The sequence below is a fragment of the Rana temporaria genome, chromosome 7 (genome assembly GCF_905171775.1).
Source record: "Rana temporaria chromosome 7, aRanTem1.1, whole genome shotgun sequence".
NCBI classification, from domain to species: domain Eukaryota; kingdom Metazoa; phylum Chordata; class Amphibia; order Anura; family Ranidae; genus Rana; species Rana temporaria.
The window spans coordinates 208,877,928-209,020,836 of NC_053495.1; the positions used below are offsets into that span (position 1 = coordinate 208,877,928).

General features: G+C 50.8%; 1 protein-coding gene across 1 annotated transcript; it reads right to left on the reverse strand.

Moving 5' to 3' along the window:
• Positions 1 to 81,418: 81,418 nt before the first annotated feature.
• LOC120946130 (G-protein coupled receptor 54-like) lies at positions 81,419 to 111,062 on the reverse strand. Its single transcript, XM_040360923.1, has 5 exons — positions 110,340 to 111,062; positions 91,972 to 92,096; positions 85,331 to 85,466; positions 82,877 to 83,115; positions 81,419 to 82,071 (listed from the first exon to the last, which is right to left on the reverse strand). The coding sequence occupies exons 1-5, from the start codon at positions 110,602 to 110,604 to the stop codon at positions 81,697 to 81,699; spliced, it is 1,140 nt and encodes a 379-aa protein (XP_040216857.1). The 5' UTR covers positions 110,605 to 111,062; the 3' UTR covers positions 81,419 to 81,696.
• Between the last annotated feature and the right edge of the window lie 31,847 nt (positions 111,063 to 142,909).

The following is a 142,909-nucleotide window of genomic DNA, read 5'->3' on the forward strand; positions in this document are numbered from 1 at the left end:
CTTGTCAGTCTCTGTGTTCAGATCTGGGCGGAGTCACACGACTTGTCAGTCTCTTACTCAGATTGGGGCGGAGTCACACTACTTGTCAGTCTTACTCAGATTGGGGCGGAGTCACACTACCTGTCAGTCTCTGTGTTCAGATCGGGGCGGAGTCACACTACCTGTCAGTCTCTGTGTTCAGATTGGGGCGGAGTCACACTACTTGTCAGTCTCTTACTCAGATCGGGGCGGAGTCACACTACTTGTCAGTCTCTGTGTTCAGATCAGGGCGGAGTCACACTACCTGTCAGTCTCTATACTCAGATCAGGGCGGAGTCACACTACTTGTCAGTCTCTGTGTTCAGATCAGGGCGGAGTCACACTACCTGTCAGTCTCTTACTCAGATTGGGGCGGAGTCACACTACTTGTCAGTCTCTGTACTCAGATCGGGGCGGAGTCACACTACTTGTCAGTCTTTATACTCAGATGAGGGCGGAGTCACACTACTTGTCAGTCTTTATACTCAGATGAGGGCGGAGTCACACTACTTGTCAGTCTCTGTGTTCAGATCAGGGCGGAGTCACACTACCTGTCAGTCTCTTACTCAGATTGGGGCGGAGTCACACTACTTGTCAGTCTTTATACTCAGATGAGGGCGGAGTCACACTACTTGTCAGTCTTTATACTCAGATGAGGGCGGAGTCACACTACTTGTCAGTCTCTATACTCAGATCAGGGCGGAGTCACACTACCTGTCAGTCTCTGTGTTCAGATCAGGGCGGAGTCACACTACCTGTCAGTCTCTGTGCTCAGATCAGGGCGGAGTCACACTACTTGTCAGTCTCTATACTCAGATCAGGGCGGAGTCACACTACTTGTCAGTCTCTGTGCTCAGATCAGGGCGGAGTCACACTACGTGTCAGTCTCTGTGTTCAGATCAGGGCGGAGTCACACTACTTGTCAGTCTCTGTACTCAGATCAGGGCGGAGTCACAGCACCTGTCAGTCTCTATACTCAGATCAGGGCGGAGTCACACTACTTGTCAGTCTCTGTGCTCAGATCAGGGCGGAGTCACACTACGTGTCAGTCTCTGTGTTCAGATCAGGGCGGAGTCACACTACTTGTCAGTCTCTATACTCAGATCAGGGCGGAGTCACACTACTTGTCAGTCTCTATACTCAGATCAGGGCGGAGTCACACTACTTGTCAGTCTCTGTGCTCAGATCGGGGCGGAGTCACTCTACCTGTCAGTCTCTATACTCAGATCGGGGCGGAGTCACACTACCTGTCAGTCTCTATACTCAGATCAGGGCGGAGTCACACTACTTGTCAGTCTCTATACTCAGATCAGGGCGGAGTCACACTACTTGTCAGTCTCTGTACTCAGATCGGGGCGGAGTCACACTACTTGTCAGTCTCTGTACTCAGATCGGGGCGGAGTCACACTACCTGTCAGTCTCTGTGCTCAGATCGGGGCGGAGTCACACTATCTGTCAGTCTCTGTGTTCAGATCAGGGCGGAGTCACACTACCTTTCAGTCTCTGTGTTCAGATCAGGGCGGAGTCACAGCACCTGTCAGTCTCTGTGCTCAGATCAGGGCGGAGTCACACTACCTGTCAGTCTCTGTGTTCAGATCGGGGCGGAGTCACACTACCTGTCAGTCTCTGTGTTCAGATCGGGGCGGAGTCACACTACCTGTCAGTCTATGTGTTCAGATCAGGGCGGAGTCACACTACCTTTCAGTCTCTATACTCAGATCAGGGCGGAGTCACACTACTTGTCAGTCTCTATACTCAGATTGGGGCGGAGTCACACTACTTGTCAGTCTCTATACTCAGATCAGGGCGGAGTCACACTACTTGTCAGTCTCTATACTCAGATCAGGGCGGAGTCACACTACTTGTCAGTCTCTGTGTTCAGATCGGGGCGGAGTCACACTACCTGTCAGTCTCTGTGTTCAGATCAGGGCGGAGTCACACTACCTGTCAGTCTCTGTGTTCAGATCAGGGCGGAGTCACACTACCTTTCAGTCTCTGTGCTCAGATCAGGGCGGAGTCACACGACTTGTCAGTCTCTATACTCAGATTGGGGCGGAGTCACACGACTTGTCAGTCTCTATACTCAGATGAGGGCGGAGTCACACGACTTGTCAGTCTCTATACTCAGATCAGGGCGGAGTCACACTACTTGTCAGTCTCTATACTCAGATCGGGGTGGAGTCACACTACTTGTCAGTCTCTGTGTTCAGATCGGGGCGGAGTCACACGACTTGTCTGTCTCTATACTCAGATCAGGGCGGAGTCACACGACTTGTCAGTCTCTATACTCAGATGAGGGCGGAGTCACACTACTTGTCAGTCTCTGTGTTCAGATCGGGGCGGAGTCACACTACTTGTCAGTTTCTGTGTTCAGATCAGGGCGGAGTCACACTACATGTCAGTCTCTGTGTTCAGATCAGGGCGGAGTCACACTACTTGTCAGTCTCTATACTCAGATCAGGGCGGAGTCACACTACCTGTCAGTCTCTGTACTCAGATCAGGGCGGAGTCACACTACTTGTCAGTCTCTGTGTTCAGATCGGGGCGGAGTCACACTAGTCAGTCTCTATACTCAGATGAGGGCGGAGTCACACTACTTGTCAGTCTCTGTGTTCAGATCAGGGCGGAGTCACACTACCTGTCAGTCTCTGTGTTCAGATCGGGGCGGAGTCACACTACTTGTCAGTCTCTATACTCAGATGAGGGCGGAGTCACACTACTTGTCAGTCTCTATACTCAGATCAGGGCGGAGTCACACTACCTGTCAGTCTCTGTACTCAGATCAGGGCGGAGTCACACTACTTGTCAGTCTCTATACTCAGATCAGGGCGGAGTCACACTACCTGTCAGTTTCTGTGTTCAGATCAGGGCGGAGTCACACTACCTGTCAGTTTCTGTGTTCAGATCAGGGCGGAGTCACACTACTTGTCAGTCTCTATACTCAGATCAGGGCGGAGTCACACTACCTGTCAGTCTCTGTGTTCAGATCGGGGCGGAGTCACACTACTTGTCAGTCTCTATACTCAGATCAGGGCGGAGTCACACTACGTGTCAGTCTCTATACTCAGATTGGGGCGGAGTCACACTACTTGTCAGTCTCTATACTCAGATCAGGGCGGAGTCACACTACTTGTCAGTCTCTGTGCTCAGATCGGGGCGGAGTCACACGACTTGTCAGTCTCTGTGTTCAGATCAGGGCGGAGTCACACTAATTGTCAGTCTCTGTGTTCAGATCGGGGCGGAGTCACACTACTTGTCAGTCTCTGTGCTCAGATCGGGGCGGAGTCACACTAATTGTCAGTCTCTGTGTTCAGATCAGGGCGGAGTCACACTACTTGTCAGTCTCTGTGCTCAGATCAGGGCGGAGTCACACTAATTGTCAGTCTCTGTGTTCAGATCGGGGCGGAGTCACACTACTTGTCAGTCTCTGTGCTCAGATCAGGGCGGAGTCACACTAATTGTCAGTCTCTGTGTTCAGATCGGGGCGGAGTCACACTACCTGTCAGTCTCTTACTCAGATTGGGGCGGAGTCACACTACCTGTCAGTCTCTATACTCAGATCGGGGCGGAGTCACACTACCTGTCAGTCTCTATACTCAGATCGGGGCGGAGTCACACAACTTGTCAGTCTCTGTGCTCAGATCAGGGCGGAGTCACACTACTTGTCAGTCTCTGTGTTCAGATCAGGGCGGAGTCACACTACCTGTCAGTCTCTTACTCAGATTGGGGCGGAGTCACACTACTTGTCAGTCTTTATACTCAGATCAGGGCGGAGTCACACTACTTGTCAGTCTTTATACTCAGATCAGGGCGGAGTCACACTACTTGTCAGTCTCTATACTCAGATCGGGGCGGAGTCACACGACTTGTCTGTCTCTATACTCAGATCGGGGCGGAGTCACACGACTTGTCTGTCTCTATACTCAGATCAGGGCGGAGTCACACTACTTGTCAGTCTCTGTGTTCAGATCGGGGCGGAGTCACACTACTTTTCAGTCTCTGTGTTCAGATCAGGGCGGAGTCACACTATCTGTCAGTCTCTGTGTTCAGATCAGGGCGGAGTCACACTACCTGTCAGTCTATGTGTTCAGATCGGGGCGGAGTCACACTACCTTTCAGTCTCTGTGCTCAGATCAGGGCGGAGTCACACTACCTTTCAGTCTCTGTGCTCAGATCAGGGCGGAGTCACACTACCTGTCAGTCTCTATACTCAGATTGGGGCGGAGTCACACTACTTGTCAGTCTCTGTGTTCAGATCAGGGCGGAGTCACACGACTTGTCTGTCTCTATACTCAGATCAGGGCGGAGTCACACTACCTGTCAGTCTCTGTACTCAGATCGGGGCGGAGTCACACTACCTGTCAGTCTCTATACTCAGATTGGGGCGGAGTCACACTACTTGTCAGTCTCTGTGTTCAGATCAGGGCGGAGTCACACTACTTGTCAGTCTCTATACTCAGATGAGGGCGGAGTCACACTACTTGTCAGTCTCTGTGCTCAGATCGGGGCGGAGTCACACTACCTGTCAGTCTCTGTGTTCAGATCAGGGCGGAGTCACACTACTTGTCAGTTTCTGTGTTCAGATCGGGGCGGAGTCACACTACATGTCAGTCTCTGTGTTCAGATCAGGGCGGAGTCACACTACCTGTCAGTTTCTGTGTTCAGATCAGGGCGGAGTCACACTACCTGTCAGTCTCTGTGCTCAGATCAGGGCGGAGTCACACTACTTGTCAGTCTCTATACTCAGATCGGGGTGGAGTCACACTACTTGTCAGTCTCTGTGCTCAGATCAGGGCGGAGTCACAGCACCTGTCAGTCTCTGTGTTCAGATCAGGGCGGAGTCACACTACTTGTCAGTCTCTATACTCAGATCAGGGCGGAGTCACACTACCTGTCAGTCTCTATACTCAGATGAGGGCGGAGTCACACTACTTGTCAGTCTCTGTGTTCAGATCAGGGCGGAGTCACACTACCTGTCAGTCTCTATACTCAGATCAGGGCGGAGTCACACTACTTGTCAGTCTCTATACTCAGATCAGGGCGGAGTCACACTACTTGTCAGTCTCTGTACTCAGATCGGGGCGGAGTCACACTACTTGTCAGTCTCTGTACTTAGATCAGGGCGGAGTCACACTACTTGTCAGTCTCTATACTCAGATCAGGGCGGAGTCACACTACTTGTCAGTCTCTATACTCAGATCAGGGCGGAGTCACACTACTTGTCAGTCTCTATACTCAGATCAGGGCGGAGTCATACTACCTGTCAGTCTCTATACTCAGATCAGGGCGGAGTCACACTACTTGTCAGTCTCTGTACTCAGATCGGGGCGGAGTCACACTACCTGTCAGTCTCTATACTCAGATCAGGGCGGAGTCACACTACTTGTCAGTCTCTATACTCAGATCAGGGCGGAGTCACACTACTTGTCAGTCTCTATACTCAGATCAGGGCGGAGTCACACTACTTGTCAGTCTCTATACTCAGATCAGGGCGGAGTCACACTACTTGTCAGTCTCTATACTCAGATCAGGGCGGAGTCACACTACTTGTCAGTCTCTGTGCTCAGATCGGGGCGGAGTCACACTACTTGTCAGTCTCTATACTCAGATCAGGGCGGAGTCACACTACTTGTCTGTCTCTGTACTCAGATCAGGGCGGAGTCACACTACCTGTCAGTCTCTGTGCTCAGATCAGGGCGGAGTCACACTACTTGTCAGTCTCTGTACTCAGATCGGGGCGGAGTCACACTACTTGTCAGTCTCTGTACTCAGATCAGGGCGGAGTCACACTACTTGTCAGTCTCTGTGTTCAGATCGGGGCGGAGTCACACTACTTGTCAGTCTCTGTGTTCAGATCGGGGCGGAGTCACACTACTTGTCAGTCTCTGTGTTCAGATCGGGGCGGAGTCACACTACCTGTCAGTCTCTGTGCTCAGATCAGGGCGGAGTCACACTACTTGTCAGTCTCTGTGTTCAGTTCGAGGGCGGAGTCACACTACCTGTCAGTCTCTGTGTTCAGATCGGGGCGGAGTCACACTACTTGTCAGTCTCTATACTCAGATCAGGGCGGAGTCACACTACTTGTCAGTCTCTGTGTTCAGATCGGGGCGGAGTCACACTACTTGTCAGTCTCTATACTCAGATCGGGGCGGAGTCACACTACTTGTCAGTCTCTATACTCAGATCAGGGCGGAGTCACACGACTTGTCTGTCTCTATACTCAGATCAGGGCGGAGTCACACTACTTGTCAGTCTCTGTGCTCAGATCGGGGCGGAGTCACACTACCTGTCAGTCTGTATACTCAGATCGGGGCGGAGTCACACTACCTGTCAGTCTCTGTGCTCAGATTGGGGCGGAGTCACACTACTTGTCAGTCTCTGTGCTCAGATCAGGGCGGAGTCACACTACTTGTCAGTCTCTGTGCTCAGATGAGGGCGGAGTCACACTACTTGTCAGTCTCTGTGCTCAGATCGGGGCGGAGTCACACTACTTGTCAGTCTCTGTGCTCAGATCGGGGCGGAGTCACACTACTTGTCAGTCTCTATACTCAGATCAGGGCGGAGTCACACTACTTGTCAGTCTCTGTGTTCAGATCGGGGCGGAGTCACACTACTTGTCAGTCTCTATACTCAGATCGGGGCGGAGTCACACTACTTGTCAGTCTGTATACTCAGATCAGGGCGGAGTCACACTACTTGTCAGTCTCTATACTCAGATCAGGGCGGAGTCACACTACTTGTCAGTTTCTATACTCAGATCAGGGCGGAGTCACACTACTTGTCAGTCTCTATACTCAGATCAGGGCGGAGTCACACTACCTGTCAGTCTCTGTGCTCAGATTGGGGCGGAGTCACACTACCTGTCAGTCTCTGTGTTCAGATCAGGGTGGAGTCACTCTACTTGTCAGTCTCTGTGCTCAGATCGGGGCGGAGTCACACTACTTCAGACCATACGACGCACACTGCATCAAATTGGTCGTCCCAGAAGGAAGCCTCTTCTAAAGATGATGCACAAGAAAGAGCCGCAAACAGTTTGCTGAAGACAAGCAGACTAAGGACATGGATTACTGGAACCATGTCCTGTGGTCTGATGAGACCAAGATAAAGGTATTTGGTGTCAGATGGTGTCAGGCGTGTGGGGGAGGGGCCAGGTGAGGAGGACAAAGACAAGTGTGTCTTGCCTACAGTCAGGCATGGTGGTGGGGGGAGGGTCATGGTCTGGTGCTGCATGAGTGCTGCCGGCACTGGGGGGGCTACAGATCATTGAGGGAACCATGAATGCCAACATGTACTGTGACATACTGAAGCAGAGCATGATCCCCTCCCTTCAGAGACTGGACCGCAGGGTAGTATTCCAACATGATAACCACCCCAAACACACCTCCAAGACCACCACTGCCTTGCTAAAGAAGCTGAGGGTGAAGGTGATGGGCTGGCCAAGCATGTCTCCAGACCTAAACCCTATTGATCATCTGTGGGGGGGAAGATGGAGGAGCGCAAGGTCTCCCAACATCCACCAGCGCTGTGATGTCATCATGGAGGAGGGGAAGAGGACTCCGGTGACAACCTGTGAAGCTCTGGTGACCTCCATGCCCAAGAGGGTTAAAAATAATGGCGTCCACACAAAATATTGACACTTTGGGGCCCAATTTGGACATTTTCACTCAGGGGTGTCCTCACTTTTGTTGACATTAATGGCTGTGTGTTGAGTTATTTGGAGGAGACAGAAAAATGTACACCGTTATACAATCTGTACACTCACTACACAACATTGTAGATGCAGGGGGATGTGCGGCGTATCCTATATTAAGTATGGCCGTTCCCGCGCCGAGTTTTGAAATTTCTACGTCGTTTGCGTAAGTCGTTCGCGAATACGGCTGGACGTAATTTACGTTCACGTCGAAAGCAATGACGTTTTGCGGCGGATTTTCAAGCATGCGCACTGGGATGTTTTCACGAACGCCGCAATGCGCCGTTAAAAAAAAAACGTAAAATACGCGGGGTCAAGCCAAATTTCAATAAAACACGCCCCCAACATCCCCATTTGAATTACGCGGCTTTACGCCGCAACACATACGTGGAACATACTGGTTCTTTCTGAATACAGAACTTGCGCCCAAAGTTACAGCGGCGTAACGTATCGGAGATACGTTACGCCGGCCGGACAGATGCGCTCAGGTATCTGAATCTGGCCCACGCCGCGTAACTTTTAATTTGCCCTGGCGTATCTTTGTATCCACAAAACAAGATACGCCTGAATGTGGGCTCGATCCGTCTGACGTACGTCTTAGTACGCCGTCGGATCTAAGGTGCATATTTACGCTGGCCGCTAGGTGGCGCTTCCGTCGATTTCCGCGTCGAGTATGCAAATTAGCTAGATACGCCGATCCACAAACGTACGTCCGGCCGGCGCATTTTTTTTACGTAGTTTCCGTAAGGCTTTTTTCGGCGTAACGTTACCCCTGCTCTATGAGGCGTACGCAATGTTAAGTATGGACGTCGGGACAGCGTCGAATTTTACGTCGTTTGTGTAAAACGTTCGCGAATGGGGCTTTGCGTAGAATTACGTTCACGTCGAAAGCATTGGCATGCTGCGGGTTAATTTTTGGAGCGTGCGCACTGGGATACCCCCACGGACGGCGCATGCGCCGTTAAAAAAAAAAACGTCATTTACGTCGGGTCAAGACGTATTAACATAAAACACACCCACAACTTAGTCATTTGAATTGCGCGCCCTTACGCCGACACATTTACACTACGTCGTCGTAACTTACGGCGCAAATTCTTTGTGGATACGGGAAATACGCTGTAAGTTACAGCGGCTTAGTGGATCTGAGATATGCTACGCCGGACGTAAACATGCGCCGCGCTTCGTGAATCCAGCCCAAAGTGTAATTTCTTCAGTGTTGTCACATGAAAAGATACAAGAAATGTGACCGAGGGGGTGTACTTACTTTTGTGAGATACTGTGTGTGTGTTTAGTACATAATAAATAAGCAATAGATTGTTTTTCCTGTATTCAGAAGAAGGTGATAAATACCTGGAGGTGCGCCATGCAGTCCAGGTGACCCCCCGTTATCCCGCAGTGTCGGCGTTGTGCGGCCCGTGATATCAGCGAGGTGGACGCGCACGGCGCCTACAATGCAGGGCCGGAGCTCAGCAATGAGAAGAGGAAGTATTCTTTGTATCCGTCAGTCTCCCCCCCGCACAGCGCACTCCTCATAAAGCTGCAGCTCCCGCTATTCCTCCCGGTGGCAAGCCGGCCGCTTACCAGGTCCCCCCCCCCCCCATCCTCATAGATACCCCCCCCCATCCTCATAAATACCCCCTCCCTGGCAGCACAACCCGAAGCTGTAACCGCGGGACTGCGTCAGAGAGGCTGAGAGAAGGAAATCCTGAGGATGAGTCACCGAGGCCGAGAGCGACCACACCCGACGCGGGGCGACACAATCTGCCGCGTGCACGCCGAGTTCCCCAACCGCTCTGAGGGCCCCGTTCACACCTCAGAGATCCGAAATCTATTATTCTCTATGGAGACGGCTCACATCTCCAGAGAAATAGTTCCGGAGGCTTTTCTTGTAGCCAAGAATCGGGAGGATCGGCGCGTTTATCAAGCGTTTTCCCCTCCATAGAACTGCATGGAAACGCCGGATCTGGGAGATCTGAAGAGTTTTTCTTCTCAAAGGCAACAAATACATAAAAATAAATAATATATAAAAATGTGTAAATAAATAATCAATACATAAAGGGCCAGATTCACAGCCAGGCGGCGCAGCGTAACGTAACCGATTTCGGTTACACTGCCCCAAATTTTCTGACTAAGTGCCCGATCCACAAAGCACTTACCTGGAAATTTGCGGCAGTGTATCCTAAATCGAATGGGGCGAGTCCCATTTAAATTAGGTGCGCTCCCGCGCCGGACGTACTGCGCATGCTCCCGTCGCAAATCTCCCGACGTGCTTGGCGCGAAGTTACGACGCGCCGACGTTTTGTGAATCGCGACGGGTAAAAAAAGACTTGCGCCGGGAAAAAAAAAAATTTAAAAAAAAAAATCGAAAGCAACGCGGGAAAGACGGGTATACTTTTACATGGTGTACTAAGTTTACACTTTGTAAAAGGTGCACTATCTTTGCGACGGCAAACTAACACTTGCGGCGGCGTAACGACGGGAAAAAATTTGCATACCTGACGCTGGTTTACGACGTGAAATCCCCCCAGCGGCGGCCGCGGTACTGCATCCTAAGATCCGACAGTGTAAAACTATTATAGGGATATCTATGTGTAACTGATTCTATGAATCAGCCGCATAGATAGAAACAGAGAAACAACGGCGTATCCCTTTTGTCAATCTGGCCCAGAATGCCTAAATAATCAATTCAATTCATTTTAAAAAACATAATCCTAATCCCCTAACCCTAATATTGACCTCTAACCCTGATCCTAACACCAAAATTGACCCTTGAGGCCGGGTACTCACGACCAAACATGTATGGTGAAAGCGGTCCGTCGGACCGTTTTCACCATACATGTCTGCCAGAGGGCTTCTGTACGATGGTTGTACACACCATCGTACAGAAGTCCGCGCGTAAACAATACGCGGGGCGTGTCCGCGGTGTCGCCGCGTCGATGACGCGGTGTCGCCGCGACAATGACGCGGCGACGTGGGCGGCCCGCCTTTAAAATGCTTCCACGCATGCGTCGAAGTCATTCGACGCATGCGAGGGACGGCGGGCGCCTGGACATGTACGGTAGGTCTGTACTGACGACCGTACATGTCCGAGCGGGCAGAATTCCAGCGGACTGTTTTAAAACAAGTCCAGGAATATTTGTCTGCTGGGAAAAGGCCCGGCGGGCAAATGTTTGCTGGAATTCGGCCCGCTTGCGCCCACACACGACCAAACATGTCTGCTGAAACTGGCCTGCGGGCCAGTTTCAGCAGACATGTTTGCTCGTGAGTATGGGGCCTTACCCTAAAGCCCCTAAGCGTAATATTGACCCCTAACCCTAAACCCTAGCCTTAATATTGACCCCTAACCCTAACCCTAAGATTGACCCCTAACCCTAAAGCCCCTAATTCTAACTTCTAACCCTAATATTCACCCCCTAACACTAATCCTAACTACTAACCCTAATATTAGCCCCTAACCCTAATATTGACCCCTAATCCTAACCCCTAACCTTAATATTGACCCCTAACCTTAATATTGACCCCTAATCCTAACCCCTAATCTTAATATTGGCCCCCAACCTTAATATTAGTCCCTAAACCTAACCCTAAGATTGACCCCTAACCCTAAGATTGACCCCTAAACCCAAGAACCCTAATATTAACCCCTAATCCCAAGATTGACTCCCTAACACAGATTCTAAAACCTAACCCTAATATTAACCCCTAACCCCAAGATTGACCCCCAACCCTAATTTTAACACATAAGCCTAATATTTACCCCTAACCCTAATATTGACCCCCTAACCCCAATTCTGACACCTAACCCTAATAATAACCCCTAATCCCAAGATTGACCCCCTAACCCCAATTCTAAAACCTAACCCTAATATTAAGCCCTAACCCCAATTCTGACACCTAACCCTAATATTAACCCCTAACCCCAAGATTGACCCCCTAACCCTAATTCTAACACATAAGTCTAATATTAACCCCTAACCCTAATAATAACCCCTAACCCAAATCCGAACCCCTAACTCTAATATGAACTCCTAACCCTAATTGTAACCCTAACATTGGGCCAGATTCACAGCCGAGATACGCCGTCGTATCTCTCAGAGTATCTATGCGAATGATTCATAGAATCAGTTACACATAGATAGCCAGAAGATCCGACAGGTGTAATGGACTTACACTGTCGGATCTTAGGATGCAGTACCTCGGCCGCCGCTGGGGGGAGTAAACCAGCGTCGGGTATGCAAATTAGAAGTTACGGCGATCCACGAAGATTTTTCCCGTCGTTACGTCGTCGCAAGTGTTAGATTTCCGTTGCAAAGAAAGGGCACCATTAATATGGTGGAAAAGTACTCCACCATGTTAAAGTATGCCCGTCTTTCCCGCGTCGCTTTTGAATTTTTTTTAAAAAAAAATCTTTTTCCCGGGTAAGCCATTTGATCACGTCGCGATTCACAAAACGTCGGCGCGTCGTAATTTCGCACAAAGCACGTCGGGAAATTTGCGACGGGAGCATGCGCAATACGTCCAGCGCGGGAGCGCGCCTAATTTAAATGGTACCCGCCCCATTTGAATTGGGCCGCCTTGCGCCGGACGTGTTTACGATACACCGCCGCAAATTTCCAGGTAAGTGCTTTGTGGATCGGGCACTAAATCGGAAAACTTGCGGCGGTGTAACGTAAACGGGTTACGTTACGCTGCGCCCAAGCTACGTGAATCTGGCCCATTGACCCTAACAATAACCCCTAACTCTGATATTAACTCCTAACCCTAATATTGACCCCTAATCCTAACCCCTAACACTAATATGAACTCCTAACCCTAATATTGACCCCTAACCCTAATATTAACCCCTAACGCTAAGATTGACCCCTAACCCTAACCCTAATATTGACCCCTAATCCTAACCCCCAACTCTAAGATTGACCCCTAAATGTAAGGGGATCTCTGATGGGGACACCTGATGTAAGGGGGAACTCTGATGGGGACACCTGATGTAAGGGGGAACTCTGATGGGGATACCTGATGTAAGGGGGAACTCTGATGGAGACATCTGATGTAAGGAGGAACTCTGATGGGGACACCTGATGTAAGGGGGGACTCTGATGGGGACACCTGATGTAAGGGGGAACTCTGATGGGGACACCTGATGTAAGGGGGAACTCTGATGGGGACACCTGATGTAAGGGGGAACTCTGATGGGGACACCTGATGTAAGGGGGAACTCTGATGGGGACACCTGATGTAAGGGGGAACTCTGAAGGGGACACCTGATGTAAGGGAGAACTCTGAAGGGGACACCTGATGTAAGGGGGAACTCTGATGGAGACATCTGATGTAAGGAGGAACTCTGATGGGGACACCTGATGTAAGGGGGGACTCTGATGGGGACACCTGATGTAAGGGGGAACTCTGATGGGGACATCTGATGTAAGGGGGAACTCTGATGGGGACATCTGATGTAAGGGGGAACTCTGATGGGGACACCTGATGTAAGGGGGAACTCTGATGGGGACACCTGATGTAAGGGGGAACTCTGATGGAGACACCTGATGTAAGGGGAACTCTAATGGGGACACCTGATGTAAGGGGGACTCTGAAGGGGACACCTGATGTAAGGGGGAACTCTGATGGGGACACCTGATGTAAGGGGGAACTCTGAAGGAGACACCTGATGTAAGGGGGAACTCTGATGGGGACACCTGATGTAAGGGAAACTCTGATGGGGACACCTGATGTAAGGGGGAACTCTGATGGGGACACCTGATGTAAGGGGGAACTCTGATGGGGACACCTGATGTAAGGGGGAACTCTGATGGAGACATCTGATGTAAGGGGGAACTCTGATGGGGACATCTGATGTAAGGGGGAACTCTGATGGAGACATCTGATGTAAGGGGGAACTCTGATGGGGACATCTGATGTAAAGGGGAACTCTGATGGGGACACCTGATGTAAGGGGGAACTCTGATGGGGACACCTGATGTAAGGGGGAACTCTGATGGGGACATCTGATGTAAGGGGGAACTCTGATGGAGACATCTGATGTAAGGGGGAACTCTGATGGGGACACCTGATGTAAGGGAAACTCTGATGGGGACACCTGATGTAAGGGGGAACTCTGATGGGGACACCTGATGTAAGGGAAACTCTGATGGGGACACCTGATGTAAGGGGGAACTCTGATGGGGACACCTGATGTAAGGGGGAACTCTGATGGGGACACCTGATGTAAGGGAAACTCTGATGGGGACACCTGATGTAAGGGGGAACTCTGATGGGGACACCTGATGTAAGGGGGAACTCTGATAAGGGCACCTGATGTAAGGGGGGACTCTGATGGGGACACCTGATGTAAGGGGAACTCTGAAGGGGACACCTGATGTAAGGGGGAACTCTGATGGGGACACCTGATGTAAGGGGGAACTCTGAAGGAGACACCTGATGTAAGGGAAACTCTGATGGGGACACCTGATGTAAGGGGAACTCTGATGGGAACACCTGATGTAAGGGAAACTCTGATGGGGACACCTGATGTAAGGGAAACTCTGATGGGGACACCTGATGTAAGGGAAACTCTGATGGGGACACCTGATGTAAGGGGAACTCTGATGGGAACACCTGATGTAAGGGAAACTCTGATGGGGACACCTGATGTAAGGGAAACTCTGATGGGGACACCTGATGTAAGGGGGGACTCTGATGGGGACACCTGATGTAAGGGGAACTCTGAAGGGGACACCTGATGTAAGGGGGAACTCTGATGGGGACACCTGATGTAAGGGGGAACTCTGAAGGAGACACCTGATGTAAGGGAAACTCTGATGGGGACACCTGATGTAAGGGAAACTCTGATGGGGACACCTGATGTAAGGGAAACTCTGATGGGGACACCTGATGTAAGGGGGGACTCTGATGGGGACACCTGATGTAAGGGGGAACTCTGAAGGAGACACCTGATGTAAGCTTCTCCACCTCTCGCCGTTTGCTCAAACACATTACAGGAGGAAACTCGGATCCTTCCCGCTCTCTCGCCCGGCTAATCTCTGCGCTCCTCAAACACCCCTCCCCCCTGACAAAGCCGGGGGCGGAGTCAGGATGAGATTACGCCGCCGATAGAAGCTTCCCGCTCAGATTCTGCATGCACGCCGATCCTACAATTGCTGATCCTGCAGATCTGAGTGCATGGGATGCAACTGAGAAACGTTCCAGAAATATTCAGACTTTCCGATGGGATCCAATCAGGAAAAACTCACAGAAGCGGATCTCCGGAATGATAAATCCGTCCAATCTCGGTGATCTTTCTTCCAGATCTGTGCCGTAATCCAGTGTGAGACTTCCTGTAATAAAGACCGCCCACGGCTGCCCTCTCTCCTTGTGCAGGGGGACTGGTCTTGTCTCCGCCCCCTGCTGTAGTTTCATGCAGTGGGTGGAGCCTGTTGGGCCCCTCCCACAGCTCTGCTCTCTGCACAGTGATGATGTCCCGGCTGCTTTTACAAGGTAATATCTTGCCGGCGGGTATGCACTGCAGCACAATATAATGCTCCACAATGCACAAACATTTGTTGCAGTCAGGACTCTGCTTCTTCTGACCTCCTGTGTGTGACTCTGTCCGGCCTCCTGACTACTCTGCTGCCTTGTCCTCCTGACTCCTGTGCATGACCTTGGCTCTGGTTCCTGACCTCGGATCCTGCTGCCCCCCCATGCATGACCACAGCTTTGGTTCCTGACCTCAGATCCTTCTACCCCCCGTGCATGACCTCAGGTCTGGTTCCTGACCTTGGATCCTTCTACCCCCCGTGCATGACCTTGGCTCTGGTTCCTGACCTTGGATCCTTCTACCCCCCGTTCATGACCTCGGCTCTGGTTCCTGACCTTGGATCCTTCTACCCCCCGTGCATGACCTTGGCTCTGGTTCCTGACCTTGGATCCTTCTACCCCCCGTGCATGACCTTGGCTCTTGTTCCTGACCTCGGATCCTGCTGCCCCCCGTTCATGACCTCGGCTCTGGTTCCTGACCTTGGATCCTTCTACCCCCCGTGCATGACCTTGGCTCTTGTTCCTGACCTCGGATCCTGCTGCCCCCCCCCGTGCATGACCTTGGCTCTGGTTCCCGACCTTGGATCCTGCTGCCCCCCCCCCCGTGCATGACCTCGGCTCTGGTTCCTGACCTCGGATCCTGCTGCCCCCCCCCGTGCATGACCTCGACTCTGGTTCCTGATCTCAGATCCTGCTGCCCCCCGTGCATGACCTCGACTCTGGTTCCTGACCTCGGATCCTGCTGCCCCGTTTGTGCATGACCTTGGCTCTGGTTCCTGACCTCAGATCCTGCTGCCCCCCCTGTGCATGACCTCGGCTCTGGTTCCTGACCTCAGATCCTGCTGCCCCCCTGTGCATGACCTTGGCTCTGGTTCCTGACCTTGGATCCTGCAGCCCCCCCTGTGCATGACCTCGGCTCTGGTTCCTGACCTCAGATCCTGCTGCCCCCCCTGTGCATGACCTCAGCTCTGGTTCCTGACCCTGGATCCTGCTGCCCCCCCTGTGCATGACCTCAGCTCTGGTTCGTGACCTCGGATCCTGCTGCCCCCCACATGCATGACCTTGGCTCTGGTTCCTGACCTCGGGTTTCCTGCTGCCCCCCATGCATGACCTCGGCTCTGGTTCCTGACCTCAAAAGCTGCTGCCCCCCCCTGTGCATGACCTCAGCTCTGGTTCCTGACCTTGGATCCTGCTGCCCCCCCTGTGCATGACCTCGGCTCTGGTTCCTGACCTTGGATCCTGCTGCCCCCCCTGTGCATGACCTCGGCTCTGGTTCCTGACCTTGGATCCTGCTGCCCCCCCCATGCATGACCTTGGCTCTTGTTCCTGACATCGGATCCTGCTGCCCACCATGCATGACCTCGGCTCTTGTTCCTGAACGTGGATCCTTCTACCCCCCGTGCATGACCTTGGCTCTGGTTCCTGACCTCGGATCCTGCTGCCCCCCGGTGCATGACCTCGACTCTGGTTCCTGACCTCGGATCGTTTGTGCATGACCTTGGCGCTGGTTCCCAACCTTGGATCCTGCTGCCCCTTCCCCTGTGCATGACCTTGGCTCTGGTTCCTGACCTCAGATCCTGCTGCCCCCCTGTACATGACCTCGGCTCTGGTTCCTGACCTTGGATCCTGCTGCCCCCCCTGTGCATGACCTTGACTCTGGTTCCGACCTTGGATCCTGCTGCCCACCATGCATGACCTCGGCTCTTGTTCCTGAACGTGGATCCTTCTACCCCCCCATGCATGACCTTGGCTCTGGTTCCTGACCTCGGATCCTGCTGCCCCCCGGTGCATGACCTCGACTCTGGTTCCTGACCTCGGATCGTTTGTGCATGACCTTGGCGCTGGTTCCCGACCTTGGATCCTGCTGCCCCTTCCCCTGTGCATGACCTTGGCTCTGGTTCCTGACCTCAGATCCTGCTGCCCCCCATGCATGACCTCGGCTCTGGTTCCTGACCTTGGATCCTGCTGCCCACCCTGTACATGACCTTGGCTCTGGTTCCTGACCTCAGATCCTGCTGCCCCACCTGTGCATGACCTCAGCTCTGGTTCCTGACCCTGGATCCTGCTGCCCCCCCATGCATGAACTCGGCTCTGGTTCCTGACCTCATATCCTGCTGCCGGGGGGGGGGGGGGGGGTGCTTGGAACTTAGTCTCTGTGACGGACTCCAGATACCCCAACCGGGTATCTCCACCAAGAAGCTGCTGCCCAAGCTCTGAAACATGAGGCAAGTGACTATAACTGTGGCTACCCTAAAGAACTCGACAATAGGGCTGCACCAATACCATTTTTTTTCAGCTCTCCCATCGGCTGCAGGGGGTGCGCAGGCGGACATTCTGAATTGGACCCAGTAAGTGACTGGTACAGATCACCCCTGTGTCCATTCATAACCACATGCCGACCAGCGCACGACGATATACGTTGACACAATGGCTCGGCTGGGCATATGGGCGTACCGGTATGTCCCCTTTAAGATGGCGTATTGTGGGCACATGCCCGCCACAAGCTCTGTGAGTGTGACCGCGGGTCCCGCAGACTCGATGTATGCCGGGAGTCCCGCAATCGTTTAACGGAGAGGAAGAACGGGGAGATGCTGATGTAAACAAGGCATTTCCCAAGTGACAGGACATCGGCAGTGGTGATCAGTGTCATGTCACATGTAGCCCCGCCCCCCCCACAGTTAGAACACATCCCTAGGACACACTTAACCCCTTTAGCGCCCCCTTGTGGTTAACCCCTTCCCTGCCAGTGTCATTTACACAGTAATCAGTGTATTTTTTACAACACTGATCGCTGTATAAATGTCAATGGTCCCAAAATGGCGTCAAAAGTGTCCGATGTGTCCGCCATAATGTCGCAGTCACGATAAAAATCGCTGAACGCCGCCATTACTAGTAAAAAAAACATTGTTAATAAAAATGCCATAAAAATATCCCCTATTTTGTAAACGCTATAACTTTTGCGCAAACCAAACGATATACGCTTATTGCGAAAAAAATTTTACCAAAAATATGTAGAAGAATACGTATCGCCCTAAACTTTTTTGGGGGATATTTATTATAGCAAAAAGTAAAAAATATTGCTTTTTTTTTCAAAATTGTCGCTCTATTTTTGTTTATAGCGCAAAAAATTAAAAAAGCAGAGGTGATCAAATACCACCAAAATACTTGTGGGGAAAAAAAGGACGCCAATTTTGTTCGGGAGCCACGTCGCACGACCGCGCAATTGTTAGTAAAAGCGACGCAAAAATGGCCCGGTCATTGGGCAGTCAAATCCTTCGGGGCTGAAGTGGTTAAGGACTTCAGTTATCTTGGCAGAGGAACCACATTTAGTTCCTCAGCCCCACCTTAACCTGAACAGGGCCGGCCTTTGGGGTGTGCGAGCTGTGCGGCCATCCAAAAACGTACTAGGGGGGTGGGGGTGTACCACACACTGGGGGGGTGTCAGACCGGCAAGAGGGGGGGCTACTCTGAACAGGGGGGTCTGCATTGAAGGGGTGGATACACTGAAGGGGGGTCTGCACTGAAGGGGGGTCTGTGTAACATGCAGGGGGTCCAGAGCTGCAGGGTTCTGTGTAATGTAAAGGGGTCCAGAGGTGCAGGGTGCAGTGTAATGTAAAGGGGTCCAGAGGTGCAGGGTGCTGTGTAATGTAAAGGGGTCCAGTGATGCAGGGTGCTGTGTAATGTAAAGGGGTCCAGAGCTGTGAGGTGCTGTGTAATGTAAAGGGGTCCAGAGGTGCAGGGTGCTGTGTAATGTAAAGGGGTCCAGTGATGCAGGGTGTTGTGTAATGTAAAGGGGTCCAGAGGTGCAGGGTGCTGTGCAATGTAAAGGGGTCCAGTGATGCAGGGTGCTGTGTAATGTAAAGGGGTCCAGAGCTGTGAGGTGCTGTGTAATGTAAAGGGGTCCAGAGGTGCAGGGTGCTGTGTAATGTAAAGGGGTCCAGTGATGCAGGGTGTTGTGTAATGTAAAGGGGTCCAGAGGTGCAGGGTGCTGTGCAATGTAAAGGGGTCCAGTGATGCAGGGTGCTGTGTAATGTAAAGGGGTCCAGTGATGCAGGGTGCTGTGTAATGTAAAGGGATCCAGAGGTGCAGGGTGCTGTGTAATGTAAAGGGGGCCATAGGTGCAGGGTGCTGTGTAATGTAAAAGGGCCCAGAGGTGCAGGGTGCTGTGTAATGTAAAGGGGTCCAGAGGTGCAGGGTGCTGTGTAATGTAAAGGGGTCCAGTGATGCAGGGTGCTGTGTAATGTAAAGGGGCCCAGAGGTGCAGGGTGTTGTGTAATGTAAAGGGGTCCAGTGATGCAGGGGGCTGTGTAATGTAAAGGGGTCCAGTGATGCAGGGTGCTGTGTAATGTAAAGGGGTCCAGTGATGCAGGGTGCTGTGTAATGTAAAGGGGCCCAGAGGTGCAGGGTGCTGTGTAATGTAAAGGGGTCCAGAGGTGCAAGGTGCTGTGTAATGTAAAGGAGTCCAGTGATGCAGGGGGCTATGTGATGTAAAGGGGTCCAGAGGTGCAAGGTGCTGTGTAATGTAAAGGGGTCCAGTGATGCAGGGTGCTGTGTAATGTAAAGGGGTCCAGTGATGCAGGGTGCTGTGTAATGTAAAGGGGTCCAGTGATGCAGGGTGCTGTGTAATGTAAAGGGGTCCAGTGATGCAGGGTGCTGTGTAATGTAAAGGGGTCCAGTGATGCAGAGTGCTGTGTAATGTAAAGGGGTCCAGTGATGCAGGGTGCTGTGTAATGTAAAGGGGTCCAGAGGTGCAGGGTGCTCTGTAATGTAAAGGGGTCCAGTGATGCAGGGTGCTGTGTAATGTAAAGGGGTCCAGTGATGCAGGGTGCTGTGTAATGTAAAGGGGTCCAGTGATGCAGGGTGCTGTGTAATGTAAAGGGGTCCAGAGGTGCAGGGTGCTGTGTAATGTAAAGGGGTCCAGTGGTGCAGGGTGCTGTGTAATGTAAAGGGGTCCAGTGATGCAGGGTGCTGTGTAATGTAAAGGAGTCCAGTGATGCAGGGTGCTGTGCAATGTAAAGGGGTCCAGAGCTGCAGGGTGCTGTGTAATGTAAAGGGGTCCAGAGGTGCAGGGTGCTGTGTAATGTAAAGGGGTCCAGTGATGCAGGGTGCTGTGTAATGTAAAGGGGTCCAGAGGTACAGGGTGCTGTGTAATGTAAAGGGGTCCAGAGGTGCAGGGTGCTGTGTAATGTAAAGGGGTCCAGTGATGCAGGGTGCTGTGTAATGTAAAGGGGCCCAGAGGTGCAGGGTGTTGTGTAATGTAAAGGGGTCCAGTGATGCAGGGGGCTGTGTAATGTAAAGGGGTCCAGTGATGCAGGGTGCTGTGTAATGTAAAGGGGTCCAGTGATGCAGGGTGCTGTGTAATGTAAAGGGGCCCAGAGGTGCAGGGTGCTGTGTAATGTAAAGGGGTCCAGAGGTGCAAGGTGCTGTGTAATGTAAAGGAGTCCAGTGATGCAGGGGGCTATGTGATGTAAAGGGGTCCAGAGGTGCAAGGTGCTGTGTAATGTAAAGGGGTCCTGTGATGCAGGGTGCTGTGTAATGTAAAGGGGTCCAGTGATGCAGGGTGCTGTGTAATGTAAAGGGGTCCAGTGATGCAGGGTGCTGTGTAATGTAAAGGGGTCCAGTGATGCAGAGTGCTGTGTAATGTAAAGGGGTCCAGTGATGCAGGGTGCTGTGTAATGTAAAGGGGTCCAGAGGTGCAGGGTGCTCTGTAATGTAAAGGGGTCCAGTGATGCAGGGTACTGTGTAATGTAAAGGGGTCCAGAGATGCAGGGTGCTGTGTAATGTAAAGGGGTCCAGAGGTGCTGGGTGCTGTGTAATGTAAAGGGGTCCAGTGATGCAGGGTGCTGTGTAATGTAAAGGGGTCCAGTGATGCAGGGTGCTGTGTAATGTAAAGGGGTGCAGAGATGCTGTGTAATGTAAAGGGGTCCAGAGATGCAGGGTGCTGTGTAATGTAAAGGGGTCCAGAGGTGCAGGGTGCTGTGTAATGTAAAGGGGTCCAGAGGTGCAGGGTGCTGTGTAATGTAAAGGGGTCCAGTGATGCAGGGTGCTGTGTAATGTAAAGGGGTCCAGTGATGCAGGGTGCTGTGTAATGTAAAGGGGTCCAGTGATGCAGGGTGCTGTGTAATGTAAAGGGGTCCAGTGATGCAGGGTGCAGTGTAATGTAAAGGGGTCCAGTGATGCAGGGTGCTGTGTAATGTAAAGGGGTCCAGTGATGCAGGGGGCTGTGTAATGTAAAGGGGTCCAGAGGTGCAGGGTGCTGTGTAATGTAAAGGGGTCCAGTGATGCAGGGTGTTGTGTAATGTAAAGGGGTCCAGTGATGCAGGGTGCTGTGTAATGTAAAGGGATCCAGAGGTGCAGGGTGCTGTGTAATGTAAAGGGGGCCAGAGGTGCAGGGTGCTGTGTAATGTAAAAGGGCCCAGAGGTGCAGGGTGCTGTGTAATGTAAAGGGGTCCAGTGATGCAGGGTGCTGTGTAATGTAAAGGGGTCCAGTGATGCAGGGTGCTGTGTAATGTAAAGGGGTCCAGTGATGCAGGGTGCTGTGTAATGTAAAGGGGTCCAGTGATGCAGGGTGCTGTGTAATGTAAAGGGGTCCAGTGATGCAGGGTGCTGTGTAATGTAAAGGGGTCCAGTGATGCAGGGTGCTGTGTAATGTAAAGGGGTCCAGTGATGCAGGGTGCTGTGTAATGTAAAGGGGTCCAGTGATGCAGGGTGCTGTGTAATGTAAAGTTAAATTAAAACAAATGATTTGTTACAAATATTTGTTTCCTCTTTGTGTATGTTTAGGTGACCAGGGGGCGGGGGGTGAAGATGGGGGGGTGCCACAGGATTAGCTTGCACAGGGCGCCTGAACACCTAAGGCCGGCCCTGAACCTGAAGATGGGTCCCCCGATCCAGACTGGCCTGTGACCTCCCCCCTCCCCCCTCCGTCCTACAATGCGACTCTGTAAAATTGGAGGATGGAAAAGGTAAGAGAGACCCTTCCAAGCGATTTTTGGATCCAAGGCTTCGCTCCCATCCGGCCCCACCTCGGTATGATGCCAGCACGTCTCTGCCAGAAGCCTTTCCTGCCAGATGAGAAACATCTGTCCGTAGAACGGCGGCGCACATCTGGCCGCCAGCCCCCCCCCCCCCCTGCCTGCCTGGAAGCGCTAGGTGTTAACACTGCTCTTTGCCTTTTATCAAGTCGAATGACCCCGCCGCCCCTGGATGGCTCTCCCTGTAACACGGGTGGGCCTCACCTCGGGCCAGAGACTGGCGATCCGCTTTCCGGAAATTCGCTGCTGATCGCCTGGAAAAATTAAACCCACTTGGGGAAAATCTGCCACGTGATCCTCCTTGGGCGAGATCTTCTTTCAGTTCCTGTCGCTGTGACACCAGGGCAAGAAACGGGAGTCGCAGGAAATTCGCTAAATGAAGGGACCTATTTACAGCGGGACCTCGGTTTACGAGTAACGCGGGTAACGAGCATTTTGAAAGACGAGCAACATATTTTTTTTTAAATTCTGCATCGGTTCGCGAGTGTTGGCTCGCAAAATGAGTAGAAGTCAAGCTAATAGGGTGTGCAGTACTGCATTTGGCCTAAGGGGCGGGGGCGCCAGAACTGAGCGGAGCTGTTCGGAAATACTCGGAAGCACTCAGTTCCCGGGTGTTTCCGAAGCCTTTCCGAGGTCAGCCGAGCTGTCCCCGATCATTTCTGAGCCTCTCCAGCGGGGCGGGGGGAGGGGGGGCTGCCGCGAATTTAGAAGCGGGGGGAAATCATATATATATATAAAAAAAAGGGGGGGTAGCCATCCGGGGCCCTCAGGACTTCTGGGCCCTTTAATAAAAACAAAAAAATATATATAAAAAAATAAAAATGTTGTAAAAAAAAAGGGGGGGGGGGGGTTGCCATCTGGGACCCTGGGGACCTCTGGGCCCTTTAATATAAAGAAAAAAGAAAAAAAAATATATATATGAAAATAAAAAAAATGTTATATAAAAAAAAATGGGGGGTTGCCATGCGGGGCCCTGGGGACCTCTGGTTCCTTTAATAAAAACAAAAACCAAAAATATATATTAAAAAAAAATAATGTTTTTTTAAAAAATAAATAAATAAAAAAAAGAGGGGTTGCCATCCGGGGCCCTGGGGACCTCTGGGTCCTTTAATAAAAACAAAAAAATATATAAATACATTTTTTTTTAATAAAAAAAAAAAAGGGGGGTTGCCATCCGGGGCCCTGGGGACCTCTGGTTCCTTTAATAAAAACAAAACAAAAAAATATATTTATATATATAAAAAAAAATAATAATAATAAAAAAATAAATTTAAAAAAGGGGGGTTGCCACCCGGGGCCCTGGGGACCTCTGGTTCCTTTAATAAAAACAAAAACCAAAAATATATATATAAAAAAAATGTTTTTAAAAATAAATAAATAAAAAAAAGGGGGGTTGCTATCTGGGGCCCTGGGGACCTCTGGGTCCTTTAATAAAAACAAAAAAATATATGAATACATTTTTTTTTATTAAAAAAATAAATAAAAAAAAGGGGGGGTTGCCATCCGGGGCCCTGGGGACCTCTGGTTCCTTTAATAAAAACAAAAAAAATATATATATATATAAAAAAAATGTTTTTATAATAAAATAATAAATTAAAAAAAGTGGGGTTGCCACCCGGGGCCCTGGGGACCTCTGGTTCCTTTAATAAAAACAAAAAATATATATATAAAAAAAAAAATAAAAAAAAGGGGGGTTGCCATCCGGGGCCCTGGGGACCTCTGGTTCCTTTAATAAAAACAAAAAATATATATATAAAAAAATAAATAAAAAAAAGGGGGGTTGCCATCCGGGGCCCTGGGGACCGCCGGGGCCCTTACAAAAAAAATAAAAAACAAAAAAAGGGGGTTGCCACCCTGGCCCCTTACAGGTGTACTGCCTGTACCCCCCTGACAGTGAGGAGGGAATTTTATACGTTTGTCCCACTGACAAAGAAACGATCGGTCTGTAATTTTATTGGTCGGTTTATTATAACAGTGAGAGAATAACAACAAAAATATCCAGAAAAACGCATTTAAAAAAAAGTTATAAATTGATTCATTTTAATGAGTGAAATAAGTATGTGATCCCCGATCAATCAGCAAGATGTCCGGCTCTCAGGTATCTTCTATACAGGTAAGGAGCTGAGATTAGGAGCACTCTCTCTCTCTCTCTTATAGGGAGTGCTCCTAATCTCAGCTTGTTACCTGTATAAGAGACACCTGTCCACAGAAGAAACCAACCAATCAGATTCCAATCTCTCCACCATGGCCAAGACCAAAGAGCCGTCCCAGGATGTCGGGGACAAGATGGTATTATTGAGGCTCCTCCCCCGGTGAGCAGAAATCGCAGAATGGGTCGGTGGAGCAGTTTTATAATAAAGTTCTTGTCTTTCTCGGGATCACATGTCCTGATGGTCTGAGGATGAGGTCACCCCGCCGGGATTAGTTCCTCATGTGTATTTCATCAGCGCGGACAGCTCAGGATCAGGTTCCAGTGACTTGCATATTAGCAGGCAGGGGATTGGCTGATCCGGACGCCAGCCACATCCTCCTCCAACCACAAGTTCCTTTGTTTATTTGCATCCTTAAAAAAAAGAAGCTGTTTAGAGGAAACTCTATGGCAATTAATCTGTCTGGTCATCGCTCGGCTTTAGAATATGAAGTCATTGCGGAGGGAGAAGGTTTACCGATCCCTCTTCCTCAAATCTTCTTCTCGTTTTTCCCCCTCTAAAGTAAATGAAGGTGAACCATCAGTCCTTCTAATATTCCTATCAAGGGGGGCCAGAAGTACGAGGGGAAAGGGGTGGGGCTCCCCTAAAATATTGGTAACTGGAGGCCAAGACAATGGATCCCCAACCAGAAGTCCAGCGGGTCCTCCAGTGCCATCCAATGGGCACCCTACATCCAAAGACAACTCTCCACCAGTTTATTCTCCAAGCACTGCCTACGAAGAACCAATATGCCCACTGCAACAAATGATCATCTAGCGTCACCTGCTCAACCCGCTTCTCACCCGTATATAGACCCCTCCTATAAACATATGGTAACTGGAGGGCAGGACAGTAGACCCCCAACCAGACTTCCAGCTGGTCCTCCAGTGCCTCCAAATGGGCACCCTACATCCAATGACAACTCTCCGCCAGTTTATTCTCCAAGCACTGCCCACGAAGAACCAATATGCCCACTTATCAAAGGACCATTGAGCATCACCTGCTCAACCCGCTTCTCACCCGTATATAGACCTCTCCTATAAACATTTGGTAACTGGAGGGCAGGACAGTAGACCCCCCCAACCAGACCTCCAGCTGGTCCTCCAGTGCCATCCAATAGGCACCCTACATCCAATGACAACTCTCCACCAGTTTATTCTCCAAGCACTGCCTACAAAGAGCCAGTATGTCCACTTCAACAAAGGACCATCGAGCATCACCTGCTCAACCCGCTTCTCACCCGTATATAGACCCCTCCTATAAACATATGGTAATTGGAGGGCAGGACATTGGATCTACAACCAGACTTCCAGCTGGTCCTCCAATGCCATCCATTGGGCACCCTACATCCAAAGACAACTCTCCACCGGTTTATTCTCCAAGCACTGCCTACGAAGAACCAATATGCCCATTGCAACAAAGGATCATCTAGCATCACCCGCTGAACCTGCTCTCACCCAGATATAGACCCCATCTATAAACATATGGTAACTGGAGGGAAGGACAGTAGATCCTCAACCAGACCTCCAACTTGTCCACTAGTGCCATCCAATGGGCACCCTACATCCAATGACAACTCTCCACCAGTTTATTCTCCAAGCACTGCCTACAAAGAACCAATATGCCCACTGCAACAAAGGACCATCTAGCAGAACCTGCTCTCACCCGTATAAAGACCCCGGGCTAGATTCAGAGACAGTTACGCCGGCGTATCAGTAGATACGCCGTCGTAACTCTGAATCTACGCCGTCGTAAATTTATGCGTATTCTGGAAACCAGATACGCTTAAATTAGGCTAAGATACGAGCGGCGTAATTCTCCTACGCCGTCGTATCTTAGGGTGCATATTTACGCTGGCCGCTAGGTGGCGCTTCCGTTGAGTTCGGCGTAGAACATGCAAATGACTAGATACGCCGATACAGAAACGTACGTGCGCCCGGCGCATTTTTTACGTCGTTTACGTAAGGCTTTTTTTTCGGCGTAAAGTAAGTCGGACAAATAGCTGGCCTAGCCAATGTTAAGTATGGCCGTCGTTCCCGCGTCGAAATTTGAAAATTTTATGTCGTTTGCGTAAGTCGTCCGTGAATGGGGCTGTACGTAATTTACGTTCACGTCGAAACCAATGACGTCCTTGCGGCGTACTTTGGAGCAATGCACACTGGGATATGTCCACGGACGGCGCATGCGCCGTTCGTTAAAAACGTCAATCACGTCGGGTCACTAGTCATTAACATAAAACACGCCCCCCTGTTCCACATTTGAATTAGGCGGGCTTACGCCGGCAGATTTACGCTACGCCGCCGCAACTTACGTAGCAAGTGCTTCGTGAATACTGCACTTGCCTCTCTAAATTGTGGCGGCGTAGCGTAAATAACATACGCTACGCCCGCACAAACTTACGTCCCCCTACCTGAATCTAGCCCCCCACCTAGAAAACATATGGTAACTGGAGGGCAGGACATTGGATCTCCAACCAGACCTCCAGATGATCCCCCAGTGCCTCCCAATGGGCGCCCTACATCCAATGACGACTCTCCACCGGTTTATTCTCCAAGCACTGCCCACGAAGATCCAATATGCCCATTGCAGCAAAGGACCAGCGAGCGTCACCTGCTGAACCCCTCCCCTATAGACCCCTCCTATAAACATATGGTAACTGGTGGGTAGGACAGTAGATCTCCAACCAGACCTCCATCTGGTCCTCCAGTGCCTCCCAATGGGCACCCTACATCCAATGACGACTCTCCACCAGTTTATTCTCCAAGCACTGCCCACGAAGATCCAATATGCCCATTGCAGCAAAGGACCATCTAGCATCACCTGCTGAACCCCTCCCCTATAGACCCCTCCTATAAACATATGGTAACTGGTGGGCAGGACAGTAGATCCCCAACCAGACCCCCAGCTTGTCCACCACCAGTGCCTTCCAGCGGGCACCCTACTTTTGGGAACTTATCAGACCAAAATTGTAGAGGATTTGAGCTAGGACGGGGAAATTTAAGGGGTGAAATGTGCTAGGATCTGGGATTTGGACTGGGGGTGGGGGGTGGAGGATGTGTACTCAGAGGGGGACTTTGAGGGGGAGAGGATTTTAGCTAGGAGGGGGAAAAAATTCTTTGGGGAGGGAATTTGCGGTAGTGGGGGGGGGGAATTTAGGGGGTGGGTTTGAGCTAGGAGGGGGCATTTGGAGTTTGGGGGGGTGGAGGATGAGTACTCAGAGGGGGGGTTTGAGGGGTAGAAGATCTGTGCTGGGAGGGGAAATATTTTGTGTTTGGGGGATTTGTGCTAAGAGGGAGGATTTTAAGTGGGGGAGGGGGTGAAGGATGTGTACTCAGAGGGGGGATTTGAGGGGTAGAGGATTTGTGCTAGGAGGGGAATTTTTTCTTGGTGGGGGGGGTTTGCGGTAGGAGGGGAAATTTAGGGGGTGGATTTGAGCCAGGAGGGGGCATGTGGAGTGTTATCAGGAAGCGATGTACAGCCCCCCCCGCCGGCCCCTCCCACCAGCTATGATCTGCCAGCATTGCATAGAGAAGCACAGAGACCCAGTGATGACATCACAGTGACATAAATAAAGTATATACTGGGAACAGATTTTAGAACCAGAGTTGGCCTCACAGTAGCGGGTTAAACTTCAGCTTCAAGCTGCTTTATTCCTCGGCTCCGCGCCCTGACCTGCCCCGCCCGGCACTCGCGGCTCGGTGTCAGGCTGATCTCCGGATGGATAGAATTCCTGGGAATGTTTTCTCTTCGGGGATCCGCCGCAGTCAGGTGAACATTCGTTTGGATCTCGTTTTGTACCTTTCACAAGTCTAATATTATTCAGGCCCGGCGGATAGAGATGTGAGATGCAATCCGAGTTTACCAATCCAGGCCGATCACCGATCCCCGATCACCGATCCCCGATCACCGAACGACGACACAAATGGAAGAGAATGTCCCGGTGATTGATCCCCCTCCTTGGTGTATTGGGGGGTGTATTGTCTCTCACTCTCTCTCTCACCCCCCCTCTCTCTCACCCTCTCTCTCTCACCCCCCCTCTCTCTCACCCCCCTCTCTCTCTCACCCCCTCTCTTTCCCCCTCTCTTTCTCTCAATCACCCCCCTCTCTCACCCCCTCTCTCTCACCCCCCTCTCTCTCTCACCCCCTCTCTTTCACCTCTCTCTTTCTCTCAATCACCCCCCTCTCTCACCCCCTCTCTCTCACCCCCCTCTCTCTCTCACCCCCTCTCTTTCACCTCTCTCTTTCTCTCAATCACCCCCCTCTCTCACCCCCTCTCTCTCACCCCCCTCTCTCTCTCACCCCCTCTCTTTCACCTCTCTCTTTCTCTCAATCACCCCCCTCTTTCACCCCCTCTCTCTTCCTCTCAATCACCCCCTCTCTCTTTCTCTCAATCACCCCCTCTCTCTCACACGCTCCTCTCTCTTTCTCTCTCACCCCCTCTCTCTCTCTCTTCCTCTCAATCACCCCCTCTCTCTTTCTCTCAATCACCCCCTCTCTCTCACACGCTCCTCTCTCTTTCTCTCTCACCCCCTCTCTCTCTCTCTCGCACCCCCTCTCTCTCACCCCCTCTCTCTCTTTCTCTCAATCACCCCCTCTTTCGACCCCTCTCTTTCTCTCAATCACCCCCGTCTTTCACCCCCTCTCTCTTTCTCTCAATCACCCCCTCTCTCACCCCCTCTCTCTCTTTGGGTTATAGGTGGTGTTGCTATCACCTGGTGCGGTAAAACATGGTGTTATCACCATCCGCAAGCCCCCTCACCCCCTCTCTCTTTCTCTCCCCCCACCTCTCTCACCCCCTCTCTCTCACCCTCCTCCCTCTTTCACCCCCTCTCTCTCTCTCTCACCCCTCTCTCTCACCCCCTCTCTCTATCTTTCTTTCAATCACCCCCCCCCCTCTCTCTCTCTCTTTCTCTCAATTACCCTCTCTCTCTTTCTCTCAATCACCCCCTCTCTCTCACCCTTCTCTGTCTTTCTCTCAATCACCCCCTCTCTCTCTCACCCCCTCTCTCTCTCTTTCTCTCAATCACCCCCTCTCTCACCCCTCTCTTTCACCCCCTCTATCTTTCTCTCAATCACCCCCTCTCTCACCCCCTCTCTCTCAACCACCTCTTTCTCTCTCACCCCCACTCTCTTTCTCTTTCTCTCAATCACCCCCCTCTCTCTCTCACCCCCTCTCTCTCTCTTTCTCTCAATCACCCCCCTCTCTCACCCCTCTCTTTCACCCCCTCTATCTTTCTCTCAATCACCCCCTCTCTCACCCCCTCTCTCTCAACCACCTCTTTCTCTCTCACCCCCACTCTCTTTCTCTTTCTCTCAATCACCCCCTTCTTTCACCCTCTCTCTCTTTCTCTTAATCGCCCCTCTCTCATTCCCTCTCTCTCTTAGGGTTATAGGTGGTGTTGGTATCACCTGGTACGGTAAAACATGGTGTTACCACCATCTTTCCCCCACATCTCTCTCTCCCCCCTTTTTCTCTTCTCCCACCTCTTTCCCCCTCCCTCTCTCCCCTTCCCCACATAGCCCCTGCGTAGGAACCAGAGACCCCCGCATAGGAACCAGAGACCCTCGCATAGGAACCAGAGACCCTCGCATAGGAACCAGAGACCCCCGCATAGGAACCAGAGACCCTCGCATAGGAACCAGAGACCCCCGCATAGGAACCAGAGACCCCGCATAGGAACCAGAGACCCCCGCATAGGAACCAGAGACCCCCGCATAGGAACCAGAGACCCCCGCATAGGAACCAGAGACTCCGAGGAGCCACTTTAGAAGGAAGGTGGTGGGACAAATTTAGATGCGGGGGGCTCCCGATTTTAGTCTTGCCCCTCAGACCAGCCCCGGGGGATCATTAATACCGGACACCCCAAATTATGTGAAATATGGCAGAATGAAGGGCCCCGCATAGTATAGACATGTGGGCTTTACATGGCAGACACTCCGATCCATTCTTAGGTTTATATTCTTCTATTCCCGTCACACAGAAGTTCAGCGCCTGCACTGGGCTCCCGGTGACACAGCACAAAGGGACGCGCATACTCAGACACAGACATACCGTCCACAAACAGTTCCCCTCAAATCTCTTAGTCATCCCTCCTAATCCCTCGTCTCATACTGATGTGTAACCATATACTCCGAGTCTGGCTTGTCACATGCTCCTAGGCCCAAAGAATGGCGCCCTCGGTTATCGCCGGGACAGATTTAAGGCTGAAGCTTAATCTGCTTATATTTTACCTTCCCTTCCCTCCATTCCATCCCATCAATACGCTAAAGAAATTATTCAATAGAAATGTCTGTTTTCCATGTCATACCTCACTTCACACCCAGTGATGGGTCTATATGCTTCTCTATGCAATGCAGTGATACCAGGGGCGGGGGAGCAAACAAACGAAAAAAACAAAAAACAATTGCAGCCACTGTGCCCATCAATTGTCGCCACTGTGCCCATTGAACGTGGCCACTGTGCCCATCAAATGCAGCCACTGTGCCCATCAAACGCAGCCACTGTGCCCATCAAACGCAGCCACTGTGCCCATCAATTGTCGCCACTGTGCCCATCAAATGCAGCCACTGTGCCCATCAATTGTTGCCACTGTGCCCATCAAATGCAGCTACTGTGCTCATCAAACGCAGCCACTGTGCCCATCAAACGCAGCCACTGTGCCCATCAATTGTCGCCACTGTGCCCATCAAACGCAGCCACTGAGCCCATCAATTGTCGCCACTGTGCCCATCAAATGTAGCCACTGTGCCCATCAAACGCAGCCACTGTGCCATCAATTGTCGCCACTGTGCCATCAATTGTCGCCACTGTGCCCATCAATTGCCACCCCCTCTCTCTCTCTCTCTCTCTCTCTCACCCCCTCTCTATCACCCTCCTCTCTCTCTCACCCCCTCTCTATCACCCCCCTCTATCTCACCCCCCTCTCTCTCTCACCCCCTCTCTCTCACCCCCTCTCTCTCTCACCCCCTCTCTCTCACCCCCTCTCTCTCTTTCTCTCAATCACCCCCCTCTCTCTCTCTCACCTCCTCTCTCTCTTTCTCTCAATCACCCCCCTCTCTCTTTTTCTCTCAACCACCCCCCTCTCTCTCTCTCTCTCAACCACCCCCCTCTCTCTTTCTCTCAACCACCCCCCTCTCTCTCTCTCTCTTTCTATCCAACACCCCCTCTCTCTCTTTCTCTCAACCACCCCCTCTCTCTCTTTCTCTCAACCACCCCCCCCTCTCTCTCTCCACCACCCCCTCTCTCTTTCTTTCTCTCAACCACCCCCCCTCTCTCTCTCTCTCTCTCTCTCTCTAAATCACCCCCTCTATCTCACCCCTCTCTCTCTCACCCCCTCTCTCTCTCTCTCAACCACCCCCCCCTCTCTCTCTCTCTTTCTCTCAATCACCCCCTCTCTCTCACCCCTCTCTCTCTCTCACCCCCTCTCTCTCTCTCTCTCTTTCTCTCAATCACCCCCCTCTCTCACCCCCCCCCTCTCTCTCTTTCTCTCAATCACCCCCCTCTCTCATTTGGAGCAACTTCATATTACTCATACCCACTGGCCATTGGATATCGGGGATTGACAGCAACTCTATATTAATGGCTATTTGATATCGGGGATTTGGGGGGAAACTCCATATTAATGGCCATTGGGTATCGGGGATTGAGATCAACTCCATTGTAAGTTCTATCGGGTATCGACGATTGGGGGTGCATCTCCAAAATGGTGGCCATGGATTTGGAAATGAGTATTCACCAAGCTCATTCTTGCCACTGACCACCAATGTACTAATATTATTATTATTGTTTCATTTCATTATTATTACTGAAAAAAACGTGTACAACTTTCTAATCACACTACAGTACCATGAGGTGACACTAATGCCGCGTACACACGACCATTTTTTCCGTCGGAATAAACCGCGACGGGTTTTTCCGACGGAATTCTGCTCAAGCTGTCTCGCATACACACGGACACACCAAATTCCGACCGTCAAAAACGCGGTGACGTGCAACACTACGACGAGCCTAGAAAAATTACGTTCAATGCTTCCGAGCATGCGTCGAATTGTTTCTAAACATGCGTGTTTTTTAATCTCTGTCGGAATTCCATACAGAGGAGCGGAATTTCCGAATTTCCGAATTTCCTGGCAGAAAAAAAAAAGAACATGTTGGCCCAGATTTACAAAGACTTACGACGGCGTATCTCCAGATACGCCGTCGTAAGTCCGAATGGCCACCGTCGTATCTATGCACCTGATTCATAGAATCAGTTACGCATAGATTTGGCCAAGATACGAGCGGCGTAAGTCTCCTACGCCGTCGTATCTTGGGGTGCATATTTACGCTGGCCGCTAAGTGGCGCTTCCGTTGCTTTCCTCGTCGAATATGTAAATAAGCAAGATACGCCGATTCACGAACGTACGTCCGCCCGTTGCAATTAGTTACGCCGTTTACGTAAGACATACGCTGGCGTAAAAAGATAAAGTAGGTCTCTAGGTGGCGCAGCCCATGCAAAGTATGGACGTCGGAACAAGCGTATCTTTTTACGTAAGTCGTACGTGAATGGGGCTGTGCGTAGGTTACGTTCACGTCACAGGCATTGAGCCGGCGTATCTTTGGGCGTAAATACGACGTGATACTGAGCATGCGCTCGAATGCGCCGTTCGTTCGGCCATGCATCTACATGGGGTCAAGCCTCATTTAAATACAACACGCCCACGACCTGCCTACTTTGAAATACGCGCGTTTACGCCGGGCCATTTACGCTAGGCCGTCGTAACTTAGGACGCAAGTGCTTTGTGAATATAGCACTTGCCTCTCTAAGTTGCGGCGGCGTAGCGTAAATACGATACACTACGCCGGCACAACGTAAAGCCGCCCTACGTGAATCTGGGCCGTTCTCTTTCTAAGTCCGTCGGAAAGTCCAAAGGGGTATACAGACGGTTGGAATATCCAATGAAAAAATTCCGTCTGACTTTTTCCATCGGAAATTCCCACCGTGTGTACGCGGCATTAGAAAAAATGTTAGCAGAGGTTCCCTGAGACCTGAGAGTTATTTCAAGGGTTCCTCCATGTTGGAAAGGTGGAGAAAGGCCGCTTTCAGGACAGCCATCAGGAATTATGGGGCCCCTTACACAACTTCAGGCATGGGCCCCCTGGAGCAGAGAACTGGGGAGGGGGGGGGGGGGTTTGCCGCCTGAAATTGAGAAGCGGGGGGGGGGGGGGGCCTTTACAAAAAAAAAAAGAAGAAATAAAGAAAATATATATAAAGAAGGGGGTAGCCATCCGGGGCCCTGGGGACCTCTGGGCCCTTTAATTAAAAAATATATATATATATATATATATATATATATATATATATATATATATATATATATATATATATATATATAAAAAATAAACATTTATAAAAAAATAAAAAAAATAAAGGGGGGTTGCCATCCAGGGCCCTGGGGACCTCTGGGCCCTTTAATAAAAACATAAAAAATAAATATATATAAACAAAAATAAAAAATAAACATTTATAACAAATAAAAAAAGGGGGTTTGCCACATGGGGCCCTGGGGACCTCTGAGCCCTTTAATAAAAAATAAAAAAATATATATATGTATGATATATATATATATATATATATATATATATATATATATATATATATATATATATATATATAAAAAGAAATAAAATAATATAAAAAAAACATTTTTTTTATAAAAAAAAAGGGGGGGTTGCCATCCGGGGGCCCTGGGGACCTCTGGGCCCTTTAATAATAGTAATAATAATAATAATAAATATATATACATATATATATATATATATTATACATACATATATATATATATATATATATATATATATATATATATATATATATATATATATATATATATATATATATATATATATAATAAATTAAAAAATATATAAAAAAATATATTTTTTTATATAAAAAAAGGGGGGTTGTCATCCGGGGCCCTGGGGATCTCCAGGCCCCCTGTACCCCTAAAAAAAAAATTGTCCCTTTAATACAAAATAAAATAAAAATATTTTTTTTTATAAAAAATAAATAAAAAAAAGGGGGGGTTTCCATCCGGGAGCCCTGGCCTGGGGACCTCCAGACCTCCAAAAAAAAAAATTGGCCCTTTAATAAAAAATAAATAAAAAAAAGGGGAGTTGCCATATGGGGCCCTATGGGCCTCCGGGCCCCTTACAGGTGTACTGCCTGTACCCCCCTGATGGCGGCCCTGGCCGCTTTACTTTCCATAGCTGACATCTTTTACATAATCCTTACATTAATATTATTCTGTCCCGGAAATGTTTCTGTAGGACACCAAGTGATTGATCCCGGCATCACATATCAATTGCCCATCCCCCTTCATTCCCAGGATTCGGAACATAATAAGCCCTGCATTAAAGTTCGCTCTGCGTTCCCTCCGGCTCTGAAGACCACTGTTAATGTACATAGCAAAATATTATGTAAATTGGGTCATTCAGTGGAAATTCGCAACCGCAAAGCGCCTTTCTCCTTCCGGCTGCTGAGAAATGAACCTTTTCAGCTCTTTAGATGTCTCTGGGAGATCTAAGGGGAGAGTAGAAATAATTCTCCCTGGGTGGTAATTACTCATAGATGATAAAGAGTAACGGTCAGCTGTCAGATCGGCGGCACAGGAGCCGCGAAGAAGAAGTCCTGTATGTGGTGCCGGTGCTAACAGAGGCCAAGAATAACCCGATATTAAGCCAGAACAGCCACGATCACTATGCAAACATTTTTTTTTTTTTTCAGTTGTGTCTTCAATCACTGTCGGCATTTTAAACCTTGATGAAGGACAGAGCTCTGCGTTTCCAAAACGCATCAGATTTCCTCCGCTTGTCATGTGCAATAGAATATTTTCTGACTTTTGTGGCTATAGGTACTGTGGAGCAATTCATCTTCACAGTTTACAGCAGAAGCACTGATTATTTTTTTCCTATGTCAGCTTAGCTCCTCTTGCTCCCCTTCCTAGCAGTGACTCAGCAGCTCAGCTCACCCTGCTCCTCCCATCCAACAGTGACTCAGCAGCTCAGCTCACCATTCTCCTCCCATCCAACAGTAACTCAGCAGCTCAGCTCACCCTGCTCCTCCCATCCAACAGTGACTCAGCAGCTCAGCTCACCCTTCTCCTCCCACCCAACAGTGACTCAGAAGCTCAGGTCACCCTTCTCCTCCCATCCAACAGTGACTCAGCAGCTCAGCTCACCCTTCTCCTCCCATCCAACAGTGACTCAGCAGCTCAGGTCACCCTTCTCCTCCCATCCAACAGTGACTCAACAGCTCAGCTCACCCTTCTCCTCCCATCCAACAGTGACTCAGCAGATCAGCTTACCGTGCTCCTCCCATCCAACAGCGACTCAGCAGCTCAGCCCACCCTGCTCTTCCCATCCAACAAGGACTTAGCAGCTCAGCTCCCACTGGTCCTCCTATCCAACAGTGACTCAGCACCTCAGCTCACCCTGGTCTCCTTCTTTCAGCAGTGACTCAGCAGCTTAGCTCACCCTGCTCCTCTCCTTCTTTCTGAAGCGACTCAGCAGCTCAGCTCACCCTGCTTCTCCCACCCAACAGTGTCTCAGCAGCTTAGCTCACCCTGCTCCTCCCATCCAACAAGGACTCAGCAGCTCAGCTTACCCTGCTCTTCCCATCCAACAAGCACTCAGCAGCTCAGCTCACCCTGCTCCTCCCACCCAACAGTGTCTCAGCAGCTCAGCTCACACTGGTCCTCTCCTTCTTTCAGAAGTGACTCAGCAGCTCAGCTCACCCTGCTCCTCTTTTTCTTTCAGAAGTGACTCAGCAGCTCAGCTCACCCTGGTCCTCTCTTTTTTTCAGAAGTGACTCAGCAGCTCAGCTAGCCACCCACCTCCTCACAGCACTAACTCAGCAGCCCAACTCCACCTGCTCCTCCCATCCAACAGTACAAGACTATGGAAATGTAAGATCAGCTTGAACCTCTGACCAAATGCGGTACTGCACACCGCAGAGGCTTGAATCCTGATAGACAACACTTTCAAACCGAGTCAGGATTAAAAAAAAAAAATTCTCGTATTGCGAAACGCTCGTTAACCTTGTTACTCGCAATTCGAGGTATTACTGTACTTCATGTGCCAAAACAAATCTCCAACATTTTTTTGGCATGGAATTAACAGATTTCCCAGCTAGGATCACAAAGAGACCCGATCGATCGATCGCCAATCTCGACATTGTTTTGTTGATAAATAACATTTTGCAATCACATGGCTTTTGTTTATGAAATCCACTGAAGACGTGTGATTTAAAAAAGCCATGTCATGTGATCATATCATACATATCATACATGTGATCATATCATACATATCATACATATCATACATGTGATCATATCATACATATCATACATGTGATCATATCATACATATCATACATGTGATCATATCATACATATCATACATGTAACAAAAAAACAAACAAAAAAAATGTATTACCCAAAGACAAGTTATCTGTGTGTTCTTCCTGTTCTTATTTGTTAGTAAATGTTATTTGTTTCTTGACAATTTCACTTTAAAAAAGACACTTTGCATTCACATATATTTGTTTCTTTTCTTATCTTTTTGTTAATTTTTTTTGCTATATGTTAACCACCTCAGCTCCGGAAAATGTACCCCCCTTTCCCAGCAGTAACTCAGCTCGCCCTGCTCCTCCTGTTTAGCAGGAACTCATCAGATCAGCTCGCCCTGTTCCCTCTCCCAGCAGTTACTCAGCAGGTCAGATCGCCCTGCTCCTCCTGTTCAGCAAGGACTCATCAGATCAGCTCACCCTGCTCCTTCCCTCAGTAGTGACTCAGCAGCTCAGCTCACCCTGCTCCTTCCCTCAGAAGTGACTCAGCAGCTCAGCTCACCCTGCTCCCCTCTCCCAGCAGTGACACAGCAGCTCAGCTCACCCTACTCCCCTCTCCCAGCAGTGACTCAGCAGGTCAGCTCGCTCTACTCCCCTCTCCCAGCAGTGACACAGCAGCTCAGCTCGCCCTACTCCCCTGTCCCAGCAGTGACTCAGCAGGTCAGCTCGCCCTGCTCCTCCTGTTCAGCAAGGACTCATCAGATCAGCTCACCCTACTCCCCTCTCCCAGCAGTGACTCAGCAGGTCAGCTCGCCCTGCTCCTCCCGTTCAGCAAGGACTCATCAGATCAGCTCACCCTTCTCCTTCCCTCAGCAGTGACACAGCAGCTCAGCTCACCCTACTCCCCTCTCCCAGCAGTGACTCAGCAGGTCAGCTCACCCTACTCCCCTCTCCCAGCAGTGACTCAGCAGGTCAGCTCACCCTACTCCCCTCTCCCAGCAGTGACTCAGCAGGTCAGTTCACCCTACTCCCATCTCCCAGCAGCTCAGCTCGCCCTACTCCCCTCTCCCAGCAGTGACTCAGCAGCTCAGCTCGCCCTACTCCCCTCTCCCAGCAGTGACTCAACACTCAGCTCGCCCTACTCCCCTCTCCCAGCAGTGACTCATCGGCTTAGCTCGCCCTGTTCCCTCTCCTGGCAATGACTCAGCAGTTCAACTCGCCCTGCTCCTCCCATTCCGACGTGGTTTAGCAGCTCAGCTCACCCTACTCCTCTCTCTCAGTAGTGATTCAGCAGCTCAGCTCACCCTCCTCCAACCGTTCAGCAGGGACTCATCAGCTCAGCTCGCCCTGCTCCTTCCCTCTGCAGCTCAGCTCACCCTACTCACCCTTCAAAGCAGTACATCAGCAGCTCAGCTCACACTACTCCCCTCTCCCAGCAGTACCTCAGCAGCTCAGCTCACCATGCTCGCCCTTCCAGCAGTGACTCAGCAGGTCAGCTCGCCCTGCTCCTCCCGTTCAGCAAGGACTCATCAGATCAGCTCACCCTTCTCCTTCCCTCAGCAGTGACACAGCAGCTCAGCTCACCCTACTCCCCTCTCCCAGCAGTGACTCAGCAGGTCAGCTCACCCTACTCCCCTCTCCCAGCAGTGACTCAGCAGGTCAGCTCACCCTACTCCCCTCTCCCAGCAGTGACTCAGCAGGTCAGTTCACCCTACTCCCATCTCCCAGCAGCTCAGCTCGCCCTACTCCCCTCTCCCAGCAGTGACTCAGCAGCTCAGCTCGCCCTACTCCCCTCTCCCAGCAGTGACTCAACACTCAGCTCGCCCTACTCCCCTCTCCCAGCAGTGACTCATCGGCTTAGCTCGCCCTGTTCCCTCTCCCGGCAATGACTCAGCAGTTCAACTCGCCCTGCTCCTCCCATTCCGACGTGGTTTAGCAGCTCAGCTCACCCTACTCCTCTCTCTCAGTAGTGATTCAGCAGCTCAGCTCACCCTCCTCCAACCGTTCAGCAGGGACTCATCAGCTCAGCTCGCCCTGCTCCTTCCCTCTGCAGCTCAGCTCACCCTACTCACCCTTCAAAGCAGTACATCAGCAGCTCAGCTCACACTACTCCCCTCTCCCAGCAGTACCTCAGCAGCTCAGCTCACCATGCTCGCCCTTCCAGCAGTGACTCAGCAGCTCAGCTCACACTACTCCCCTCTCCCAGCACTACCTCAGCAGCTCAGCTCACCCTACTCCCCTCTCCCAGCAGTACCTCAGCAGCTCAGCTCACCCTACTCCCCTCTCCCAGCAGTACCTCAGCAGCTCAGCTCACCATGCTCGCCCTTCCAGCAGTGACTCAGCAGCTCAGCTCACACTACTCCCCTCTCCCAGCATTACCTCAGCAGCTCAGCTCACCCTACTCCCCTCTCCCAGCAGTACATCTGCAGCTCAGCTCACCCTACTCCCCTCTCCCAGCAGTACATCTGCAGCTCAGCTCACACTACTCCCCTCTCCTAGCAGTACCTCAGCAGCTCAGTTCACCATGCTCGCCCTTCCAGCAGTGACTCAGCAGCTCAGCTCCCACCCACCAGCAGTGTCTCAGCATGTCCCATGGATATCGATAAAAGCCTGAAAAAAGGGGCTTTAGCCAGAGTTAGGCTTTATCTATGCAATGTCCGTGGGGTTTCATGTAACCTGCTGGACACAGATGTATTGTTTCAGGAATTAGTAGAAAAAAAAAAAACGAAGAGCCGCGATAGAAGGAAATCTTTTCTCATCCACAATCATCCACTCATTCAAAATAAAGTTTCAGTTCCTGTTCATTCCCATGAGTCATAATCAGACCCAAATCTCCTATTTTGGTAATGTGATTATTTTGGCGTCCCTCAAACATTTGACAAAGGAGACAAACAGAGTAGCCGGGCGAGAGAGCGAGCCGAGTGAGCGAGCCGAGTGAGCGAGCCGAGTGAGCGAGCCGAGGGGGCGAGCCGAGGGAGCGAGCCGAGGGAGCGAGCCCCGCAGGAACACAGCCGATTAATATTCTTAAAGAGACCCTGTCACCCGACCATCAGGGCCGCCATCAGGGGGGTACAGGCAGTACACCTGTAAGGGGCCCGGAGGTCACCAGGGGCCCGGATGGCAACCCCCCTTTTTTTATTAATTATTTTTTGTAAGGGGCCCGGAGGTCCCCAGGGCCCCGGATGGCAACCCCCCTTCTTTTATTTATTTTTATAAAAAAATGTTTTAATTTTCTTTATATATATATATATATTTTTTCTTTTTATTAAAGGGCTATGCGCTCATTACCCCTTTTGCTTGGATCAGGGTCTTGCATGGATTTTGGGGGACCCCATGCTTTTTTATCTTGTTTGGGGGGGTGCCCCTTAAAATCCATACCGACCCCCAGGGGAAGTTGGATTTGGGGATTTGGGGAATACTCCATGCTTTTAAATCTGGTATGTATCTCTACACTACACTCTCATCAAGTAGAAAGGTCTGGTATCTATAACGGGAACCCCACATTTTTTTTTTGAGGGGGTCTCTCGTTAACCACTATGCTAGACCCTCATCTAGTAAAAGAGTCTGATGTGTAAGGGGAAACCCCACATTTTTGAGGAGTCTCACATTAACCTCTATGTAAGACCCTCATCAAGTACAAAGGTCCTGTATGTAAAGGGGGAACCCCACATTGTTTTTTGGGGGGGCTTTTTTGAGGGGTCTCCCATTAACTACTATGCTGGACCCTCATAAAGCGGGTCCTGAGAACGCATTGGCCGGGAGGAGAAGCCGCTGAAGCGTCCCGGGATCCGGGTGGGGTGTGTGCGTGTCTGGCGAGCTTTCGAGCAGGGCTGACTAGCGGGCGAGCGAGTGGGGCTGGTGGGGGGGACGGGTAGTTTGGGTTTGTTTGCGCCTCCCCCAAAAAATGGAGCACCAGCCACCACTGGTAATGAGTATAAAGCCGAACAATAAGATACTATACAGTGGCGGCTGCTGGTATACTTTTTTCTCCTCGGTCGGTTGGGTCACCGCACCCCCCGATCCCACCCCTTTTTTTTAAGCCTATTAATCATGTGCTTCAAAACAAAACAAAAAACCCATTAGAATCCATGCATCTGGCGCCCCCTGCAGGTGTAGATTAGGGGGCCAGATGCATGGATATAGGGGGGGGGGGTGCATTATGAGCCGCCAACTGTCCCTGATTTGGAGCAATGTCCCTCTGTCCCTCTTTTCTCCTCATTTGTCCCTCATTTTGGTCTGATCTATATTGTGGTATATGAAAAGCACTTCTTATCTTTCAAAAAGTGTTTCCCAGAGCTAAACCTTCCATCCAATTTCTCAATTGCTGCATCTTTAAATTTTAAAAGCCAATATAAAGGAATAGTAGTGGTAAAAAAAAGGGGTGTGGCGGGGGCGTGTCCTATGCCTACATACATTTGCTAGTAGGTGTCCCTCATTCCCACCTCAAAATGTTGGGAGGTATGCACTGATCAGTGGCAGTGCGTCCATAGAGGGCGCAGGAGTGCCGCCCCCTCTCTCTCCTGCACCGCCACAGAAAAACAATACATAGATTCATGCATTGCATGAATCTATGTATTTTCGCCGCCGCCGCCCACTATTCAGATGGCCGGCCCCCTGGCGGGCGCCGTCCTTCTGAATAACGGCAGCTGGTTGGCTGTGGAAGTGTCTATCAGAGCCAGCGGCATTTTAGGGGCAAACTGGCGGCAATTAATGGGCACAGTGGCGACAATGGCTTGGCACAGTGGCTGCGTTTGGCATGGCACAGTGGCCACAATTGATGGACACAGTCAGTGGCTGCATTTGATGGCATGGCACAGTGGCGACAATTGATGGACACAGTGGTGGCAATTTATGGGGTTTTTTTTTCCGTTTGTTTGCGCCCCCCCCCCCCCCCCCCCAAAAAAAAATTTGAGCACCAGCCGCCACTGGCACTGATACTATAATTCATGGGCCAGATTCAGAAAAGAGATACGATGGCGTATCTCCTGATACGCCCGTCGTATCTCTAAGTGCGCATAGATAGGGATAGATATCCCTAAGATCCGACAGGTGTAAGTCTCTTACACCGTCGTATCTTAGGCTGCACATTTACGCTGGCCGCTAGGTGGCGCTTCCGTTTGTTTACGTGAGGAATATACAAATTACTATTTACGTCGATTCAGAAACGAACGACCGCCCGGCGCTTTTTTGTACGTCGTTTGCGTTCGGCTTTTTCCGGCGTAAAGTTATTCTTGCTATAAGAGGGGTATGTGCGGCGTATCCTATGTTAAGTATGGCCGTCGTTCCCGGGCCGATTTTGAAATTTTTACGTTGTTTGCGTAAGTTGTTCGCGAATACGGCTGGACGTAATTTACGTTCACGTCGAAAGCAATGACGTTTTGTGGCGGATTTTCGAGCATTCGCACTGGGATGTTTTCACGAACGGCGCATGCGCCGTTCAAAAAAAACGTAAAATACGTGGGGTCAAGCCAAATTTAGATAAAACACGCCCCCAACATCCCCATTTGAATTAGGCGGGCTTACGCCGGCCCACATACGTTACGCTGCCATAACTAAGGGCGCAAGGTCTTTCTGAATACGGAACTTGCGCCCAAAGTTAGAGCGGCGTACGCCGGCCGGACAGATACGCTCAGGTATCTAAATCTGGCCCCATGTGTACAAACAAAGCATAGAGATCTCCTCCACCTTGAGGAACTCAGCCACAGCAAAGGGGTTAAACCCAACAGCTAGACAGAGCAATGTGGAAAAAGTGAAGCGCTGTGAATACTTGCACTGTATATTGTGTTTCTGTGCACTAACATTTTAAGTGTATTTTTTCCTGAATGTTTGTGTTTGATAAACAGCTGAACAAAATATCATGGGACATAAAAAAAAATTGCAACGTCCACTGTTTTATTTTCCAGGGCTTCTGCTTTCAGAAGATAAATAATGCTTGGCAGTTATTCTAACAAAAAAATACAAATTTTTATTATTATTATTATTATTATTATTATTATTATTATTATTATTATTATTATTAGCATAGCTCCCAACTGTCCCTGATTTGGAGAAATGTCCCTCTGTGACTCTTTTCTTCTCATTTGTGCCTCATGTTGGTCTGATCTCTATAGTTGTTCATAAAATGCACTTTTTATCTTTCATAAAGTGTTTCCCAGCGCTAAACCTTCCATCTGATATATAAATTGCTACATTTGTGCATTTTAATAGGTAGATTCAGAAAGAGTTAGGCCGGCTTATCTGTAGATACGCCGACCTAACTCAGAATCTACGCCGACCTAAGTTTAAGTGTATGCTCAAACAGAGATACGCTTAAACATATCTAAGATACGACGGCTTGCGCCGCCCTATCTTAGATTGCAATATTTTGGATGGCCGCTAGGTGGCGCTTCCATTGCGGTCGACGTCATTGTTTTCGACGTGAACGTAAATGGCGTCCAGCCCCATTCACGGACGGCTTACACAAACAACGTAAAATTTTCAAAATTATACGCAGGAACGACGGCCATACTTAACATTGAGTACGCCACCAGATAGCAGCTTTAACTATACGCCGGAAAAAGCCGAACGGAAACGACGTAAAAGAATGCGACGGCCGCTCATACGTTCGTGGATCGTCGGAAATAGCTAATTTGCATACTCGACGCGGAATACGACGGAAACGCCACCCAGCGGCCGCCGGAAAATTGCATCTTAAATCCGACGGCGTACTAAGGCGTACGCCTGTCGGATCTAACACAGATGCCGTCGTATCTTGTTTGGTGGATACCAAAACAAAGATACGACGCAGGAAATTTGAAATTACGGCGTATCAACAGATACGCCGGCGTAATTTCTTTGAGGATCTGCCCCAATAACTGTGGGGGATGATCTGATGGAGAAAATTTAAGTATATGTATGCGAGAATTTTTTTTTTTTCCTGGTAGACAAGAGGATAAGATAAAAAAAAGGGGCGGGGGGCAGACTGGAGGGACCTCTTTAATGTTTTTATTCTTGCGGCTTTGTGCCGGTGACAGGTCCTCTTAACCGCTTGCCGACCGGCCTACACACTTATACGTCGGCAGAATGGCACAGCTGCACAAAGCAACGTATATATACGTGACGTCGCTTTGAATTTTGTGCGCCCCTGTGACCGTGCCCGCGGGACCTGCGGACTCGATGTCCGCCAGGTGTCCCGCGATCGGGTCACAGAGCTGCAGAACGGGGAGATGTAAACAAGGCATTCCCCTGTTCTGCCTAGTGACAGGACACTGATCGTCTGCTCCCTGTGATTGGGGGCATTGATCAGTGTTGTGTCACTGGTAGCCCCGCCCCCTCACAGTTAGAAATCACTCCCTAGGACACACTTAGCCCCATCCTTCCTCGCCCCCTAGTGGTTAACCCCTTCCCTGCCTTTACAGTAATCAGTGCATTTTTATAGCACTGATCGCTGTATAAATGACAATGGTCGCAAAATAGCGTCAAAAGTGTCCAATGTGTCCGCCGCAATATCGCAGTCACGATAAAAATCACTGATGGCCGCCATTACTAATAAAAAAAATAATAATGCCATAAAACTATCCCCTATTTTGTAGACGCTATAACTTTTGCGCAAACCAATCAATAAACGCTTATTGCATTTTTTTTTTTTACCAAAAATAGGTAGAAGAATACGTATCGGCCTAAACTGAGGAAAAATTATTTTTTTATATATTTTTTGGGGGATATTTATTATAGCAAAAAGTAAAAAATATTGTTTTTTTTTTAATTGTCGCTCCATTTTTGTTTATAGCGCAAAAAATAAAAACCGCAGAGGTGATCAAATACCACCAAAAGAAATCTCTATTCATGGGGGAAAAGGACGTTCATTTTTGTTTGGGTGTCACGTTGCACGACCGCGCAATTGTCAGCTCTTCTGAGCAGGGCCCTCTTAATCATCTTGGGCCAGATCCACAGAGCAAGTACGCCGGCATATCTACTGATACGCCGGCGCACTTTCAAATTTCCCGCGTCGTATCTTTAGTTTGAATCCTCAAACCAAGATACGACGGCATCTGGGTTTGATCCGACAGGCGTACGGCTTCGTACACCTTCGGATCGTAGATGCAATACTTCGGCGTCCGCTGGGTGGAGTTCGCGTTGTTTTCCGCATCGGGTATGCAAATTAGCTATTTTCGACGATCCACGAACGTACGCGCGGCCGTCGCATTCTCTTACGTCATCTCTAGTCGGCTTTTTCCGGCGTATAGTTAAAGCTGCATTTTTGCGGCGTATAGTTAGATTTGCCATGTTAAATATGGCCGTCGTTCCCGCGTCGAAATTAGAATTTTTTTTTTTTTGCGTAAGTCGTCCGTGAATAGGGATGGACGTAATTCACGTCTAAGTTAAAAAATATGACGTCCTTGCAACGTCATTTAGCGCAAAGCGCGGCGGGATATTTAGAAACGGAGCATGCGCAGTTCATTCGGCGCGGGGACGCGCTTCATTTAAATGAATCACGCCCCCTAATCGCCGATTTGAATTACGCGCCGTGAAGCCGCCGTAACTGTCGGCGCGCAATCTTTCAGGATTCGAACCAAAGCCGGGAAAGTTACGGCGGCGTAGCGTATCTCTGATACGCTGCGCAGGTGTAGATCTCTGTGGATCTGCCCCTATAACTTTTGCGCAAACCAATCAATAAACGCTTATTGCGTTTTTTTTTTTTTTTACCAAAAATATGTAGAAGAATACGTATCGGCCTAAACTGAGGAAATTTTTTTTTTTTTTTTATATATATTTTTGGGGGATATTTATTATAGCAAAAAAAATATTATTTTTTTTTTTCAAAATTGTCGCTCTATTTTTGTTTATAGCGCAAAAAATAAAAGCCGCAGAGGTGATCAAATACCACCAAGAGAAAGCTCTATTTGTGGGGGGAAAAGGACGCCAATCTTGTTTGGGTGCCACGTCGCACGACCGCGCAATTGTCAGTGTCAGCTCTTCTGAGCCGGGCCCTCTTAATCATTATTGTATTGTAACTGTATCGTCTCCCTTTTATATTGTAAATTGCTGCGTAAACAGTTGGCGCTCTATAAATCCTGTATAATAATAATAATAGTAATCGCAAAAAGTGTCCCGGTCATTGGGCAGCCAAATCCTCCGGGGCTGAAGTGGTTAATGTTTTTATTTTGCGCCGGGGTGACAGGTCCTCTTAAGTCGGGATGATGAAGAAGGGCGAGCGGCGAAGTGACTTCCAGGCTGGCGTTTTTTTTTTTCTTCAGCCGCTGCTGATGTCAGCCCGGAGCTACAAGGGTGGTTTTGATTTTGTCTTAAATTAAAGACTTGCTTTTTCTTTGGGCTAAACTTAGAAGCACCGTTGGCTTTTTCAAACGGCAGGAAATGAGGCCGTGAAAGTGCCAAGTCATGACGCCAGGCTACCGAAAACAAGCCTCCATTCTCTCTGTTCCCGTTAACCCCTTTGCGCCCGCCGCCGAGGGGGGGGGGTGACTCACCCAGCCTGGGCGGAGGAGCGATTTTGTCGCATTAACTCATTGCAGTAAAAGATTCGCACGTGACTTTGCACGTGATTTTTTAGAAAAAAATTCTAAAAATCAAAATTCCCAGAAAATTTTCCGTATTTATAGGCTGCGTTTCGCCGCCCGAGCCGCGGGGCTCGGGCGGCGAAACGCAGCCTATAAATATGGAAAGTTTTCTGGGGGAATTTTGATTTTTAGAATTTTTTTTGCTCTCAGTATAACTGAAAATCTCTACCCCACCAGGAATCGCTGTTACCGCAAGTGAGGCAGAGCGGCGCTAATTTATGCCGCCCGCGGTCCGGGGATGTTTTGAAAGCTGTTTGGGAGAACTTTGATGCCCCAGGTGTACGACGCCGACTGTTTTCTGTACCGAGAAATTCTATTTTCCTATTTCCCCCACAATATCCCGTCCTCATAGGAGGCGATCAGACCCCGCTCTCCAGTCACGGATAAAGGAGAACTCCACCCCCATCCGTCTATGAGCGGCGATACGGAAAATATACCGCGGGAAACAAAACCGCTTTTTTTTTTTAGCTATTCTGCTATTTATTTATTTTTTATTCACATGATTTTTATTAACACCAATTTTAAATTATAACTATTATAAACTGAAACATATCGAAAACAATCTAAAACATAAATACATAAAAAACAACAACAAAAAAACAAAAAAACAATAGCTCTTCTGCTATTACAGTAATAACACACTGAACACCTTCCAGGACAGAGCAGATGGATTGAGGAGGCGACATAATGCCTGTGGAATTGTTTCCTGGATCCGGTGCAATCCATGAAGTCTTCTTCCTGATACCTTCTTATCACCAATCACAGCTGACCACTCTGCACTTTCACATTGTGTCTGCCTGGAAGGGGCAGGAAATATGAAATATATTTTTTGTCCTCCCTTGTCCTTCCTTCCTTCCCTCCCCTTCTTGCACTCCTTCCTTCCTTCCTCTTTCTTCCTTCTCTCCCTCCTTTCCTTCCTTCCTACCTTCCCTCTCTCCCTCCCCTTCTTGCCCTCCTTCCTTCCTCCCTCTTTCTTCCTTCTCTCCCTCCTTTCCTTCCTTCCTACCTTCCCTCTCTCCCTCCCCTTCTCTCCTTCCTTTCCTTCCTTCCTACCTTCCCTCTCTCCCTCCCCTTCTTGCACTCCTTCCTTCCTCCCTCTTTCTTCCTTCTCTCCCTCCTTTCCTTCCTTCCTTTTCTTTCTTTCTTTCTTTCTTCTCTCCCTCCTTCCTTCTATTCCTCATTTACATAGTTACATTGTAAATCTCTCTCTCCATTTCCCACTTTCCTCAATATTCTTCTCTTCATTTCTCCTTCCTTCCCTTCTTCTTTCCTTTCCTCTTTCCTTCCCAGCTTTCTTCCTTCTTTCCTCTTTATTCTCCTTATTCAATTTCCCCTACTTTCTTCCTTTCTTTCCTCATTTCTTTGGTCCTTCCTCCTTTCTTCTTCCCTTTCTTTCCTACCTTCCTTCCTCCATCCCTTTTCAAACAACATTTATTCCTCTTTATCTCCCTTCTTTTCTCTTGTTTTCTTCCTTCCTTCCCTTCCAGACACCCTTACTTCCTCCCTCTCTCTCTCTCCCTTGCTTTCTTTCCCCTGCTTCCTTCCTCCCTTCATTCCTTTATTCCTTCCTCTCTCCCTTCCTTCCTCTATCCCTTTCCTTCTCTCAAACACCATTTCTTCCATCCTTTCTCCCTTCCCCTTACTTTCTTTCCTCATTTCTTCGGTCCTTCCGCCTTTCTTCTTCCCTTTTTTCAAACACCATTCCTTCTTTCTTCTCTCCTTTGCTTCCTTTCTCTTGTTTTCTTCCTTCCTTCCTTTCAATTCCGACACTATTACTTCCTTCCTCTCTCCCTTCCTTTTTCCCCCCTGCTTCCTTCCTTCCTTGATTCATTGATTCCTTCCTCTCTCCCTCTCTTCCTTTCTCCATCCCTTTGTTTCTCTCAAACACAATTTCTTCCATCCTCTCTCCCTTTCCCTTTAATTCTTCCTTTCTTTCCTCCTTTCTTCTTCCCTTCCTACCTCCCTTCCCTTTTTTCAAACACCATTCCTTCTTTCTTCTCTCCTTTGCTTCCTTTCTCTTGTTTTCCTTCCTTCCGACACTATTACTTCTTTCCTCTCTCCCTTCCTTTTTTTCCCCTGCTTCCTTCCTTCCTTGATTCCTTCATTCCTTCCTCTCTCCCTCCCTTCCTTTCTCCATCCCTTTCTTTCTCTCAAACAACATTTCTTCCATCCTCTCTCCCTTTTTCTGCTTTCTTCCTTCGTTCGTTCCTTCCTTTCTTTGGTCCTTTCTTCCTTCAGTGGGTAATCATCTGTGTTGTGAAGCTGATGGTCTTCAGGAAGGTCCCTGGGTTCACGACATTCCTTTTCTACTTTCAGAACCAGCAGTGGAACTTATTCTAATTTCACTGCATGCTCACAATGTTCATTAGAAGTGCCCTCTTTCCTTCCTTCCTTCCTTGTCTGTGTTGTGAAGCTGATGGTCGTCAGGAAGGTCCCTGGGTTCACAATGTTCATTAGAAGTGTCTTCCTTCCTTTCTTATTTTCTTCCTTTCCTCCTTCCTTCCCTCCTTCCTTCCTTCCTTCATTCCTTCATTCCCTATCTGTGTTGTGAAGCTGATGGTCTTCAGGAAGGTCCCTGGGTTCACAATGTTCATTAGAAGTGTCTTCCTTCCTTTCTTATTTTCTTACTTCCCTCCTTCCTTCCCTCCTTCTTCCTTCCCTCCTTCTTCCTTCCCTCCTTCCCACCTTCCTTCCTTCCTTCCTTCCTTCATTCCCTATCTGTGTTGTGAAGCTGATGGTCTTCACGAAGGTCCCTGGGTTCACAATGTTCATTAAAAGTGTCTTCCTTCCTTTCTTATTTTCTTCCTTCACTCCATTCCTTCGTTCTTTTCTTCCTTCCCTCCTTCCTTCCTTCCTTCCTTCCTTCCTTCCTTCATTCAATATCTGTGTTGTGAAGCTGATGGTCTTCAGGAAGGTCCCTGGGTTCACAATGTTCATTAAAAGTGTCTTCCTTCCTTTCTTATTTTCTTCCTTCACTCCATTCCTTCGTTCTTTTCTTCCTTCCCTCCTTCCTTCCTTCCTTCCTTCCTTCATTCAATATCTGTGTTGTGAAGCTGATGGTCTTCAGGAAGGTCCCTGGGTTCACAATGTCCCTTTCCTCCTATAAGTAGTAACCAGTAACTTCCATTTGAAGTGGTTTGTGAGCCAGGGAGGACATGAAAGGAAGGAACCCGCAGAGGGCGCTGATCCCAATGATGGCGGATAACGGATAATAGTAGGTTCAGTGAGGACGAGGATTTCGTTACGCCGCGCTCAGTGTCTCTGTACCTGTTTTATATCCGCCATTCAGCTCCCTAAACGCTCACAGATGTCTTATAAAAGACCTTTCTATTGTCTGCTTCTTAAAGGGAAACCGCGATGGTTCAGTCCAGTTTTATAAATGTTTCTTAAAGAGGAGTTCCACCTAAAAATGGAACTTCCGCTTAACCCACTCCTCGCCCCCCTTACATGCCACATTTGGCATGTAATTACATTTGGCATGTCATTTTTTTGGGGGGGGAGTGGGGGCTTCAGGAGAAGGGGACTTCCTGTCCCACTTCCTCCTTCCGCCGAGGGGCTGGAAAGGCGATTAGCTTAATCGCCTTTTCACAGCCCCTTCCTGTAGGCGAGCGCCTGTCCAATCGGACGGCGCCGCGCCGCTCGCGCACTGCCCCTCGCGCATGCGCAGTGGGTGCCCGGCCGTGAAGCCGAAAGCTGTCACTGCCGGGTGCCCACACTAAGAATGAAGACGCCGGCCGGCGAGGGGGGGCGAGGAGCGGAGCCCCGGCTGGTGCGTCGCTGGAGCCGTGGAGCAGGTAAGTGTCTGTTTATTAAAAGCCAGCAGCTACACTTTTTGTAGCTGCTGACTTTTAATAAACTTAAAAAAAAGGTGGAAAACCCCTGTAAAGCGGTTCTCCACCCTAAAGTGGAGTCCCGCTGATCGGAACCCTCCCCCCCTCCGGTGTCAAATTTGACACCTTTCAGGGGGGAGGGGGGTGCAGACACCTGTCTAAAGACAGGTATTTGCATCCACTTCCGGCCACACGCTACGGGCGAAAGACGGGCATTCCGTCACATCCCGTCTGTCGCCCGTTGTGTGCTGGGAACACTCGGCTCCCAGCACACAGCGTGTGAGCCAATCGGCGGGCGCAGCGCGACTCGCGCATGCGCCGTAGGGAACCGGGCAGTGAAGCCGCAGCGCTTCACTTCCTGGTTCCCTGAGCGTGGATGGAGGGGGGAGCAGCAGAGAGACGAGCGATCGCTCGTGCTCTGCTGCGATCAGCGCTGGACTCCAGGACAGGTAAGTGTCCTAATATTAAAAGTCAGCAGCTGCAGTATTTGTAGCTGCTGGCTTTTAATATTTTTTCCCCGTGGCACATCCGCTTTAAGTCTGTAAACTTCTACACCGTATAGTTGGATATACAATTTCATATATACATTTTTTTTATTTTACAGGTAAACATTCAATGGAGGGAGCACCATGATATAGGATTCCCAGAGCACTTTGGGTATTCCAATTATAGTGGCAAGAGCTGTTTGCCTTCAGACTGTCTCTCTCTCTGAGTGAAATTCTGTACAGACTGGCCTGGAGGGAGGAAGGGGGGGGTCACTGCTCTGGAAGCCGAGGGAACAGAGGGGTGGAGTCACTATGCTGTAAAGAAAGGAGAGGGGTTGAGTCACTGTCCTGGAAGGGGATGAAAAGATGGAGGGGGTGGAGTCACTGTCCTAGAAGAGGTGGAGTTGCTGTACAGGGAAGAGAATGAGTGGAGCCACTGCCCTGGATGGGGAAGGAAGGGGCTGGAAGGGAAGGGAGTTGTCACTGTCTTGGAAGGAGAGGAAAAGGAGGGGGTGGAGTCACTGTCCTGGAGGAAAAGGGAAGGGAGGGGGTGGAGTCATTCCTCTGGAAGGCAGGGGGTGGAGTCATTGCTCTGAAAAAATAAGGTGTAAAGTCACTGCCCAGGAAGGGGAGGGAAGGGAGGAGTGGAGTCACTGCCATTGAAGGGGAGGGATGGGAGAGGGTGGAGTTATTTCTCTGGAAGGGGAGAGAAGGGAAGGGGTGGTGTCATTGATGTGGAAGGGGATGATATGGAGGGGGAGGAGTCATTGATCTGGAAAGGGAAGAAATGGAGGGGGAAGAGTCATTGATCAGGAAGGAAAGGACATTGAGGGGGAGGAGTCATTGATCTGGAAGGGAAGGACATGGATTTGGAAGAGTTGTTGAACTGGAAGGGGAGGGAGGAGGTGGAGTCATTGCCCTGGAGGGGGGGAGAAGTAGAGTCTCTGTCCAGGAAGGTGAGGAAAGGGGGTGGGGTCACTGCCTTGGAGGGGGAGGGAAGGTGTGTAGTCACTGTCCCGGAATTATAGGGGGTGGAGTTACTGCTTTGGAGGTGAAGGAAAGGGGGGGGTGGAGTCACTGCCCTGGAAGCCTAGGGAAGTAGGGTGGATTCACTGCTCTGAAAAAAAAGAAGGGTATGGAGTCATTGTCCTGGAAGGTGAGGGAAGAGAAGGGGTGGGATCTGTCTTGAAAGGGGAGGGAAGGGAGGAAGTGGAGTCACTGATCTGGAAGGGGACAGAAGAGATGGGGCAGTGTCATTGATCATAAATCAGCATGAGTCATTGATCGGGAAGGGAGGGGGTGGAGTCATTGATCTGAATGTAAAGGGAGGGGTGGAGTCATTGATCTGAATGTAAAGGGAGGGGTGGAGTCATTGATCTGGAAAGGGGAGACATGGAGGGGGAGGAGTCATTGATCTGGAAGGGAAGGGAGGGGGTGGAGTCATTGATCTGGAAGGGAAGAGAGAGGGTGGAGTCATTGATCTGGAAGGGAGGGGGTGGAGTCATTGATCTGAAAAGGGAGGGGTGGAGTCATTGATCTGGAAAGGAAGAGAGGGGTGGAGTCATTGATCTGAATGTAAAGGGAGGGGTGGAGTCATTGATCTGGAAGGAAAGGGATGGGGTGTCAATGATTTGGGAGGGAGGGGGTGGAGTGAATGATCTGGAAAGGGGAGACATGGAGGGGGAGGAGTCATTGATCTGGAAGGGAAGGGAGGGGGAGGAGTCATTGATCTGAAAGGGAAGGGAGGGGGTGGAATCATTGATCTGGAAGGGAAGAGAGGGGTGGAGTCATTGATCTGAAAGGTAAGGGAGGGGTAAAATCATTGATCTGGAAGTGAAGGGAGGGGTGGAGTCATTGATCTGGAAGGGAAGGGATGAGGTGTCAATGATTTGGGAGGGAGGGGGTGGAGTCAATGATCTGGAAAGAGGAGACATGGAGGGGGAGGAGTCATTGATCTGGAAGGGAAGGGAGGGGGAGGAGTCATTGATCTGAAAGGGAAGGGATGGGTGGAGTCATTGATCTGAAAGGGAAGGTAGGGGGTGGCGTCATTGATCTGGAAGGGAAGAGAGAGGGTGGAGTCATTGATCTGAAAGGGAAGGGGGTGGAGTCATTGGTCTGGAAGGGAAGAGAGGGGTGGAGTCAATGATCTGGAAAGAGGAGACATGGAGGGGGAGGAGTCATTGATCTGGAAGGGAAGGGAGGGGGAGGAGTCATTGATCTGAAAGGGAAGGGATGGGTGGAGTCATTGATCTGAAAGAGAAGGGAGGGGGTGGAGTCATTGATCTGGAAGGGAAGAGAGAGGGTGGAGTCATTGATCTGAAAGGGAAGGGGGTGGAGTCATTGATCTGAAAGGGAAGGGGGTGGAGTCATTGGTCTGGAAGGGAAGAGAGAGGTGGAGTCATTGATCTGAAAGGTAAGGGAAGGGGTGAAATCATTGATCTGGAAGGGAAGGGATGCCGATGTGCAGTTTTCTTGCATTTTTCCCTCCACAGAGAATCATGCAACAAGAGGCGGTGTGCTGAATCATACTGTATATGTAAATGAGCCCCGGCGAGCCCTGTGATCTCCGTACCACCATCGCGGTGTGTGCGTTGTGCGGAAGGAAGACGCCTCCCTTTTCACCATTTATGAATTTTCTTTTCCCTTTTCCCGCCATGAATCGGAGCTTCGGGCGAGCCGAGGGTTTTCTTCGGATCCATCCTGAGCCGTTCCTTTCTGGCTCGCTGGCTGAGCGCGCGGATCTTAGGTGAGATTAGAGGACATGTGTCGGCACGGAGGAGAACGGGGCGGAAAAATAAGAGACGGCGCTGGAAACCGGTTCTGGGGAGGAGACCAAAAAAGGAGACAGTGAAGCCAAACTCCGGAGAAATCAGCAGAAAAACAGCCCAGGATGCGATATTTACGAGACACACGCAATTCTGCAATTTTCGTTTCATTCGGGTTTTTTTGTGGGTAATTTGTAAATTTGTAAATTCATAAATTCGGGAATTTGAAATGTGGAAATTCTAAAATTAGAATATTCTAAAATTTAGAAATTCGAAAATTCGAAAATTCACAAATTCAAAAAGAAATTCAGAATTTTCGAATTTCTAAATTTTCGATTTTTAGAATATTCAAATTTTCGAATTTCCGAACTTTCGAATTTCTGAATTTTTTAATTTTCGAATTTCTGAATTTGTGAATTTCTGAATTTTCGAATTTCTGAATTTTTGAATTTCCGAAATTTTGAATTTCTGAATTTTCGAATTTTTGAATTTCTGAATTTTTGCATTTCTGAATTTTTGAATTTCTGAGTTTTCGAATTTCTGAATTTTTGAATCTTTGAATTTCTGAATTTCTGAATTTTTGAATTTTAGAATATTCTAATTTTCGAGTTTTCAGAAATGCAAAAATTAAAAAATTCAGAAATTCAGAAATGAGAAAATTAGAAAATTCAGAAATTCAAAAATTCAAAACTTTGAAAATTCAGAAATTTGAAAATTCAGAAATTTAGAAATTAAAAAATTAGAAAATACGAAAGTTCAGAAATTAAAAAATTCCCCAGCAACAATAGCCCCCTCCCCCCAGCAACAATAGATCCCACCCAGCCACTATAGATCAACCAGCTACAATCGGGCCTCCAGCAACAATAGCTATCCCCCAGAAACAATAGATCCCACCCAGCAACAATAGATGCCAATTAACAATAGACCCCCCCAATGACAAAATACCCCTCTAGCAACAATAGATCCCACCAGAAACAATAGATCTCCTAGCAGCTAACAACAATATACCCCTCCTTCAACTTTAGATCTCTCTCGTTGACAATTGACCCCCCTCCCCAGCAACATAATTCCCCCAGCAACAATAGATCCCTCACCAACAGTAATATATCTCCCAGCAACAATAGATCCCTCCCAGCAACTATAGATCACCCAGATACAATAGGTCCTCCAGCAACAATAGATCCCCCAGCAACAGTAGATCTGAATTAAGAATAGACCCTCATGACAAAATACCCCTCCAGCAACAATAGATCTACTAGGAGCTGACAACCATATACCATTCCTTCTACAGTAGATATCTCTCATTGACAATTGACCCCCTCCCCAGCAACAATAGATCCCCCCAACAACAGCAATAGATCCCTCAGCAGCCAGCATCAGTAACCCCTCCAGCACACCTCGGCACCCCTTGCCATTACATAAATTCAGTGCTGGAGGTCCCTGAATTGCGTTTCTTCGCCATGAATAAAACAATGTTACGGGGCGGGACTCCAGAAAGCCCCATGGTCTCCTGATGGTGACAACAGTGTTGAAACAGCCACTTGTAGTCTCCTTTAAAGGCCTGTGTAACAGGGTGACAACATGGACCACAAATGGGAGATCAGTAATATGGTGTTGTCACCCTATAACAGGAAGTAAACAAATATTAGATCTACTGGCAGGATCAACAGGCAATAAAGCTATGTTACAGGGGGGACTCCAAGTAGCTTGTGTAGTCTCCATCTGAAGCCCGTGTGGCAGGGTGACAACACAAAAGCACATTTGGGAGATCAGTAACTATTGGCAGCAGTGGCGTCTAGTGCTCTAATTGTTGGGGGGGGGGGGACAAACTGCTCACCCCCTGTTTGGTCAAACCCCACACCCCTGCTTCTTGTTTGGCCGGGAGGAGAAGCAGGAAGAATTTAACCAGGCGCTGATAGAAGTCACAAGACTGCTATATACTGCTGATGAGAAAAGGTGCATTTGGGAAATCAGTAACATGGCGTTGTCATGCTATAACAGGAAGTAGAAGAATAACATTTCTATTGGCAGGATCAACAGGTAATAAAACTATGTTATGGGGGACTCCAAGAAGCCTGTGTAGTCTCCATCAGAAGCCCGTGTGCCAGGGTGACAACACGGGAGCACAATTGGGAAATCAGTAATAAGGCGTTGTCACACTATAGCAGGAAGTAGAAGAATAACAGATCTATTGGCAACAGTGGCGTCTGGTGCTCTAACAAAACAAACCAACGGAAAACCAACCACTTGACCCCCTCCCCATTCGTTCAGTTAAACCCCACACCCCCTTAAGACCCGCTTCCTGATCGGTCGGGAGGACGAGAAGCAGGAAAACAATAGCGAATATTAATTCGCTATTGTCACACAAGTCGGTGGGTCGGGGCACAGTGCCCTGCGCCCCGAGCCCGCCCTTTTTTCAAGCCAATTAGAGCTTCAGGATCTAATCATGTGCTTGAAAAAAAAAACACCATTGGAATTAGTGGCCCGGATTCAGGTAGATTTGCCCCTTTGTTACGGAGGCGCAGAGCAGCGTTTTTGCCCTGCGCCCCCGTAAATTTCCTGCGCTACCCGCGATTCACGGAGCAGTAGCTCTGTAAATTGCGTGTGCGCTGTGTAAACTTGCCCTGCGTAAGGGCGCCTAATGTAAATGATCCCGTAGGGGGCGGGAATCATTTAAATTAGGCGCGCTCCCGCGCCGAGCGTAGAGCGCATGCTCCGTCGGGAAACTTTCCCGACGTGCATTGCGGCAAATGACGTCGCAAGGACGTCATTTGCTTCAAAGTTGAACGTGAATGGCGTCCAGCGCCATTCACGAATCACTTACGCAAATTACGTAAAATTCAAACGTCGCGACGCGGGAACGACGGGTATACTTTAGCATTGGCTGCCCCTGCTATTAGAAGGGGCAGCCTTACGCGTAAATTGCGTACGCAGGGCTCGCATAACGTTGTGAATCGGCGTTAGTATGCAATTTGCATACTATACGCTGACCACAATGGGAACGCCACCTAGCGGCCAACGCAAGAATGCAGCCTAAGATATGAAGGCATAAGGAGGCTTATGCCACGCATATCTTAGGCTGTAGTCGGCGTAACGAGCTCTCTGAATCAGGAGAACTCGTTACGCCGGGGCAAGTAAGCAGTTGCGCTGCGTAACTATGCTTCTTGAATCCGGGCCAATGTGTCCGGCGCCCTCCATGTAGATTAGGCACCGGCGCATGAACTAAGGGGGCGGCGCCCCGTATGGAGCGGCCGCCACTGACTGGCAGGATGACAGGTAATAAAACTATGTTACGTGGGGATTTCATTGCAATTCGCTTGTGTAATCTTCATCAGAAGCCCGTGTGGCGGGGTGACAACACAGGAACACAATTGGGAAAGTGTTGTCACCCTATAACAGGAAGTAGAAGAATAACAGTTTAACTGGCAGGATCAACAGGTAATACAACTATGGTACAGGGGGTGGACTCCGAGAAGCCCATGTAATCTCCATCAGAAGCCCGTGTGGCAGGGTGACAACACGGGAGCAGATTTGGTTGACAGGGACAAAGCGTTGTCATCCTATAACAGGAAGTAGAAGAATAACAGACTAACTGGCAGGATCAACAGTTAATACAACTATGGTACAGGGGGGACCCCGAGAAGCCCATGTAGTCTCCATCAGAAGCCTGTGTGGCAGGGTGACAACATGGGAGCAGATTTGGTTGACAGGGACAAAGCGTTGTCACCCTATAACAGGAAGTAGAGAAAATAACAAATCAACAGGCAGGATCCTCAGTTGTCAGAGGGGAGGTTCTCAGATACAGAAATCTGCTCTGGTAATGCTGCTGATGGACTTTGATTTTGTCCGGAGTTCTACTTTAATGTCCCGTTATTTCATTCTGCATAGTAAAAATTTCCGCCCATTTTTAAAGAAACAATTGCATTTTTTTAATGTAAAAACCCAATTTCAATTTTTCTTAGGAAAAAAGGACCAACTCACATATGATAGCATGTAGTTGCCATCATCCCATAGTACTACAAATATATCGAAAATACCTCATGAAGTGGGATTGTATAGGCAACGAATAAAATTTTCAAAAATATATATGAAAAAATAACAATTTATTACAAAAATAGTTACAACATGTACAAAAATATCTCGAGCATTATAGGAATATACATAGTACAAAAACAAAACATGGATGATGCAGATACTGTCCGGCATACGGTACCATCACCATAAGGGAGGTAAAGTTGTAGCTGAAAGGCCGACGCGTTTCGAATGCTACGCATCCTTCATCAAGGCATAAAACAAGTATTGCATCTAGAGTAGAGCAAAAAATATTTTAAATACATTCACATTAAATCATTGTATTCTCTCCATTGAAGTGCAAAAGCACATACACATCCTCTTCCTCGAGTAGGGAAAAGGCATAATTCACAATGAAGAGGACTCACCTATTGCTTAAAAAGCTCCACGCCCAGGAGTGTGGGGCAGAAGGCCCCCGGGTGTTCAGGGACGCCGATGTCTCCTATGGCAGGTTGCACCATTTAAAACAAATCCCCATTTGAATGTCACTCATAGAGTGGATAGAACCAATTGGTTCAATTTGGGTGGTGTTTTTGCAGTCCTATATAAAGGAGATATATCAAAGACTTGTGTCAAAAATAATAACCCAGCATTTGAGCCTCAAAAAACTGGTTGGGAATTGTATTCCAAACCGTTCATGGAAAACTCACCACCAGTAGTTTGAAGTCTTTGTATCCAAAGAAGGGGAGAGCCGGGTGCAGGTAAATCCTGAAAAGATTTGGGTTGCCCAGACAGATTCCCCTTGGAGAGGAAAGACAGCTCCTTGTTCTCCTACATATGGAGAGGGAATGACACCACCCAACCCTCTTGGCCCTCCTTAAGTACTTACCTTAACTGTATTCAGGTGCTGTAGTCCTCCCCCTCATCACCCATCAATTGAAACATGTTAGTCCTGAGAAGCCATGTGTGGCTCCTTATTGTTTTCAAGCAAACCGCCGCTGTTACAAGGCGCATTGTAGCGCCGTCATTCAGTGTATACCGATCCGCGTCATTTCCGGGACCGGAAGTATCGCCGCGGCCATTTTGGTAATGGGATTCGAGTGCCAATCGATTCACCGTTGTGAATTGCCATTCGATTGCCATAGTCTATGCCCTTTTGTAAAATGGCCGCCGGGGAACTTCCGGATCCGGCTGAGAGGTTTTCAGATATCCCTGATTTAACCAACCAATAAAATGGCTACGGGGGCGAATTGTATGGCAATCGAATTGCAATTGAATGGCAATTCGCGATGGCGAGTCGAGTGACAACTTAATCCCATTGGGGTGGCATTCGAGTGGCAATCGAATGGCAATTCACAACGGTGAATCGATTGGCACTCGAATCCCATTACCAAAATGGCCGCGGCGATACTTCCGGTCCCGGAAATGACGCGGATCGGTATACACTGAATGACGGCGCTACAATGCGCCTTGTAACAGCGGCGGTTTGCTTGAAAACAATAAGGAGCCACACATGGCTTCTCAGGACTAACATGTTTCAATTGATGGGTGATGAGGGGGAGGACTACAGCACCTGAATACAGTTAAGGTAAGTACTTAAGGAGGGCCAAGAGGGTTGGGTGGTGTCATTCCCTCTCCATATGTAGGAGAACAAGGAGCTGTCTTTCCTCTCCAAGGGGAATCTGTCTGGGCAACCCAAATCTTTTCAGGATTTACCTGCACCCGGCTCTCCCCTTCTTTGGATACAAAGACTTCAAACTACTGGTGGTGAGTTTTCCATGAACGGTTTGGAATACAATTCCCAACCAGTTTTTTGAGGCTCAAATGCTGGGTTATTATTTTTGACACAAGTCTTTGATATATCTCCTTTATATAGGACTGCAAAAACACCACCCAAATTGAACCAATTGGTTCTATCCACTCTATGAGTGACATTCAAATGGGGATTTGTTTTAAATGGTGCAACCTGCCATAGGAGACATCGGCGTCCCTGAACACCCGGGGGCCTTCTGCCCCACACTCCTGGGCGTGGAGCTTTTTAAGCAATAGGTGAGTCCTCTTCATTGTGAATTATGCCTTTTCCCTACTCGAGGAAGAGGATGTGTATGTGCTTTTGCACTTCAATGGAGAGAATACAATGATTTAATGTGAATGTATTTAAAATATTTTTTGCTCTACTCTAGATGCAATACTTGTTTTATGCCTTGATGAAGGATGCGTAGCATTCGAAACGCGTCGGCCTTTCAGCTACAACTTTACCTCCCTTATGGTGATGGTACCGTATGCCGGACAGTATCTGCATCATCCATGTTTTGTTTTTGTACTATGTATATTCCTATAATGCTCGAGATATTTTTGTACATGTTGTAACTATTTTTGTAATAAATTGTTATTTTTTCATATATATTTTTGAAAATTTTATTCGTTGCCTATACAATCCCACTTCATGAGGTATTTTCGATATATTTCAATTTTTCTTTTCCTTCATTGTTACATCCCAGCGCTGCTGATCTCCCACAACCTCTTTGCAGCCGCTTCCTGTCTCTGTACACTCCCGGGAAATGGCGGCACGGCATTGGTCAGGACCGGTCTCCTGATGGTGACAACAGCCACTTCCATTGAGAGACTATGCGACAGGGCGACAACGCAAAGGTCCATTTAGAGGACAGAGACAGAGTGTTGTCACCCTGTCACAGGAAGCGCCTGAACAAGGACCTCCAATGGCGGGATCACCAGATTTATTTTTTTAAATGCTTCACATTAATTTTAATAGACTTAGAAACGCCGGGAGTGTCCCGTCAGCATCCCCCCCCCCCCCCAGCGCCCGCAATATGTTGTTAAAGCGACAGCTGCAGGCACGGGATGGGAGTGACGGACAGGCACAGACTGCGGCCTCACGTCTTCCTATTCATGGACGGACGCCGGCGGGCGGCTTTTGTCCCGCGGCACACCCTGCCAGTACATGACACCATCCCCACCCAAAAATAGAGCCGTCGCCGCGGCAACCCGAGTAATATTTGAAACAGGTCTGTTTAGCTAGGAAATCAGGAATGCGCGGGCGAGACGGATTTACTGGAGGGCGAGCGCTGGGGGGCTGCGAGCGGGGGGGGGGGGAGCGGCGAGCGGGTTCACCGAGAAGTGTCGCTTTTCCCTCTGCGCTCGCCAAACTTCTCCTGAAATACGTTCCCGCGTGTCCCGACTGGCAGCAGAGTTCAGGAAGAGTGACATCATTCCGAGAGTTACATTGTATCCCTTCCAACCTCAGAGGAAGGAATCCTCCATGGAATTGTTACATTGTATCGGATTGTCAAATGGCGATTGTTGCAATATTTTACGTCACGCGGTATTTGTGTTTTAAACGCAACTTTTTGGGGAAAAAAGACACTTTCGTGAATAAAAAAAAAACAACGAAAAAGTAAAGTTGGCCCAATTTTTTTATATAATGTGAAAGATGACGTTGCGCCGCGTAAATAGATACCAAACATGTCGCACTTTATAATTGCAAGCACGCACTGGAATGGCGCCAAACTACGGTACCTAAAAATCTCCATAGGCGACGCTTTAATTTATTTTTCTACGGTCACCAGTTTAGAGTTAGGCCCCGTACACACGAGGAGACATGTCCGATGAAACCGGTCCGCGGACCGTTTTCATCTGACATGTCTCCTGGGAGCTTTTGGTCTGATGTGTGTACACACCATCAGACTAAAATCCCCGTGGACAGAGAACGCGGTGTTGTAGAAGACACCGACGTTCTCAAACACGGAAGTGCAATGATTCCACGCATGCGTCGAATCAATTTGACGCATGCGCGGGATTTTGGGACGCTGGTTACACGTCATAACCAGCGGACATGTCCGATTAGGTGTACTAACCATCGGACATGTCCGGCGGACATGTTTCCAGCGGACTAGTTTCTTAGCTTGCTAATAAACTTTTGTCCGCTGGAAACCTGTCCGCTAGGCCGTACACACGGTCGGACATGTCCGCGGAAACTGGTCCGCGGCCTTAAAGAGGAGGTCTAGGGCTAGAATTATTGCTCTCGCTCTGATGATCGCGGCGATATCTCACATGTGTGATTTGAACAGCGTTTACATACGCGGGCGCGACTTCCGGATGCGTTTTATTTGCTGCGCGAGGGCGCTTTAAAAATTTGTTTTATCACTTCTATTGCTGTAAACATCCCTTGTGACAGTAATAGGTGGTGACAGGTACTCTTTATGGAGGGATCGGGGGGTCTTAAAGACCCCAAATCTCTCCTTTACACTTCAAAGTATTCAGGCGATTCTGATTACTGTATATTTTTTTTAAACCCGACGCCATTGGCAGCTAAGTAAACCGGAAGTGACGTTTACAGTCTGTCACTAGGCGCCGGAAGTGCAGGATGGCGTATCAGGTCTCCCGGTGGGACGGGAGGCCCGGTCAGAGTGCGGGGGGGGGGGGGAGGTTGTCCCCTTCTCGCTTCTCCGGGATAACAACCGAGCGGTTGTTATGCCTGGAAAGCCGACCGCCCGCTCTAAAAAACAGTACGGGCATCATCCCGGTATAACCCCCTAAAGCCAAGGACGCATATATGCGTACGCTCCGCGGGAAGGGGTTAAACACTATCAAAAACCACCTTTATTTCACCTTCCTATTCAGAGAATAATCGATATCCAATCCGAGGTCATAGACATGGGAATCCAATCTAGCAGATCAGGGCAGACAATCAGGCAGCTTGATCAGGTATTACACATGTATCACTCTCTATCACAAGCATGAGACTGCAGGCTAGGCTGGCTTATATCAGGTTTGGTCTCCACCCAGAGACTGGCCACATCAATCACCTTGCAGGCGGACAGACAGACAGGGAGAATGCCACAGCCAGGATGCTGGAATGAGGAGCGGGAGCGCAACACACTCCATATATGACAGTTCTGAGAAGTGGCCATACAGGGAGAGGCTCAATAGAGCCAGTCCCCCTGTGAGGACATGTGTGGTCTTCTTTGGTATTCAGCATTTCTGGTTCCTTGATACCTCCGGTGGTCATACGCAAGCCTGTTAATTGACATCACTGGATTTTTTTTTACTGAATAGTTAACATTGAGTATTCAAGCTATATATGATAAATTACAGGTGTTATGGCCATTAGCGGATCACACTCACCCTGAAGAAGCCCACAGGGCGAAACATGTTGGGAATTGTCACTCTAATACGACTATGGAACTAAGGACAACAAGATACAAGGCAAGAGTGTATATGGTTTTATATGGATATGTCTTTTAATATTTTTTCAATAAATAATGCATTTTTTTAAAGAAGTAGTCTGTATGTAGCACCTTTAAAGGCCCAATATTCTTATTTTCAATTGTTTTGTAGTATGGGTTGCTGTTCTGTTGTAAGAGTCCAGGGATTACTGCGCATGCACCAATGGCACGTTGCCGCAAGAGGAAACTCGTGCCAACTGAGCATGCGCCAAAGACGCCTCAGTGCGCCAACCCGCAAAAAAAGGCAGGAAAATGCCCAGGAGCCGCACAGGAAGTGACCTTAACCTGATGGAAAAAAGGCAGGAAAATGCCCAGGAGGCGCACAGGAAGTGAGCTTAACCTGATGGAAAAAAGGCAGGAAAATGCCCAGGAGGCGCACAGGAAGTGACCTCAACCTGATGGAAAGAAAGGCAGGAAAATGCCCAGGAGGCGCACAGGAAGTGACTTCAACCTGATGGAAAAAAGGCAGGAAAATGCCCAGGAGGCGCACAGGAAGTGACCTCAACCTGATGGAAAGAAAGGCAGGAAAATGCCCAGGAGCCGCACAGGAAGTGACCTTAACCTGATGGAAAAAAGGCAGGAAAATGCCCAGGAGGCGCACAGGAAGTGAGCTTAACCTGATGGAAAAAAGGCAGGAAAATGCCCAGGAGGCGCACAGGAAGTGACCTCAACCTGATGGAAAGAAAGGCAGGAAAATGCCCAGGAGGCGCACAGGAAGTGACTTCAACCTGATGGAAAAAAGGCAGGAAAATGCCCAGGAGGCGCACAGGAAGTGACCTCAACCTGATGGAAAGAAAGGCAGGAAAATGCCCAGGAGGCGCACAGGAGGTGACCTTAACCTGATAAAAAAAAGGCGGAAAATGCCCAGGAGGCGCACAGGAAGTGACCTCACCCTTATGGAAAAAAAGGCGGGAAAACGCCCAGGGGAGGCACAGGAAGTGAACTCATCCTGATGAAAAAAAGGCAGGAAAATGCCCAGAAGGCACACAGGAAGTAACCTCAAACTTCCCTATATAAGCCCAGCCCAGACACTGCCAAAGTTCTGGATTATCTTTAGTTCCCCCTTGTTCCTGTGCTAGTGTGTGATCTGTCTGAACTTGTGACCTGGAAACCTATTGATATTGATGTGCAATTAGTTTATTTCCGAATTCATTTTTTAACTAAATTTGACAAATTCGTTAATTCTGGAATTTCCGAATTTTTCAATTTGTGAATTTTCGGATTTCCGAAATGTCGAATTTCAGAGTTTTCAAATTTCAGAATTTCGGAAGTTTGGAATTTTGGAAACTCTAAAATTGATAGGTTAGAAAATGTGAAATTTGAAAATTGGAAACTTTGAAAAATCAAGATTCGAAATTGCAAAATTCGAATATCGAAAATGGGAAATTTTGAAAATTGTATATTCAAATTTCCGAATTTTGGAATTTTGGAATTTCCGTATTTTCGAATTTTCAAATTCCGATTTTTTTCGAATTTTCGAATTCCGAATTTTCTAAATTGCGAATTCCTGAATTTTCGAATTCCGAATTTCAGCATTTTCGAATTCCGAATTTCCGCATTTCCGAATTCCAAATTTTCAAATTTCCGAATTTTCGAATTTCCCGAATGTACTAATTTTCGAATTTACGAATTTCCTGAATTTACGAATTAAAAAAAAAAAAAACTAATAAAACGAAAACAAAATAAAATAATTTTTCGGCAGTGCACATGTCTACTGCTTGCCATTGGCCTCGGATTTGTACTTGACCATTTTACTTCTTTGCCCTTTTGGACTCAGCTGCCAGACTGGAACCGACCCGGCTTGGATCTCGACCATTCTTCTTCCGATTAACCCTTCTGTACTTCATTGCCAGAGTGGACTTGACCTTGGCTCGGATCTCGGACTAAGGCTTGCACGGTGCTCCGCGCCCCTGGCACCCGTGCCACTCAGTGTCCACCAAGTCTCTGTCTCCATCTCCAGAGCCTTCAAGGACCCGAGGTACAAGGGAGGCCTGCCCACTACCTCAGGTACGTGGCCCTCGTGACAGCTGTGTTTTGATGGCGATTCACCCACATTAATAATTCATGTCAACAGAGCCAACATGTCTGGGGGGGCAAGGTTTTTTCTTCATCGAGGCTCAAACAATGTAGCAAAAGGTATCATCATGGACTCGGAACAAAGTTCCTGCATAGGAGTTTTACTTCTGGTAGGGAAATGATTTGCAAGTGGTAGCAGCACCTGTATATCACGCGACAGCCAAATGTAATGGACCTCCAGTGAGAGTAGCTGTCCTGTAGGTTGAACACCTTCCTAACGAGAGAGGTCAGAGGAGACTGGACAGATTTTTCTCTTTTTTGCTCTTCACAGCAGGCCATCCATCCCTGAACACACATCTTGGGATCCTTGTCGGTTGGACTGCAACATCAGAAGACCACTGGGCTCCTCTCGTGTCAGCTAAGAGCAGGAAAATGGGGCTACAAGGGGCCACTAGATCATCAACACTGGTTTGAAGATTGGGAAAAGACTGCCTAGTAAGCCGAATTTCATTTTTTTCCCTAGACCTTACGGAGAATCACAACTTGGCATGCTAGAATAAATCCATAGCTCTTTCTCCCCCAGAAATACAAGAACACCAAACAAGCTTTGAAGTATCGGCCTCTATGTTCGGCTCGGCCCAACTATGAGCAAGAGTAGCCAAACCCTTGGTTATTCATAATATGATTGATGATAGACATACATTGAGGGAGATCACAGGCCAACCCGAGAATCCTATTCCAAGTCTACAATGGGCCTATCTTTATCTTCTAATGAGACTTTCTTTCTGAGGATCTTCAGATGCAGAGCTATAAAGGTTAAGAATTTACATTTCCCTGCAGTTTTGTGCAATTTTTTTTACTTTTGGTGGAATTTCATCATTTTGCCAAAATCAGTAGAAAAAGTCCATGTTCCAGCTCATGTGTAATGGTGTGGCCAAAATTGTCCCCTAATTCCAACAAAGCACCAAATGCTGCAGTGTAACTCGGAACCATAAAATCCAATGGAAGTCATTGCACATTGACCAATGGGAATTCTGATTTAGTTCACTGCAGCAATATACAATTAGTAGATAGAAAGTAGTAGTGGACAAAGATGGACCCCTTTGCAGTCATGTTTTGACAAAGATGGAACCCATTGTAGCCAAGCCTTGACAAAGATGGACCCCATTGTAGTGAAGTCTTGACAAAGATGGCCCCTGTTGAAGTGAAGTCTTGAAAAAAATGAACCCCATTGTAGGCAAGTCTTGAAAAAAAATAGACCTTATTGTAGTCATGCCTTGATAAAGATGGACCCCATTGTGGTCAAGTCTAGACAAATATGGACACCATAGTAGTCAAGCCTTGACAAATATGGACCCAATTGTAGTTAAGTCTTGACAAAGATAGACCCCATTGTAGTGAAGTCTTGACAAAGATGGACCCCATTGTAGTGAAGTCTTGACAAAGATGGACCCCCATTGTAGTGAAGTCTTGACAAAGATGGACCCCCATTGTAGTGAAGTCTTGACAAAGATGGACCCCATTGTAATCAAGCCTTGTCAAAGATGGCCACTATTGTGGTCAAAGATGGACCCCATTGTAGTCAAGCCTAGACAAAGATGGCCCCTATTTTTTTCAAGTCTTAAAAACAATTACCATATTGCGGTCAAGACTTGACAAAGATGGACCAAATTGTAGTCAAGTCTTGACAAAGATGGATTTCATCCTGTTTAAGCCTTGGTCAAGTCTTGTCAAAGATGGCCTGCAATCAATCTAAAAGTTGGACTCAAGATCCATTTCTTTTTGGTCAAGCCTTTACCAAAAATAGACCCTATTAAAATCAAGCCTTGTCAAAGATGGAACCCTTTGTAGTCAAGTCTTGACAAAGATGGACCCTATTTTAGTCAAGTCTTGAAAAAAATTGACCTTATTGTAGTCAAGTCTTGACAAAGATGGAACCCATTGTAGCCAAGCCTTGACAAAGATGGACCCCATTGTAGTCAAGCCTTGACAAAGATGGACCCCATTGTAGGCAAGCCTTGATAAAGATGGACCCCATTGTAGTGACGTCTTGACAAAGATGGACCCCATTGTAGTGAAGTCTTGACAAAGATGGACCACATTGCAGTCAAGCCTTGACAAAGATGGATCCCATTGTAGTCAAGTCTTGACAAAGATGGAACCCATTGTAGTCAAGCCTTGATAAAGATGGACCCCATTGTAGTGACGTCTTGACAAAGATGGACCCCATTGTAGTGAAGTCTTGACAAAGATGGACCCCATTGTAGTCAAGCCTTGACAAAGATGGACCACATTGTAGTCAAGTCTTGACAAAGATGGACCACATTGTAGTCAAGCCTTGACAAAGATGGACCACATTGTAGTCAAGTCTTGACAAAGATGGACCACACTGTAGTCAAGCCTTGACAAAGATGGCCCCTATTGCAGTCAAGACTTGACAAAGATGGACTATCTCTGACCATATATGCTTTTTATGGGCACCAGACAGCTTTCAGTGACAACGGATTGTACACAATTCTTCGGCATTGGTTGGAAGACGCCCTTTAAATTGTTCCCATCAGTTCTAAACAAGAACTGACCGAGTCTGTGTCAGCCGTATTCCTACGCTAAGCGTTGATCTCATATAGGATGAAATGAGATCCTTCTGGAGATTAACCTGAAGCCGCTTCCTCGTGTCATCCTCCAAAAAGGGCTTTAGATAAGACGGCTGTGCCGTATTACATTTATCTGACCATCGGGTTCAATTTAGAGCATTATGTTGAGTTGGGGCCACTCTCCCCCCAATATGCCTTTTATGAAATGTTCTCACCCCGAGCCCCGACCTCTGAGCCCTCTAGATGAAAACTGCAATCTTATCGGATGTGGGAATATTTGTGATAGACGGACATGGCGTGCTTTGTTTCATTAAAAGAAGTAAAAAAAAAAAATCGATTTGGATTTGACCTTTTACCAGAGCTGGGCATTAGCATGTGTGCCCCAAGGGTACGCTGTGGAAACCACGGGCGCTTTAATTGGTTCTTTGGAGACAAAGTGGCTTTTATTACAGAAAGGGTAAGGTCTCGTACGTGACTCATCGGCTGACTCACTTTGTCAGTTGCGGTTCTGCCTTTTCCTCCGTGGCAAGTATTAGTAATTGCCATCGATCGACTGCCAGCAGACGTTAACCTGGCAGCATAACGGCTGTCCGTGGCATGTTCAACACCATAAAAATGACGGCCTTGCCAGCGGCAGGTTCTGGTGGAGCCATGAGTCAGAGTATGGCAGGGACCATTATATGGATGGCGAGTGTTGGCGTGACGGCGTCTTACCATTGGCGGTTGTTGGTTGGGAACATGGAGATTTCTTACTACATCCCTGGGCCTTGTCCCCAAATGTGCCAGGGAGCGCCAGTCATTCAGTAGAAGATGTAATGCTGTCATTTAGAACTTTTTTTAAGGCCTTCTCCGATCCATCAGAAATACAAGAACACCAAACAAGCTTTGAAGTATCGGCCTTTAAGTTCGGCTCACCCAACTCTGAGAAAGAGTAGCCAAACCCTTGGCTATTGGTCATATGATTGATGACATAGATTGAGGGAGATCACAGGCCAAGCCGAGAATCCTATCCCAAGCCTAGGACGGCCCTCTCTTTATCTTCTCAATACATTGAGGGAGATCACAGGCCACCCCGAGAATCCTATCCCAAGCCTAGGATGGCCCTCTCTTTATCTTCTCAATACATTGAGGGAGATCACAGGCCAAGCCGAGAATCCTATCCCAAGCCTAGGATGGCCCTCTCTTTATCTTCTCAAAGGGAGATCACAGGCCAAGCCGAGAATCCTATCCCAAGCCTAGGATGGTCCTCTCTTTATCTTCTCAATACATTGAGGCTTTCTGAGGTCCTTCAGATGTAGAGCTAGAAGAGACAAATTAAGAATTGACATTTCCTTCCAATTTTGGCAACATTTTTAAAAAAATTGGTGGAATTTCATCATTTTGACAAAATCTACAGGAAAAGTGAAATTAAAGTGGTGTATTCTGTAAAAAAATATATTATTTTGCTTGTTTCCATGTAAAGAAATGAGAGTTAGTAAGAGTTATTGGAAGGACACAGGAACTGGTCCAGGATAGGCAAAAGGAGCTTTCCATTAAAATACTAAAGAACTCTTAAAAAATGTAGCCGCACATTCACAACAGCCATAACGAATGTCTTCAGTCTATGGCTCCTGAACCATGTCTCCAACAACTATTACAGCAGGTCTGCAGTCTCTGACCATCTCCTGTACTATGTCTGCAGTCTCTGACCATCTCCTGTACTATGTCTGCAGTCTCTGACCATCTCCTGTAGTATGTCTGCAGTCTCTGACCATCTCTTGTAATATGTTTGCAGTCTCTGGCCTTCTCATGTACCATGTCTCCAGTCTCTGACCTTCTCCTGTACCATGTCTCCAGTCTCTGACCATCTCCTTGTAGTATGTCTGCAGTCTCTGGCCATCTCCTGTATTATGTCTGCAGTCTCTGACCATCTCTTATAATATTTCTGCAGTCTCTGACCATCTTCTGTACTATGTTTGCAGTCTCTGACCATCTCCTGTAGTATGTCTGCAGTCTCTGACCATTTTGTGTAATATGTCTGCAGTCTCTTACCTTCTCCTGTATTATGTCTGCAGTCTCTGACCATCTCCTTGTAGTATGTCTGCAGTTCCTGACCATCTCCTGTATTATGTCTGCAGTCTCTGACCATCTCCTTATAGTATGTCTGCAGTCTCTGACCATCTCCTGTACTATGTCTGCAGTCTCTGACCATCTCCTGTACTATGTCTGCAGACATATTATAAGAGATGGTCAGAGACTGCAGACATAATACAGGAGATGGTCAGAGACTGCAGACATAGTACAAGGAGATTGTCAGAGACTGCAGACATGGTACAGGAGAAGGTCAGAGACTGCAGACATATTATAAGAGATGGTCAGAAACTGCAGTCTCTGACCTTCTCCTGTACCATGTCTGCAGTCTCTGACAATCTCCTTGTATTATGTCTGCAGTCTCTGACCATCTCCTGCATTATGTCTGAAGTCTTGGTCATGTGGCAATGTCAGGGGCCAGATTTGCATTAGGCGATATATATATATATATATATATATATATATATATATATATATATATATATATATATATATATCACAAATAACCCTTCCTCCAAAAAATATGGTTTTAACCCTTCCCTGTCTTATATGAAACTGAAACTGAAAAAAAAAGTTTTGACTTCAAATATCCTTTTTAATAATGCAGCAAGGAACCAAAATGAAGAAGGTGCTCCGGTGCCCTCTAGTGGTAAATTGCCTTCATTTCATTGCTAGTGTTGGAGATCAGACACAATTAAAATAATATTCTGAAATAATAGGATTTCCATTGAGTTGATCAGAACTACCTGCAGGTCTAACCTTGCAGCCCCTGTACAGCAGAGCTCAGCCTGGGAGAGGAAGAAGCAAGCACATGGAGCTAGGGTTGCCACCTGTCCAGGATTCAACCGGACAGTCCGGGTTTTGAACCATGTGCCCGGGTTCCAGACTGCATGAAACCCATGCACATTTATTTATTCATCCTGAATTGTGGCTTACTGTCCCGGGCAGGGCTGTCTTAATAGCATCATGGGCCCCTGGGCAAAGCAATGCTCTGGGGCCCCTACAATGGAGACAGCGCAGGTAAACAGAAATCAAGTAGGTAGGAGGTAGAGGATATCTAGGATGTAGAGGGGTCAGAGTGCTGGGGGATAACTGGGATGTAGAGGGGCAAGCCTGGGCTCAAAGACCAGCTGCTTTGGGGAAAGGGCAGGGGCCCTCCGTCCAGCTGGGGCCCCTGGGTGTGCCCTCTCATTAAGAGAGCCCTGGTCCCGGGCATTAGGAACACTCTACTACCCCCCCCCCCCCCAAAGTCAGAGGGATCTCTGCCCTTTTCACAGAGTTGGAGATCTATAGATACGCCGCGTAAATTCAAAGCTGCGCCGGCGTACCTTCTTTCTGTATTCAGAAAGCAAGATACGCCGACATTAGGCTAAGATCCGACTGGCGTAAGTCTCTTACGCCGTCGTATCTTAGTTGCATATTTACGCTGGCCGCTAGGTGGCGCTGCCGTCGATTTCAGCGTAGAATATGCAAATGACCTGGATACGCCGATTCAGAAACGTACGTGCTCCCGGCGCATTTTTTTACGTCGTTTACGTTCGGCTTTTTCCGGCATAAGGTTGCTCCTGCTATATGAGGCGTACGCAATGTTAAGTATGGACGTCGTTCCCGCGTCGAATTTTGAAATTTTTACGTCGTTTGCGTAAGTCGTTCGCGAATAGGGCTGTACGTAAGTTACGTTCGCGTCTAAAGCATTGACGATTTGCGGCGGAATTTCGAGCACTGGGATTCTTTCACGAACGGCGCATGCGGCGTTCGTAAAAAAACGTCAAATACATGGGGTCACACTAAATTTGAATAAAACGCGCCCACATCATCCAAATTTGAATTAGGCGGGCTTACGCCGGAGCACATACGTTGCGCCGCCGTAACTTAGGGCGCAAGTTCTTTCAGAATACGGAACTTGCGCCCTAATTTACGGCGGCGTAACGTATCGGAGATACATTATGCCCGCACAAGATTACGCAGGGCTACCTGAATCTAGCCCACAGTTGCTAATAGGTGTCCCTCGGTCCCATCTTGAAAAGTTGGGAGGTTTGATAGAGGAATCGATTTTTTTCCATTCAGTCCACAAATCATATGTATCGGTATTTATTTATTTTTTCATTCTTGTGCTGAGGTTTATGCCTGTCTGTGAGAGTCCAAATTGGGGGCACAGCATTCTAAGCATATTTTTATGGGTACAAGAATGTTTCGGGATTGGCTGGGAAAAAAAGGTGGCAGCCCTACATGGAGCGTGAACTGGTGAGCTTGTCAGCTGGCTGCTTCTTTTTTCACTGTCCAATCACAGGCTTGGGGGAGGGACAAGACCTGTAAGGCTCGATTCACACGAATGCGTTTTTTTTTACGCATTTTGCAGAGATGCAGGGAAATTAAACATGGTTTCCTATGGAACATGTTCATATCAATGCTTTTTTGTGCCTCTGCGTTTTTGGAAAGGGTCGACGTTTTGTATGTAATAGAATTTACTGGATCTGCATCGCCAAACGCAAGTACCGCGTTTTTACAGTTTTGCGTTTTTTTTACACTGTATATACCGTATTTATCGGCGTATACCGCGCACTTTTTTGCCCTTAAAATCAGGGCAAAATCGTGGGTGCGCGATATACGCCGATACCCGCTTCCCGCGCCGTGTTTGAACCACTGCGCCGACATATACCGAGCGCAGTACACTCGGGTATACTCGGGCAGGCTCGGCTCCTCTCGCGGTCATGTCCTGTGCGTCCTGTACGTCCTTTACGCGAGAGGAGCCGAGCCTGCCCGAGTATACCCGAGTGTACTGCGCTCAGTATATGTCGGCGGAGTGGTTCAAACACAGCGCGGGAAGCGGGGATCGGCTGAAGAACACAGCGGGGGGGACAGACACCACGATGGCCGCAGAAGAACGCCGGACCGGACAAGGCCGCCGATGGACGCCGGGCAAGACACAGACGAGGGGCATCCAAACTGTAAGTATTTATTTTTTTCCAGGAATTTTTCTTCTAGGTTGGGGGTGCGCACTATACGCCGGGGGGCGGTATAGGAAGATAAATACGGTAGCTGGTTGCTAAGGAGGGGGCCGGGAAGCCGGCCGCCGCGTCCTTAACAACTGATGAGTCATCAGCTCTCAGCTGACTTCCCGCTCAATGTTAAAAAAAAAATGCCGGCTAAAAGTTGTGAAAAAAAAGAGCGTGGGGTCCCCCCCAGGTCCATACCGGGCCCTTGGGTCTAGTATGGATTCGGAGGGGACCCTCCACACCAAAATTTAAAAAAAAATGGCGTGGGGTCCCCCCCAAAATCCATACCAGACCCTTATCCGAGCATGTAGCACGGCAGGTCAGGAAAGGGAGGGGACGAGCGAGCGCCCCCCTCCTCCTGAACCATACCAGGCCGCATGCCCTCAACATGGGGGGATGGGTGCTTTGAGGCAGGGGGTTCTCTGCGCCACCCACCCCAAAGCACCTTCCCCCCATGTTGATGGGGACAGGGGCGGGGGGCTTACCGAAATCTGGAAGCCCCCTTTAACAAGGGGGCCCCCAGATCCCGCCCCCCTAAAGATTTTTAATAAAAGACTTGTCAAAAACTGTCTACTGTCATTTTTAACACTACACTACTTTTTTTAAGTGAATGGGTAGGGGTTCAATGTATCCCATATTTATTCACATTAGGGGGGCAGGATCTGGGGGCCAAGGTGCTTTGGGTGCGCCCCCCCTGCCCCAAAGCACCCATCCCCCCATGTTGAGGGCATGCGGCCTGGTATGGTTCAGGAGGGGGGGGCGCTCACTCGTCCCCTTTCTTTCCTGACCTGCCGGGCTGCATGCTTGGATAAGGGTCTGGTATGGATTTTGGGGGGGACTCCCACACCATTTTTTTTATTTTGGTGTGGGGGTCCCCTCCGAATGCATACTAGACCCAAGGGCCTGGTATGGACCTGAGGGGGGGACCCCACGCCATTTTCTTTTATTTTTGGTGTGGGGGTCCCCTCCGAATCCATACTAGACCCAAGGGCCTGGTATGGACCTGGGGCGGGGACCCCACACCGTTTTTTTATTTTGGTGTGGGGGTCCCCTCTGAATCCATACTAGACCCAAGGGCCTGGTATGAACCTGGGGGGGGAACCCACGCAGTTTATTTTTTTTTTTGGTGTGGGGGTCCCCTCCGAATCCATACTAGACTCGAGGGCCTGGTATGGACCTGGGGGGGACCCCACGCAGTTTTCTTTTATTTTTGGTGTGGGGGTCCCCTCTGAATCCATACTAGACTCGAGGGCCTGGTATGGACCTGGGGGGGACCCCACGCAGTTTTCTTTTATTTTTGGTGTGGGGTCCCCTCCGAATCCATACTAGACCCAAGGGCCTGGTATGGACCTAGGGGGGGACCCCACGCCGTTTTATTTTTATTTTTTGTGTGGGGGGTCCCCTCCGAATCCATACTAGACCCAAGGGCCTGGTATGGACCTGGGGGGGGACCCCACGCCATTTTTTTTTTGGTGTGGGGGTCCCCTCCAAATCCATACTAGACCCAAGGGCCTGGTATGGACCTAGGGGGGGGGCCCACGCCGTTTTATTTTTATTTTTTGTGTGGGGGGTCCCCTCCGAATCCATACTAGACCCAAGGGCCTGGTATGGACCTGGGGGGGGGGACCCCACGCCATTTTTTTTTTGGTGTGGGGGTCCCCTCCGAATCTATACTAGACCCAAGGGCCTGGTATGGACCTGGGGGGGACCCCCACACCAAAACGCGGCAAGAAACGCGCAAAAGCAACATGCATAGGTGTGAATCGAGCCTAAGTGTTGCTAAACTGCGACAAAGAAGAATGAGGTCTCCTCTCCTGGGAGTCAGTTCTGTGCTGTGTGGCGGAGCGGTGTAAATCTCAGGACTGGATAGACAGACACGGGTGGATGTGGATGTTAAGGGTGATAACGAGGTTGCTGATATAAATATAACCCTCCATTATATTGTGACCTCCAGCGAGGGACCTTCAGCTTCTCTCAGATGATGATGTCACAAGGTGTGGATAATAATTGCGCCCCCTGGGGGTCCCACATCTACAAATCAATAACAATCTCATTCTGGCCGCGACCTTTTCCCGGCGGGAGATGTTTTTCCGTCCCGAGAAATAGCATTTAATTGCAGTTCGATTTCCCGAATGGAGACAAGCCGGGATCTGTAATAAGAATTAGTCCTCCAAATGAGACATTTTATCGTTCCTGTTGGGGGGTCCACCGGTTTCTACAGCCCCCCCCCCCGCTGCGCTTAGACCGCTCGTCTAATCTCCGACCAGGCGTCCAAATGAAAGCGTCGGCTCCATGCAGAGGTGGCTCTTGAATTAGGCAAATTAGGCGGTCGCCTAAGGCCTCGCACTCACAGGGGCCCCGCGGCCGCCTAACTTACCCAATGCATAACCCCAGTTTTGGGGGACAGGGGACCTTAACGCTGCTGTGCTCAGGCAGCGTTAGGAGCCCTGACTCAGGAACGGGGCCCACCAGCGTCCCTAACAACCAGTGAATATCGGTGACATGACCCAGCATGCCCTCAGTCAATGACGTCACAAGGGGGCAGGTTCACCAGGTGACATCACCGAGTGGCCCCCGCCCCTTAGTTATGAAAGAGCAGGATCTGTGGGGGCCGCCTTGTTAAAGGGGGCTTCCAGATTCCAAAAAGCCCATTGCCCACAAACCCCCACAACCACCGGCCAGGTTTGTGGGGAAGAGGCTCTTGTCCTTGAATTATTTTTCCCATCATGGGTGTGAGTGTGGCCCCATGTCAAGTTTTGGGGGGGAGAGCACAACGGGGGACACTGTGGGGGGAGAGCACACAGGGGGACACTGTGGGGGGAGAGCACACAGGGGGACACTGTGGGGGGGAGCACACAGGGGGAAACTGTGGGGGGAGAGCACACAGGGGGACACTGGGGGGGGGAGCACACAGGGGGACACTGGGGGGGGAGAGCACACAGGGGGACACTGGGGGGGAGAGCACACAGGGGGACACTGGGGGGGAGAGCACACAGGGGGACACTGGGGGGGGGGGAGCACACAGGGGGACACTGGGGGGGGGAGCACACAGGGGGACACTGGGGGGGGGGAGCACACAGGGGGACACTGGGGAGGGAGAGCACACAGGGGGCCACTGGGGGGGGGACCAAACAGGGGGAAATTGGGGGGGGAGAGCACACAGGGGGACACTGGAGGGGGAGAGCACACAGGGGGACACTGGAGGGGGAGAGCACACAGGGGGACACTGGGGGGGGGGAGAGCACACAGGGGGACACTGGGGGGGAGACCAAACAGGGGGAAATTGTGGGGGGAGAGCACACAGGGGGACAATGGAGGGGGAGAGCACACAGGGGGACACTGGAGGGGGAGAGCACACAGGGGGACACTGGGGGGGGGGGAGAGCACACAGGGGGACACTGGGGGGGGGGAGCACACAGGGGGACACTGGGGGGGGGAGCACACAGGGGGACACTGGGGGGGGGGGCACACAGGGGGACACTGGGGAGGGAGAGCACACAGGGGGCCACTGGGGGGGAGACCAAACAGGGGGAAATTGTGGGGGGAGAGCACACAGGGGGACAATGGAGGGGGAGAGCACACAGGGGGACACTGGAGGGGGAGAGCACACAGGGGGACACTGGAGGGGGAGAGCACACAGGGGGACACTGTGGGGGGAGAGCACATAGGGGGACACTGGGGGGGGGAACACACAGGGGGACACTGGGGGGGGGGGAGCACACAGGGGGACACTGGGGAGGGAGAGCACACAGGGGGCCACTGGGGGGGAGACCAAACAGGGGGAAATTGTGGGGGGAGAGCACACAGGGGGACAATGGAGGGGGAGAGCACACAGGGGGACACTGGAGGGGGAGAGCACACAGGGGGACACTGGGGGGGGGGGAGAGCACACAGGGGGACACTGGGGGGGAGACCAAACAGGGGGAAATTGTGGGGGGAGAGCACACAGGGGGACAATGGAGGGGGAGAGCACACAGGGGGACACTGGAGGGGGAGAGCACACAGGGGGACACTGGGGGGGGGAGAGCACACAGGGGGACACTGGGGGGGGGAGCACACAGGGGGACACTGGGGGGGGGAGCACACAGGGGGACACTGGGGGGGGGGAGCACACAGGGGGACACTGGGGAGGGAGAGCACACAGGGGGCCACTGGGGGGGAGACCAAACAGGGGGAAATTGTGGGGGGGGAGCACACAGGGGGACAATGGAGGGGGAGAGCACACAGGGGGACACTGGAGGGGGAGAGCACACAGGGGGACACTGGAGGGGGAGAGCACACAGGGGGACACTGTGGGGGGAGAGCACATAGGGGGACACTGGGGGGGGAACACACAGGGGGGCACAGGGGGGGGGAGCACACAGGGGGACACTGGGGAGGGAGAGCACACAGGGGGCCACTGGGGGGGAGACCAAACAGGGGGAAATTGTGGGGGGAGAGCACACAGGGGGACAATGGAGGGGGAGAGCACACAGGGGGACACTGGAGGGGGAGAGCACACAGGGGGACACTGGGGGGGGGAGAGCACACAGGGGGACACGGGGGGGGAGACCAAACAGGGGGAAATTGTGGGGGGAGAGCACACAGGGGGACAATGGAGGGGGAGAGCACACAGGGGGACACTGGAGGGGGAGAGCACACAGGGGGACACTGGGGGGGGGAGAGCACACAGGGGGACACTGGGGGGGGGAGCACACAGGGGGACACTGGGGGGGGGGGCACACAGGGGGACACTGGGGGGGGGGGAGCACACAGGGGGACACTGGGGAGGGAGAGCACACAGGGGGCCACTGGGGGGGAGACCAAACAGGGGGAAATTGTGGGGGGAGAGCACACAGGGGGACAATGGGGGGGGAGAGCACACAGGGGGACACTGGAGGGGGAGAGCACACAGGGGGACACTGGAGGGGGAGAGCACACAGGGGGACACTGTGGGGGGAGAGCACATAGGGGGACACTGGGGGGGGAACACACAGGGGGACACTGGGGGGGGGAGCACACAGGGGGACACTGGGGAGGGAGAGCACACAGGGGGCCACTGGGGGGGAGACCAAACAGGGGGAAATTGTGGGGGGAGAGCACACAGGGGGACAATGGAGGGGGAGAGCACACAGGGGGACACTGGAGGGGGAGAGCACACAGGGGGACACTGGGGGGGGGGAGAGCACACAGGGGGACACTGGGGGGGAGACCAAACAGGGGGAAATTGTGGGGGGAGAGCACACAGGGGGACAATGGAGGGGGAGAGCACACAGGGGGACACTGGAGGGGGAGAGCACACAGGGGGACACTGGGGGGGGGGGAGCACACAGGGGGACACTGGGGGGGGGGAGCACACAGGGGGACACTGGGGGGGGGGCACACAGGGGGACACTGGGGGGGGAGCACACAGGGGGACACTGGGGAGGGAGAGCACACAGGGGGCCACTGGGGGGGAGACCAAACAGGGGGAAATTGTGGGGGGAGAGCACACAGGGGGACAATGGAGGGGGAGAGCACACAGGGGGACACTGGAGGGGGAGAGCACACAGGGGGACACTGGAGGGGGAGAGCACACAGGGGGACACTGTGGGGGGAGAGCACATAGGGGGACACTGGGGGGGGAACACACAGGGGGACACTGGAGGGGGAGAGCACACGGGGACACTGAGGGGGGGGGAGAGCACACAGGGGGACACTGGGGGGGGGAGCACACAGGGGGGCACTGTGGGGGGAGAGCACACAGGGGGACACTGGAGGGGGAGAGCACACAGAGGGACACTGTGGGGGGAGAGCACACAGGGGGACACTGGAGGGGGAGAGCACACAGGGGGGCACTGGAGGGGGAGAGCACACAGGGGGACACTGGGGGGGAGAGCACACAGGGGGACATTGTGGGGGGAGCACACAGGGGGACACTGTGGGGGGAGAGCACACAGGGGGCCAATGGGGGGGGGAGAGCATGCAGGGGGACACTGGAGGGGGAGAGCACACAGGGGGACACTGGAGGGGGAGAGCACACAGGGGGACACTGTGGGGGGAGAGCACATAGGGGGACACTGGGGGGGGAACACACAGGGGGACACTGGAGGGGGAGAGCACACGGGGACACTGAGGGGGGGGAGAGCACACAGGGGGACACTGGGGGGGGGAGCACACAGGGGGGCACTGTGGGGGGAGAGCACACAGGGGGACACTGGAGGGGGAGAGCACACAGGGGGACACTGGTTGGGGAGAGCACACAGGGGGACACTGTGGGGGGGAGAAGCACACAGGGGGACACTGGGGGGGGAGAAGCACACAGGGAGAGCACACAGGGGGGCACTGGGGGGGGGGAGAGCACACAGGGGGACACTGGGGAGGGAGAGCACACAGGGGGCCACTGGGGGGGAGACCAAACAGGGGGAAATTGTGGGGGGAGAGCACACAGGGGGACAATGGAGGGGGAGAGCACACAGGGGGACACTGGAGGGGGAGAGCACACAGGGGGACACTGGGGGGGGGAGAGCACACAGGGGGACACTGGGGGGGAGACCAAACAGGGGGAAATTGTGGGGGGAGAGCACACAGGGGGACAATGGAGGGGGAGAGCACACAGGGGGACACTGGAGGGGGAGAGCACACAGGGGGACACTGGGGGGGGGGAGAGCACACAGGGGGACACTGGGGGGGGGAGCACACAGGGGGACACTGGGGGGGGGAGCACACAGGGGGACACTGGGGGGGGGAGCACACAGGGGGACACTGGGGGGGGAGAGCACACAGGGGGCCACTGGGGGGGGGACCAAACAGGGGGAAATTGGGGGGGGAGAGCACACAGGGGGACAATGGAGGGGGAGAGCACACAGGGGGACACTGGAGGGGGAGAGCACACAGGGGGACACTGGAGGGGGAGAGCACACAGGGGGACACTGTGGGGGGAGAGCACATAGGGGGACACTGGGGGGGGAACACACAGGGGGACACTGGGGGGGGGGGCAAACAGGGGGACACTGGGGAGGGAGAGCACACAGGGGGCCACTGGGGGGGAGACCAAACAGGGGGAAATTGTGGGGGGAGAGCACACAGGGGGACAATGGAGGGGGAGAGCACACAGGGGGACACTGGAGGGGGAGAGCACACAGGGGGACACTGGGGGGGGGGAGAGCACACAGGGGGACACTGGGGGGGAGACCAAACAGGGGGAAATTGTGGGGGGAGAGCACACAGGGGGACAATGGAGGGGGAGAGCACACAGGGGGACACTGGAGGGGGAGAGCACACAGGGGGACACTGGGGGGGGGGAGAGCACACAGGGGGACACTGGGGGGGGAGCACACAGGGGGACACTGGGGGGGGGAGCACACAGGGGGACACTGGGGGGGGAGCACACAGGGGGACACTGGGGAGGGAGAGCACACAGGGGGCCACTGGGGGGGAGACCAAACAGGGGGAAATTGTGGGGGGAGAGCACACAGGGGGACAATGGAGGGGGAGAGCACACAGGGGGACACTGGAGGGGGAGAGCACACAGGGGGACACTGGAGGGGGAGAGCACACAGGGGGACACTGTGGGGGGAGAGCACATAGGGGGACACTGGGGGGGGAACACACAGGGGGACACTGGGGGGGGGAGCACACAGGGGGACACTGGGGAGGGAGAGCACACAGGGGGCCACTGGGGGGGAGACCAAACAGGGGGAAATTGTGGGGGGAGAGCACACAGGGGGACAATAGAGGGGGAGAGCACACAGGGGGACACTGGGGGGGGGAGAGCACACAGGGGGACACTGGAGGGGGAGAGCACACAGGGGGACACTGGGGGGGGGGGAGCACACAGGGGGACACTGGGGGGGAGACCAAACAGGGGGAAATTGTGGGGGGAGAGCACACAGGGGGACAATGGAGGGGGAGAGCACACAGGGGGACACTGGAGGGGGAGAGCACACAGGGGGACACTGGGGGGGGGGAGAGCACACAGCGGGACACTGGGGGGGGGAGCACACAGGGGGACACTGGGGGGGGGCACACAGGGGGACACTGGGGGGGGGGAGCACACAGGGGGACACTGGGGAGGGAGAGCACACAGGGGGCCACTGGGGGGGAGACCAAACAGGGGGAAATTGTGGGGGGAGAGCACACAGGGGGACAATGGAGGGGGAGAGCACACAGGGGGACACTGGAGGGGGAGAGCACACAGGGGGACACTGGAGGGGGAGAGCACACAGGGGGACACTGTGGGGGGAGAGCACATAGGGGGACACTGGGGGGGGAACACACAGGGGGACACTGGAGGGGGAGAGCACACGGGGACACTGAGGGGGGGGGAGAGCACACAGGGGGACACTGGGGGGGGGGGCACACAGGGGGGCACTGTGGGGGGAGAGCACACAGGGGGACACTGGAGGGGGAGAGCACACAGAGGGACACTGTGGGGGGAGAGCACACAGGGGGACACTGGAGGGGGAGAGCACACAGGGGGGCACTGGAGGGGGAGAGCACACAGGGGGACACTGGGGGGGAGAGCACACAGGGGGACATTGTGGGGGGAGCACACAGGGGGACACTGTGGGGGGAGAGCACACAGGGGGCCAATGGGGGGGGGAGAGCATGCAGGGGGACACTGGAGGGGGAGAGCACACAGGGGGACACTGGAGGGGGAGAGCACACAGGGGGACACTGTGGGGGGAGAGCACATAGGGGGACACTGGGGGGGGGACACACAGGGGGACACTGGAGGGGGAGAGCACACGGGGACACTGAGGGGGGGGAGAGCACACAGGGGGACACTGGGGGGGGGGGCACACAGGGGGGCACTGTGGGGGGAGAGCACACAGGGGGACACTGGAGGGGGAGAGCACACAGGGGGACACTGGTTGGGGAGAGCACACAGGGGGACACTGTGGGGGGAGAAGCACACAGGGGGACACTGGGGGGGGAGAAGCACACAGGGAGAGCACACAGGGGGGCACTGGGGGGGGGAGAGCACACAGGGGGGCACTGTAGGGGGAGAGCACACTGGGGGACACTGTGGGGGAAGAGCACACAGGGGGGCACTGGGGGGGGGGAGAGCATGCAGGGGAACAGCACACTGACGCGTTGCGATATTTCATCTCATTTATTGAGCGGATGGTATAAATACAAAATAGAGATTTGTTACAGACAAGACACAAGACGATTCTTCAAGTAAAAAACAAAAAAACATTCGGCTGATAAAATTCCTGATTAAATCCCTCTCCGGGAGATCTGCGGCATTCGGGATGGTTGCCTGTGCATCGGGTCTGTCGCGGCGAAACGCCTTCCTGAAAATGATGTTTTGTAAGGAATCTGCAGTCCAAATACGCTGCCATAAGTCCCTCCCCCTCCATCACCCTCCACCAATCACTTGAGTTCATTGTTTGTGGACTCCATGGCTACAAACTTCATCTCGTTGTTCACCGTCCCGGAGGTGATGCTCCCGTCCCGCACTTTATTCCGGAACATGAAAGGAAAGGCCTTCTTGAAGGACTTGCGGAAGCTGGCGCCCATGAAGGCGTAGACGATGGGGTTGATGGCGGAGTTGGCGTAGGACATGCAGTTGGCCCAGGTCTTGATCTTGTAGGTGGCGTAGTTGGCCTGGAACCCCGGGTAGAAGCCCTGGAAGAGGCTGAAGAGCTGGATGGGGCCCCAGCAGATGGTGAAGAGCAGGACGATTACGATCACCATCTTCGAGATTTTACTCCTCATGGCGATCGTCCTCTCCGACAGGAGCTGCACCTGGCGGGGAAGGGAAGAACATTCAGCATATAATAAGTATTCCCCCCCACTGACACCAATGATGGGACACTATTCCCCCCACTGACACCAATGATGGGACACTATTCCTCCCACTGATACCAATGATGGGACACTATTCCCCCCACTGACACCAATGATGGGGCACTATTCCTCCCACTGACACCAATGATGGGACACTATTCCTCCCACTGACACCAATGATGGGGCACTATTCCCCCCACTGACACCAATGATGGGACACTATTCCTCCCACTGACACCAATGATGGGACACTATTCCTCCCACTGACACCAATGATGGGGCACTATTCCCCCCACTGACACCAATGATAGGGCACTATTCCCCCCACTGACACCAATGATGGGACACTATTCCTCCTCCTACTGACCACAGGCATTGTTTACTCCCACTGGCCACAGTCCGGCCCTCCTGTCTTTGCTTTTGTTGAAAAGAAAAAGCGGTGGTTTACAGAGCTTAATAGCTCAAGCTTGAATTAACAAGTGATTAACTTCAACAGCTATTTTCTTTTTCATCGTGGCACTGATATATAAAAATATACTGGCAGGGGGCAGATTTTCCTACTCCGCGGCTGATTTTGAAGAACACCTTCTTCTGTTGGGCTGATTTGAACGGAAGGTTCAGCGGGGCTTCCATTTTCACACTTCAGTGGTGTGGACAATTTCGAGGGGGAAAAGGGGGCAAAAGTTCCAAAATGCTAAACCCATGAATAGGTGTCAGTGTGTGGGACCAGGATGACACTGGGGGCGGGATTATGATGTCATACCTGGTAGTTGTTGTCCATGGGCTCCACCACGGGTCGGCCGACTCTCTTCAGCATCAGGGAGTAGCAGAGGCAGATGGTGAGAAGAGGAAGGAGGTAGACGGCCAGGAACTGGTAGAGGATACAAGACTTCTTCATGGTGTCTGTGGGGAACTGCTCTATGCAGTAGGTGCGCGGCCCGTACCAATACCCCCTCTGGATCTTCTGGTAGGGGATGATGGGGGTGGAGAGCAAGAGGGAGCCTGTGTGTGAAGACCGGACATCGGGGTGAGACCTCAACAGAACATCTACAGAACATCTACAGAACGTCTACAGAACGCCTACAGAACTTCTACAGAACATCTACAGAACGTCTACAGAACGTCTACAGAACTTCTACAGAACATCTACGGAACGTCTACAGAACTTCTACAGAACGCCTACAGAACGTCTACAGAACGTCTACAGAACATCTACAGAACATCTACAGAACGTCTACAGAACTTCTACAGAACATCTACAGAACTTCTACAGAACATCTACAGAACTTCTACAGAACATCAACAGAACATCAACAGAACGTCTACAGAACGTCTACAGAACATCTACAGAACGTCTACAGAACGTCTACAGAACGTCTACAGAACTTCAACAGAACATCTACAGAACGTCTACAGAACGTCTACAGAACGTCTACAGAACTTCTACAGAACGTCTACAGAACGTCTACAGAACTTCTACAGAACATCTACAGAACTTCTACAGAACATCTACAGAACTTCTACAGAACATCAACAGAACATCAACAGAACGTCTACAGAACGTCTACAGAACATCTACAGAACGTCTACAGAACGTCTACAGAACTTCTACAGAACGTCTACAGAACGTCTACAGAACATCTACAGAACCTCTACAGAACGTCTACAGAACATCTACAGAACGTCTACAGAACATCTACAGAACATCTACAGAACTTCTACAGAACGTCTACAGAACATCTACAGAACATCTACAGAACTTCTACAGAAAGTCTACAGAACTTCTACAGAACATCAACAGAACATCAACAGAACTTCTACAGAACGTCTACAGAACGTCTACAGAATGTCTACAGAACATGTACAGAACTTCTACAGAACATCTACAGAACTTCTACAGAACACCTACAGAACGTCTACAGAACATCTACAGAACACCTACAGAACGTCTACAGAACTTCTACAGAACATCTACAGAACATCTACAGAACGTCTACAGAACGTCTACAGAACTTCTACAGAACGTCTACAGAACGTCTACAGAACGTCTACAGAACTTCTACAGAACGTCTACAGAACATCTACAGAACGTCTACAGGACGTCTACAGAACATCTACAGAACGCCTAGAGAACGTCTACAGAACATCTACAGAACATCTACAGAACGCCTAGAGAACGTCTACAGAACATCTACAGAACATCTACAGAACGCCTACAGAACATCTACAGAACGCCTAGAGAACGTCTACAGAACGTCTACAGAACTTCTACAGAACGTCTACAGAACATCTACAGAACGTCTACAGAACTTCTACAGAACGTCTACAGAACGTCTACAGAGGGATTGGAGGGATTGGGATTGGAGGGATTGGTGGGGATTGGAGGGATTGGTGGGATTGGAGGGATTGGTGGGATTGGAGGGGATTGGAGGGGATTGGAGGGATTGGTGGGATTGGTGGGATTGGTGGGATTGGAGGGGATTGGAGGGATTGGAGGGATTGGAGGGGATTGGAGGGATTGGTGGGATTGGTGGGGATTGGAGGGATTGGTGGGATTGGAGGGATTGGAGGGGATTGGAGGGATTGGTGGGATTGGTGGGGATTGGAGGGATTGGTGGGATTGGTGGGATTGGAGGGGATTGGAGGGATTAGTGGGATTGGTGGGATTGGAGGGATTGGAGGGGATCGGTGGGGATTGGAGAGGATTGGAGGGATTGGAGGGATTAGTGGGATTGGTGGGATTGGAGGGGATCGGTGGGGATTGGAGGGATTGGAGGTGATCGGTGGGGATTGGAGGGATTGGTGGGGATTGGAGGGATTGGTGGGATTGGAGGGATTGGTGGGATTGGAGGGGATCGGTGGGGATTGGAGGGGATCGGATTGGAGGGGATTGGAGGGTAATTGGATCGGATTGGTGGGGATTGGTGGGATTGGCGGAGATTGGTGGGGATTGGAGGGATTGGTGGGATTGGAGGGATTGGAGAGGATTGGTGGGATTGGAGGGGATTGGTGGGGATTTGAGGGATCGGTGGGGATTGGTGGGATTGGAGGGATCGGTGGGGATTGGTGGGATTGGAGGGGATTGGAGGGATCGGTGGGGATTGGTGGGATTGGAGGGGATTGGAGGGATCGGTGGGGATTGGAGAGGATTGGAGGGATTGGAGGGGATTGGAGGGGATTGGAGGGATCGGTGGGGATTGGTGGGACGGTTTTGTACCTATCCAGATGCAGATGCTGACGATCATGGCCACCCTCGGGGTGCGATGCCTCAGAGATCTCAGCGGATATAAAGTGGCGTAACATCGATCGGCGCTCATCGCGGTCAGGGTGATGCACGTCGCCTGGACCGTCACCTGCAGCCAGAGAAACAGAATATTATTGACAATGTCTGGAGGATCGGAGGAAATCGGAGGAAATCTCCGCCTCTCACTTCCTTCCGCTCCTCAGAGATTTGTAACAATAAAGATTTCAGAAATGAAACAAAATAACCAATAAAGAGGACCGGTCACCTGACAACTCAGCGCCAATGAACCCCGACAGAGCGGCACCTCATATCATTACACAAGACCAGGGCTTTTTTTCTCAGGAAATAGGTGCAGGAACTCAACCACAACCCCCCCCCCAAAAAAAAACCTACCCCCACACTCACACCTTTCAATGTGGGAGGGTCTTAAAGGGGCAATAAATATCAAGAGTGCATTACGTACAGAGTGCAGAGTTCAGGGGTGCACTACACAGAGAGTGCAAAGTTCAGGGGTGCACTACACACAGAGTGCAGAGTTCAGGGGTGCACTACACAGAGAGTGCAGAGTTCAGGGGTGCACTACACACAGAGAGTGCAGAGTTCAGGGGTGCACTACACACAGAGTGCAGAGTTCAGGGGTGTACTACACACAGAGTGCAGAGTTCAGGGGTGCACTACACACAGAGTGCAGAGTTCAGGGGTGCACTACACACAGAGTGCAGAGTTCAGGGGTGCACTACACAGAGTGCAGAGTTCAGGGGTGTACTACACACAGAGTGCAGAGTTCAGGGGTGCACTACACACAGAGTGCAGAGTTCAGGGGTGCACTACACACAGAGTGCAGAGTTCAGGGGTGCACTACACACAGAGTGCAGAGTTCAGGGGTGCACTACACAGAGTGCAGAGTTCAGTCTTCTTCCACAACTGCTTATCTCTGCATCCCCATCCACATCTCACTTTCACTCCTCTTCTGCTGACCTTGGCATGCAATCCTCCCACTGCCCCCGCCCCATCTTCTAACCCGCCCCCGCCCCATCTTCTAACCCGCCCCCCGCCCCATCTTCTAACCCGCCCCCGTCCCATCTTCTAACCCGCCCCCGCCCCATCTTCTAACCCGCCCCCGCCCCATCTTCTAACCCACCCCCGCCCCATCTTCTAACCCGCCCCCGCCCCATCTTCTAACCCGCCCCCGCCCCATCTTCTAACCCGCCCCCGCCCCATCTTCTAACCCGCCCCCGCCCCATCTTCTAACCCTCCCCCGCCCCATCTTCTAACCCGCCCCCGCCCCATCTTCTAACCCGCCCCCGTCCCATCTTCTAACCCGCCCCCGCCCCATCTTCTAACCCGCCCCCGCCCCCATCTTCTAACCCGCCCCCGCCCCATCTTCTAACCCGCCCCCCCGTCCCATCTTCTAACCCGCCCCCCGTCCCATCTTCTAACCCGCCCCCGCCCCATCTTCTCACCCACCCCCGCCCCATCTTCTAACCCGCCCCCGCCCCATCTTCTAACCCTCCCCCGCCCCATCTTCTAACCCGCCCCCGTCCCATCTTCTAACCCGCCCCCGCCCCATCTTCTAACCCGCCCCCATCTTCTAACCCGCCCCCGCCCCATCTTCTAACCCGCCCCCCGTCCCATCTTCTAACCCGCCCCCGCCCCATCTTCTAACCCTCCCCGCCCCATCTTCTCACCCACCCCCGCCCCATCTTCTAACCCGCCCCGTCCCATCTTCTAACCCGCCCCCGCCCCATCTTCTAACCCGCCCCCCGTCCCATCTTCTAACCCGCCCCCCGTCCCATCTTCTAACCCGCCCCCGCCCCATCTTCTCACCCACCCCCGCCCCATCTTCTAACCCGCCCCCGCCCCCATCTTCTAACCCGCCCCCGCCCCATCTTCTAACCCGCCCCCGCCCCATCTTCTAACCCGCCCCATCTTCTAACCCGCCCCCGCCCCATCTTCTAACCCGCCCCCGCCCCATCTTCTAACCCACCCCCGCCCCATCTTCTAACCCGCCCCCGCCCCATCTTCTAACCCGCCCCCCGTCCCATCTTCTAACCCGCCCCCGTCCCATCTTCTAACCCGCCCCCGCCCCATCTTCTCACCCGCCCCCGCCCCATCTTCTAACCCGCCCCGCCCCATCTTCTAACCCGCCCCCGCCCCATCTTCTAACCCACCCCCACCCCATCTTCTAACCCGCCCCCACCCCATCTTCTAACCCGCCCCCGCCCCATCTTCTAACCCGCCCCCACCCCATCTTCTAACCCGCCCCATCTTCTAATCCGCCCCCGTCCCATCTTCTAACCCGCCCCCGCCCCATCTTCTAACTCACCCCCACCCCATCTTCTAACCCGCCCCCGTCCCATCTTCTAACCCGCCCCCGCCCCATCTTCTAACCCACCCCCACCCCATCTTCTAACCCGCCCCCGCCCCATCTTCTAACTCACCCCCGCCCCATCTTCTAATCCGCCCCCGTCCCATCTTCTAACCCGCCCCCGCCCCATCTTCTAACTCACCCCCACCCCATCTTCTAACCCGCCCCCGTCCCATCTTCTAACCCGCCCCCGCCCCATCTTCTAACCCACCCCCACCCCATCTTCTAACCCGCCCCGTCCCATCTTCTAACCCGCCCCCGCCCCATCTTCTAACCCTCCCCCGCCCCATCTTCTCACCCACCCCCGCCCCATCTTCTAACCCGCCCCCGTCCCATCTTCTAACCCACCCCATCTTCTCACCCACCCCCGCCCCATCTTCTAACCCGCCCCCGCCCCATCTTCTAACCTGCCCCCACCCAATCTTCTAACCCGCCCACACCCCATCTTCTAACCTGCCCCCACCCCATCTTCTAACCCGCCCCTTCTTCTAACCCGCCCCCGCCCCATCTTCTAACCCGCCCCGCCCCATCTTCTAACCCGCCCCCGCCCCATCTTCTAACCCGCCCCCGCCCCATCTTCTAACCCGCCCCCGCCCCATCTTCTAACCCGCCCCATCTTCTAACCCGCCCCCGCCCCATCTTCTAACCTGCCCCCACCCAATCTTCTAACCCGCCCACACCCCATCTTCTAACCTGCCCCCACCCCATCTTCTAACCCGCCCCCGTCCCTTCTTCTAACCCGCCCCCGCCCCATCTTCTAACCCGCCCCCCATCTTCTAACCCGCCCCATCTTCTAACCCGCCCCCGCCCCATCTTCTAACCCGCCCCCCCCATCTTCTAACCCGCCGCCGCCCCATCTTCTAACCCGCCCCATCTTCTAACCCGCCCCGCCCCATCTTCTAACCCGCCCCGCCCCATCTTCTAACCCGCCCCCGCCCCATCTTCTAACCCGCCCCCGCCCCATCTTCTAACCCACCCCCACCCCATCTTCTAACCCGCCCCCGCCCCATCTTCTAACCCGCCCCCACCCCATCTTCTAACCCGCCCCATCTTCTAACCCGCCCCCACCCCATCTTCTAACCCGCCCCCGTCCCATCTTCTAACCCGCCCCCGTCCCATCTTCTAACCCGCCCCCGCCCCATCTTCTCACCCACCCCCGCCCACCCCATCTTCTAACCCGCCCCCGCCCCATCTTCTAACCCGCCCCATTTTCTAACCTGCCCCCGCCCCATCTTCTAATCCGCCCCATCTTCTAACCCGCCCCACCCCATCTTCTAACCCGCCCCATTTTCTAACCCGCCCCATCTTCTAACCCCTCCTTAATTGCTCCATCATCTTCCACATGTCTTACTTTTGTTGCTGTTTTCAACTGGGGTGTTCCAGGCATCTGCACTGAACCCTGGGGGGCTCCTGCACCTTGCTTGTCCCCATTCTGCACTCAGTGGGAGACACTCAGGAGATCAGATCTGTGGGAGCCAATGGGAGACAAGCGGTCACTTGTAAACACAGGAGCTAAACTTCTGTGTTTACAAGTGATAGTGGTGAGCAGGGAGCAGAGGGTCTGAGCCAGAGGTGGAAGAACCGAGTTCCCCCAAGTTCCAGCTGAAAAAAGCCCTGCATAAGACACCCCTGAGCGCCAGTCCAGTGACTGTGCCTAGGCTGATGTCATCAGTCTGCTGCAGGCAGGAGGTAGAAATTCCTTAGTCTCCCCTTCCCCATGTGATCGGACTGCAACATTGTCACAAGTCAGATGGGAGGGTACAGCAGGGGCTGATCTGTGTCAGACATTTGTAAACACAGCCAAGCATCTCCGTTCTGGAATGAGATAGTGACCCTGAATGATGCCTGAATAGAGATGGCGCCGTCCTTCTGGAGGGAATTTCTGATTTGCTGCACTTAAAGTGCTTCTAAAGGCAGAAGGTTTATTCTTAGTGCATTCTATTCCATTCCATTCTATTATTCTTCTTCTTCTTCTTCTTCTTCTTCTTCTTCTTCTTATTATTATTATTATTATTATTATTATTATTATTATTATTATTATTATTAATATTATTATTATTATTATTATTATTTTATATTCTATTATTATTATTCTATTCTATGCAATATTCTATTTTATTATTATTCTATTCCAATATTATTATTATTTTTATATTCTTTGCATTATTCTATTCCATTCCATTATATTATTATTATTCTAATTCTTCTTCTTATTATATTTTTATTATTCTATATTATTATTATTATTATTATTATTATTATTATTATTATTATTATTATTATTATTATTATTCTATTCTATTATTATTATTATTTTATATTCTATTATATTATTATTCTATTCCAATATTATTATTATTATTATTATTATTATTATTATTATTATTATTATTATTATTATTATTGTTATTATATTCTTTGCATTATTCTATTCCATTCTATGCATTGTATGTTTTATTCTATTATTATTATTATTATTATTATTATTATTATTATTATTATAACCTATTATATTATTATTATTATGCTATTCTATGCATTATTCTATTATTATTGTTATATTATATTATTATTATTATTATTATATTATATTCTAAGCATTATTCTAATCTATTATTATTATTATATTCTATGCATTCTATTCTATTATTATATTCTATTATTATTATTATTATTATTATTATTATTATAATATTCTATGATTTCTATGCTTTATTCTATTCATTCTATTACTATTATTATTATTATTATATGCATTATTCTATTCTATTATTATTATATTCTATGCATTATTCTATTCTATTATTATTATTAATATTCTATTCTATTCTATTATTATTATTATTATATTCTATGCATTATGCTATTCTATTATTATTATTATTATTATTATTATTATTATTATTATTATTATTATTATTATTATTCTATTCTATTATTATTATTATTATTATTATTATTATTCTATTCTACTCTATGCATTATTCTATTCTATTCTCTTATTATTACTCTATTCTATGCATTCTATGCTTTATTCTATTCTATTATTATTATTATTATTATTATTATTATTATTATTATTATTATATTTTATGCATTCTATTCTATTATTATTATATTTTATCATATTATCATTATTCTTTTCGTTATTCTATTCTATTATTATTATTCTATTATGATTTTTCTATTCTATGCATACTATGCTTTATTCTATTATTTTTATTATATTCTATTATATTATTATTATCCAAAAAAAATATTCTATTACATTATTATTATTATTATTATTATTATTATTATTATTATTCTATTCTATGCATTGAGATAATAATCCGTCAGCTGTCTGTCTTTCTGGGGGTTCCCACCATCCCTGTGCTGAGTTCCCGGGTCTGTACACCCGCCGTGCCCATTATGAGGGGTTCCCACCATCCCTGTGCTGAGTTCCCGGGTCTGTACACCCGCCGTGCCCATTATGAGGGGTTCCCACCATCCCTGTGCTGAGTTCCCGGGTCTGTACACCCGCCGTGCCCATTATGAGGGGTTCCCACCATCCCTGTGCTGAGTTCCCGGGTCTGTACACCCGCCGTGCCCATTATGAGGGGTTCCCACCGTCCCTGTGCTGAGTTCCCGGGTCTGTACACCCGCTGTGCCCATTATGAGGGGTTCCCACCATCCCTGTGCTGAGTTCTCGGGTCTGTATACCCGCCGTGCCCATTATGAGGGGTTCCCACCATCCCTGTGCTGAGTTCCCGGGTCTGTACACCTGCTGTGCCCATTATGAGGAGTTCCCACCATCCCTGTGCTGAGCTCCCGGGTCTGTACACCCGCCGTGCCCATTATGAGGGGTTCCCACCGTCCCTGTGCTGAGTTCCCGGGTCTGTACACCCGCTGTGCCCATTATGAGGGGTTCTCACCATCCCTGTGCTGAGTTCCCGGGTCTGTACACCCGCCGTGCCCATTATGAGGGGTTCCCACCGTCCCTGTGCTGAGTTCCCGGGTCTGTACACCCGCTGTGCCCATTATGAGGGGTTCTCACCATCCCTGTGCTGAGTTTCCGGGTCTGTACACCCGCTGTGCCCATTATGAGCCACACAGAGGTGGGTGGAAACGCCATGAATTTGATCTTTCACCACTGAAATGCCCGGGAAGTCTGAAGGAGGCGACACGCGACTTATCCCGGGAGTCTCCACCCTGACATATCAATGCTGGGAATGCAAACCCCCCTCCCCTCCCCCACGGCACCTACCTGCTGTAAATAGGCCACAAACTTGCACATGAAGTCTCCGAACACCCAGCTGGGCAGCGGGTAGAGGGTGGCGGTGAACGGCACGCAGCACACTAAGAACATGATGTCCGTGGAGGCCAAGTTCGCTGCAGACACAGAAACAGAGGATTACAATGGTGGACGTTTCTTCACAAAGGAGAATCCAAGAACAACGATTGGAGGGTCAGGTTTTTTTTTGCATCCCATCGGGGAGATTTGCCTTCACTTCCTGTCCCATCACCAAAACAGGAAGTGAGAGGAAATCCCTCCAAAGTAAGGGAATCCCTGGTAGTCACCAGAACTTGTGTCCCCCGTTGGGGAGATTTGCCTTCACTTCCTGTCCCATTGCCAAAACAGGAAGTGAGGGAAACCTTTGAAGCGGCGTCCCCATTGGAAGATTTCCCCTCTATTCTTGTTCTGGTGACAACCCAAAATTTAGTAAATTGGAAAAATAGAGAGGGCGAATCTCCCTTAGGGGCAGCAATAAAAAGCGACAGGGGTTCTAATCCCTCTCCACTCTATTAAAAAAAAAGAGTTTTTCCTTTAGTTATACTTTCAGGCCGGAACATTGCTGCTCTACCATCATAGGTCACCAGGGGGCAGTGCAGTGTCACAATCGGAATGTTCCCTGGTCCATCCTTCCTTCTCTGGATTCTGTTTAGATTTTCAGGTTGCATTCCCACCTGAGAGTAGCGCCTTTGAGCGATTTTCCCGCGTTTTTATGCACGATTTTGGCACGTTTTTGTGTGACTTTGCGAGCTTGTATGCAGCGTTTTTGGGCTTTGCCGTTTTTTATTGGCCAATAGAGAAATCTGTTATCTGTTGCTTTATTTGTTGCTCGGCATTTCAGCTTTTTTTTAGCTTTCCCACTGGCTTTTATTTCTTCTTTTATTATTATTATTATTATTATTTGGGTAGATTCAGGTAGGGCTGCGCACTCTTACGGAGGCGCAGCGTACCGTTTTAACGCTACGCCTCCGTAAATTACTTGCGCTACGCTTCATTCACGAAGCAGTAGCTCCGTAATTTGCGTGTGCGCTCCGTAAAACTGGCCGGCGTAAGCGCGCGTAATTTAAATGATCCCGTAGGGGGCGTGGATCATTTAAATTATATATATATATACTCGCCAGCACACCAGGAATCATAACGTCCAAAGATTTAATGCATATCTATTATGTCAAAAAGAGCAACGTTTCGAGGCCACGCAGGACCTCTTCGTCAGGCAAAAAGACATCTTTTTGCCTGACGAAGAGGTCCTGCGTGGCCTCGAAACGTTGCTCTTTTTGACATAATAGATATGCATTAAATCTTTGGACGTTATGATTCCTGGTGTGCTGGCGAGTATATATATATATGATTTGCTTTCCGGTTCCCAGCCGGTGATCGTTTCAGCACCCTTTTACTACTTGGCCATTTTGCCGGAAGGTGTGCAATCGGAATATTTTTGAGATCATTTAAATTAGGCGTGTTCCCGCGCTGAACGTAGTGCGCATGCTCCGTCGGGAAACTTTCCCGACGTGCATTGAGGTAAATGACGTCGCAAGGACGTCATTTGCTTCAACGTGAACGTAAATGGCCATTCACGATTCACTTACGCAAACGACGTAATTTTCAAAAATCGCGACGCGGGAACGACGGGTATACTTAGCATTGGCTGCCCCTGCTAATAGCATGGGCAGCCTTACGCAGAAACCGACGAACGCAAATGACGTAAAATGCGAACGCCGGGCGCGCGTACGGTTGTGAATTGGCGTGAGTATGCAATTTGCTGACCACTACGGGAACGCCACCTAGCGGCCAGCGTCAGAATGCAGCCTACGATACGACGGCATAAGAGACTTATGCCAGTCATATCTTAGGCTACAGTCGGCGTATCGAGCTTTCTGAATACAGAAAAGTCGATACGCCGGCGCAAATTAGCAATTACGCTGCGTATCTATGGATACGCAGGCGTAATTGCTACCTGAATCTACCCCATTATTATTAATAATAATAATTTATTATTATTATAAATTTATTTTTATTATTATTATAATAATTATTATTATTATTATTATTATTATTATTATTATTATTATTATTATTAATTTATTATAATGTTTTTTCGTTAGGGTAAGGGGTTCGAGTTCAGTTTAGGTTTAGGGTTAGAAGTTGGGAATTATTTATTATTATCGTTTTATTTATTTTTTATTTTATTTTTTAATTATTATTATTATTTGTTATTATTATTATTATTATTATAATTATTATTATTATGATTATGATTATTATTATTATGATTATTATGATGATTATTATTATTATTATTATTATTATTATTATTATTATTATTAATTGATTATTATTATTATTATTATTAATAATTTATTATTATTATTATTATTATTATTATTAATAATGTATTATTATTATTATTAATTTATTATAATGTTATTTCGTTAGGGTAAGGGGTTCGAGTTCAGTTTAGGTTTAGGGTTAGAAGTTGGGAATTATTTATTATTATCGTTTTATTTATTTTTTATTTTATTTTTTAATTATTATTATTATTTTTTATTATTATTATTATTATTATTATTATTATAATTATTATTATTATGATTATGATTATTATTATTATGATTATTATGATGATTATTATTATTATTATTATTATTATTATTATTAATTGATTATTATTATTATTATTAATAATTTATTATTATTATTATTATTATTAATAATGTATTATTATTATTATTAATTTATTATAATGTTATTTCGTTAGGGTAAGGGGTTCGAGTTCAGTTTAGGTTTAGGGTTAGAAGTTGGGAATTATTTATTATTATCGTTTTATTTATTTTTTATTTAATTTTTTAATTATTATTATTATTTTTTATTATTATTATTATTATTATTATTATAATTATTATTATTATGATTATTATTATTATGATTATTATGATGATTATTATTATTATTAATTGATTATTATTATTATTAATAATTTATTATTATTATTATTATTATTAATAATGTATTATTATTATTATTAATTTATTATAATGTTATTTCGTTAGGGTAAGGGGTTCGAGTTCAGTTTAGGTTTAGGGTTAGAAGTTGGGAATTATTTATTATTATCGTTTTATTTATTTTTTATTTAATTTTTTAATTATTATTATTATTTTTTATTATTATTATTATTATTATTATAATTATTATTATTATGATTATTATTATTATGATTATTATGATGATTATTATTATTATTATTATTATTAATTGATTATTATTATTATTAATAATTTATTATTATTATTATTATTATTATTATTAATGTATTATTATTATTATTAATTTATTATAATGTTATTTCGTTAGGGTAAGGGGTTCGAGTTCAGTTTAGGTTTAGGGTTAGGAGTTGGGGATTATTTATTATTATCGTTTTATTTATTTTTTATTTTATTTTTTAATTATTATTATTATTATTATACAAATAATAACAACAGTTTGCTGAGCGCTTTGCAATATGATGGCAGAGAGTACAATTTGAAATGAGGAATCAGAGGGCCCTGATCTCTAGAGAGGGAGGGGATCTCCGCACCTCTGGGATGATTGGACCTCTCACCCGCCCATGCTTGTTAGCCCCTCTATGTAATAGCATGACATCGACATCGTTATGCAAGCGGCTGCACCCCGGTCCCATAAATTGGCACGTTTAGGAAGCGGTTCTGCCCCGGTCCTTATTAATTGGCAAGTGGCTGTGTCCCATTCCCATTAATTGGCACATTTGGCAAGCGGTTGCGCCCTGGTCCCATTAATTTACGTGTTTGGCAAATGGTTACATCCTTTTCCCATAATTTGACACATTTGGCAAGTGGCTGTGGCCTTTTCCCAATAATTGGCACATTTGGCAAGAGGTTGCACCCCGGCCCCATAAATTGGCATGTTTAGGAAGCGGTTCTGCATGGTCCCATTAATTTACATGTTTGGCAAGTGGTTGCGCCCTGGTCTCAATAGTTGGCACGTTTTACAAGTGGTTGTACCCTAGTCTCATAAATTGGTACATTTGGCAAGCAGTTGTACCCCGGTCCCATTAATTGACAAATTTGGCAAGAGGTTGTGTCCTATTCCCAATAATTGGCACGTTTGGCAAGCGGTTGCACCCCGGACCCATAATTTGGAATGTTTGGCAAAGTGGTTGCGTCTTCTTCCCATTAATTGGCACATTTGGCAAGCGGTTGCGCCCTGGTCCCATTCATTTACGTTTGGCAAATGATTACACTCTTTTCCTATAATTTGACACATTTGGTAAGTGGCTGTGGCTTTTTCACAATAATTGGCACATTTGGCAAGGGGTTGCACCCTGGCCCCATAAATTGGCACATTTAGGAAGCGGTTCTGCCCTGGTCCCATTAACTGACATGTTTTGCAAGCAGTTGCACTCCGGTCCCATTAATTGGCACATTTGGCAAATGGTTCTGCCCTGGTCTAATTAATTTACACATTTGGCAAGCAGTTGTGCCCTGGTCCCATAAATTGGCACATTTGGCAAGCGGTTGCGCCCAGGTCCCATAAATTGGCACATTTGGCAAGCAGTTGTGCCCTGGTCCCATAAATTGGCACATTTGGCAAGCAGTTGCACCCTGGTCCCATAAATTGGCACATTTGGCAAGCGGTTGCGCCCAGGTCCCATAAATTGGCACATTTGACAAGCGGTTGCGCCCAGGTCCCATAAATTGGCACATTTGGCAAGCAGTTGTGCCCTGGTCCCATAAATTGGCACATTTGGCAAGCAGTTGCACCCTGGTCCCATAAATTGGCACATTTGGCAAGCGGTTGCGCCCAGGTCCCATAAATTGGCACATTTGGCAAGCAGTTGTGCCCTGGTCCCATAAATTGGCACATTTGGCAAGCAGTTGCACCCTGGTCCCATAAATTGGCACATTTGGCAAGCAGTTGCACCCTGGTCCCATAAATTGGCACATTTGACAAGCGGTTGCGCCCAGGTCCCATAAATTGGCACATTTGGCACACGGTTGCGCTCAGGTCCCATAAATTGGCACATTTGGCACGCGGTTGCGCCCTGGTCCCATAAATTGGCACATTTGGCAAGCAGTTGTGCCCTGGTCCCATAAATTGGCACATTTGGCAAGCAGTTGTGCCCTGGTCCCATAAATTGGCACATTTGGCAAGCAGTTGTGCCCTGGTCCCATAAATTGGCACATTTGGCAAGCGGTTGCGCCCTGGTCCCATAAATTGGCACATTTGGCAAGTGGTTGCGCCTTGGTCCCATTAATTTACAAGTTTGGCAAGCGGTTGCGCCTTGGTCCCATTAATTTACAAGTTTGGCAAACGGTTGCGCCCTGGTCCCATAAATTGGCACATTTGGCAAGCGGTTGTGCCCTGGTCCCCTAAATTGGCACATTTGGCAAGAGGTTGTGTCCTATTCCCAATAATTGGCACGTTTGGCAAGCGGTTGCACCCCGGACCCATAATTTGGAATGTTTGGCAAAGTGGTTGCGTCTTCTTCCCATTAATTGGCACATTTGGCAAGCGGTTGCGCCCTGGTCCCATTCATTTACGTTTGGCAAATGATTACACTCTTTTCCTATAATTTGACACATTTGGTAAGTGGCTGTGGCTTTTTCACAATAATTGGCACATTTGGCAAGGGGTTGCACCCTGGCCCCATAAATTGGCACATTTAGGAAGCGGTTCTGCCCTGGTCCCATTAACTGACATGTTTTGCAAGCAGTTGCACTCCGGTCCCATTAATTGGCACATTTGGCAAATGGTTCTGCCCTGGTCTAATTAATTTACACATTTGGCAAGCAGTTGTGCCCTGGTCCCATAAATTGGCACATTTGGCAAGCGGTTGCGCCCAGGTCCCATAAATTGGCACATTTGGCAAGCAGTTGTGCCCTGGTCCCATAAATTGGCACATTTGGCAAGCAGTTGCACCCTGGTCCCATAAATTGGCACATTTGGCAAGCAGTTGCACCCTGGTCCCATAAATTGGCACATTTGACAAGCGGTTGCGCCCAGGTCCCATAAATTGGCACATTTGGCACGCGGTTGCGCTCAGGTCCCATAAATTGGCACATTTGGCACGCGGTTGCGCCCTGGTCCCATAAATTGGCACATTTGGCAAGCAGTTGTGCCCTGGTCCCATAAATTGGCACATTTGGCAAGCAGTTGTGCCCTGGTCCCATAAATTGGCACATTTGGCAAGCGGTTGCGCCCTGGTCCCATAAATTGGCACATTTGGCAAGTGGTTGCGCCTTGGTCCCATTAATTTACAAGTTTGGCAAGCGGTTGCGCCTTGGTCCCATTAATTTACAAGTTTGGCAAGCGGTTGCGCCCTGGTCCCATAAATTGGCACATTTGGCAAGCGGTTGTGCCCTGGTCCCCTAAATTGGCACATTTGGCAAGCAGTTGTGCCCTGGTCCCATAAATTGGCACATTTGGCAAGCAGTTGTGCCCTGGTCTCATAAATTGGCACATTTGGCAAGCGGTTGCGCCCTGGTCCCATAAATTGGCACATTTGGCAAGCGGTTGCGCCTTGGTCCCATTAATTTACAAGTTTGGCAAGCGGTTGCGCCCTGGTCCCATAAATTGGCACATTTGGCAAGCGGTTGTGCCCTGGTCCCATAAATTGGCACATTTGGCAAGCAGTTGTGCCCTGGTCCCATAAATTGGCACATTTGGCAAGCGGTTGTGCCCTGGTCCCATAAATTGGCACATTTGGCAAGCGGTTGGGCCCTGGTCCCATAAATTGGCACATTTGGCAAGCAGTTGTGCCCTGGTCCCATAAATTGGCACATTTGGCAAGCGGTTGTGCCCTGGTCCCATAAATTGGCACATTTGGCAAGCGGTTGTGCCCTGGTCCCATAAATTGGCACATTTGGCAAGCGGTTGTGCCCTGGTCCCATAAATTGGCACATTTGGCAAGCGGTTGTGCCCTGGTCCCATAAATTGGCACATTTGGCAAGCGGTTGTGCCCTGGTCCCATAAATTGGCACATTTGGCAAGCGGTTGCGCCTTGGTCCCAAAAATTGGCACATTTGGCAAGCGGTTGCGCCCTGGTCCCATAAATTGGCACATTTGGCAAGCGGTTGTGCCCTGGTCCCATAAATTGGCACATTTGGCAAGCGGTTGCGCCCTGGTCCCATAAATTGGCACATTTGGCAAGTGGTTGCGCCTTGGTCCCATTAATTTACAAGTTTGGCAAGCGGTTGCGCCTTGGTCCCATTAATTTACAAGTTTGGCAAGCGGTTGCGCCCTGGTCCCATAAATTGGCACATTTGGCAAGCGGTTGTGCCCTGGTCCCCTAAATTGGCACATTTGGCAAGCAGTTGTGCCCTGGTCCCATAAATTGGCACATTTGGCAAGCAGTTGTGCCCTGGTCCCATAAATTGGCACATTTGGCAAGCGGTTGCGCCCTGGTCCCATAAATTGGCACATTTGGCAAGCGGTTGCGCCTTGGTCCCATTAATTTACAAGTTTGGCAAGCGGTTGCGCCCTGGTCCCATAAATTGGCACATTTGGCAAGCGGTTGTGCCCTGGTCCCATAAATTGGCACATTTGGCAAGCAGTTGTGCCCTGGTCCCATAAATTGGCACATTTGGCAAGCGGTTGTGCCCTGGTCCCATAAATTGGCACATTTGGCAAGCGGTTGGGCCCTGGTCCCATAAATTGGCACATTTGGCAAGCAGTTGTGCCCTGGTCCCATAAATTGGCACATTTGGCAAGCGGTTGTGCCCTGGTCCCATAAATTGGCACATTTGGCAAGCGGTTGTGCCCTGGTCCCATAAATTGGCACATTTGGCAAGCGGTTGTGCCCTGGTCCCATAAATTGGCACATTTGGCAAGCGGTTGTGCCCTGGTCCCATAAATTGGCACATTTGGCAAGCAGTTGTGCCCTGGTCCCATAAATTGGCACATTTGGCAAGCGGTTGCGCCTTGGTCCCAAAAATTGGCACATTTGGCAAGCGGTTGCGCCCTGGTCCCATAAATTGGCACATTTGGCAAGCGGTTGCGCCCTGGTCCCATAATTTGGCACATTTGGCAAGCGGTTGCGCCCTGGTCCCATTAATTTACAAGTTTGGCAAGCGGCCTTCCAAAAGTGACGTTCCAAGTTAAATTCCCCGCACACCGCGCCCGCTGTGACCTGAATGGACCTAAATCAGACCAGCTGTATCCAGAAATCAACCGGAGCTGCTTCATAAACAAAGTCGTTATCACGCCGTGCGCCTGCGATGACATCACCGTCCTTCCACAAGATGCGCCGCTCTTCTCCAACAACCCTGACAACCCCAGACAACCACTTATACCGGAGCGCTCCGGAGCATCAAAGGGAAATTACGTCTTAATGGGAGACGTTCTTCTCAGCCTCCTCGCTGTCGCTGCGCTCCCAAGAAGCAGATGGAGCGATTTACATGAAATGCCCATAATTGTCCCCATATTCCCAACGCACGACACACACAAACAATCCCAGGCTCCCCCGGGGGGACGCACGGCGCCCAATCTCCTGAACCGAGTTTTGCGCAGAAATGTGCGAAATCACGCAAATGCCATTATTCCGCCGTTATCCCGCCTTCTCTCCGCGCAGAGGTAGCGATGCCATTTTACGGGGGGGGGGGGGAGGTTCGGACAACGACGGCGCTGACAACACGTCAGGCGCTGTTTTGCCGCATCAGTCAGGACATCTGTGGAGGGAGTCACAGGCTATTTCTGTAAGGCCTGATTTTATGCAGCTTTTCATGCGCTGCTGCACTTGTTTAGGGGCTCGGAGTCTGGTGACAGCTGGACGGATGACGGCTGCGAGATAATCGACGCTTTGGCCGCTCTCCTCTCTGCGCTCGTGTAAAAGGAACTCTCCAATCCAAAGTGAAAATTAAACGTGAGTGTAGGCAGGTGCAGTCCCTGTTCTTCACTGTAGGCGGCGCTCTTCCCAAGTGGTACTGCAGCTGGGGAGTCAAGAGAAACCTGGTTTCTCTATGGTTTCCTTGGTCCCAATTGGCTACGCTGCATCAAGGTGACTCTGGTGGCAGGGGCGGACTGACAACTCATGGGGCCCCCGGGAAATAGGAGATTATGGGGCCCCCGGGCAATAGGAGATTATGGGGCCCCCGGGAAATAGGAGATTATGGGGCCCCCGGGAAATAGGAGATTATGGGGCCCCCAGGCAATAGGAGATTATGGGGCCCCCGGGAAATAGGAGATTATGGGGCCCCCGGGCAATAGGAGATTATGGGGCCCCCGGGAAATAGGAGATTATGGGGCCCCCGGGAAATAGGAGATTATGGGGCCCCCAGGCAATAGGAGATTATAGGGCCCCCGGGAAATAGGAGATTTAGGGGCCCCCCGGGCAATAGGAGATTATGGGGCCCCCACAGTATACACACACACACACACACACACAGACATGCAATATACACACACAGTATACACACACACACACACATACAGTATACATAAACAGACATAAAATATACACACACACAGTATACATACACAGTATACACATACATACAATATACATACACAGTATACATACACAGACATAAAATATACACACACAGTATATACACACACAGTATATGCACACACACATACAGTACACACACACACACACACACAAACCATATACATACACAGTATACACACACAGTGTACATACACACAGACATACAATATACACACACGCAGTATACACACACAGTATACACACATACAGTATACACACACAGACATAACATATACACACACACTATACACACACACAATATACACACACACACATACAGTATACATACACAACATACACACACAACATACACACACATACAGTATACACACACAGTATACACAGACATAAAATATACACCTACAGTATACACACACATACAGTATACACACACACATACAGTATACATACACAGTATACACACACAGTATACACACACACAGTATACACACACACAGTACACACATATAGTATACATAGACAGTATACATACACAGTATACACACACAGTATACACACACGCATACAGTATACACACAGTATACATGCACACAGTATACACACACTGAAAAGGTACTGGAGAGGCGGGGCAGCTATAATCTTGGGATTTTTTTTAAAAACACAGATTTTTACATGCTGTCCCTGGTTTTACTGAGGCTGGCAACCCTGATGGGGCCCCCTAGTGGCATGGGGCCCATGGGCAGTGCCCAAATGGTCAGTCCGCCCCTGCTTGGTGAGCATCTCGGGTCAGCAGAGCCCAATTAAAAGAAGATTATATTTCCCCCTCTCCATGATAGTTATCTAGAAGGATGCTGCACCTGTCCCCCGGCGCCTCTAAACTGAGAACCGAGCGATCGAAACACCGCCGATGGCTCGGTTCTTACAGCTGCCCAAGCAGAGATCTGTCAAATCAGCATCTCTCCTCTCTGCTCCTCCTCGCTCACTGGAGCGCTAAGCTGCGGAGGGGGCAGGGAGCTCGCTAAAAGGCTGAGACAGGTGTCAGTCCAGGCACCTGGCCAATCCAGACTTCCACTGTCGGGATGACGCGGTGCCTGGACCGATATCCTTGACGTCAGCGGAGAGCGAACTTCAGACCGCTCTATGCTGAAAACGGGCCACAGGAGCGCAAAACGGATTGCACTCCTGTGACCCAGAGGAGAAGCCCAGCCAAACGAACTCAGACTGGACTTCTCCTTTAAGTAGCCGACCCCAGGCTTTGGCATGTTTTCTTGTGAGCGGAGAACGTAGGGACAATTCACCCATCTGTCAGGAGGAGTGAATAGAAGTAGGGAAAGGTTCATTGGAATATAAAGATCTATATAGAGAAATCAGGACCTCCTTCCTCCTGCTGGTGACCCCTCTAGTGATATAAAGATCTATAAAGAGGAATCAGGACCTCCTTCCTCCTGATGAAGACCCCTCTAGTGATATAAAGATCTATATAGAGGGATCAGGACCTCCTTCCTCCTGATGAAGACCCCTCTAGTGATATAAAGATCTACATAGAGGAATCAGGACCTCCTTCCTCCTGATGAAGACCCCTCTAGTGATATAAAGATCTATATAGAGGAATCAGGACCTCCTTCCTCCTGCTGGTGACCCCTTTAGTGATATAAAGATCTATATAGAGGAATCAGGAACTCCTTCCTCCTGATGAAGACCCCTCTAGTGATATAAAGATCTATATGGAGGAATCAGGACCTCCTGATGAAGACCCCTCTAGTGATATAAAGATCTGTATAGAGGGATCAGGACCTCCTTCCTCCTGATGAAGACCCCTCTAGTGCTATAAAGATCTATAGAGGAATCAGGACCTCCTTCCTCCTGATGAAGACCCCTCTAGTGATATAAAGATCTATATAGAGGGATCAGGGCCTCCTTCCTCCTGATGAAGACCCCTCTACTGATGCACCCACAATTCTACGTGATTCTGCCTGGCCGCACTGTTTGCTTATTTTGCAATCCTCTGATATGAGCGCCCCACGTTTTATTCTTCTGTAGTTCTGATGAGCACTGCCTCCCCCCCCCCTCCCCCACATTGTACTCTATGAGAAGATTCTTGATCACTAAGTGCATTATTTTACATTTAGAAGCCTTGAAGTGCAATTTCCGCTGCTTTGACCAATTCTCTAACCAGGCTGAATCATGGTCCGTAATTTAGCTTTTATCCCCTTTGATGAAGCGCGGCAGGCTGTGCAAAATGCGTTAGTCCATGTATTTCTGGTGCTGTTGATCATTAAAGAAGATTTCCTGCGTTCCAGATGAGTGGAAATCTCTTGCTATGAATTTGCTTATTGTATCTGATGGGCCAAGGGGGCGGCGGCATCTCTACCGATTGTTGATGTTGGTTGTTTTGTTATTTACATCGCAGAGAAAGAATTATATCGCTACAATTATATGATATAAACCTGTTTTCTGTGGCGCCCCCTCTGCCGCCATCTCCTTGCCGCCGCGCATGCTCCATGCCCAGACACCCCCGGCTGATCGAGAGTCGCTCCGTGCCCAGACACCCCCTGGCTGATCGAGAGTCGCTCCGTGCCCAGACACCCCTAGCTGATCGTGAGTCGCTCCGTGCCTAGACACCCCCCGGCTGATCAAGAGTCGCTCCGTGCCCAGACACCCCTGGCTGATCGAGAGTCTCTCCGTGCCCAGACACCCCCAGCTGATCGAGAGTCGCTCCGTGCCCAGACACCCCCGGGTGATCGAGAGTCGCTCCGTGCCCAGAAACCCCCAGGTGATCGAGAGTCGCTCCGTGCCCAGACACCCCCCGGCTGATCGAGAGTCGCTCTGTGCCCAGAAACCCCCGGCTGATCGAGAGTCGCTCTGTGCCCAGAAACCCCCGGCTGATCGAGAGTCGCTCCGTGCCCAGACACCCCCGGATGATCAAGAGTCGCTCAATGCTCAGACACCCCTGGCTGATTGAGAATTGCTCCGTGTCCGGATACCCCTAGCTGATCGAGAGTCACTCCGTGCCCAGACACCCCGGGCTGATCGAGAGTCACTCCACACCCAGACACCCCCGGCTGATCAAGAGTCACTCCACACCCAGACACCCCCGGCTGATCAAGAGTCGCTCCGTGCCCAGAAACCCTCGGCTGATCATGAGTCGCTCCATGCCCAGAAACCCTCGGCTGATCATGAGTCGCTCCATGCCCAGATATCCCCCGGCTGATCGAGAGTCGCTCCATGCCCAGACACCCCCTGGCTGATCAAGAGTCGCTCCGTGCCCAGACACCCCCCCGGCTGATCGAGAGTCGCTCCATGCCCAGACACCCCCTGGCTGATCAAGAGTCGCTCCGTGCCCAGACACCCCCCGGCTGATCAAGAGTTGCTCCGTGCCCAGACACCCCCGGATGATCAAGAGTCGCTCCGTGCCCAGACACCCCCGGATGATCAAGAGTCACTTAATGCTCAGACACCCCTAGCTGATCGAGAGTCGCTCCGTGCCCAGACACCCCTAGCTGATCGAGAGTCGCTCCGTGCCCAGACACCCCCAGGTGATCGAGAGTCGCTCCGTGCCCAGACACCCCCGGCTGATCGAGAGTCACTCCGCACCCAGACACATCAAGCTGACCGAGAGTTGCTCTGTGCCCAGACACCCCTGGCTGATCGAGAGTCGCTCCGTGTCCAGACACCCCCGGCTGATCGAGAGTCACTCCACACCCAGACACCCCCGGCTGATCGAGAGTCACTCCACACCCAGACACCCCCGGCTGATCGAGAGTCACTCCACACCCAGACACCCCTGGCTGATCGAGAGTCGCTCCGTGCCCAGACACCTCAAGCTGATCGAGAGTCGCTCCGTGCCCAGACACCTCAAGCTGATCGAGAGTCGCTCCGTACCCAGACACCCCCGGCTGATCGAGATATCTAGACACCCCTAGCTGCCGTATTGTTGGTGTCAGTGGAAGGACTAGTGCCCCATCACTGGCGTCAGTGGGGGGGGGGGAATAGTGCCCCGTTGGCATTGGTGTTGGTGGGAGGAATACTGCCCCATTGTTGGTGTCAGCGGAAGGAATCGTGCCCCATCATTGGTGTCAGTGGGACCAGGCTGTGCCCAGTGGGAGTAAACAATGCCCCATCTTTGGTATTAGGGAGAGAAATAGTTGGTGCCAATGGGTGGAATAGTGTCCCATCATTGGTATCAGTGGCAGGGATAATGCCTCAAGGACCGCATAAAGTTATGCAAAGGGCCACATCTGGCCCCCGGGCTGCACTTTGGAGATCACAATTATAGAGCTTCCAGGGCTGCTGGTGGTTTTTCGAATTTGGGGCCCATCAGCTTGTTAGGCTGTGAGGAGCTTCACAAAACATTCTTTGCTCATTTCAGAGGCTGAAGAGTTTTTTAGGAAGATTTTTCCATACCAATACTAGGACATTCCCTCATCTCTAATAGAGACGTTGTCCATGGTAACCAATTGGATTCATTCTTTTAGCAATTCCTTTAGCAATCAAGGAATCTAATAGGCTGCTATTGGCGGTAGTCGCCGTTCTCCTCTAGTCGGGTAGTTGGATAGGTTGTTTCCTGTCTGATCACATGGCTGGGATTCCGTTTGGGTTGTTTTTTCCATGGATCTACGGCACTAATTCCCAGAGCCTTCAGGAACTCTCTCTTTTTGAATGGAACTCCATATGTCCATCTAAAGATAAAAGGCAAGGAGCACCGGAATTGGCACCTTAAAGACTCATTAAATTTTAGCTTAAACTATTGAGCTCTGTTAACACCAGGCTTAACAGGGTCACAGCTTCTTAATGACTCTTACACCTGTCACCTCAATTGTACATACATCAGGTTCTAATTACCTTCTAAAACACACTAAATGGTTACTTACCAGATAAAAAGAATGAGAGGGGCCCATAGAACAGGGAGGGAGGAAGGAGAGGGGTCACATGGACAACAGTTAGAGGGAGAAGAGGACAAGGGACAGAGGGAGGAGAGGGGTCACAGGACAGAGGGAGGAGAGGGGTCACAGGACAGAGGGAGGAGAGGGGTCACAGGACAGAGGGAGGAGAGGGGTCACAGGACAGAGGGAGGAGAGGGGTCACAGGACAGAGGGAGGAGAGGGGTCACAGGACAGAGGGAGGAGAGGGGTCACAGGACAGAGGGAGGAGAGGGGTCACAGGACAGAGGGAGGGGAGGGTCACAATACAGGGGACAGAGGGAGGAGAGGGGTCACAGGAGAGGGGTCACATAACAGGGGACAGAGGGAGGAGAGGGGTCACAGAACAGGGAACAGAGGGAGGAGAGGGGTCACAGGACAGGGGACAGAGGGAGGAGAGGGGTCATAGTACAGGGGACAGAGGGAGGAGAGGGGTCACAGAACAGAGGGAGGAGAGGGGTCACAGGACAGAGGGAGGAGAGGGGTCACAGGACTGAAGGAGCAGAGGGGTCACAGGACAGAGGGAGGAGAGGGGTCACAGGACAGAGGGAGGAGAGGGGTCACAGGACAGAGGGAGGAGAGGGGTCACAGGACAGAGGGAGGAGAGGGGTCACAGGACAGAGGGATGAGAGGGGTCACAGGACAGAGGGAGGGGAGGGTCACAATACTGGGAACAGAGGGAGGAGAGGGGTCACAGGACAGGGGACAGAGGACAGAGGAAGGGGAGGGTCACAATACAGGGAACAGAGGGAGGAGAGGGGTCACAGGACAGAGGGAGGAGAGGGGTCACAGGACAGAGGGAGGAGAGGGGTCACAGGACAGAGGGAGGAGAGGGGTCACAGGACAGAGGGAGGAGAGGGGTCACAGGACAGAGGGAGGAGAGGGGTCACAGGACAGAGGGAGGAGAGGGGTCACAGGACAGAGGGAGGAGAGGGGTCACAGGACAGAGGGATGAGAGGGGTCACAGGACAGAGGGAGGGGAGGGTCACAATACTGGGAACAGAGGGAGGAGAGGGGTCACAGGACAGGGGACAGAGGACAGAGGAAGGGGAGGGTCACAATACAGGGAACAGAGGGAGGAGAGGGGTCACAGGACAGAGGGAGGAGAGGGGTCACAGGACAGAGGGAGGAGAGGGGTCACAGGACAGAGGGAGGAGAGGGGTCACAGGACAGAGGGAGGAGAGGGGTCACAGGACAGATGGAGGAGAGGGGTCACAGGACAGAGGGAGGAGAGGGGTCACAGGACAGAGGAGGAGAGAGGTCACAGGACAGAGGGAGGAGAGGGGTCACAGGACAGAGGGAGGAGAGGGGTCACAGGACAGAGGGAGGAGAGGGGTCACGGGACAGGGGACAGAGGGAGGAGAGAGGTCATAGGACAGGGGACAGAGGGAGGAGAGGGGTCACAGGACAGAGGAGGAGAGGGGTCACAGGACAGAGGGAGGAGAGGGGTCATAGGACAGGGGACAGAGGGAGGAGAGAGGTCATAGGACAGGGGACAGAGGGAGGAGAGGGGTCACAGGACAGAGGAGGAGAGGGGTCACAGGACAGAGGGAGGAGAGGGGTCATAGGACAGGGGACAGAAGGAGGAGAGGGGTCACAGGACAGAGGAGGAGAGGAGTCAAAGGACAGAGGGAGGAGAGGGGTCACAGGACAGAGGAGGAGAGAGGTCACAGGACAGAGGGAGGAGAGGGGTCACAGGACAGAGGGAGGAGAGGGGTCACGGGACAGAGGGAGGAGAGGGGTCACGGGACAGAGGGAGGAGAGGGGTCACGGGACAGAGGGAGGAGAGGGGTCACGGGACAGGGGACAGAGGGAAGAGAGAGGTCATAGGACAGGGGACAGAGGGAGGAGAGGGGTCACAGGACAGAGGAGGAGAGGGGTCACAGGACAGAGGGAGGAGAGGGGTCATAGGACAGGGGACAGAAGGAGGAGAGGGGTCACAGGACAGAGGAGGAGAGGAGTCAAAGGACAGAGGGAGGAGAGGGGTCATAGGACAGAGGGAGGAGAGGGGTCACGGGACAGAGGAAGGAGAGGAGTCAAAGGACAGAGGGAGGAGAGGGGTCACAGGACAGAGGGAGGAGAGGGGTCATAGGACAGAGGGAGGAGAGGGGTCATAGGACAGGGGACAGAGGGAGGAGAGGGGTCACAGGACAGAGGAGGAGAGAGGTCACAGGACAGAGGGAGGAGAGGGGTCACAGGACAGAGGGAGGAGAGGGGTCACAGGACAGAGGGAGGAGAGGGGTCACGGGACAGGGGACAGAGGGAGGAGAGAGGTCATAGGACAGGGGACAGAGGGAGGAGAGGGGTCACAGGACAGAGGAGGAGAGGGGTCACAGGACAGAGGGAGGAGAGGGGTCATAGGACAGGGGACAGAAGGAGGAGAGGGGTCACAGGACAGAGGAGGAGAGGAGTCAAAGGACAGAGGGAGGAGAGGGGTCACAGGACAGAGGAGGAGAGAGGTCACAGGACAGAGGGAGGAGAGGGGTCACAGGACAGAGGGAGGAGAGGGGTCACGGGACAGAGGGAGGAGAGGGGTCACGGGACAGAGGGAGGAGAGGGGTCACGGGACAGAGGGAGGAGAGGGGTCACGGGACAGGGGACAGAGGGAAGAGAGAGGTCATAGGACAGGGGACAGAGGGAGGAGAGGGGTCACAGGACAGAGGAGGAGAGGGGTCACAGGACAGAGGGAGGAGAGGGGTCATAGGACAGGGGACAGAAGGAGGAGAGGGGTCACAGGACAGAGGAGGAGAGGAGTCAAAGGACAGAGGGAGGAGAGGGGTCATAGGACAGAGGGAGGAGAGGGGTCACGGGACAGAGGAAGGAGAGGAGTCAAAGGACAGAGGGAGGAGAGGGGTCACAGGACAGAGGGAGGAGAGGGGTCATAGGACAGAGGGAGGAGAGGGGTCATAGGACAGGGGACAGAAGGAGGAGAGGGGTCACAGGACAGAGGAGGAGAGAGGTCACAGGACAGAGGGAGGAAAGGGGTCGCGGGACAGAGGGAGGAAAGGGGTCACGGGACAGAGGGAGGAGAGGGGTCATGGGACAGGGGACAGAGGGAGGAGAGGGGTCATAGGACAGGGGACAGAGGGAGGAGAGGGGTCACAGGACAGAGGAGGAGAGGGGTCACAGGACAGAGGGAGGAGAGGGGTCATAGGACAGGGGACAGAAGGAGGAGAGGGGTCACAGGACAGAGGAGGAGAGGAGTCAAAGGACAGAGGGAGGAGAGGGGTCATAGGACAGGGGACAGAGGGAGGAGAGGGGTCACAGGACAGAGGGAGGAGAGGAGTCAAAGGACAGAGGGAGGAGAGGGGTCACAGGATAGAGGGAGGAGAGGGGTCATAGGACAGGGGACAGAAGGAGGAGAGGGGTCACAGGACAGAGGAGACAGGTCACAGGACAGAGGGAGGAGAGGGGTCACGGGACAGAGGGAGGAGAGGGGTCACGGGACAGAGGGAGGAGAGGGGTCACAGGACAGGGGGCAGAGGGAGGAGAGGGGTCGATCCCAGCATCCGCCTTTCCTCCCTCTGTCCCCTGTCCTATGACCCCTCTCCTCCCTCTGTCCCATGTCCTATGACCCCTCTCCTCCCTCTGTCCCCTGTCCTATGACCCCTCTCCTCCCTCTGTCCTGTGACCCCTCTGTCCAGTGACCCCTCTCCTCCCTCTGTCCTGGGACCCACCCCAGTACAGTGTCCTGTACTGGTATCGCTGACTCAACCTCCCCCCTCTCCAATCACCAGTGCGGACTGCTGAGAGAATCGGGGGGCGGATTGGTACCTTAGATTGTAAGCTACTTGAGGGCAGGGACTGATGTAAATGTACAATATATACATATGTAAAGCACTGCGTAAATTGATGGCGCTACAGAAGTACCGGAAATAAATAAATAAATAAAACATCACTTTTGGGGGGGACGGATCCTTTAATAAAACATTTCTGCCCCGAGCCCCTTCCAGAGAACTCACCGATGTAGAAGTTGGTCGCCGTCCTCATCTGCCGGTGCTTCGATATGACGTAGATGACCAGAGAGTTCCCAATCAGCCCCACCAACATGATCAGGGCGAAGAAGAGGGGCACCAGCCAGGCGTCGGTGAGGAACGGCGGCGTTCCGGTCTCGGTCCGGTTCACCAGAGATTCGTTGATTCGGCTGGCGTTCCCCGAAAAGCTGCCGTTCATGTATTCCCAGGGAAGGTTCAGCACCTCGTCCAGCATCTCCTCGCCCAGCGCCATCAACGAAGACCCCCCAAAAAAAATATTTGGCGAAAAAAAACAAAAAACGTTGGATCAGAACCAATACGCCTTCTGTCACAGGGACTCCGCCAAGCGCGTCGGGATCCTACGGGGTAAATGACCGCGCTATATCAAGATGCCACTCAACGCCGTATAATCCTTCTTCCTCTTAGAAAAACATTTTCCCCCCAAAAAAAAGTCAAAAGAAAGCCGTCGTGGTCGTAAGAAATAGGCAGACTTTCCGCTTTCACTGCCCGGGGCGCCGTGACGCCAAAGAACCGGATCGAACGACCTCCAGGAAGGTCGGAGATTGGTCAGTGCTCCTTGGCTGGCGTCTGTCGGAGAACATACTTCTTCTGCCCCCCCCCCCGCCGGCCCCGGCAGAGATCGGACTTACATTCTCTGCTCAGAACTGGAATGGAAATGACAACTCTCCGCTGATTTATAGTGAGAGACGCACGTGGAAGGAGAGCGCGCGAGCGCGGGAGAGAGAGATGCAGAGACCCTCGTAGACCGTTGCCCGGCAACAGCATCAGCATCCCATTTGTTTTCTGTCTTGATGGGACGCATTATATCCCTCCGTAAGTCACAAACAGAAACAAAGCCTCCGACCGGCAGGGATAATTCATCTCGTCATTGTTTTACAGAATGAACAGGCGCAAGCGGGCCCCGGGCCCCCCCTCCTGACAGAAGGGCCCCCCCCCCTGACAGAAGGGGTCCCCCCCATACAAGAATTATATATGATGTGAATGTACAATGTATATTGACAGCGCTATACAAGTACCTAAAAGAATAATAATAAAACAATATAAACAAATTCCAGCGGAACCTTGGATTACGAGGATAATTCGTTCCAGGAGAACGCTCGTAATCCAAAACACTTGCATATCAAAGCGAGTTTCCCCATAGCAGTCAATGAAAACGAAAATAATTTGTTCCGCATTGACTTCATTGGCATGTGGCCAGGGGTGGAGGGGGGCACTGGAGAGCCTCGGAAATACAGTGGAACCTTGGATTATGAGTTTAATGCGTTCAAGGAGAATGCTCGTAATCCAAAGCGAGTTTCCCCATAGAAGCCAATGGAAAGGAAAACATTGACTTCTATGGCATGCAATACCGCATGTGGCCAGAGGGAGGGGGGCGCTGGAGAGCCTCAGAAATACAATGTAACCTCAGATTACAAGCATAGGCCCAGATTCAAAAAGCACTTACGCCGACGTATAACAAGTTACGCCGACGTAAGTGCAAATGTGCGCCATCGTATCTGTGCGCCAGACCCACAAACAGATAGGCGCCTAAAACCAGGCTATACCCCGCCGACGTATCTTGCTTACGCCGGCGTAGGGTGGGCGCACATTTAGGCTGGGTGCATGGTGCCGCTCCCATTGATTAGCCATTCAAACATGCGAATGAGGGAAATACGGCGATTCACGAACCTGCGTGCGCCCGACGCAGGCTACGCGGGATGCGCGTAAGTTGTACGTCCGGCGTAAAGTTATTCCCCATAAAGGAGGTGCAACCCGGCAGCAGACATGCTCAGGTCTGCACCAGGGAACACAAGCCGACGTATTTTATGTTGGACTTGTGTCTGGCTGGGCGTAGGTTACGTTCACGCGGTCCACAGTGATCCGGCGTAGTTTAGGCAGTTGTACCGACGTGGTTGTGAGCAGGCGCAGGGGGATGCGTCCACGTCACGGCGGATGCGCAGTTCGTGATATGTATCTGTCTGGTGCTCGGCCCATCATTTGCATGGGGTCACGCCTCATTTGCATGGGTCACGCCCACCTTCACCTACGCTGGCGTACGCCTTCGAATCCCACGCCACGCTGGCGCAGCGTTGGGAGCACTGGCTTGCTGAATGCATTGCTTGCCTCTCTGCGCTGCGTTGGCGTAGCGTACATAGGTTACTCTACGGCGGCGTAATGTGCGCCCACACTCTGTGAATCCGGGCCAAAATCCGTTCCAGGAGAATGCTCGTAATCCAGCCCCCTCCATGTACATCTTTTGTGGCCCCGGCGCTGGCAGATCGTTGGGGGTCACAAAAGACATGCCTGGTCTAAACCCATTGGCAGGGCCGCCATCAGGAATTATGGTGCCCCTTACACAGCTTCAGGCATGGGCCCCCTGGAGCAGAGAATCGGGGGTATGTGCTGCCGCCTGAAATTGAGAAGCGGGGGGGGGGGGGGTGGGGTGCCGCCGTTAATTGAGAAATTTGAGAAAGCGGGGGGGCCTTTACAAAAAAAAAAAAAAAGAAATAAGGAAAGATATATATATAAAAAAAGGGGGACCTCTTGGCCCTTTAATAAAAAGAAAAAAAAAAAAAAAAAAATATATATATAAAACAAATATTTTTTTTTTTTTTTTTTTTTTTTTAAATATTTTTTTTTATTAAAAAAAAGGGGGGTTGCCATCCGGGGCCCTGGGGAACTCTGGGCCCTTTAATAAAAAAAAAATAGAAAAAACGAAACCTCTGGGCCATTTTAATATATATATAAATGTTTTATAAAAATAAATTACAAAAAAAGGGAGGTTGCGATCCGGGACCCTGGGGACCTCAGGGCCATTTAATAATAAAAAAAAAAAATATATATTTAAATTTATAAAAAATAAATAAAAAAAGGGGGGTTGCCATCCGGGGCCCTGGGGACCTCTGGGCCCTTTAATAAAAAAAATACATATATAAAAAAAAAGAAAGAAAAAGAAAAAAGAAAAAAATGAAATAATTTTTATTTTTTTTTATAAAAAAAAGGGGGGTTGCCATCTGGGACCCTGGTGACCTTCGGACCCCTTACAACAAAAAAAAAAGGGGGTTGCCACCCGGGCCCCTGGGAACCTCCGGGCCCCTTACAGGTGTACTGCCTGTACCCCCTTGATGGCGGCCCTGCCCATGGGTCCTCAACCTGTGACCCTCCAGCTGTTGCAGAACTACAAATCCCATGAGGCATTGCAGGGCTGACCGTTACAAATATGACTCACAAAGGCATGATGGGACTTGCAGTTCTGCAACAGCTGGAAGACCCCAGGTTGCGCACCCCATGAATTAGCGTTGTGTTCCTATCTGTATGAATGTCCCCCTTAAGCCCCCTGTGCAGGCTGTAGGTTGGTAGAGTGACCTGAGCCTAGGGTCGTCTTAATAGCATCATGGGCCCCTGGGCAAAGTAATGCTTTAGGGCCCCTACAATGATGACAGTGCAGGTAAACAGACATCAAGTAGGTAGAAGACAGACTGCCTCCCCTGTGTATCCATCACTCTCAGTGCCATCATGGGGCCCCCAATTTCGGGGGAAGGGTGGGCTCAAGAACCAGCTGCTTTGGGGAAAGTGCAGGGGCCCCCTCCCATGCAGCTGGGGCCCCTGGGCAGTGCCCAGGTGTGCCTTCTCATTAAGACAGCCCTGCCTGAGCCCGGAGTCCTTCGTTAACCGTGATTGTTTTTCTGTGCGCATCGGAAGGAACGCGCTGTGAGGTCGCCGAGCGCTCGCGGGAAACACTCAATAAATACATCCGCAACGCATTTCCCAACAACTCTTCTCCTTGAAAGCCTCGCCGAGCGGATTTCTGATTAAATCCTGGAAATACTCGGATCGATTCTGAGGAAAACGCCGAGCTATACGCAGCCCGTCCCCCGCTGACCCCTCTTCTATATATATCAACCGCCTAGCCGCCGCCCCCAGCTACAGTACACCAAGTTCCCCGACACAGAACAAGCATGCGGCCAGTGAAGGCAGAGCTCCTGAGCTGTATACTTATTGTAAGTTCATCAGACGACTTCATGGCAAATATATCCACTTCACCTCCGGAAGATTTACCCCCCTTCACGACCAGGCCATTTTTTTATTTTTATTTTTGCTTTTTGGCACTGCGCTATTTTAACTGGTAACTGCGCGGTCGCGCAACGCTCTACCCAAATACCGTTTTTAAAAAAAACTCCACAAAAAAAAGTTTTTTTCTTTTGGAGGTTTTTGATCACCACTTGTTTTTTTTTTTTTTGCACTGTAACCCTTTCATGCCTAAGATTATTTCTGACATTTGTTGTTTACAGGTTAAAATCCGCATTTTTTGCTCAAAAAATTACTTAGAACCCCCAAAACATTTTATACAGGGGTCGACAATATCCGGGCGCCAGGTCGCAATTGCGACAAGAAATTGTGACCCGGCGCTCGCGCCCGCCGGTAACTGAGGCCGCGGCTTTGTGGGCTGCAAGGCCGCAAAGCCGCGGCCTCAATTACCGGCCGCATTGGGCCCGCGTTTTCTGGCTCCTAACTTTTTTTAGCTGGCTTCTAGATTCCAAGCAAATTGGTCAAACCCTGATTTTATTAGCTGGATTCAGGTACCTTGCCGCATCTTTGCGGCGGCGTAGCGTATCGTATTTACGCTACGCCGCCGTAAGTTAGCTAGGCAAGTGCTGTATTCACAAAGTACTTGCCTGCTAAGTTACGGCGGCGTATCGCAAATGGGGCCGGCGTAAGCGCGCGTAATTCAAATTAGGCTGAGGGGGCGTGTTTTATGTTAACGGGGGGTGACCCGACGTGATTGACGTTTTTTTTACGAACGGCGCATGCGCCGTCCCTGTACATATCCCAGTGTGCACTGCGGCAAAGTACGCCGCAAGGACGTATTGGTTTCGATGTGGACATAAATTACGTCCAGCCCTATTCACGGACGACTTACACAAACGACGTAAAATTTTCAAATTTCGACGCGGGAACGACGGCCATACTTAACATTGGCTGCGCCACCTAGGGGGCAGCTTTATCTTTAGGCGGCGTATCTCTTACGGAAACGGCGTATCTTTTCTTGCGACGGGCGCACGTACGTTCGTGAATAGGCGTATCTAGGCATTTGCATATTCTACGCCGAACTCAACGGAAGTGCCACCTAGCAGGCCTCTGCGGTTTTTATTTTTTGCGCTATAAACAAAAATAGAGCGACAATTTAGAAAAAAATGCAATATTTTTTACTTTTTTCTATAATAAATATCCCCCAAAAATATATAAAAAAAGTTTTTTCCCTCAGTTTAGGGCGATACGTATTCTTCTACCTATTTTGGTAAAAAAAAAATCACAACAAGCGTTTATTAAAAGGTTTGCGCCAAAAGTTATAGCGTCTTCAAAATAGGGGGTAGTTTTATGACGTTTTTATTAATATTTTTTTTTTACTAGTAATGGCGGCGATCAGTGATTTTTATCGTGACTGCGACATAACGGTGGACACTTCGGACATTTTTGACGCTGTTTTGCGACCATTGTAATTTATACAGCGATCAGTGCTATTCAAATGCACTGATTACTGTGAAAATGCCTCTGGCGGTAAAGGGGTTAACCAGGAGGGGGCGCTGTAGGGGTTAAGTGTGACCTAGGGAGTGATTCTAACCGTAGGGGGGATGGGCTGTGTGTGACACGTCACTGATCGCTGCTCCCGATTACAGCGGAGATCGGTGTCATTGTCACCAGGCAGAGCAGAGAGATGCTTTGTTTACATCAGTGTCTTCCTGCTATAGCTCTCCGTGAGACGATCGCAGTCCGCGGGACCCATGGTCGGGCTCACGGAGCTCGCGGGCAGGGGAGCGAGAGCGCCGGCGGCAGCACGCACGCAACCACACAGCGGCATTTTAAAGGGGACGTACCTGTACGCCCATATGCCTGTCCGTGCCATTCTGCTGACGTAAATTGGCGTGTGGCGCCGGCGGTCCTTAAAGACCGCCTAACGCTGATTTACTTTGGCAGAATGGCACGGCTGGGCACAGGCAAGTACAGGTACGTCGCCTTTATGAGCCCAGCCGTGGGTCGCACGTGCGCGACCCGGTCCGAAGCTCCGTGACCGCGCCCGCAGGACCCGATCGGTTCACAGGAGCTGAAGAACGGGGAGAGGTGAGTGTAAACACACCTTCCCCATTCTTCTGTGTGGCAGTGACACTGATCGTCTGTTCCCTGATATAGGGAACGACGATCAGTGACGTCACACGTCCAGCCCCGCCCCCTACAGTACGAGTCTCTCGTGCTCGGAGTCTCTCGTGCTCGGAGTCTCTCGTGCTCGGAGTCTTTTGTGCTCGGAGTCTCTTGTGCTCGGAGTCTTTTGTGCTCGGAGTCTCTTGTGCTCGGAGTCTCTTGTGCTCGGAGTCTCTTGTGCTCGGAGTCTCTTGTGCTCGGAGCCTCTTGTGCTCTGAGCCTCTTGTGTTCGGAGTCTCTTGTGCTCGGAGTCTCTTGTGCTCGGAGCCTCTTGTGCTCGGAGCCTCTTGTGCCTCTTGTGCTCGGAGTCTCTTGTGCCTCTTGTGCTCGGAGTCTCTTGTGTTCGGAGTCTCTTGTGCTCGGAGCCTCTTGTGCCTCTTGTGCTCGGAGTCTCTTGTGCTCGGAGCCTCTTGTGCTCGGAGCCTCTTGTGCTCGGAGCCTCTTGTGCCTCTTGTGCTCGGAGTCTCTTGTGCTCGGAGCCTCTTGTGCTCGGAGTCTCTTGTGCTCGGAGTCTCTTGTGTTCGGAGCCTCTTGTGCTCGGAGCCTCTTGTGCTCGGAGCCTCTTGTGCTCGGAGCCTCTTGTGCCTCTTGTGCTCGGAGTCTCTTGTGCTCGGAGCCTCTTGTGCTCGGAGCCTCTTGTGCTGGGAGCCTCTTGTGCTCGGAGCCTCTTGTGCTCGGAGCCTCTTGTGCCTCTTGTGCTCGGAGTCTCTTGTGCTCGGAGCCTCTTGTGCTCTGAGCCTCTTGTGTTCGGAGTCTCTTGTGTTCGGAGTCTCTTGTGTTCGGAGTCTCTTGTGTTCGGAGTCTCTTGTGTTCGGAGTCTCTTGTGCTCGGAGTCTCTCGTGCTCGGAGTCTCTCGTGCTCGGAGTCTTTTGTGCTCGGAGTCTCTTGTGCTCGGAGTCTTTTGTGCTCGGAGTCTCTTGTGCTCGGAGTCTCTTGTGCTCGGAGTCTCTTGTGCTCGGAGTCTCTTGTGCTCGGAGCCTCTTGTGCTCTGAGCCTCTTGTGTTCGGAGTCTCTTGTGCTCGGAGCCTCTTGTGCTCGGAGTCTCTTGTGCTCGGAGCCTCTTGTGCTCGGAGCCTCTTGTGCTCGGAGCCTCTTGTGCTCGGAGCCTCTTGTGCCTCTTGTGCTCGGAGTCTCTTGTGTTCGGAGTCTCTTGTGCTCGGAGCCTCTTGTGCCTCTTGTGCTCGGAGTCTCTTGTGCTCGGAGCCTCTTGTGCTCGGAGCCTCTTGTGCTCGGAGCCTCTTGTGCCTCTTGTGCTCGGAGTCTCTTGTGCTCGGAGCCTCTTGTGCTCGGAGTCTCTTGTGCTCGGAGTCTCTTGTGTTCGGAGCCTCTTGTGCTCGGAGCCTCTTGTGCTCGGAGCCTCTTGTGCTCGGAGCCTCTTGTGCCTCTTGTGCTCGGAGTCTCTTGTGCTCGGAGCCTCTTGTGCTCGGAGCCTCTTGTGCTGGGAGCCTCTTGTGTTCGGAGTCTCTTGTGTTCGGAGTCTCTTGTGTTCGGAGTCTCTTGTGTTCGGAGTCTCTTGTGCTCGGAGCCTCTTGTGCTCGGAGTCTCTTGTGTTCGGAGTCTCTTGTGTTCGGAGTCTCTTGTGTTCGGAGTCTCTTGTGCTCGGAGCCTCTTGTGCTCGGAGCCTCTTGTGCTCGGAGCCTCTTGTGCTCGGAGTCTCTTGTGCTCTGAGTCTCTTGTGCTCGGAGTCTCTTGTGTTCGGAGTCTCTTGTGTTCGGAGTCTCTTGTGTTCGGAGTCTCTTGTGCTCGGAGTCTCTTGTGCTCTGAGCCTCTTGTGCTCTGAGCCTCTTGTGCTCGGAGTCTCTTGTGCTCTGAGCCTCTTGTGCTCGGAGTCTCTTGTGCTCGGAGTCTCTTGTGCTCGGAGTCTCTCGTGCTCGGAGTCTCTTGTGTTCGGAGTCTCTTGTGCTCTGAGTCTCTTGTGTTCGGAGTCTCTTGTGTTCGGAGCCTCTTGTGTTCGGAGTCTCTTGTGCTCTGAGCCTCTTGTGTTCGGAGTCTCTTGTGCTCGGAGTCTCTTGTGTTCGGAGTCTCTTGTGCTCGGAGTCTCTTGTGTTCGGAGTCTCTTGTGTTCGGAGTCTCTTGTGCTCGGAGTCTCTTGTGTTCGGAGTCTCTTGTGTTCGGAGTCTCTTGTGTTCGGAGTCTCTTGTGCTCTGAGCCTCTTGTGCTCGGAGTCTCTTGTGCTCGGAGTCTCTTGTGTTCGGAGTCTCTTGTGTTCGGAGTCTCTTGTGTTCGGAGTCTCTTGTGCTCTGAGCCTCTTGTGCTCGGAGTCTCTTGTGCTCGGAGTCTCTTGTGTTCGGAGTCTCTTGTGCTCTGAGCCTCTTGTGCTCGGAGTCTCTTGTGTTCGGAGTCTCTTGTGTTCGGAGTCTCTTGTGCTCTGAGCCTCTTGTGTTCGGAGTCTCTTGTGTTCGGAGTCTCTTGTGTTCGGAGTCTCTTGTGCTCGGAGTCTCTTGTGCTCTGAGCCTCTTGTGTTCGGAGTCTCTTGTGTTCGGAGTCTCTTGTGCTCGGAGTCTCTTGTGCTCTGAGTCTCTTGTGTTCGGAGTCTCTTGTGCTCGGAGTCTCTTGTGTTCGGAGTCTCTTGTGTTCGGAGTCTCTTGTGCTCGGAGTCTCTTGTGCTCGGAGTCTCTTGTGTTCGGAGTCTCTTGTGCTCGGAGTCTCTTGTGCTCTGAGCCTCTTGTGTTCGGAGTCTCTTGTGTTCGGAGTCTCTTGTGTTCGGAGTCTCTTGTGCTCTGAGTCTCTTGTGTTCGGAGTCTCTTGTGTTCGGAGTCTCTTGTGCTCGGAGTCTCTTGTGTTCGGAGTCTCTTGTGTTCGGAGTCTCTTGTGCTCGGAGTCTCTTGTGCTCTGAGCCTCTTGTGCTCGGAGTCTCTTGTGCTCTGAGTCTCTTGTGTTCGGAGTCTCTTGTGCTCGGAGTCTCTTGTGCTCTGAGTCTCTTGTGTTCGGAGTCTCTTGTGTTCGGAGTCTCTTGTGTTCGGAGTCTCTTGTGTTCGGAGTCTCTTGTGTTCGGAGTCTCTTGTGCTCTGAGCCTCTTGTGTTCGGAGTCTCTTGTGTTCGGAGTCTCTTGTGTTCGGAGTCTCTTGTGCTCTGAGTCTCTTGTGTTCGGAGTCTCTTGTGTTCGGAGTCTCTTGTGCTCGGAGTCTCTTGTGTTCGGAGTCTCTTGTGTTCGGAGTCTCTTGTGCTCGGAGTCTCTTGTGCTCTGAGCCTCTTGTGCTCGGAGTCTCTTGTGCTCTGAGTCTCTTGTGTTCGGAGTCTCTTGTGCTCGGAGTCTCTTGTGCTCTGAGTCTCTTGTGTTCGGAGTCTCTTGTGTTCGGAGTCTCTTGTGTTCGGAGTCTCTTGTGTTCGGAGTCTCTTGTGCTCTGAGCCTCTTGTGTTCGGAGTCTCTTGTGCTCGGAGTCTCTTGTGCTCTGAGTCTCTTGTGTTCGGAGTCTCTTGTGTTCGGAGTCTCTTGTGTTCGGAGTCTCTTGTGCTCTGAGTCTCTTGTGTTCGGAGTCTCTTGTGCTCGGAGTCTCTTGTGTTCGGAGCCTCTTGTGCTCGGAGTCTCTCGTGCTCTGAGTCTCTTGTGTTCGGAGTCTCTTGTGTTCGGAGTCTCTTGTGTTCGGAGTCTCTTGTGCTCGGAGTCTCTTGTGTTCGGAGTCTCTTGTGTTCGGAGTCTCTTGTGTTCGGAGTCTCTTGTGCTCGGAGTCTCTCGTGCTCTGAGTCTCTTGTGTTCGGAGTCTCTTGTGTTCGGAGTCTCTCGTGCTCGGAGTCTCTTGTGTTCGGAGTCTCTTGTGCTCTGAGCCTCTTGTGCTCGGAGTCTCTTGTGCTCGGAGTCTCTTGTGCTCTGAGCCTCTTGTGCTCGGAGTCTCTTGTGTTCGGAGTCTCTTGTGCTCGGAGTCTCTTGTGTTCGGAGTCTCTTGTGCTCTGAGCCTCTTGTGTTCGGAGTCTCTTGTGCTCGGAGTCTCTCGTGCTCGGAGTCTCTTGTGTTCGGAGTCTCTTGTGCTCGGAGTCTCTTGTTGTTCGGAGTCTCTTGTGCTCGGAGTCTCTTGTGCTCTGAGTCTCCTGTGCTCGGAGTCTCTTGTGCTCTGAGTCTCCTGTGTTCGGAGTCTCTTGTGCTCGGAGTCTCTTGTGCTCTGAGTCTCTTGTGCTCGGAGTCTCTAGTGTTCGGAGTCTCTTGTGCTCGGAGTCTCTTGTGTTCAGAGTCTCTTGTGTTCGGAGTCTCTTGTGCTCTGAGTCTCTTGTGCTCTGAGTCTCTTGTGCTCGGAGTCTCTTGTGCTCGGAGTCTCTTGTGCTCTGAGCCTCTTGTGTTCGGAGTCTCTTGTTCTCTGAGTCTCTTGTGTTCGGAGTCTCTTGTGTTCAGAGTCTCTTGTGTTCGGAGTCTCTTGTGCTCTGAGTCTCTTGTGCTCTGAGTCTCTTGTGCTCGGAGTCTCTTGTGCTCGGAGTCTCTTGTGCTCTGAGCCTCTTGTGTTCGGAGTCTCTTGTTCTCTGAGTCTCTTGTGTTCGGAGTCTCTTGTGCTCTGAGCCTCTTGTGTTCGGAGTCTCTTGTTCTCTGAGTCTCTTGTGTTCGGAGTCTCTTGTGCTCGGAGTCTCTTGTGTTCGGAGTCTCTTGTGTTCGGAGTCTCTTGTGCTCGGAGTCTCTTGTGCTCGGAGTCTCTTGTGTTCGGAGTCTCTTGTGCTCGGAGTCTCTTGTGCTCGGAGCCTCTCGTGCTCGGAGTCTCTTGTGCTCGGAGCCTCTTGTGCTCGGAGTCTCTTGTACTCGGAGTCTCTTGTGTTCGGAGTCTCTTGTATTCGGAGTCTCTTGTGTTCGGAGTCTCTTGTGCTCGGAGTCTCTTGTGCTCGGAGTCTCTTGTGTTCGGAGTCTCTTGTGTTCGGAGTCTCTTGTGCTCTGAGCCTCTTGTGCTCGGAGTCTCTTGTGCTCGGAGTCTCTTGTGTTCGGAGTCTCTTGTGTTCGGAGTCTCTTGTGCTCTGAGCCTCTTGTGCTCGGAGTCTCTTGTGCTCGGAGTCTCTTGTGTTCGGAGTCTCTTGTGTTCGGAGTCTCTTGTGTTCGGAGTCTCTTGTGCTCGGAGTCTCTTGTGTTCGGAGTCTCTTGTGTTCGGAGTCTCTTGTGTTCGGAGTCTCTTGTGCTCGGAGTCTCTTGTGCTCGGAGCCTCTTGTGCTCGGAGTCTCTTGTGTTCGGAGTCTCTTGTGTTCGGAGTCTCTTGTGCTCGGAGTCTCTTGTGTTCGGAGTCTCTTGTGTTCGGAGTCTCTTGTGTTCGGAGTCTCTTGTGCTCGGAGTCTCTTGTGCTCTGAGTCTCTTGTGCTCGGAGTCTCTTGTGTTCGGAGTCTCTTGTGCTCTGAGTCTCTTGTGTTCGGAGTCTCTTGTGCTCTGAGTCTCTTGTGCTCGGAGCCTCTTGTGTTCGGAGTCTCTTGTGTTCGGAGTCTCTTGTGCTCTGAGCCTCTTGTGCTCGGAGTCTCTTGTGCTCGGAGTCTCTTGTGCTCTGAGTCTCTTGTGTTCGGAGTCTCTTGTGTTCGGAGTCTCTTGTGTTCGGAGTCTCTTGTGCTCTGAGTCTCTTGTGTTCGGAGTCTCTTGTGCTCGGAGTCTCTTGTGTTCGGAGCCTCTTGTGCTCGGAGTCTCTCGTGCTCTGAGTCTCTTGTGTTCGGAGTCTCTTGTGTTCGGAGTCTCTTGTGCTCTGAGCCTCTTGTGTTCGGAGTCTCTTGTGCTCGGAGTCTCTTGTGTTCGGAGTCTCTTGTGCTCGGAGTCTCTTGTGTTCGGAGTCTCTTGTGTTCGGAGTCTCTTGTGTTCGGAGTCTCTTGTGCTCGGAGTCTCTTGTGCTCGGAGTCTCTTGTGTTCGGAGTCTCTTGTGTTCGGAGTCTCTTGTGCTCTGAGTCTCTTGTGTTCGGAGTCTCTTGTGCTCTGAGCCTCTTGTGCTCGGAGTCTCTTGTGCTCGGAGTCTCTTGTGTTCGGAGTCTCTCGTGCTCTGAGTCTCTTGTGTTCGGAGTCTCTTGTGCTCTGAGCCTCTTGTGCTCGGAGTCTCTTGTGCTCGGAGTCTCTTGTGCTCTGAGCCTCTTGTGCTCGGAGTCTCTTGTGTTCGGAGTCTCTTGTGCTCGGAGTCTCTTGTGCTCTGAGTCTCTTGTGCTCGGAGTCTCTTGTGTTCGGAGTCTCTTGTGTTCGGAGTCTCTCGTGCTCTGAGTCTCTTGTGTTCGGAGTCTCTTGTGCTCGGAGTCTCTCGTGCTCGGAGTCTCTTGTGTTCGGAGTCTCTTGTGCTCGGAGTCTCTTGTTGTTCGGAGTCTCTTGTGCTCGGAGTCTCTTGTGCTCTGAGTCTCTTGTGCTCTGAGCCTCTTGTGCTCTGAGCCTCTTGTGCTCGGAGTCTCTTGTGCTCGGAGTCTCTTGTGCTCGGAGTCTCTTGTGCTCTGAGCCTCTTGTGCTCTGAGCCTCTTGTGCTCGGAGTCTCTTGTGTTCGGAGTCTCTTGTGTTCGGAGTCTCTTGTGCTCTGAGCCTCTTGTGTTCGGAGTCTCTTGTGTTCGGAGCCTCTTGTGTTCGGAGTCTCTTGTGCTCGGAGTCTCTTGTGTTCGGAGTCTCTTGTGTTCGGAGTCTCTTGTGCTCGGAGTCTCTTGTGCTCTGAGTCTCTTGTGTTCGGAGTCTCTTGTGCTCGGAGTCTCTTGTGTTCGGAGTCTCTTGTGTTCGGAGTCTCTTGTGCTCGGAGTCTCTTGTGCTCGGAGTCTCTTGTGTTCGGAGTCTCTTGTGCTCGGAGTCTCTTGTGCTCTGAGCCTCTTGTGTTCGGAGTCTCTTGTGTTCGGAGTCTCTTGTGTTCGGAGTCTCTTGTGCTCTGAGTCTCTTGTGTTCGGAGTCTCTTGTGTTCGGAGTCTCTTGTGCTCGGAGTCTCTTGTGTTCGGAGTCTCTTGTGTTCGGAGTCTCTTGTGCTCGGAGTCTCTTGTGCTCTGAGCCTCTTGTGTTCGGAGTCTCTTGTGCTCGGAGTCTCTTGTGCTCTGAGTCTCTTGTGTTCGGAGTCTCTTGTGCTCGGAGTCTCTTGTGTTCGGAGTCTCTTGTGTTCGGAGTCTCTTGTGTTCGGAGTCTCTTGTGCTCTGAGCCTCTTGTGTTCGGCGTCTCTTGTGTTCGGAGTCTCTTGTGTTCGGAGTCTCTTGTGCTCTGAGTCTCTTGTGCTCGGAGTCTCTTGTGTTCGGAGTCTCTTGTGTTCGGAGTCTCTTGTGCTCTGAGTCTCTTGTGCTCGGAGTCTCTTGTGCTCGGAGTCTCTTGTGTTCGGAGCCTCTTGTGCTCGGAGTCTCTCGTGCTCTGAGTCTCTTGTGTTCGGAGTCTCTTGTGTTCGGAGTCTCTTGTGTTCGGAGTCTCTTGTGCTCTGAGCCTCTTGTGTTCGGAGTCTCTTGTGCTCGGAGTCTCTTGTGTTCGGAGTCTCTTGTGTTCGGAGTCTCTTGTGTTCGGAGTCTCTTGTGCTCTGAGTCTCTTGTGCTCGGAGTCTCTTGTGCTCGGAGTCTCTTGTGTTCGGAGTCTCTTGTGTTCGGAGTCTCTCGTGCTCTGAGTCTCTTGTGTTCGGAGTCTCTTGTGTTCGGAGTCTCTCGTGCTCGGAGTCTCTTGTGTTCGGAGTCTCTTGTGCTCTGAGCCTCTTGTGCTCGGAGTCTCTTGTGCTCGGAGTCTCTTGTGCTCTGAGCCTCTTGTGCTCGGAGTCTCTTGTGTTCGGAGTCTCTTGTGCTCGGAGTCTCTTGTGTTCGGAGTCTCTTGTGCTCTGAGCCTCTTGTGTTCGGAGTCTCTTGTGCTCGGAGTCTCTCGTGCTCGGAGTCTCTTGTGTTCGGAGTCTCTTGTGCTCGGAGTCTCTTGTGTTCGGAGTCTCTTGTGCTCGGAGTCTCTTGTGCTCGGAGTCTCTTGTGCTCTGAGTCTCTTGTGTTCGGAGTCTCTTGTGCTCGGAGTCTCTTGTGCTCGGAGTCTCTTGTGCTCTGAGTCTCCTGTGCTCGGAGTCTCTTGTGCTCTGAGTCTCCTGTGTTCGGAGTCTCTTGTGTTCGGAGTCTCTTGTGTTCGGAGTCTCTTGTGCTCTGAGTCTCTTGTGCTCGGAGTCTCTAGTGTTCGGAGTCTCTTGTGCTCGGAGTCTCTTGTGTTCAGAGTCTCTTGTGTTCGGAGTCTCTTGTGCTCTGAGTCTCTTGTGCTCTGAGTCTCTTGTGCTCGGAGTCTCTTGTGCTCGGAGTCTCTTGTGCTCTGAGCCTCTTGTGCTCGGAGTCTCTTGTGTTCGGAGTCTCTTGTGCTCGGAGTCTCTTGTGCTCGGAGCCTCTCGTGCTCGGAGTCTCTTGTGCTCGGAGCCTCTTGTGCTCGGAGTCTCTTGTACTCGGAGTATCTTGTGTTCGGAGTCTCTTGTATTCGGAGTCTCTTGTGTTCGGAGTCTCTTGTGCTCGGAGTCTCTTGTGCTCGGAGTCTCTTGTGTTCGGAGTCTCTTGTGTTCGGAGTCTCTTGTGCTCTGAGCCTCTTGTGCTCGGAGTCTCTTGTGCTCGGAGTCTCTTGTGTTCGGAGTCTCTTGTGTTCGGAGTCTCTTGTGCTCTGAGCCTCTTGTGCTCGGAGTCTCTTGTGCTCGGAGTCTCTTGTGTTCGGAGTCTCTTGTGTTCGGAGTCTCTTGTGTTCGGAGTCTCTTGTGCTCGGAGTCTCTTGTGTTCGGAGTCTCTTGTGTTCGGAGTCTCTTGTGTTCGGAGTCTCTTGTGCTCTGAGTCTCTTGTGTTCGGAGTCTCTTGTGTTCGGAGTCTCTTGTGTTCGGAGTCTCTTGTGCTCTGAGCCTCTTGTGTTCGGAGTCTCTTGTGCTCGGAGTCTCTTGTGCTCGGAGTCTCTTGTGTTCGGAGTCTCTTGTGTTCGGAGTCTCTTGTGTTCGGAGTCTCTTGTGCTCTGAGTCTCTTGTGCTCGGAGTCTCTTGTGTTCGGAGTCTCTTGTGTTCGGAGTCTCTTGTGCTCTGAGCCTCTTGTGCTCGGAGTCTCTTGTGCTCGGAGTCTCTTGTGTTCGGAGTCTCTTGTGTTCGGAGTCTCTTGTGCTCTGAGCCTCTTGTGCTCGGAGCCTCTTGTGCTCGGAGTCTCTTGTGCTCGGAGTCTCTTGTGTTCGGAGTCTCTTGTGTTCGGAGTCTCTTGTGCTCGGAGTCTCTTGTGTTCGGAGTCTCTTGTGTTCGGAGTCTCTTGTGTTCGGAGTCTCTTGTGCTCTGAGTCTCTTGTGCTCGGAGTCTCTTGTGCTCGGAGTCTCTTGTGTTCGGAGTCTCTTGTGTTCGGAGTCTCTTGTGCTCGGAGTCTCTTGTGTTCGGAGTCTCTTGTGTTCGGAGTCTCTTGTGTTCGGAGTCTCTTGTGCTCTGAGTCTCTTGTGTTCGGAGTCTCTTGTGCTCGGAGTCTCTTGTGCTCGGAGTCTCTTGTGCTCGGAGTCTCTTGTGCTCTGAGTCTCTTGTGTTCGGAGTCTCTTCTGTTCGGAGTCTCTTGTGTTCGGAGTCTCTCGTGTTCGGAGTCTCTTGTGCTCTGAGTCTCTTGTGCTCTGAGTCTCTTGTGCTCGGAGTCTCTTGTGCTCGGAGTCTCTTGTGTTCGGAGTCTCTTGTGTTCGGAGTCTCTTGTGTTCGGAGTCTCTTGTGCTCTGAGTCTCTTGTGCTCGGAGTCTCTTGTGCTCTGAGTCTCTTGTGCTCTGAGTCTCTTGTGCTCGGAGTCTCTTGTGCTCGGAGTCTCTTGTGTTCGGAGTCTCTTGTGCTCGGAGTCTCTTGTGTTCGGAGTCTCTTGTGTTCGGAGTCTCTTGTGCTCGGAGTCTCTTGTGTTCGGAGTCTCTTGTGCTCGGAGCCTCTTGTGTTCGGAGTCTCTTGTGTTCGGAGTCTCTTGTGCTCTGAGTCTCTTGTGCTCGGAGTCTCTTGTGTTCGGAGTCTCTTGTGCTCTGAGCCTCTTGTGCTCTGAGTCTCTTGTGTTCGGAGTCTCTTGTGTTCGGAGTCTCTTGTGTTCGGAGTCTCTTGTGCTCTGAGTCTCTTGTGTTCGGAGTCTCTTGTGCTCTGAGCCTCTTGTGCTCGGAGTCTCTTGTGCTCTGAGTCTCTTGTGCTCTGAGTCTCTTGTGCTCGGAGTCTCTTGTGCTCTGAGTCTCTTGTGTTCGGAGTCTCTTGTGCTCTGAGTCTCTTGTGCTCTGAGTCTCTTGTGCTCGGAGCCTCTTGTGCTCTGAGCCTCTTGTGTTCGGAGTCTCTTGTGTTCGGAGTCTCTTGTGCTCTGAGTCTCTTGTGTTCGGAGTCTCTTGTGTTCGGAGTCTCTTGTGTTCGGAGTCTCTTGTGCTCTGAGTCTCTTGTGCTCGGAGTCTCTTGTGCTCGGAGTCTCTTGTGCTCTGAGTCTCTTGTGTTCGGAGTCTCTTGTGCTCTGAGTCTCTTGTGTTCGGAGTCTCTTGTGTTCGGAGTCTCTTGTGCTCTGAGCCTCTTGTGTTCGGAGTCTCTTGTGCTCGGAGTCTCTTGTGCTCTGAGTCTCTTGTGCTCTGAGTCTCTTGTGCTCGGAGTCTCTTGTGTTCGGAGTCTCTTGTGTTCGGAGTCTCTTGTGCTCTGAGTCTCTTGTGTTCGGAGTCTCTTGTGTTCGGAGTCTCTTGTGCTCTGAGTCTCTTGTGCTCTGAGTCTCTTGTGCTCGGAGTCTCTTGTGCTCTGAGTCTCTTGTGCTCTGAGTCTCTTGTGCTCGGAGTCTCTTGTGCTCGGAGTCTCTTGTGTTCGGAGTCTCTTGTGCTCGGAGTCTCTTGTGTTCGGAGTCTCTTGTGTTCGGAGTCTCTTGTGCTCTGAGCCTCTTGTGCTCGGAGTCTCTTGTGCTCTGAGTCTCTTGTGCTCGGAGCCTCTTGTGTTCGGAGTCTCTTGTGTTCGGAGTCTCTTGTGCTCGGAGTCTCTTGTGTTCGGAGTCTCTTGTGTTCGGAGTCTCTTGTGCTCGGAGTCTCTTGTGTTCGGAGTCTCTTGTGCTCTGAGCCTCTTGTGTTCGGAGCCTCTTGTGCTCGGAGTCTCTTGTGCTCGGAGTCTCTTGTGCTCGGAGCCTCTTGTGTTCGGAGTCTCTTGTGTTCGGAGTCTCTTGTGCTCTGAGCCTCTTGTGCTCGGAGTCTCTTGTGCTCGGAGTCTCTTGTGCTCGGAGTCTCTTGTGCTCGGAGCCTCTTGTGTTCGGAGTCTCTTGTGTTCGGAGTCTCTTGTGCTCTGAGCCTCTTGTGCTCGGAGTCTCTTGTGTTCGGAGTCTCTTGTGCTCGGAGTCTCTTGTGCTCTGAGCCTCTTGTGCTCGGAGTCTCTTGTGCTCTGAGCCTCTTGTGCTCGGAGTCTCTTGTGCTCGGAGTCTCTTGTGCTCGGAGTCTCTTGTGCTCGGAGCCTCTTGTGCCTCTTGTGCTCTGAGCCTCTTGTGTTCGGAGTCTCTTGTGCTCGGAGTCTCTTGTGTTTGGAGTCTCTTGTGTTCGGAGTCTCTTGTGTTCGGAGTCTCTTGTGCTCTGAGCCTCTTGTGCTCGGAGTCTCTTGTGCTCGGAGTCTCTTGTGTTTGGAGTCTCTTGTGTTCGGAGTCTCTTGTGTTCGGAGTCTCTTGTGCTCTGAGCCTCTTGTGCTCGGAGTCTCTTGTGCTCGGAGTCTCTTGTGTTCAGAGTCTCTTGTGTTCGGAGTCTCTTGTTCTCTGAGTCTCTTGTGTTCGGAGTCTCTTGTGCTCGGAGCCTCTTGTGTTCGGAGTCTCTTGTGTTCGGAGTCTCTTGTGTTCGGAGTCTCTTGTGTTCGGAGTCTCTTGTGTTCGGAGTCTCTTGTGTTCGGAGTCTCTTGTGCTCTGAGCCTCTTGTGCTCGGAGTCTCTTGTGCTCGGAGTCTCTTGTGTTCGGAGTCTCTTGTTCTCTGAGTCTCTTGTGTTCGGAGTCTCTTGTGCTCGGAGTCTCTTGTGCTCTGAGCCTCTTGTGTTCGGAGTCTCTTGTGTTCGGAGCCTCTTGTGTTCGGAGTCTCTTGTGCTCGGAGTCTCTTGTGTTCGGAGCCTCTTGTGCTCTGAGCCTCTTGTGTTCGGAGTCTCTTGTGCTCTGAGTCTCTTGTGTTCGGAGTCTCTTGTGCTCGGAGTCTCTTGTGCTCTGAGCCTCTTGTGCTCGGAGTCTCTTGTGTTCGGAGTCTCTTGTGTTCGGAGTCTCTTGTGCTCGGAGTCTCTTGTGTTCGGAGTCTCTTGTGCTCGGAGCCTCTTGTGTTCGGAGTCTCTTGTGTTCGGAGTCTCTTGTGCTCTGAGTCTCTTGTGCTCGGAGTCTCTTGTGTTCGGAGTCTCTTGTGCTCTGAGCCTCTTGTGCTCGGAGTCTCTTGTGCTCTGAGTCTCTTGTGCTCTGAGTCTCTTGTGTTCGGAGTCTCTTGTGTTCGGAGTCTCTTGTGCTCTGAGCCTCTTGTGTTCGGAGTCTCTTGTGCTCGGAGTCTCTTGTGCTCTGAGTCTCTTGTGCTCTGAGTCTCTTGTGCTCGGAGTCTCTTGTGTTCGGAGTCTCTTGTGTTCGGAGTCTCTTGTGCTCTGAGTCTCTTGTGTTCGGAGTCTCTTGTGTTCGGAGTCTCTTGTGTTCGGAGTCTCTTGTGCTCTGAGTCTCTTGTGCTCTGAGTCTCTTGTGCTCGGAGCCTCTTGTGTTCGGAGTCTCTTGTGCTCTGAGTCTCTTGTGTTCGGAGTCTCTTGTGTTCGGAGTCTCTTGTGCTCTGAGCCTCTTGTGTTCGGAGTCTCTTGTGCTCGGAGTCTCTTGTGCTCTGAGTCTCTTGTGCTCTGAGTCTCTTGTGCTCGGAGTCTCTTGTGCTCGGAGTCTCTTGTGTTCGGAGTCTCTTGTGCTCTGAGTCTCTTGTGTTCGGAGTCTCTTGTGTTCGGAGTCTCTTGTGCTCTGAGTCTCTTGTGCTCTGAGTCTCTTGTGCTCGGAGTCTCTTGTGCTCTGAGTCTCTTGTGCTCTGAGTCTCTTGTGCTCGGAGTCTCTTGTGCTCGGAGTCTCTTGTGTTCGGAGTCTCTTGTGCTCGGAGTCTCTTGTGTTCGGAGTCTCTTGTGTTCGGAGTCTCTTGTGCTCTGAGCCTCTTGTGCTCGGAGTCTCTTGTGCTCTGAGTCTCTTGTGCTCGGAGTCTCTTGTGTTCGGAGTCTCTTGTGCTCGGAGCCTCTTGTGTTCGGAGTCTCTTGTGTTCGGAGTCTCTTGTGCTCTGAGCCTCTTGTGCTCGGAGTCTCTTGTGCTCGGAGTCTCTTGTGTTCGGAGTCTCTTGTGTTCGGAGTCTCTTGTGTTCGGAGTCTCTTGTGTTCGGAGTCTCTTGTGTTCGGAGTCTCTTGTGTTCGGAGTCTCTTGTGTTCGGAGTCTCTTGTGCTCTGAGCCTCTTGTGCTCGGAGTCTCTTGTGCTCGGAGTCTCTTGTGCTCGGAGTCTCTTGTGCTCGGAGTCTCTTGTGTTCGGAGTCTCTTGTGCTCGGAGTCTCTTGTGCTCTGAGCCTCTTGTGCTCGGAGTCTCTTGTGCTCTGAGCCTCTTGTGCTCGGAGTCTCTTGTGCTCGGAGTCTCTTGTGCTCGGAGTCTCTTGTGCTCGGAGCCTCTTGTGCCTCTTGTGCTCTGAGCCTCTTGTGTTCGGAGTCTCTTGTGCTCGGAGTCTCTTGTGTTTGGAGTCTCTTGTGTTCGGAGTCTCTTGTGTTCGGAGTCTCTTGTGCTCTGAGCCTCTTGTGCTCGGAGTCTCTTGTGCTCGGAGTCTCTTGTGTTCGGAGTCTCTTGTGTTCGGAGTCTCTTGTGTTCGGAGTCTCTTGTGCTCTGAGCCTCTTGTGCTCGGAGTCTCTTGTGCTCGGAGTCTCTTGTGTTCAGAGTCTCTTGTGTTCGGAGTCTCTTGTTCTCTGAGCCTCTTGTGTTCGGAGTCTCTTGTGCTCGGAGTCTCTTGTGTTTGGAGTCTCTTGTGCTCGGAGTCTCTTGTGCTCGGAGTCTCTTGTGCTCGGAGTCTCTTGTGTTCGGAGTCTCTTGTTCTCTGAGTCTCTTGTGTTCGGAGTCTCTTGTGCTCGGAGTCTCTTGTGCTCTGAGCCTCTTGTGTTCGGAGTCTCTTGTGTTCGGAGTCTCTTGTGTTCGGAGTCTCTTGTGTTCGGAGTCTCTTGTGCTCTGAGTCTCTTGTGTTCGGAGTCTCTTGTGTTCGGAGTCTCTTGTGCTCGGAGTCTCTTGTGCTCTGAGCCTCTTGTGCTCGGAGCCTCTTGTGTTCGGAGTCTCTTGTGTTCGGAGTCTCTTGTGCTCTGAGTCTCTTGTGCTCGGAGTCTCTTGTGCTCGGAGTCTCTTGTGTTCGGAGTCTCTTGTGTTCGGAGTCTCTTGTGCTCGGAGCCTCTTGTGCTCTGAGTCTCTTGTGTTCGGAGTCTCTTGTGCTCGGAGTCTCTTGTGTTCGGAGTCTCTTGTGTTCGGAGTCTCTTGTGTTCGGAGTCTCTTGTGTTCGGAGTCTCTTGTGCTCGGAGCCTCTTGTGTTCGGAGTCTCTTGTGTTCGGAGCCTCTTGTGCTCTGAGTCTCTTGTGCTCGGAGTCTCTTGTGCTCTGAGTCTCTTGTGTTCGGAGTCTCTTGTGCTCGGAGTCTCTTGTGTTCGGAGTCTCTTGTGTTCGGAGTCTCTTGTGCTCGGAGCCTCTTGTGCTCTGAGTCTCTTGTGCTCGGAGTCTCTTGTGTTCGGAGTCTCTTGTGCTCTGAGTCTCTTGTGCTCGGAGTCTCTTGTGTTCGGAGTCTCTTGTGCTCGGAGTCTCTTGTGCTCGGAGCCTCTTGTGCTCTGAGTCTCTTGTGCTCGGAGTCTCTTGTGTTCGGAGTCTCTTGTGTTCGGAGTCTCTTGTGTTCGGAGTCTCTTGTGCTCTGAGCCTCTTGTGTTCGGAGTCTCTTGTGCTCTGAGTCTCTTGTGCTCGGAGTCTCTTGTGCTCGGAGTCTCTTGTGCTCGGAGCCTCTTGTGCTCTGAGTCTCTTGTGTTCGGAGTCTCTTGTGCTCTGAGTCTCTTGTGTTCGGAGTCTCTTGTGTTCGGAGTCTCTTGTGTTCGGAGTCTCTTGTGCTCTGAGCCTCTTGTGTTCGGAGTCTCTTGTGCTCGGAGTCTCTTGTGTTCGGAGTCTCTTGTGCTCTGAGTCTCTTGTGCTCTGAGTCTCTTGTGCTCGGAGTCTCTTGTGCTCGGAGTCTCTTGTGTTCGGAGTCTCTTGTGTTCGGAGTCTCTTGTGTTCGGAGTCTCTTGTGCTCTGAGCCTCTTGTGCTCGGAGTCTCTTGTGCTCGGAGTCTCTTGTGCTCGGAGTCTCTTGTGCTCGGAGTCTCTTGTGTTCGGAGTCTCTTGTGCTCGGAGTCTCTTGTGCTCTGAGCCTCTTGTGCTCGGAGTCTCTTGTGTTCGGAGTCTCTTGTGCTCGGAGTCTCTTGTGCTCTGAGCCTCTTGTGCTCGGAGTCTCTTGTGTTCGGAGTCTCTTGTGTTCGGAGTCTCTTGTGCTCTGAGCCTCTTGTGCTCGGAGTCTCTTGTGTTCGGAGTCTCTTGTGTTCGGAGTCTCTTGTGCTCGGAGTCTCTTGTGCTCGGAGTCTCTTGTGCTCTGAGCCTCTTGTGCTCGGAGCCTCTTGTGTTCGGAGTCTCTTGTGTTCGGAGTCTCTTGTGCTCTGAGCCTCTTGTGCTCGGAGTCTCTTGTGCTCGGAGTCTCTTGTGCTCTGAGCCTCTTGTGTTCGGAGTCTCTTGTGCTCGGAGTCTCTTGTGTTCGGAGTCTCTTGTGCTCTGAGTCTCTTGTGCTCTGAGCCTCTTGTGCTCGGAGTCTCTTGTGCTCGGAGTCTCTTGTGCTCGGAGTCTCTTGTGCTCGGAGCCTCTTGTGTTCGGAGTCTCTTGTGTTCGGAGTCTCTTGTGCTCTGAGCCTCTTGTGCTCGGAGTCTCTTGTGCTCGGAGTCTCTTGTGCTCGGAGTCTCTTGTGTTCGGAGTCTCTTGTGTTCGGAGTCTCTTGTGTTCGGAGTCTCTTGTGCTCTGAGCCTCTTGTGCTCGGAGTCTCTTGTGCTCGGAGCCTCTCGTGCTCTGAGTCTCTTGTGTTCGGAGTCTCTTGTGTTCGGAGTCTCTTGTGTTCGGAGTCTCTTGTGCTCGGAGTCTCTTGTGTTCGGAGTCTCTTGTGTTCGGAGTCTCTTGTGCTCGGAGTCTCTTGTGCTCTGAGCCTCTTGTGCTCGGAGTCTCTTGTGCTCGGAGTCTCTTGTGTTCGGAGTCTCTTGTGTTCGGAGTCTCTTGTGTTCGGAGTCTCTTGTGCTCTGAGCCTCTTGTGCTCGGAGTCTCTTGTGCTCGGAGTCTCTTGTGCTCGGAGTCTCTTGTGCTCGGAGTCTCTTGTGTTCGGAGTCTCTTGTGCTCGGAGTCTCTTGTGCTCTGAGCCTCTTGTGCTCGGAGTCTCTTGTGTTCGGAGTCTCTTGTGCTCGGAGTCTCTTGTGCTCTGAGCCTCTTGTGCTCGGAGCCTCTTGTGCTCGGAGTCTCTTGTGTTCGGAGTCTCTTGTGTTCGGAGTCTCTTGTGCTCGGAGTCTCTTGTGTTCGGAGTCTCTTGTTCTCTGAGTCTCTTGTGTTCGGAGTCTCTTGTGCTCGGAGCCTCTTGTGTTCGGAGTCTCTTGTGTTCGGAGTCTCTTGTGCTCGGAGTCTCTTGTGTTCGGAGTCTCTTGTGCTCTGAGCCTCTTGTGCTCGGAGTCTCTTGTGCTCTGAGCCTCTTGTGCTCGGAGCCTCTTGTGCTCGGAGTCTCTTGTGTTCGGAGTCTCTTGTGTTCGGAGTCTCTTGTGTTCGGAGTCTCTTGTGTTCGGAGTCTCTTGTGCTCGGAGTCTCTTGTGTTCGGAGTCTCTTGTGCTCGGAGCCTCTTGTGTTCGGAGTCTCTTGTGTTCGGAGTCTCTTGTGCTCTGAGTCTCTTGTGTTCGGAGTCTCTTGTGTTCGGAGTCTCTTGTGTTCGGAGTCTCTTGTGCTCTGAGCCTCTTGTGCTCGGAGTCTCTTGTGTTCGGAGTCTCTTGTGCTCGGAGCCTCTTGTGTTCGGAGTCTCTTGTGTTCGGAGTCTCTTGTGCTCGGAGTCTCTTGTGTTCGGAGTCTCTTGTGTTCGGAGTCTCTTGTGCTCTGAGTCTCTTGTTCTCTGAGTCTCTTGTGTTCGGAGTCTCTTGTGCTCGGAGTCTCTTGTGCTCTGAGCCTCTTGTGCTCGGAGTCTCTTGTGTTCGGAGTCTCTTGTGTTCGGAGTCTCTTGTGCTCGGAGTCTCTTGTGCTCGGAGTCTCTTGTGCTCTGAGCCTCTTGTGCTCGGAGCCTCTTGTGTTCGGAGTCTCTTGTGTTCGGAGTCTCTTGTGCTCTGAGTCTCTTGTGTTCGGAGTCTCTTGTGTTCGGAGTCTCTTGTGTTCGGAGTCTCTTGTGCTCGGAGCCTCTTGTGTTCGGAGTCTCTTGTGCTCGGAGTCTCTTGTGTTCGGAGTCTCTTGTGTTCAGAGTCTCTTGTGTTCGGAGTCTCTTGTGCTCGGAGTCTCTTGTGCTCTGAGCCTCTTGTGCTCGGAGTCTCTTGTGTTCGGAGTCTCTTGTGCTCGGAGTCTCTTGTGCTCGGAGCCTCTCGTGCTCGGAGTCTCTTGTGCTCTGAGCCTCTTGTGCTCTGAGTCTCTTGTGTTCGGAGTCTCTTGTGTTCGGAGTCTCTTGTGCTCTGAGCCTCTTGTGCTCGGAGTCTCTTGTGTTCGGAGTCTCTTGTGCTCGGAGCCTCTTGTGTTCGGAGTCTCTTGTGTTCGGAGTCTCTTGTGCTCGGAGTCTCTTGTGTTCGGAGTCTCTTGTGTTCGGAGTCTCTTGTGTTCGGAGTCTCTTGTGTTCGGAGTCTCTTGTGCTCGGAGTCTCTTGTGCTCGGAGTCTCTTGTGTTCGGAGTCTCTTGTGTTCGGAGTCTCTTGTGCTCGGAGTCTCTTGTGCTCTGAGCCTCTTGTGCTCGGAGCCTCTTGTGTTCGGAGTCTCTTGTGCTCGGAGTCTCTTGTGCCTCTTGTGCTCGGAGTCTCTTGTGCCTCTTGTGTTCGGAGTCTCTTGTGCTCGGAGTCTCTTGTGCCTCTTGTGCTCGGAGTCTCTTGTGCCTCTTGTGTTCGGAGTCTCTTGTGCTCTGAGTCTCTTGTGTTCGGAGTCTCTTGTGTTCGGAGTCTCTTGTGTTCGGAGTCTCTTGTGCTCGGAGTCTCTTGTGCTCGGAGCCTCTTGTGTTCGGAGTCTCTTGTGTTCGGAGTCTCTTGTGCTCGGAGTCTCTTGTGTTCGGAGTCTCTTGTGTTCAGAGTCTCTTGTGTTCGGAGTCTCTTGTGCCTCTTGTGCTCGGAGTCTCTTGTGCCTCTTGTGCTCGGAGTCTCTTGTGCTCGGAGTCTCTTGTGCTCGGAGTCTCTTGTGCTCGGAGCCTCTTGTGTTCGGAGTCTCTTGTGCTCGGAGTCTCTTGTGTTCGGAGTCTCTTGTGTTCGGAGTCTCTTGTGCTCGGAGTCTCTTGTACTCGGAGTCTCTTGTGTTCGGAGTCTCTTGTGTTCGGAGTCTCTTGTGCTCTGAGCCTCTTGTGCTCGGAGTCTCTTGTGTTCGGAGTCTCTTGTGCTCGGAGTCTCTTGTGCTCGGAGCCTCTTGTGTTCGGAGTCTCTTGTGCTCGGAGTCTCTTGTGTTCGGAGTCTCTTGTGCTCGGAGTCTCTTGTGCTCGGAGTCTCTTGTGCTCTGAGCCTCTTGTGTTCGGAGTCTCTTGTGTTCGGAGTCTCTTGTGCTCTGAGTCTCTTGTGTTCGGAGTCTCTTGTGTTCGGAGTCTCTTGTGCTCGGAGCCTCTTGTGCTCGGAGTCTCTTGTGTTCGGAGTCTCTTGTGCTCGGAGCCTCTTGTGTTCGGAGTCTCTTGTGTTCGGAGTCTCTTGTGCTCGGAGTCTCTTGTGTTCGGAGTCTCTTGTGTTCAGAGTCTCTTGTGTTCGGAGTCTCTTGTGTTCTGAGTCTCTTGTGCTCGGAGTCTCTTGTGCTCGGAGTCTCTTGTGCTCTGAGCCTCTTGTGTTCGGAGTCTCTTGTGCTCGGAGTCTCTTGTGTTCGGAGTCTCTTGTGTTCGGAGTCTCTTGTGTTCGGAGTCTCTTGTGCTCTGAGCCTCTTGTGCTCGGAGTCTCTTGTGCTCGGAGTCTCTTGTGCTCTGAGTCTCTTGTGTTCGGAGTCTCTTGTGTTCGGAGTCTCTTGTGCTCTGAGTCTCTTGTGTTCGGAGTCTCTTGTGCTCTGAGCCTCTTGTGCTCGGAGCCTCTTGTGCTCGGAGTCTCTTGTGCTCGGAGTCTCTTGTGCTCGGAGTCTCTTGTGCTCGGAGCCTCTTGTGCTCGGAGTCTCTTGTGCTCGGAGCCTCTTGTGCTCGGAGTCTCTTGTGCTCGGAGTCTCTTGTGTTCGGAGTCTCTTGTGTTCAGAGTCTCTTGTGTTCGGAGTCTCTTGTGTTCGGAGTCTCTTGTGCTCGGAGTCTCTTGTGCTCGGAGTCTCTTGTGCTCGGAGCCTCTCGTGCTCTGAGTCTCTTGTGTTCGGAGTCTCTTGTGTTCGGAGTCTCTTGTGTTCGGAGTCTCTTGTGCTCGGAGTCTCTTGTGTTCGGAGTCTCTTGTGTTCGGAGTCTCTTGTGTTCGGAGTCTCTTGTGCTCTGAGCCTCTTGTGTTCGGAGTCTCTTGTGCTCGGAGTCTCTTGTGCTCTGAGCCTCTTGTGTTCGGAGCCTCTTGTGCTCGGAGTCTCTTGTGCTCTGAGCCTCTTGTGCTCGGAGTCTCTTGTGCTCGGAGTCTCTTGTGTTCGGAGTCTCTTGTGTTCGGAGTCTCTTGTGTTCGGAGTCTCTTGTGCTCTGAGCCTCTTGTGCTCGGAGTCTCTTGTGCTCGGAGTCTCTTGTGCTCGGAGTCTCTTGTGCTCGGAGTCTCTTGTGTTCGGAGTCTCTTGTGCTCGGAGTCTCTTGTGCTCTGAGCCTCTTGTGCTCGGAGTCTCTTGTGTTCGGAGTCTCTTGTGTTCGGAGTCTCTTGTGCTCGGAGTCTCTTGTGTTCGGAGTCTCTTGTTCTCTGAGTCTCTTGTGTTCGGAGTCTCTTGTGCTCGGAGCCTCTTGTGTTCGGAGTCTCTTGTGCTCTGAGTCTCTTGTTCTCTGAGTCTCTTGTGTTCGGAGTCTCTTGTGCTCGGAGTCTCTTGTGCTCTGAGCCTCTTGTGCTCGGAGTCTCTTGTGTTCGGAGTCTCTTGTGTTCGGAGTCTCTTGTGCTCGGAGTCTCTTGTGCTCGGAGTCTCTTGTGCTCTGAGCCTCTTGTGCTCGGAGCCTCTTGTGTTCGGAGTCTCTTGTGTTCGGAGTCTCTTGTGCTCGGAGTCTCTTGTGTTCGGAGTCTCTTGTGTTCGGAGTCTCTTGTGCTCTGAGTCTCTTGTGCTCTGAGTCTCTTGTGTTCGGAGTCTCTTGTGTTCGGAGTCTCTTGTGTTCGGAGTCTCTTGTGCTCGGAGCCTCTTGTGTTCGGAGTCTCTTGTGCTCGGAGTCTCTTGTGTTCGGAGTCTCTTGTGTTCGGAGTCTCTTGTGTTCGGAGTCTCTTGTGCTCGGAGCCTCTTGTGCTCGGAGTCTCTTGTGCTCGGAGTCTCTTGTGCTCGGAGTCTCTTGTGTTCGGAGTCTCTTGTGTTCGGAGTCTCTTGTGTTCGGAGTCTCTTGTGCTCGGAGTCTCTTGTGTTCGGAGTCTCTTGTGTTCAGAGTCTCTTGTGTTCGGAGTCTCTTGTGCTCTGAGCCTCTTGTGCTCGGAGTCTCTTGTGCTCGGAGTCTCTTGTGTTCGGAGTCTCTTGTGTTCGGAGTCTCTTGTGCTCTGAGCCTCTTGTGCTCGGAGTCTCTTGTGTTCGGAGTCTCTTGTGTTCAGAGTCTCTTGTGTTCGGAGTCTCTTGTGCTCGGAGCCTCTTGTGCTCGGAGTCTCTTGTGTTCGGAGTCTCTTGTGCTCGGAGCCTCTTGTGTTCGGAGTCTCTTGTGTTCGGAGTCTCTTGTGCTCGGAGTCTCTTGTGTTCGGAGTCTCTTGTGTTCGGAGTCTCTTGTGTTCGGAGTCTCTTGTGTTCGGAGTCTCTTGTGCTCGGAGTCTCTTGTGCTCGGAGTCTCTTGTGTTCGGAGTCTCTTGTGTTCGGAGTCTCTTGTGCTCGGAGTCTCTTGTGCTCTGAGCCTCTTGTGCTCGGAGCCTCTTGTGTTCGGAGTCTCTTGTGCTCGGAGTCTCTTGTGCCTCTTGTGCTCGGAGTCTCTTGTGCCTCTTGTGCTCGGAGTCTCTTGTGCCTCTTGTGTTCGGAGTCTCTTGTGTTCGGAGCCTCTTGTGCCTCTTGTGCTCGGAGTCTCTTGTGCCTCTTGTGCTCGGAGTCTCTTGTGCCTCTTGTGTTCGGAGTCTCTTGTGCTCGGAGTCTCTTGTGCCTCTTGTGCTCGGAGTCTCTTGTGCCTCTTGTGTTCGGAGTCTCTTGTGTTCGGAGTCTCTTGTGTTCGGAGTCTCTTGTGCTCTGAGTCTCTTGTGTTCGGAGTCTCTTGTGTTCGGAGTCTCTTGTGTTCGGAGTCTCTTGTGCTCGGAGCCTCTTGTGTTCGGAGTCTCTTGTGCTCGGAGTCTCTTGTGTTCGGAGTCTCTTGTGTTCAGAGTCTCTTGTGTTCGGAGTCTCTTGTGCTCGGAGCCTCTTGTGTTCGGAGTCTCTTGTGCTCGGAGTCTCTTGTGTTCGGAGTCTCTTGTGTTCAGAGTCTCTTGTGCTCGGAGTCTCTTGTGCTCGGAGTCTCTTGTGCTCTGAGCCTCTTGTGCTCGGAGCCTCTTGTGTTCGGAGTCTCTTGTGCTCTGAGCCTCTTGTGCTCGGAGTCTCTTGTGTTCGGAGTCTCTTGTGCTCTGAGTCTCTTGTGTTCGGAGTCTCTTGTGTTCGGAGTCTCTTGTGCTCGGAGCCTCTTGTGCTCGGAGTCTCTTGTGTTCGGAGTCTCTTGTGCTCGGAGCCTCTTGTGTTCGGAGTCTCTTGTGTTCGGAGTCTCTTGTGCTCGGAGTCTCTTGTGTTCGGAGTCTCTTGTGTTCAGAGTCTCTTGTGTTCGGAGTCTCTTGTGCTCGGAGTCTCTTGTGCTCTGAGCCTCTTGTGTTCGGAGTCTCTTGTGTTCGGAGTCTCTTGTGTTCGGAGTCTCTTGTGCTCTGAGCCTCTTGTGCTCGGAGTCTCTTGTGTTCAGAGTCTCTTGTGTTCGGAGTCTCTTGTGCTCTGAGCCTCTTGTGTTCGGAGTCTCTTGTGCTCGGAGTCTCTTGTGTTCGGAGTCTCTTGTGTTCGGAGTCTCTTGTGTTCGGAGTCTCTTGTGCTCTGAGCCTCTTGTGCTCGGAGTCTCTTGTGCTCGGAGTCTCTTGTGCTCTGAGTCTCTTGTGTTCGGAGTCTCTTGTGTTCGGAGTCTCTTGTGCTCTGAGTCTCTTGTGTTCGGAGTCTCTTGTGCTCTGAGCCTCTTGTGCTCGGAGCCTCTTGTGCTCGGAGTCTCTTGTGCTCGGAGTCTCTTGTGCTCGGAGTCTCTTGTGCTCGGAGCCTCTTGTGCTCGGAGTCTCTTGTGCTCGGAGCCTCTTGTGCTCGGAGTCTCTTGTGCTCGGAGTCTCTTGTGCTCGGAGCCTCTTGTGTTCGGAGTCTCTTGTGCTCGGAGTCTCTTGTGTTCGGAGTCTCTTGTGTTCGGAGTCTCTTGTGTTCGGAGTCTCTTGTGCTCGGAGCCTCTTGTGTTCGGAGTCTCTTGTGCTCGGAGTCTCTTGTGCTCTGAGTCTCTTGTGCTCGGAGTCTCTTGTGTTCGGAGTCTCTTGTGTTCGGAGTCTCTTGTGCTCTGAGTCTCTTGTGTTCGGAGTCTCTTGTGTTCGGAGCCTCTTGTGCTCGGAGTCTCTTGTGCTCGGAGTCTCTTGTGCTCGGAGTCTCTTGTGCTCGGAGCCTCTTGTGCTCGGAGTCTCTTGTGCTCGGAGCCTCTTGTGCTCTGAGTCTCTTGTGCTCGGAGTCTCTTGTGTTCGGAGTCTCTTGTGTTCGGAGTCTCTTGTGCTCGGAGTCTCTTGTGCTCTGAGCCTCTTGTGTTCGGAGCCTCTTGTGCTCGGAGTCTCTTGTGCTCGGAGTCTCTTGTGCTCGGAGTCTCTTGTGTTCGGAGTCTCTTGTGTTCGGAGTCTCTTGTGTTCGGAGTCTCTTGTGCTCTGAGCCTCTTGTGTTCGGAGTCTCTTGTGCTCGGAGTCTCTTGTGCTCTGAGTCTCTTGTGTTCGGAGTCTCTTGTGCTCTGAGCCTCTTGTGCTCGGAGCCTCTTGTGCTCGGAGTCTCTTGTGCTCGGAGTCTCTTGTGCTCGGAGTCTCTTGTGCTCGGAGCCTCTTGTGCTCGGAGTCTCTTGTGCTCGGAGTCTCTTGTGCTCGGAGTCTCTTGTGCTCGGAGCCTCTTGTGCTCTGAGCCTCTTGTGCTCGGAGCCTCTTGTGCTCGGAGTCTCTTGTGCTCGGAGTCTCTTGTGCTCGGAGTCTCTTGTGCTCGGAGCCTCTTGTGCTCGGAGTCTCTTGTGCTCGGAGCCTCTTGTGCTCGGAGTCTCTTGTGCTCGGAGTCTCTTGTGTTCGGAGTCTCTTGTGTTCAGAGTCTCTTGTGTTCGGAGTCTCTTGTGTTCGGAGTCTCTTGTGCTCGGAGTCTCTTGTGCTCTGAGCCTCTTGTGTTCGGAGTCTCTTGTGCTCGGAGTCTCTTGTGCTCGGAGTCTCTTGTGCTCGGAGTCTCTTGTGTTCGGAGTCTCTTGTGTTCGGAGTCTCTTGTGTTCGGAGTCTCTTGTGTTCGGAGTCTCTTGTGTTCGGAGTCTCTTGTGCTCTGAGCCTCTTGTGTTCGGAGTCTCTTGTGCTCGGAGTCTCTTGTGCTCTGAGTCTCTTGTGTTCGGAGTCTCTTGTGTTCGGAGTCTCTTGTGCTCTGAGTCTCTTGTGTTCGGAGTCTCTTGTGCTCTGAGCCTCTTGTGCTCGGAGCCTCTTGTGCTCGGAGTCTCTTGTGTTCGGAGTCTCTTGTGTTCGGAGTCTCTTGTGCTCTGAGCCTCTTGTGCTCGGAGTCTCTTGTGCTCTGAGTCTCTTGTGTTCTGAGTCTCTTGTGCTCTGAGCCTCTTGTGCTCGGAGCCTCTTGTGCTCTGAGTCTCTTGTGTTCGGAGTCTCTTGTGTTCGGAGTCTCTTGTGCTCTGAGTCTCTTGTGTTCGGAGTCTCTTGTGCTCTGAGTCTCTTGTGCTCTGAGCCTCTTGTGTTCGGAGTCTCTTGTGCTCGGAGTCTCTTGTGCTCGGAGTCTCTTGTGCTCGGAGCCTCTTGTGCTCGGAGTCTCTTGTGCTCGGAGCCTCTTGTGCTCGGAGTCTCTTGTGCTCGGAGTCTCTTGTGTTCGGAGTCTCTTGTGTTCAGAGTCTCTTGTGTTCGGAGTCTCTTGTGTTCGGAGTCTCTTGTGCTCGGAGTCTCTTGTGTTCGGAGTCTCTTGTGCTCGGAGCCTCTTGTGCTCGGAGTCTCTTGTGCTCGGAGTCTCTTGTGTTCGGAGTCTCTTGTGTTCAGAGTCTCTTGTGTTCGGAGTCTCTTGTGTTCGGAGTCTCTTGTGCTCTGAGCCTCTTGTGTTCGGAGTCTCTTGTGCTCTGAGCCTCTTGTGCTCGGAGCCTCTTGTGCTCGGAGTCTCTTGTGCTCGGAGTCTCTTGTGTTCGGAGTCTCTTGTGCTCTGAGTCTCTTGTGTTCGGAGTCTCTTGTGCTCTGAGCCTCTTGTGCTCGGAGCCTCTTGTGCTCGGAGTCTCTTGTGTTCGGAGTCTCTTGTGTTCGGAGTCTCTTGTGCTCTGAGCCTCTTGTGTTCGGAGTCTCTTGTGCTCGGAGTCTCTTGTGTTCGGAGTCTCTTGTGTCCGGAGTCTCTTGTGTTCAGAGTCTCTTGTGTTCGGAGTCTCTTGTGCTCGGAGTCTCTTGTGTTCGGAGTCTCTTGTGTCCGGAGTCTCTTGTGTTCGGAGTCTCTTGTGCTCTGAGCCTCTTGTGTTCGGAGTCTCTTGTGCTCGGAGTCTCTTGTGCTCTGAGTCTCTTGTGTTCGGAGTCTCTTGTGCTCTGAGCCTCTTGTGCTCGGAGCCTCTTGTGCTCGGAGTCTCTTGTGCTCGGAGTCTCTTGTGCTCGGAGTCTCTTGTGCTCGGAGCCTCTTGTGCTCGGAGTCTCTTGTGCTCGGAGTCTCTTGTGCTCGGAGTCTCTTGTGCTCGGAGTCTCTTGAGTCTGCCGTTTAGCTCTTAATCCCGAGCCACGTCAATATCTGCCTATTGACATCCAACGCTCCGGCATTAGCCAGCCGCATACCCGGAGAGCATAATAATGAAGGGGGGGGAGCGATGACACGGGCCGAGTTCCATATATACCAGGAGCCCTATATAAATGTACAACACGTCTCGCTCGTCTTCATCAGGGGGATCAGATCATCATTACCCTGATGAAGGACTATTAATAATGATTACATGTAAAGAGGACCATTCTCCGCACACAGCCACATACTCTACAAGGAGGACGGCGCCCACAGCGCGACCAGTGCGTTCCTTTTTATTTATTTTTAGCGAGGTCGGAAGGCGCCATCCTTCAATATGAAACATTGTCCGGGCGTAATCACCGTTCCATGATGAGGATTAATCACTTCCAATAATACAATCCTGCAATGCAGCTATTTATTAAAATACATCTAACTGGAAGGCGATTCGTTTGTGCGCCGTACAAAAAAAAAATGGCCGATGGTTTTTCTTGTTTTTACATTTCCCCCTCTCAGTGCTGCTGATCTCCAGCGTCCGCTTTCCGGCCACTTCCTGTCTACTTGATTGTTCCGGGACCGGGGCTTGCTGCTATAGTGTTATGTTTGTGTAATGTGCGTTGTCTCCACCAGGGGGCGCACATGACAGCCAGAGGCGGCTAGTAATGCGGGGTGTAGAGCACTGCGCCCTGAGCCCACCCAGCAAATTAATATTCACTGTTGTCTTTCTGATTCTCCTTCCGGGCCAATCAGGAAGCGGGTCCTGAGACCCGTCACCCGAGAGGAGAAGCGATCCTATTGGCCGCCTAGGAGGAGGAGGGAGGAGACGCACGGAGGAAGCCGCCGCCCATCGCCCAGAGGACCTAGAAGGGGTGAGTGCGGAGCTGGTTCCTCTATATGCTGCTCTTCTGCGGGGCCCTCGGCTCTCTCCTGGCCCCTCGTGATCTTCCCTGGCAAGTACCCATCATGCTCTCTCCCACCCCCAGCCCCCCCCCCCCCGTTTTCCCGTCCTATGCTCTTCTCCGATCCCGTGGTGTTTCTTGCTCCCCCCCCCCCCCCCGTCTCGCCGGCTGCTGCAGGCATGTGTCAGGACGGAGGGGTGTACTTACTTTTGTGAGATACTGTATATGTTGAACTAAAAAAAGAAGTCACCTTTTTTAAGGCTACCTAACTCATCTATGTATCTTCAGGGGGGTACAGGAATTACACCTGTAAGGGGCCCGATGGTCCGCAGGGGCCCGGCTGTCAGGGGCCCGGCTGGCCCACCTCCTTTTTTTTTTTTTTATTTAAATCTTTTTTTGCATTACAACTGTAAGGGGCCTGATAGTCCCCAGGGGCCCAGTTGGCGGCCCCCCTCCCTTTTTTTTTCACTACACCCGTAAGGGGCCTGATGGTT

Coding starts and splice junctions, on each gene's coding strand:
- LOC120946130 (XM_040360923.1), bottom strand. CDS start 110,604: ATGGCGCTGGGCGAGGAGATGCTGGACGAGGTGCTGAACCTTCCCTGG. Junction 92,097..110,339: donor GGCGACCAACTTCTACATCG/GTGAGTTCTCTG, acceptor CTGTGTCTGCAG/CGAACTTGGCCTCCACGGAC. Junction 85,467..91,971: donor TTGTGGCCTATTTACAGCAG/GTAGGTGCCGTG, acceptor CTCTGGCTGCAG/GTGACGGTCCAGGCGACGTG.